Consider the following 132,275-nt stretch of genomic DNA (forward strand, 5'->3'; position numbering starts at 1 on the left):
CGCCTTGTTGTCTCGGTGTGTGTGAGAAATAGACTTTCTAAGGCCATACTAGATTCATGGCACAACCATAGATCACCTAGAGTTTATTCATGGACTGTCTGATGCATACTGCACGCAAAACTAGAAAACAGTGTTTGGAAATATCTAATCTGATTTGTTGATTTTACACAACTTGGAAATAAAAGTGCACACAGAGAAAATGTATACATTTAGAATAAAGATGACTGTTATAAAATCCATTAAAAGCCAATAGCTTTTTGGATTTAACCATTTCAGCTGCATGAGCAGTAAATGAACTCCAGTAAAGTGGTAAGTAATCCAAAATCGATAAACAAGTTTTTTTTTCTCTCTCTCTCTCTTTCATGCAAACTATGTATTTGATCAAAAATACAGTTAAACAGCAATACTGATAAATAACATTACAATATAAAATAAGCATTTTTTTTTTTTTTTTGATTTGATATACATTTTAAAATCTAATGAATTACTGTGATTGCAAAGCTGAAGTTTAGGCAGCTATTACTCCACTCTTGAGTGTCACGTGATCCTTCAGAAATCATTACAATATGCTGATCTAGTTTTTAAGACACATTTCTAAACAGCGTTGAAATGGTTGTCATTTAAAGGGAAAGTTCACCCAAAAATGAAAATTACTCCATGATTTACTCACCCTAAAGCCTAAAGCCAAGTGTATATGACTTTCTTTCTTTTTTCTTTTTTCTTTTTTTACGAATACAACTGTAGTTATACAAAAAAAATCTCCTGCCTCTTCCAAGCTTTATAAAGTCCAATAAAGTGTGTCCATCCATCCTAAAAAAAATGTTACAAATGGCTCCGGGGGATTAACAAAGACCTTCTGAAGCAAGCTGATGCTTTTTTTATTTTTTAGAAAAAAAAAATCAGATTTAAAACTTTATAAGCCGTAATCTCTAGCTTCTGGTAACTGTCATACGCGCGTTGAGAGAATCACGTTTTAACAGATGTTGTAGAACAATAAGCGTAAGCTCCAGTGAGAATATGCTAGTCTCATGAGAACCAAGTTTTGTTTACAGCAAAGAAAATACAGTCTCTTTTTGGTTTAAGATGTAGGCGAATGCGGTAAAATACACAGAATGTACAGTATGTGGATATTTTTTTACACAAACTCATCGATTCACTTTAGAAGGCCATTATTAAACCCCCGGAGCCGCATAACTCCGGTTGTATTTGCCTAAAAGAAGAAAGTCATATACACCCAGGATGGCTTGAGGGTGAGTAAATAATGGGGCAATTTAAATTTTTTGGTGAAATGTCCCTTTTTTGAAAAACCCTTTCAAATTCTTTCAGGATTATTTGATGAATAGCAATTTCAAAATACAGCATTTATTTGAAATATATTTTATTTGTAGAATTATAAATATATTTACTGTCACTTTTGATCAATTTAGTGCACCCTTGCAGAATTCAATTTTAATTTTAATTTTAAAGGGGTCATCGGTTCTTATCATCAAGTTCCTATGATTCTTTAGGGTCTTAATGAAAAATCTCTAATATACTTTGGTTAAAATTCTCAATAGTAGTGTAAAAAAAAAAAAAAAAAAAAAACTTTTACCTTGTCAAAATCAGCTCTGCAAAATATCAGCTCATTTTATTGCATGGACCCTTTAAATGCAAATGAGCTCTGCTCGCCCCGCCCCTCTCTGCTGAGGGATTACGAGCTGTAATGTTTACTTTAGCCGCGTTTATCGGTGAAACTTGCCAACAAGCACATTATTAAGAAAGCAAAGATGCATAAAAAACCCTTATGCTCACTTCTGCTGTGGGTGAAGCTGCATCACGAATGATTCATACGAACATAGATGCATATGAAGATCGGGATCGACGCTTTCCTTTTAAAAACAAAGTAACGTTGTCCTCTGCCTCTTAAGTGGCTCAGATGACTGTTTCAGCTTGGTGAGGGCGGGTCTAAGGTAAGATGCTCATGTCAATCAACTGTGTTTCGTCACACTGACAAGAAGCTGAGAATGACCTGATTTTAAAAAGGGTATATTACTTTTAAAGATAACATGTAAAAGTTAGTTTTGCATCCGATGACCCCTTTAAAAAAAACTCTTAAACTCTTAAAAAGGGTAAGTTTACCCAAAAATGAAAATTACTCCATGATTTACCCACAAAGCATCCTAGGTATATATGACTTTTTTCTTTCAGTCGAATCCAATCAGTGTTTTATTAAAAATTATCCTAGCTCTTCCAAGCGTGTTTCTGGTTAGCAGTCCAAAAAAAAAAAGGGGGGGGGGGTGAATAAAGCCCCCTTGTAGCAAATTAATGTGTTTTTGTAAGAAAAATATCCACACAATAATCACTTTTCTCTACCTTGTGCTAACTGTCGGTTTACGTAGGACGTATACGTTGTGTATGCGCCACTCATCTCGCGAAAACCAACGTTCGTTTACAGGAGCAAAGGAAAAATCTAAATCCTCCAACATTTTTCTTTACAAATCCTCCTTTCGTACTTCTAATTCATGACCGGTGTTTTGTTTTGCTCTCTCCTCTCCGCTTCCGCGTTTGCCACTTCTCAGTGTCATGATCTGGGCTGTGGGGCTTCCCTCAGCCACCTGAGGTCGCTGTTTTCCCTTCCCTGCACTGCACTTCCCTGATTGTAACACCTGTCTTGTCATTAGCACTCATCAAAGCTCTCACCTGTTCACAATTATCTGGTCTATAAGAACTCTCATTTCCCACTACTCATTCTGGCTGCATTGTATCCTGTATGTTCTGTCTCTGTGTTTCTGATCCTGACTCCTTGACCGTGTTTCCTGTTTTGTTTATTTTAGTTTTGCTTTTTTTGTGCCGTGTTTGGCCTTTTGTTGTAGTTTGTTTATTTTTTCGTAATAAACCTATTACCTGCACCTGGACCCAGACCTCGTTTTCTATTCCGTGACAGAATGCAGACAGCACAAGTGGGTCCAGCGGGTAAGAATTTTTTTGAGGAGGCGGCGTCCCCTAGCTTGGCGGCGGCGTACGCCCGCTTGGGGGCGGCGCCCGCCCACTCTGTACCTGACGAGGCGGCTGTGCCCGAGTGGATGGCGGCCATCTACGCTCGTTGGGCAGCGGAGGACGCTCGTCTGGCGGCGGTTCCCGGGGCGGCGGCGACCGCTATCTCTGTTCCTGACGCGACCGTGACCGCGCTCTCTGTTCCGGAGGCGGCGGTGACCGCGCTCTCTGTTCCTGACGCGGTGGTGACCGCGCTCTCTGTTCCTGACGCGGCGGTGACCGCGCTCTCTGTTCCTGACGCGGCGGTGACCACGCTCTCTGTTCCGGACGCGGCGGTGACCCACTCTCTGTTCTGGACGCGGCGGTGACCGTGCTCTCTGTTCCGGACGCGGCGGTGACCGCGCTCTCTGTTCCTGATGCGGCAGTGACCGCAGACGTTCCACTGGCGGCGAGGCCAGCTCGCGTTCCCCTGGCTGCGGGGCCAACTCGCGTTCCTCTGGCTGCGGGGCCCGCGGACGTTCCACTGGCGGCCAGGCCAGCTCTTGTTCCACTGGCGGCGAGGCCAGCTCACGTTCCTCTGGCGGCAGTGTCCACTCACGTTCCTCCGCTGCACGGGCCTGGCCCGCCATCCCTCCCCCTGATGCACCTTCCACCGTTCCTCCTCCCTCCAGATTTTTTTTTGTTTTGGAAACGTCTGGAAGCCGTTCCCTTGAGAGGGGGTACTGTCATGATCTGGGCTGTGGGGCTTCCCTCAGCCACCTGAGGTCGCTGTTTTCCCTTCCCTGCACTGCACTTCCCTGATTGTAACACCTGTCTTGTCATTAGCACTCATCAAAGCTCTCCCCTGTTCACAATTATCTGGTCTATAAGAACTCTCATTTCCCACTACTCATTCTGGCTGCATTGTATCTTGTATGTTCTGTCTCTGTGTTTCTGATACTGACTCCTTGACCGTGTTTCCTGTTTTGTTTATTTTAGTTTTGCTTCAAGTCGTGTTGTGCCGTGTTGGCCTTTTGTTTGTTCGTTTATTTGTGTTTGTTTAATAAATTCTCTTCCCCCGCATTTGGACCCAGATCTCATCACTCTACCGTGACACTCAGTGGCACATGCGTTTTATTGGACTTGTTTTGGACTGTTGAACAGAAACACCCACCCACTGCCATTATAAAGCTTAAAGTGCATATTGCAGGTTAAAAAAAAATCGAGATAAACATATATTCGTGAATGAAAATACTATACGAACCGTTAATGCACTATTTGAAAATATTTTACAAGACCTAAGGGCACAAATTTAGAAGACAAAGTGACGGTTTCCTTGACAGCTCTCAAAAACAGCTTTTTTTTCACACCGCGTCATATGACGTCACGAGAGGGAGTCGTTCGCCAAGCTCTGTTGCTATACAGTAGGAGCAGTCGTGAGTTAGTGTGTTTTCGGTAGTTATTTTTAATTTCAATTGATCATCGTCATGGTAAATTATTGTGTTTATGGAGGCTGCACAAACTCCAGCCTGTCAGGACATCGTGTCCACGGGTTTACTTACAATAAAAAGAACGGTGCTATCTTCCGTATATGGGTGCGTTTGTGCGGATGAAGTGACGGGCCTATACTAATGCATCTGCTTCGAAAAACGCGTTCACTTTACACTGGAGGATTATCATCCCGGCGATATGATGCAGTTCAACATGAGATGCTGAAGCAAGAACCAAGTGAGGCTCAGAGCCGGTGCAATTCCTTCGGTGCACACAGCAGCTTCATCGGGTCCGCTGTCAGACTGTGGTTCATCCCAGAGCCATAGAGATGCATAGGCATTTCTATATGGCTCTGGTTCATCCGAAGCCGTCAGAGATGCAGCTCGACGAAAACGTGAACTGCACCGTAAGTCTTGTTTTTCTTCTCACAACTTCTCATAAATACCAAATCCGTGAACATATTTATTTAAATAACGAGACAACGAGATGCGTATAAGTTTTTGTAAAGCACCGTAGCTAGCTTGTAAGCATTAGCAATATCATTTTAAGAACCATGTAAAAACGGTACCATAGGAGAAGGCATTACTGGTCAGTTATCCTCAGTTTGTTAATATTATAATCATCAAGTCTAGTTACAGCTTGGTCACATTGTTTGCACTGCTAATTTGTAATTTATTGTCATGTGTTGTGTTTATAGGGCTTTGGGAGACATTGCAAGACATGAGGCTGTGTGAAGATCTGAAGCAGTGGAGGCCAGCTGTTATTAATCTTCTCTAATGTCACACATTAATGTGATACCCACACTGAAAATATTTTTCTTTCAGCATTATATGTTTTGTACATCTACATGTATATATTAACAGTTGCAATGTTGTTTTAAATTGGGTATTAACAGTACTATGAAATAATATTTATGATTTATTGCTGTATAAATTAAACTGAATTGAATTAGCCATAAATGCAGATCTGCTTGATATATATGTTGTAAACTTCATAAAAAATTTATACAGTAAGACAATTTGTGATTATTTTTTATTGTTTGTCACCAAAATGTGGCCATTCAAAACCTTTATAAAGTCATCCTTCCTCTGTAAACTGTCTAACAGCTGACACAACACATGCAGGTAAGGGCTTCCTGATGAATACCAGCAGACAACTTGACTGTATGCTGTCAATATTAATTGTCTTACACCAATGGCATCAAAAAGTTTTACTTTACATGTATTTGTCTCCTAAATATAGTCAAACTGTAATTTAGATTAAATTTTACTGTTTATTTGTACGTTTTTTATTTGTAAGTATTTAGCTCAGAGTAATAAATGATCTCTACCATAAACTTACTCATGTCTGCTGGCCTGAAGATGTCTATGCCCCTGCCTAAAATGCATTTAAGCTGTAGAACCTATTTTGATTTCAGACAGCAAGCCTCAAAGCCTGGGTGCAGAGTTAGAGACAGCACGTCAAGTTTGGGGGTATTTCCCATATAAGCATATAATAAAACAAAAAGGTGTTTATCTCTCTCGCGCGCGCGGTAATAAAAACCCGCTATATCACGTAATGTTTGCGTCGGATATTAACGAGTATGACACACTTGATCAACGATTATTTGTTTGTGTTACTGGTAAGTAGAATCAATACTTCTAGATGACAAATGCTATGATTTTGCCCGATTAGATATCGTCAGCTAACACTGATCTCTCACAGACACCTGCCCTGTTCTCCTCACACCACAACTTAATTTGTCTCCTCTGACCGCTGTTCTGTTTAATCCTGGCATGTCCCTGCCCTCTTGGCCACATAGCAGGCTCATATTTGTGTCTGTGGTTCGTCATACAAGTGTAAATAAACATTTTAAATGTTCTCCGCGTCCGAACAGTCATTGCGATCCATTGTTTTCCTATGGTTTACATTGACCGCTCTCCCTCTCGTTACGTCACTACCGGTTTGCCAGTTTTTCAGATGCGGAAGTAAAATTCTCTCACAAAAACGACTCTAGAAGCCTTAATAGCGTATTTTGAAGTATATTTTAAAGAAAATCTGGTTCCTACATTATTTTTCTATACATCAATTCACCGGAGTCTCTAACCTGCAATATGCACTTTAACTCTGACTGGAATCAACTAAAAGAAGAAAGTCATAGAAGAAAGTCTATCTTTCATTTTTGGCTGAATTAACCTTTTAATAGTGAATATCTGTTCCTCAATGTATTGTATTACAAAAAAGTGTGACTAAAAAAAATTTGTATAAAAATAAACAGCTTTCTACAACTGCATGTGTTGTTATTCAAGAATTTCGAGATAATGGCTATGGTGCAGGTTGATGTGCAGGTCCACAGCTTTACCTTGTAGAAGCGACGTTGCAGTCGTGACTGTCTCAGGGACACCATCTTTGCTATAAATGGACTGCTGGAATTCTGGAACACAGTCATTCTCATCTGTGATGATCACTCGCACCTGTGAGAAACAAGTGAAAAGGAAGCCGGAAGGCACAAAAATAGATGGGTGAGAACTGTTAACAGAACAAATGGGCAGATCATAATATCTTGATTTGTGAATTCCTCTCAGGGAGTACTGTAAGTTTGCATATCACTATGACTGTCCCCAGTGTTTCTCAGAGAGTGAAAAGCTTCTGCTGCTGTTTTAAGAACGCCTTGCCAAAAAGCTCTTTTAACAAGCATAAAAGGCCATATCCTATCACTTTTTATAACCATCATCCAGTTTTATCTTGGCCCTTTCTCACTGCAAAATTATTTGGTGTCAAGCAGTTATGTTCTTACATAACCAAGCATCTGTGCCTGAAAATACAGTAGTTGTGAAGTAGTGCATCTCAACACAAAAGGACAAACGTCCTCCAATATCACATGGGTATGTTGGAGCTCTTCCCGATTTGTTCCAAAAGCATCAGGGAAGCTGAAAGAGGCACCTAATGCCTCCCATAAGACTGAATTAAGCTGAAAGTTGCTGTCTGGAGGAGGAAAAACACTGTGTGAGTGCTTTAGCCCTGACAGTGTTGCTCAAGCTCCCTGGCAGCTGCTAAGTGACTTTAATAACCTACTCACTTCAATTTCAGAGACTGGAAAGGTGAAAATAGACAGACTTTGTCAGAAATGGTCAAAATTGTGACAACAGTTCAGAGTCTATAATGTTACTCATATTTCGAACACTAACAGAGACCATAATCCAAAATCACACAAAATAAAATGCCTTCATATAAGGCTGAATCAAAAGAAGAGCTACAAGACAGGAAGATCCCTGAAGGAAAGTTTTGTGATCTCAGTAACTGTTCAGAGCCTGGTTTTATAAGTTCTACTCTCAGTGGCTATTCTGTTGATAGTAAAAGCCAATGATAACCAAAGACATTATATCAAAAGAGATCTGATACGACTGATACAGTCTTGGAGTACAAAGATGATTCAATTTAGTGCAATCTGACCAGCAGTTTGCAATTACTGGATAAGGGTTATAGACACTAATGTTTTACATACATTAATATTTTAATTTATCCATTATTAATTAAAATTATAAAAAAGACATACATTGTTATAGAAAAATCCCATTAATATAATATAATAAATATAATATAATATAATATAATATATAAGACACTTCTTTCACCAAAAAAAAAAAAAAGAAAAAAAAATAGCAGATCATCAATAGATAATGATATATATCTACTACAGAAATTTCCATGATTTTTTTTCAGGCCTGCAAACCAATTACAAATATCGCTGATATTTTCAGATTGTCCATGACTGTGAGAACCCTAATAACTGTGACTAAATGGGCCATAATTATTGACTCTAAAGCCTGTTCATTTCACACATTGTTAATTATGTCATTTTAAACCATGTTTTTGTTTTTGTTTTGTTTGTTGTAACTGGTTCTTTCGTAAAAGGTGTTTGAGGTTTACAGAAATTGAGATGTGAGAGGAGTTATTTGATTTCAAGTGAATGATTTCAGGGTGACAGATGGGCTGCTGTGGCTGAAGGCTGAGAATGCAACAGGCAAATTTCTCTTTGGACCAAATCTCACGGGACTCTTCCAAGTCAAAAGGGTCTGTCAGTCTTCTAGTATATGTTTTTGTCTGCATGCCCTCTTGCTCCCCATCTGCAGTTAGACACACTGTAGCATGCATTGTTTTGTGACATTCCCTAGCTAATAGCTGGGATCTTGGCTGGCCTGCCTCAGGCCAGGACAGATGTATGGATCACTGAGCAGCCAGATCAAGTCGTGATGAGGCGAGACTACATCCTCCAGGGGAATGTTACTGTAAAAGGCATGAAAGAAACTGCTAGATGTCTCTTTGTTTTCAGCTAAATTGTTGTCCTTACACTTTCCAGTGCTGCAACCCTTTCGACTGTCTTTTTTTTTTTTTGAGTCTAAGTGACCATAATTTCAGTGGAAAGCATAAATAACCAGAATATCATATTCCACATGTCTTAATTAAAAGACAAGTGAAGATTATATACAATATTCACATAAGTAAATGCACCTTTTCCTTCTTTCTTTGACAAGGCTGTTTTTTTAGCGGATGATAAATTAGCACAATATAAAAATGTAAAATTAAGAGTTCCTAAAATCATCAAGCAATAACAAACAGTGATGATAAAAAAGCACAGCAACATAAAGCCAGCAAGTGGTACAATATGATTATAACACACTAACCTCATAATTTATTCATTCTGCAACACTGTGTGCTTGCAAATCAGCGATATCGCTCAATATGAAAGTGTTTGTTTAGACAACTGTGCTTGGCTAGTTGGGACAAAATTTAAGGGAATTTTGTTGGTCTGACATGCATTTTACATAGTAATTAATATTTGCATAATAGCTGTGACCCCGCATTTTAAAGGGATACCAAACCCGTAAGACCTTGGTTCATCTTTGGAAACAAAAAGAAAGATATTTTTGATAAAATCTGAGAAGTTTCTGACCCTGCATAGACAACAATGCAACTAGCAACTTCATTCACAAACAGAGGAAGACAAATTCTGTACATAAAAGGATGACCTGCAATTTTTTGCCCAGCTTTACTTATTTGAACCAGAATATACAGACGATAAACTAAGAGCTGTGGTACTCTCGTGAATGGTGGCAGAAAAAAAAAATTGTTGAATAAAGTTGTTATTTTTGTTTTCTTTGTGCACAAAATGTTTTCTCATAGCTTTATAACATTAAGGTTGAACCACTGATGTCACATGGACTATTTGTTAATGTCTTTTCTACCTTTCTGGGCCTTGAATGTGGTAGTTGTGTTGCTGTCTGTGCAGGGTCAGAAAACTCTCAGATTTAATCAAAAATATCTTCATTTTTATCTTAATTTGGGTTTGGAATGACATGAGGGTGAGTAATTAATGACAGAACTTTCATTTTTGGTTGAACTATCCCTAAACTGTCTGTCTTTCTGTCAGTCTATCTATATATCTTTCCATCTATCTTTTCAACAGTAGCATTTTTGCATAAATAAAAAATGACTGTGGATGAACAGCCAAAAGCTAAAAATGAATCTCAGAAATCATCCAACTATTTGTCTGTTCATAAGTGAATGACATGAATCATTCATGAAACAACTGAACAATCACTTATGATGAACAATCATAACAGTTGTTACAGATATCTCCAGTTTTGCATTCCTTTATACATTTATTTCACTGCCTTTTTAATTGTTTTTGTCCTGTTGCTATGCGACCACTTCTATTAACATATTTAAAACTCATCTGTGAAATAAATAATAAAATACTGAATGAAAGTTTCTGAAGTCAAATTCCCTAGAAGAATTCACAATACTGAAGATTCTTTTCAACAGTCTTCTTGGCAGCCATTGTACTGTACTCTATTTCTCTCCCACAAACTACTTAATGAATACATTTCCAATACTATACATTTCATTATGAGCAAAAACTTCCCATATATCATTCACTAGATCTTACTCTGGAAGTAATGAAGTTAGTCTAGTGAACCAAGAGATAATGAACCATTTTCTTGCCACACTCTAAACTGAATGTATAAAGCAGTATAAAAATACAGACCTTTTAGAAATAAGCTAGAATACAATTTATATACTGGTTTTCATTAAAACCATCTAACATCCAACTTGTTGTGCTTAATAATAAATTAAAAATAATAATACAAATGTTGTGGATTGTGTCTCAGTTTGTTGTGCACCTGCAGCACTCACCTCAGCAGCACTACTGAGACTGTCCTGATCCTCACTGGCCCGCACCAGCAGCAGGTAGCGGTGCTGGTCGCTCTCATAGTCTATGGTACGGGTCAGACTGATTTCCCCTGTCTCTGGCTGGATGCTGAAAAGACTGCTGGGATTGATGAGCAGGCTGTAAGTTACTGGCTGTTTTTGGAAGGACACTGCTGGAGTGACTAGGAAGCTGGATGAGAAAAGAAAAATACAGAGAGAGATAAGTGTAATTGATTATGATTATTGACTATAATTGATTATGGTGTTCTACAAAAGAACAAACATAAAAGGAAAGAAAAAAGTAAATAAAGTGATAAGTGCACCAAGGATATCTGAGCTAATATGAACATCTGTCGAATATAACTTTTCAATCAATTCAACTTCCAAGGGAAATGCAGTATATCTTCATACACATTTAGTCATAACTGTGAATGTAGGTAAGTGGGTGATTGCTTGTTGAGGAAATAAAAGTGAAGATAAACGGAAATAGGTACAGCAGGGAAGAGATTCGCCACAGGCTCATTGATCTTGTGTAAATGTAGAATAAACAATTTACAATTACACAGCTTCAGAGAACATACAGTACTTTCCTGGTTATCAAATACACTGGCAGCACAGGAAAAAAAAATACTGAAGAAGGCAAGTGGAAATGGAAAAGTTTTCCAATGACAAAGATATATCTCTCACTGAGTCTCATCATGACGCTTAAAAAAAGATCCTCTGTTGTGATTTTCATTGAAGGTGCATCTGTCTTACTGATCACTGTTATTATCACTTTCTTTCTTGTTGTTTTTTACTCACTGGGTCAAATCATGTCCATTGCTTAGACTACAAAACATAAAACCCGGCAATTAAAGTGTTTCCATGCAATTTCATGACATTTTAAGCATTATCCAAGTGGAAAAACACATGAATATTTACAAACCAAGTTAGCAGTGAGAGATTATAGCGGACTCTAACTCTTAAGCACTGATAATGAGAACATCGCAGCGTTTACTAATCTAGGATAATCATTTAACCACAACTATGAATCACATCTTGCTTGCTGTGAGACAAAATAAGTTCTTAACATGGCAATCAAAAAAGACCATAAAATACACCAAAAGCGCAGACATTTTCAGAATCTATATGACTGCTTTTTACGAGGAACAGACCCAAACTGAAGCCTTTATTCAATGATCCTCAGTAGAGAAATCCTACATCTGTTGCCTCCAATTCTGTTGCCTCAGGAAAAGTTAATGCCATTTCCAATAGTGCCTTTCATGCAATGTGTAATGTAGCTCTATGTGAATGTATACAATCTGCAAAGTTGTAAAGCCAAGAGTGCACAATAAATAAAGGGTCATTCCATTAACCAAATCAATCAAATTTCAGAAACTACCCCAGCTCAAATTTTTGCTTTTTTTTTTAAAGAAAGATAAACATGTATAGTGATAAAAGCAAAAAATATTACATGTCATGGATGAATATTTCTGGAGTAATCCAGTATTTGCTAGAGGGTTGTCAAAATGGCGATTTTCACTTTAGATTCGGAGACAAATTAAGGGAGTAAAAATGACTTCCGAAAGATGGAAGCATCATAATGTTACTTTTACACAGAGATTTTTAGTTCTATTAGTAAAATCTGTTGACTTTAGCAATCTTTGTCACATTATGTGCCAATGGTGACCACTCAAAAATGGGGAATCAGCACTTTTTAAGTTTTTACTACAAAGTTTCCATGCCTGTAACTCAAACTGTTTTGAAGATATCTTAAAGCTTTTTTTTCAGATATTGGGTCTTAACAAACTTTCCTTTTGGTATCTTAATTTTTAAGGCCCTATATGATTCGGTTCCAGAGATATTTGAGTTTCAATATGGCTCCAAGGGGAAATCATTGAATTGTACACAGTTTCAATGGTCAAAATGAAAAATACAATGCAAAATGCAAAAATATGATGCTTCTTTTCTGTTAAAAAGAAATGTCTGAAGAACAAATTATGTTAAAACAAAAAATGTATCTTGTTTCCTTGTTACCTGCCTTGTTTGTACCTGCCAAAGTTTGCATGCCTGTAACTCAAGTAGTATTACAGATATCTCAATATGATTTTAGACTCTTGCTCTTATTAATTTTCATTTTTAAGGCCCTGTATGGTTTAATCCTAGTGATATTGAGATTTTAACTGATCGAAACTTTGAACTCTTGGTAGCTTCAGAAGCTGTTAAAATGAATAAAAAAAATCCCTCCTTCCAATTATACCTGAAACTGATTCAAATATAGAATCTTATGAACAGACTGCAGAGAGCAAGGTAACATGCCTTAACCTTACCATTTCAGTGCATTTTTAGCACTCAGACAGGTGCGTTGTATACAAATTGTTTTGATAGAGGGCAGCAAGATGCAATTCTAATTTCAACATAATTTTTTCTTCAGACGTTTCAATATAGTTCTTTCAATAAAATAAGTACCGGCTGTATACAAAGTGACCAACATTTGGTTTTTGACAACTGAAATGGATACTATTCAACAATCTGGACATGGAGCATTATTGAGTTCCCTATTTCTCTGGGACTGAATGATGTAGGGCAGGGCTATTCAATTAGATCCATTTGAGGGCCGGATTATCGAACTGGAAATTTGAAGCAGGCCAAGGGGATGGGGGCCGTCCCGATTTTTTTCTAGGGGGCCTGTACAATTACATTGAAATGCATATTCAGTAAAATGAACTAATATTACCAACACCAACATCTATAAAAGGTTAAGGTGCTGTCTGTCAATCAATTAAAAACAAAAAAAACAATCACACATTTTTTTGTAATTAATCATGAATAATCGCATATTTATATATTTATACTGTCATAATTTCACAATGAACCTCCAAATTAAGGTAGAAACAACAAAGTATTTTTAAATATGTGTTTAATAGCATCTTTTTACCAAGTAGCCTATTATTAATGAAGTATATATCAATATTGCTACTGGTGTCTCTATTAAATACATTTTCTCTCAGTTTTACATATTAATTATGTCCATTCAACATTACAGTAGAATTGAAAGCTCAACATTTAATAGGCTCTGAAATATATAACAGCTTTTAATTTAGGTGATTTTAAAACAATATTTACATAATCTATAAATTGTATATGGATAAAATATACAGATTATTATTGCCATATACTGGTTATAATCGTTATTTTATGTTTTTAATTTTACATTAGTGTTTGTTTACCACAGTATATTTACCAGTATATTTTGTCCATCAAAATAACATTCAAATTGGATCAAAAGAGCTTTAAAGTGTTTAAAATGGTTTTGCAAAATGCTAGAAAGTCATAGAAAAGTGCTTGAATTTCTCTCTCAAAAGGTTGAACAAACCCTGAAATTAATACTGTAATAACATTCGTTGGTGTGACTTCTGACATAGCCTACATCAGCGCTGTTAATAACAGAATTCTGAGCAGAATTTAAATGATTCTCACTGATCTTTCAGCAACCAGCACTGTGCAGTAACAGTGTCGCGAAATCAACTTTGGTTCCCGAGGCTGTTCTGAGCTTGGACAAGTGTTTTTGCGTTGCGGTCGGAGCTGATAAACGGTCCGCGCTGCGCAGCTCAAACGTGGCGCGCTTTGGTTTCTCTTTCGCTTTGTTTGCCGTTTAATGTTTCTCATATGAAACAGAAATAGCAGCGCGTATGAGTTGAATAACGCGGTGGTCGCGCCATTGGGACCGCTCACAAAATTTAGTCGCACCGGCAGAAAAAATGCGACCATTTGGTCGCAGTCTGGAGCCCTACAAGTGCTTGTCAAATCTGCCGTCTATTGATGTTGCGATCTCCGCTAGATTGTTGTTGTTCTTGGCTCTCTAGCTTTTCTTTTTTGGCTGGCCCGCTGTCTAGTGGACAAACTAATTAGTGCAAAAACCATTCAAGCCACCTGCTGCTCCCTCGGGCCGGACGAAGATGATTGGCGGGCCGCATTGGGCCCGCGGGCCGCCAATTGAATAGCCCTGATGTAGGGTCTGAGTGATGTAGAGTTAGAATCTAAAATCATATTGAGATATCTTGAAAACGTCTTGAGCTATAGACATGCAAACTTTGGAAAAAAAGCACTCAGACAGGTAAGTTTAATGCAGTTGACTTTGCAGAATGAAAAAATATATATCTGTAGTTTCAACATTATTTGTTCTTCAGACATTCCTCTTTAAATGAAAAAAAGTATCATATTTTTGCCAATTGACCCACATTTGGTTTTTGGCCACTGAAACTGTGTACTATTAAACAATTTACTCCTGGAGCCATATTGAAATTGCAATGTCTCTGGAACCAAATCATATAGGGCCTTACAAATTAAGATGCCAAAGGGAAAGTTTGTTAAGACCCAATATGTAAAAGAGCATTAAGATATCTGTAATACTTCTTTAGTTACAGGCATGCAAACTTTGGAGAAAAACATTGAAAAGTGCTTTTTCCCCATTTCTGAAGGGTCAAAATTGGCACGTAATGCAACAAAGATTGCTAAAGTCAACAGATTTTACTTACAGACCTACCAATCTCTGTGTAAAAATAGCATTATAGTGCTGCCAGTTTTCTGAAGTAATTTTTACCCCCTTGTAATTTGGCTCTGAATCTCAGGTGAAAATTGCTATTTTGACCCCCTCAACAAAACAGTGGATTACTCAGGAAAAATTCCTCCATAAGATTTATTCCTCCATAAGATTTAATATTTTGGCTTTCATCACTATACAAGTCTATCTTTCTTCAGAAAAAAATATTTGCGAAATCAAAAAATTAAGTCAGGGACTCTAACTAAAGCATCCAGCATCCTAACTAAAGTTATTGTTTCTCAAAATAAAGAATCGACTCTGAACAGCCTTAACGAGTCGTTATTAATTAAAATCCTTTTTTTTATCTTTTTCCATTTATGTTTTATGTTGGCTGACTGCAGACAACTTGACCTGCCTTCAAACACGTCATTTTACTGACGACTACTTCTCTAATCTCACGGATTTCCACTGAATCACAACCTGTAAGTATGATAAATGATAGATAATTTATCTTGATTATTTATAGATATTTTCTATTGAGTGTTTAAAATATAGAACTATGACAATGAGCATATTATCAACACGTGCTGTACGCAGTAGACCAATCACTACAGACTAGGCCATCTGACCAAATCAAAGCAGAGTAGACTCACGGAAAAGGTGGGGTTTAGACAGACAGAATCTTTAAACTGCTTCAAACAAATTGTTTGAGAATTGCTAAAAAAATGAGGTGATATTAAATGCCTATTTTGAGAAAAAAAAAAGCATTTTTTTGCATGCATATAAACCTACTGTAGGAGACTCCCAAAACAATATTAGAAAAACCTAATATTATAAAACCCTAAAAATGGCAGTGATGATATTACAAAACTAAAGCCTATAGCCTATATGTGGAATATTTTATATGAACACGTAACCCACGCCTTTTTGGAGAGAGAATTCAATTTTAACATGCATTTCTCAAAAAACTGTTAAATGACATAATTAATTTCTGGGAGCTTTTCACTTCATAATTTGCGATTTTTCAGTTTCTTGAAACATTCAGACTGTAGAAAATAAAGGTAAAATTATGATAATCATGCAGTCAAGATTGACATTTATGTATTTTAGTAATCCCAAAGAAGCTTAACGGCAGACAGGCAGATGAACGAAGGTTCAGGTATTGTGGTTATTACAACTTCATTCCCATTGGCAGAGTTTGCGTGTTGGCTTGGTCCGCTTCAGCTGTCTGGCAGAGAGCAGAACGTTTGGGGATAAGATTAACGTCACCCCACTTTGGTGCCATGAGCAATATACTTATCCTAACATTAACCGTATTTTGCATAGCTATGGACGAAGCCAACCAGATTCAGTAAGATCTGCTGCTGGTGCCAAGTCTAAGTTTAATGAAAGCAACAATATGGTGGAATCACAGGTGTGTATGAGGAAAATAATACACCGCAGCATGCAATGCATATTTAATGACATGCAGCTGCCATAAATGGATCTAGAAGGCACTTTTTCCACATGGATTTAAGATCATTTTCTACAAGGCAAAGCCTGATTTAATACATCTGTGTAGGGCACGGCTAATCATTCTTGCCTGTGGCAGCATCATGCAAGTCATTTCACAGTCACTCATGTAATATCAAAGGCTACACAATTAATACTGACAGTAATAAAAAATCATTAAACTACAAAAAATATATGGATGCTTTTATTGTATATATTACATGGTGTAACGCATGGTTAACCTCTCAGTGCTGTCAATACAAGCAGAACAAAGTTCTGATGCTCATGCATCTTTAATGCATATCACAGTACACTGACATAGTCAAAGATTATTATTTCATGAATTTTGCATCGTGTAATACACGATGACTCACACAAGCAACGCTCCAGCGAGAAGCAGAGGGTGCACGGATGGCTGTAAGTGCAGTATGATCCTGTTTCTATTTGTTACCCTGATGGATAAGCGGTGTTCTCACGGTGTGGGAGAAGCATTTAGGGCGTGCTAGAATTACACTATGGAAATCAGATTTGCTGCATTTACGAGATTGGGTGTGTGTTTATGTGTGTGTTTGTGTGTTATGGGTTTACTCACGGTTGCCCTTCTGGTGTGTTTTCTGGCATGGAAATTGTATAAGACACGTTGGTGAATTGAGGAGGTCTTGGGCCCGCGATGATGGACACTACGGCGGGAGGACTGCGGCTGCCCTGTCGATCAGCAGCCACCACTGTGAGCAGGTATTCTCTGTCTCTCTGCAGGGGAAGGCCTGTTGTCCTCACGTGACCGTTTTTCCTGTCCACCTCAAATCTTCCGTCACCTCCTGTTGTATAACAAATCTTTTCATCCTTGTGCAAATTAAATGCAAAATTTATGATGGTGACACTTTGCAATAAGATTCAATTGGTTAAAGTTGGGCATTATCTAACAATGAAATATATTTATAAGCATTAAATAATCTAGGGAAATGATCATTTCTACATGTACTGATGCAGTACATGCAGTTAAATGCCTCAGTTTGAATAAATTAATATTAACGTATTATGAGCAAATAGAAATGAGCAATGAAACAAATTATATGTATGAAATAAATACCTCAACTAAAAGGGTTGCTCATCCAGAAATTAAAATGCTGTCAATAATTACTTACTCTCATGTCTTTCCAAAACCGTAAGACATTTGTTTATCTTTGGAACACAAATAAAGGTATTTTTGATTCAGTCTGAGAGCTTACTGACCCTCTATAGACAGCAACACAACTAATGCATTCAAGGCCTAAAAAGGTAGTAAGGACATTGTTAAAATAGTCCATGTGACATCTGTGGTTCAACCTTAATTTTCTGAAGCAACAAGAATGTTAGTTTTGTTTTCTTTGCTCACAAAAAGTATTCTTGTAGCTTTATAAAATTATGGTTGAACCACTGATGTCACATGGATTATTTTATCTATGTCCTTACTACCTTTCTGGGCCTTGACATTTTCAATTGCATTACTGTCTATGCAGTGTCAGAAAGCTATTGGATTTCATAAAAAATATCTTAATTTGTAATCCTAAAATGAACAAAGGTTGTTCAGGTTTGGAACGACATGAGGCTGAGTAATTAATGACAGAACTTGCATTTTTAGGTGAACTATTCTTTAATAAACGCAATAAAATGAATGTTGTTTATTGTTAGTTAATACATTAAATAATGTTAACAAATTTGGCCTTCTAGTAAAGTGTTATATTAATAATATATATATATATATATATATATAATATATATATATGTTAAAAATATATTTGTCTTTCTTTCTTTCTTTCTTACTTTTCAGTATTATTTGATGACTACAAAGTTCAAAAGAATGGAAATTATCTGAAATGGAACTGAATAAGATTGTGTAACATTATACACTACCGTTCAAAGTTTGGGGACAGTTTTTTTTTTTTTTTTTTTTTTTGTGGATTTGAACCCTTTTCAACACTGTCTGAGGACAACTGAGAGACTCACATGCAACTATTACAGAAAGTTTTAAACACTCACTGATGTTTCAGAAAGAAAAATGATGGATTAAGAGCCGGGGTGAAAACTTTTAGAATTTAATGATCAGGGTAAATTTAACTTATTTTGTCTTCTGGGAAACATGTAAGTAGCTTCTAAAGGGCAGTACTAAATTAAATAAATATGACATTTAGGCAAAATAAGAAAAATGTACACATCCTCATTCCATTCAAAAGTTTACACCCCCGGATCTTTCCTTCTTAACCGTCAGTAATTGTTTGAACCTTTTGTAATAGTTGGCATAATGGGGACATATGGGTCCCTCAACTGTCCTTCTCAGTGTGAAATGATGCATCTCACAATCATATAGTCATTGTTGGAAAGGATTCAAATACACAAAAATGCTGAAAAAACAAAGAATCTGTGGGACCTGAGGGACTTTTCTGAAGAACAACGGGCAGTTTTACTGTTCAGGACAAACAAGGGACTATCACAACTATCACCAAAAAAAAAAAAAAAAAGCAGCTGTGGATCAATTAGGTAACAACACAATATTAAAAATCAAATCAGTAAACTATTGAACAGGGTAATTTGTATTAATTTAACAATTATTTTCCCTTGTGGACTATATATAAACATCTTTTATGTGACATATCTTACTCAGGTCAGTATTACATAAAAAATACCATGCATTTTGTATGATCCCTCATATTTTGGTAAAACAATTAACATTTCACAGATTCTGTAAACTATATGTAAACGTTTGACTTCAACTGTATATAAGGAGGCAAATGGGAAATCTGCTTACCATCAGACAGGAAGTATTCCACCTCTCCATTGACGCCATCATCACCATCTCTGGCTTGAAGCTTGTAGACTAGTGTGTTTGGTGGAGCATTTGCAGAGACCACACTCAAGTAGGGGAAAGGGACCATCGTCCATTCTGGGGCATTATCGTTGACATCCATCACTGTTAAATCCACTCTCACCGTATACCAGTCAGGACCTGTAAATGTCCAAACAAATATTCAATTAAACTGTATTAAGAAATATCTCTAATCATAAATTTATCAACCAGAGACAAGTTATTTAAACAAGCTATTTAAAAATAGCAGGAGTGGTTTATTTTAATTGGCGGTTTTGTTTGGTATCTTCAGTTTGTGACACAGGACACAAATATAATATCATGCTTTGGCCCTGCATGACTGTGTCATGATATGGGTTTCTTCACAGCACGTCCTCGGAGCAGTTTCAGAAACTCATTTTTGAGTTTTGATGTTTATTTTTCACCAAAAATGTGAGCTACAAAACATCACAGATGCAGAGACACATTTACATGCAAGTTTGAGAGAATGGCAGATACTAATGAGTGGAGTGTTTTCCTCATGGCAGCGCTCGCTACGTTTAGCTGCTGCAATGCCTCATTAAACATTCCTTCTTTATCACAATCATCGCCTTGCAAAGCGACAGAACTAAAGACAGTTTCAGCACACATTTATGGATGACACGGTATCATCATGGAAATGCATGAACAAAAAAAGCGAAAGGACAAAAAGAAAGAAAACCGTGTCAGCCATAAAAAAAGAAACATGGCGGTGTTTTCTCCCCTTTGCGTTACTTTTCACACTCGTTCAGTCGCCCCTTCAAATGCTTCTCCCCATTTCCATTTATTTCTTTTTTTTTCCTCTTTCTAACAAAATTCCTCCCTTGCTCTCACTTTTTCCCTGAGAGAGGTATAAATAGTGGGCTGTCTGTCAGAAGATGTGTGGAGTGACAGAGTCACGGGCTCTTTGATTCCCCAGGTGATTGGCCCTTTCATTGCCTGTGACAGCACACCTGCTGCCTTACACTCTGCTGGGGAGACACACAAGAGCAGCAAGAGAGAGAAAGATTGAGCGAGAGAAGTGGGAGTTAGTGGGGGAGGCTTAGAAAAAGATTAACTTAAGCTCTAGGTTTGGATCAATATAAAATGATTATTAATAATAGATTAATAGATAGAGGAGGTGGGCAAGAGAGAGCCATATTAAGATCGATATATATATATATATATATATAAAGAGAGAAAGAGAGAGAGAGAGAGAGAGAGAGAGAGAGAGAGAGAGAGAGAGAGAGAGAGAGAAAGAGAGAGAGTGAGGCCACAGAAAGAGAAAGCAAATCCCTCAGGTGTGTCAGGAGTGTGTCTCAGCTAATCCAAGCTCATAACAGGCTATAAGGTCACTCTATTTTGTGTATACAGCAAAAGCTGCTCATAACAAAACACACCGTTGACTCAACCGCATCCACAGCATTGTTCAAACTTATTCACAGGTCATTTTCTACAAGGACACAACAGCCAACTGATGATTTCTTGCCACCAAAATCTGAGTGGGTGGTAAGGCCACAATCCTATATCACAGTAACAGAATATATCACAATAGAGTTATTTTTTGCCAGAAATTCAACATATATTACATAACTATACATCCACAACCAGAAGCAAAGACTCTTCCTACACTGTGGTAACCTTATGTTATTACCTCAAGGAGTCTTTTTATACCCTAAATAACCCTTAAAGGAGATGTTCACTTCCAGAACGAACATTTGCTGATAATTTACTCATCCCCATGTCATCCAAGATGTTCATGTCTTTCTTTCTACAGTCGAAAAGAAATTAAGGCTTTTGAGGAAAATATTTCAGGATTTCACTCCACATAATAGACTTCAATGGGAGCCAACAGGTTGAAGATCCAAATTGCAGTTTCAATGCAGCTTCAAAGGGCTCTACATGATCCCAGCCGAGGAAAAAGGGTCTTATCTAGCAGCCTAATCACGTTTTGAGGGGGTCCCAGAGTAAAAATTGCATTCCGGAGGGGTAAAATACGTTTTTTTTTTTTTTTTTGGCGGAATGCTCCTGGTAAAATTCGCATTCCAGGGGCTAAATATTTTGTTATTGGGGATGCTTCAACCAGCGAAAACAACCTGTGGTAACAGTGGTTGCCTGAAAAACCACAGACTTGGCAACACTGGGGTAGGGCGAAAAACTCATCTCATTTTCTCCAACTTCAAAAATATTCTACATTGCTGTTTTACCTTTTTTGTAAAGGGTGTATGACTTTCTTTGCACGCTCGCTTTGTAAACTCTGGGTCGGTACTTCCGCCTACATCACACGTGATTTTTTTTTAAAGTGACTGCGAAATGAGTAATGTTGGTGCAAGTTGAGCATTTGTGGTTAAAAAGCATATAATTTTTTATTCTTTTAGAAAATGAGCAATCGTTTCACTAGATAAGACCCTTATTCCCTGGCTGGGATTGTGTAGAGCCCTTTGAAACTGCAATTCAGACCTTTAACCTGTTGGTCACCACTGAAGTCCACTATATGGAGAAAAATCCTGCAATGTTTTTTTTTTTTTTTTTTTTAAACCTTAATTTATTTTTGACTGAAAGACATGAACATAACACGGGGATGAGTAAATTATCAGGGCATTTTTATTCTGGAAGTGAACTAATCCTTTAAATTTAGTTTTAAATGATATATTTAGGTTGATTCAAAGACTATTCAAAGATAATTACTTTGACTTGTGTAAAATTAATTAAATTGATGTTTTTTAAAAGTTTTTTTTTAGTGTTTAATAACTGTTAAGAAGCAAGAAAAAAACGTCTCTTTTGCTCTAGCTTGTGTACTACAAATATTGTTGGCTTTTATGATAAATTGCTTGTGATGTTTTTTGTTTCTAAGTCTCTCTGGATAAAAGCATCTGCCAAATGAATAGATGTAGCATATAAACATAATGTCTGTTTTTCAATATTGTAGCGACATAAAAATGACAGTGTGGGTTGATGGGTGGGGCAGGGCTTGACGCAAAACAAAATGTAAGATTATTCATAGCAAATGAATACGTCTGGCATCAGTACAAAAACAGCTTAACATTACATAACAAATAAGAAAAAAAAAAAAAACAATACGACTGGATGAGCCACATTTGAAGGCGCTATAAAACAGTCAATATATATTATGCACAATTTCACACTTATGACTGTTGAATTCTATATAAATGCAGAAGGTTATGACATTCTATATAATTATCTATAGAATGACAATCTATTGCATCATCAAAACGAAATTACTTTCATGATAATTGCCTGTCAATACTGGAAGTGTCTATAACAAAGTCGACAGCATTTTCTAGACAGTTTTTTTTTTCTTTCAATTTGCACCCTTTTCTGCTTCTTTTTTTCTGCACCTCTGGATGAACATGTTTTTAATTTTTAAAGTTTCTCCTGCATTAATCAACAAAGCTGTCAATGCTGGAAGTGTCTATCTATAATACAGCCTATAGTTTTCTGTATCTGGTTAGATTTTTTTTCTTTATTAAACTTTATACCGCCTAAACCAAGTGAAAACTTGTTTAACATTCTGCACTAAATTTACAGCAGCTTGTTTTTACAGCATATACAGTACTCTGATTTTGACATGAAGTGCATGAACCCTCACACTCTCGTTGCTAAAAAGCAGAGCTGTTTTGCTCACCCTAAAAGCTCCCATAAGCACCATGAGAGCATCAGGGTGCCTGTATGAGGAGCTGCTTAACATGACCTGCCAGTCAGAAGCAGTCCCAATGTGAGAGATGGATAGAGACACTGAGAGCCTTGGGGGGAAAGAGGAGGCTGGTGAAGGTCTCTCTGGAGTTCTGATAGATGGATGAATGCCATGCCAGAGCCAGAGGGCCATCAGCGATCGTGCAAAACTGATAAACATTACAGATTCCTTCTGAATAAAGTTCCTAAACTTCCTTTCTGCTCACTGTAGCGGCACTGCAGCTGCTGGTTCCAGATTCAAACAGCGAAATATGTGCATTAGAGATTTAAAGGAATATGTCACCTGGATGATGGGAAACAGATGGAGAAAATTAAAACGGTAGGTTTGTATGAGAGAAAGAGAGAGAGCGACAGATAAACTCACTAACAAGGCCAAAAACAGAAGCATGTAATAAGCGGAAAAGCAACAATGTGGGATTAAGACAATATACAACATCGTTGGAACGGCCTTCAGGTTGTTATGGAAACGGCATTAAAACCACACTCGGACAACAGGAAAGAGAAAACACAAGCTGCCAAATGACTGCATAAATCAATGTCATTAAAAGACAAGAATAGTGGTAAAAAATAGCTGTGGATCAAAGCCGCGGCGGAAGAAAATTAATCAGCATTTAGAGACAGGAAAAAAAGGGCAAAAAAAGCGTTTAGCTGCAATTTTTTCTGGCCTGCTGCTTTATTTTACTGAAGCACAGGCTCAATAATCTGCAAGTTCATACAGTAGGAATAGCAGCATATGTACAGTGGTGGCCAAAATACACTAGTATTTTCACCAGCTAAAAAATAGGTTTAAGTCAGTTATTTCTATCTTTTGCTGTAGTGTGTCAGTAGGAAATATCAGTTTACATTTCCAAACATTCGTTTTGCCATTAATTGTAATAATCCAGTGAGATTTTTGTTTGCAAAAGCAGTCTGACAACTGCCAGTGCTTCACACAGAGATGTGATCTCATCATCATCCAGTCTGTCTGGACTGACATGAAGAAACAGAACAAACTGAGACAGACTAAATCCAGAAGAACTGTGGCAATGTCTCCAAGATGCTTCAATAAATCTATCTGCAAAGCTACCTGAAAAACGATGTGCAAGTGCACCTAGGACAAAAGCTGCTTTAAACGCAAAGGATGGTCTCACCAAATTATGTTTAATTTAGTAACTAGAAGTTAACTGATCTATGAAAATCTATGTATGGCATTATTTTTGACAGCATCTTCATTTTACAGCATTTTTACACAAGTGCCTAAAACTTTTAACAGTACTGTAGCTTTGCAAGTAGGTTTCTCAAAGCATCTTGGAGACATTTCTACTGTTCTTCTGTATTTAGTCTTAGTTTTTCTGTTTCTTCATGTGATTCCAGACAGACTGGATGATGATGATATCAGATCTCTGTGTGGAGCACTGGCTGTTGTCTGACTCCTTGTGAATCTCACTAGATTATTACAATTAAGCAAAATGAATGTTTGAAAATGTAAACTGAAATTTTCTACTGACACACTACAGCAAAAGATAGAAATAACTGATTTAAAACTATTACTAGTGTTCTAATAATTTCAGCCACCACTGTATACATGCACCTAAAAGACCCCCACAGAGGAGTCTTTATCACCTTAAATGATCCTTTATATACTTATTACAATGCAAATATTACACAGCTACTTACAAAAAAAAAAAAAATAAATAAATAACAAAAAATGACAGAAGTGAAGAACACAGAAAAAAATAAGTTTTGAAAACAGTGAAACAGTGAAAATACACCAGGAGAGATGTGAATGAAGATTTAGGGAAAGAAACGAACGGGGGAGAGAAAGCGTAACCTAGTCCAGTCCAATAATTCATACCATACTGTTGATTAAATCTGTGACTACAAGCAAGAGCACAATGTCTGTTGCCCTTTACACATTGTGGAAAAAAGGCTAAAAAAAAAAAAAAGAAAGAAAAAAAGATCAAACCAAAAGAGCTCTAAAGAAGTTTGTAATATATCAATGTCATATCAAAAGGGCAAGTGTTAAAATAAATTAAAAATAAAATAAAATAAAATAAATAATAATAATAATAATAAAAAAACTTTATCAAAAGACAGACATATAATATGTAGTTCAATCTCTGGATGAACATATTTTTTTAAAAATTATAAAAGTAATATTTTGTGGTTATTACAGTAAAAGGAAAAACAAAGAAAAACATGATTAAAAGCTAAAAAATTCCTCAAAAAAAATGTTAGCAAGTAGATCGTCAATGTTTTATACAAGTTTTATTTTATTATTATCATCATTTTAATATCAAAAGAGAAATCAGATGCCCGTTTTCCACAATTCTTTAGGGTCTTCAGGATATGTCTGTACCACACATTGGTTCAAATTCCACAATGGTCTTGTAAAACAACACCCTTTTTACCGGAGCAAAAACAGCTCTGTTCGCAGTAACCCGTTTCAGTGCATGGCTCTTTAAATGCTAACCCCTCCCCTTTCTTATATTTTTGTGTGCTTAATAGCATGCTATCATTAAAAACAAAACTAATCCACTGAGTCCACAATGGCTGTGATATCGGAAAAACACTTTTACATCCAAATACAAAACAGCTGCATTGCTTATGAGACATCATTGTCGCTACAACTGATTGAGGACAGTAGGGATGGGACGATAAATCGATTCGTGGATCGATTCTGAGATCTTCCGAATGCATCGTGTTTCTCTTTGGAATCGATTCTGAGTTTAGATTTTAACAGCAGATGGCGCTCTAATCTAGTTTTTATCTGCACACTCAAATGCTCACGAAGAAGAGTGCTGAAGATCACTTGTGCGTTCGGCTGAGTCGTGTAATTTCACCACGGCTCAGAATGCTTTTATTACACAAGATTAATGTAAACAAAGCCCACTGTAAACACCATTGTAATTCGCTTGAACTGTTTCGAATTGTATGAATGGTTATTTTAGTTTCAAGTGCATGTAAGGATTTGAAAACAAGCAGAGCACCGATGTTTCTAAAGCAAGCAGTGCCATCTGCTGTTCAAAACTAAGCTCAGAATCAATCTTAGAAAGAATCGCGATGTGTTCGGAAATCTCAGAATCGATGTGGAATCATTTCTCGATTTGCGTTGCAGCGATTTATCGTCTCATTCCTACAGAACAGAGAAAATGACGGACAATGTACAGGTTGTGGGCGGGGCTTGAGCAGTATGACATCATATTAATCAGAAATAAAAATGGCTTGATATTTGAGTGTGTTTAGGGTTTTTGAGGATTAAAAAAAAAGGAGAAAATGGATTTTTATCATTGTAGGGTGGTTGTGTCCACACTGTTAAGATACATTTATATGCAAACACCATGTAAAAGTGAATTTTAAACATTACTTCAGTCAAAGTTGCTGGGGCTCATGCAACAGGAAGCCATTTTGCTTTCAAGCAACAACAAAAAATAAAAACAAAGTATGCATATCTATATTTATGTGCATGCTCATGCATATTCAAGGTTTGAAGAAAGTGTTTTGCTTTTTTTCCCCTCAGGGGTTACACCACTTGAACATTTTAGAGCCTCTGCATCAACATTTAAAAAAATAAAAAATAAAGGTCTATATTAAAAAATGTATCAAACCAACGTGCAAGCCAACAATCCATTTTAACCCTGGAATTTGCGTTTTGAAGTAGATTTTATCTTCTTTTATTTCAAATGAGGATATTCTTATTTGATATTGACACATACACGGAAATTAAAAATTAATTTAATAAGCTTGTATTATATGAGAAGATACAGCAGAGTGATGCAAGAGAAAGAAACTGGCGCAATGTGGGATTACAGTTGCCAGGGCCAACGGTCAATTGTAGTTTAACAGTCATTATATAAAAATAAATGCTAGAATCAAGTATTCCGTAGAGCTGTGTAATGATACGCAACATTGCAACAGATACAAAAAAATAGTAATAATTTTTTGACTGCACATTATAATTATCTGGGGCATTTTCCTCCAGAAATAGTTAATTTCTTGCCCACAATGAAGTTTGTTGATCCCTTTTAACCTAACTTGTTCAAGTCCAATCAGCCTTCATTTTCTCATTCTTTGTCATACTCCCTCATTCCTGATTTCTGCTGACAGAGGGAGGGAGAGATGCAATTTGCAGGCGTCTGCATCGAGAGCTTTTCTTTTTTTATTCTGAACTCAGCACGTAAGCTAACTAACAGGAGTCCTGTGTCTCTGGGGCCGGGCAAAAGAGATGTTTCACAGCAAGAACTGAGAAAACTGGAGGGGGAGAGAGAAATAGGAAGAGACAGGAAGAGAACAGGTTAGAGTGGGAAAGAGAGAATTCAGAAATAACGAGAATGAGAGAGAGAGAGAAAGAGAGAGAGAGAGAAAGAGAGCGCTAATTAAATACTCTCTCAGAGGATTACAAAGGGCCATTTGGATCCCCCTGTGGAATTGTCACTTTCATAATCTTATTATAAAGGGTTAGGTACTCAGTTTTTTTTTTTTTTCACATCAAAATTTCAATTAAAGAAAAGACACAGAAAAAAAGCTGGCACCAAATTGCATATGCAAATTGCAAATGACAAATGCAAAAGCCATAATGTGGTGAATAAAAGTGACCCCACACACATTTACACACACTGATGGAAAAATTACATTTTTGTCCTGTTAGCGGGTTTTTGTGGAGCTATTATTAAACAGCACTGTTTCAATTAACAGTGTGTTGTGATGACACAACTCTAATCAGCATTGCACCTTCACATCTACAGAAACACACACTTACTATAATTATCGTATAATACTCGAGTACACAAACTGACAGTATTGACTAGAATGGGATGATATATGACCAAAAAATATTACAATATATATTTTCACATCACAATATTCATATTTATACCATTAACTGGAAAGGAAATGCATTTCACATGTTTGTTAGACCTCGAAAGTTAATGTAAATAAGCTCAATGATATTATATTTGTCCATTTTAAATTCTGTTTTAACACAAACAGTGTCAATCAAAATAGTTAATTCAAGTTAAACTTCTAAAATGCAATCAAACAAAAATATACCATTTTTTTCTTAAATAAGGTCCTGCACAACAAAACATGTATATTGTATAAAGTATAAAGATGAAAAAATACACTACCAGTCAAAAGTTTGAACAGTAAGATTTTTAATGTTTTAAAGAAGTCTCTTCTGCTCACCCAGCCAGCATGTATTTGACACAAAATACAGCAAAAGCAGTAATATTATGAAATATTTTTACTAATTTAAAATAACTGCTTTCTATTTAAATATATTTTAAAATGTACATTTTCAGCATCATTACTCCAGTCTTCAGTTTCACATGATCTTTCTGAAATTATTCTTATATGCTGATTTACTGCTCAAGAAACATTTTTTTAAAAAATATTATTATCAATATTTAAAACAGTTGAGTACATTCTTTCCAGGATTCTTTGATGAATATAAAGATCCAAAGATCAGCATTTATCTGAAATAAGCTTTTGTAACATTATACACTGTTCAAAAGCTTGGGGTTAGTATAGTTTTTATTTTATTTTTTGGAAAGAAATTATGGAAATTAACACTTTTATTTCACAAGGATGCTTTAAATTGATCAAAGGTGATGCTAAATATATTTATAATGTTGCAAAAGATTTGTATTTCAGATAAATGCTGAACTTCTGAACTTTCTATTCATCAAAGAAACCTGAAAAAGATTCTATTCAGCTATTTTCAACATAATAATAAAAATGTTAAAAATAAAATGTTATTTTGAGCAGCAAATCAGAATATTAGAAGGATTTCTGAAGGATCATGTGACTGGGGAAATGATGCTAAAAATTCAGCTTTGAAATCACCAGAATAAATTACATTTTAAATATTTTCTGAACAGAGAAAATTGTTATTTTAAAGAGTAAAATATTTCAAAATTGTACTATTTTTGCAGTACTTTGGATTAAATAAATGCAGGATTGGTGAGCAAAGAAACTACTTTAAAAAACATTAAAAATCAAAAACTGTTCAAAAACTTTTGACTGGTAGTGTATCGTAAACCCACAGAAGAGAAGAGATTGTCGAATAAAGTCATTTTTTTTTTTTTTTTGCACACAAAAAGTATTCTGGTAGCATCATAAAATTCAGGTTGAACCACTGATGTCACATGAATGTATCAGTTATGTTGCTGTCTATGCAGGGTCAGAAAGCTCTCGGATTTCATCAAAAATATCTTAATTTGTGTTCTGAAGATGAACAAAGGTCTTACAGGTTTGGAATGACATGAGGATGAGTAATTAAACTAGAATAGTATTCTTATAATAAAAATGTTTTTTTACAAAGTATATTTAGAAAATTGCTCAAAAGTGTATTACTCATATTGTGGATTTTTTTTTTTTTTTTCTTAATACATATCAGAGTCCTATTTACAAAGTTGCCTTCTAAAGTTACTGGCCATGTTATCTCAATTCTCCAGCAGCAGGCACCGATATCTTTCAAGATGCTCCCTGAGCAGGGCGGCTACAACTGAGATTTCCTAGAGAGCTCGGGGTATTAAAGTGCACTGAAGATGCTCAGCGCACTGCCTGCTCTTCTAAGAGCATTACGGTGGGGTTTGACACTGAGCTGGTTTAATGTGGGCTTTACCTTGACTGCAGGCCTCGCTGTCTAATCACCCCTGCTGCTCACACAGTTACAGTTGAGCCCAAATCCCACTGGATTTCATCTGTTTGGCTTCCACTGAGCGAGGTGAGATTCCCTCTTATTGCTTCCACCTATCAAAGCCTTTATCAGATCAGCGACCACTAAAGGAAAACAGAAAACTAAGAGGGCCACTTTGGCGGCTTGGGATCGACCCATCTCACAAACACCGTGACAGGTTGAGTGAGGTATCTCAGCTGCCACCATTTAGGACTTGATCTCTGTAACCTCAAAGTGGATGACAGTGATTCTGACTGTACAGATCACTTTCAGCAGCCATTACTTCGGTCTTCAGCATCACATGATCCTTCAGAAATCATTCTAATATATTGAAAACAGTTGTGCAGCTTAATATTTTATGGAATTCTTTGGAACACAAATGAAGATTTTTGATGAAATCCGCAAAACGTTCTGATACCACATAGACAGCAACGTTACTACCAGGTTCAAGGCCCAGAAAGGTAGTAAGGACATCGATAAAGAATAAAGATTCAACCATTTTAAATGTCCTTACTGCCTTTCTGGGCCTTGAATACGTCAGTTGTGTTGCAGTCTATGCAGGGTCAGAAAGCTCTCGGATTTCATCAAAAAATACCTTAATTTTCCGAATATAAACAAAGGTCTTACAGGTTTGGAACGACATAAGAGTAAATAATTCATGACAGAATTTTCATTTTTGGGTGAACTTTCCTTTTAAATATTAACAAGTTAAATAAAAACAGTGGTAGTCTTCAAGCATTTCTCAATTACATAAATAATCTATTTTGTATAATTAAACAAGTAAACAACCACTCACTGCTCTTTATTTATTTAGTTGCTTATGCTTTTTCTTCATCAATATTGTTGTTTGATTAATATTAATGACACAATAGGCAGCAGCAGGTCTATTAGGCTGCATTTATGCTGGAGCACCCAATGCAGAGTGCTGGTATTTTGACAGAAACGACCCCCCCCCCCCCCCCACCCCCACCTGCTTATATGTACCGACCTACTGTTACATTAATAACTCAGCAGACAAGCAGTTTGACCGAAAAGTGCATTTGTTTATATGCACAGCCAAGCATGTGCTCTGCACACACATGCAATTATTCAAAAGCAACCGTCTGTCAGTTTGATAGCGCTGGTAGTGAATTGAGTTTGTACTTGGTACTATATAAACATACACATGCTAGGGCTGGGTGATATTGCGTAAAAGAAAATTGACTGGTGTAAAAGTCAACATAGTGTAAATGTAAAACAAATTCACTTGTTTAATATCTTTGCAGAAAATGATATATGATGTACAACCTTGCTTTAAAAATATACTGTATGTTAAGGAATAATATAAAACACATACAGGGCTCTACAGTGCGACTGCGTGTGACTGTGAAAAAAGCACCATGTGCGATTGACCCGATCGGCATATTTGTGTTTGCGCTGAGGGGAGCTTCAAAGGTTTCTACGTGTTTTTGAACTAAGATGAGTGACAGCTTTTAATGATTTTTAAGGGAGTTTGTAAATGTGATATTGATTTAATACAATAGTTAAATAAACAAGAAGTTAATAGTAAGTGACTTACATTGTCTGACTATAACACTATTGCCTAGGGTGACCATAGGTCCTCTTTTTCCCAGACAAGTTCTCTTTTTGGACTTGAAAAATGTGTCCGGCCGGGATTCCTAAATCACCCAAAACAGTTGCCATTCATTGTGTGTGATTTTGTATTAAAGCCTTGCGTGAGACTGTTTTCTTAATCCCGCTTCCGCAAACATTCTAATATTGAATATCATTTTTGTGCATCATGGAGTCACTATCAATATGCAGAGTATTTAAATAGATTTGGATGCAGCTCATGTTGGATGTAGGGTGGCCAAATCCACATTTTTTATTTTATTTTTTTTCACAGAATTGGGCTGATTTTAAACTGCTTCGGTGGGTTGATTTTCTCCTGTGGGTTAAAAGTTTGAACTATGGCATCAATTCCATTTGACTCAAATGCTTTTTACTGAAACATTTTGCATTCTACCTGTGATAAAACTGTGGTAGATATTAGTTTTGTGAAGGATGGCCACTGTGGTAGGGAGCTTTTTAGCTGTGTTTATGATCAATCTGCATAACAGTGACTGTAAAAATATGCAGTTTTGGTATGGAAATGACATATTTTGATACGAAAACTAGTACCCCGACCCCTCGTCCTATATCCTCTTTTTTGAAAACTACAATATGGTCACTCTACTATTGCCTGGTTTTGCTCTATTTCGTCATCAAAAATAGTCTGAAAAGGTCACAACTGAGCCGCTGTGCATCTCCATTTAAACACAGCATTGTTTCGTTTATGAATAAACATGCATTTTTAAACGAATCTAGTCAATGATTTAATTTCCCATTCATAAAGACAGTCACTTGCTGTATTCCTGAATAAATCAGCCGTTCGAATGAATCAAATGAATGATATGATTCAGTAATTAAATCAGTGACTTGCCGCCACCTACTGGCCGATTTAGTTTAATTTTTAAACTATCTTTTCAGTTATTTAAATCACTTAATATTTTGGTTTTCAGTTATTTAAATCATTTAATATTTCTGTATTCAAAATGCTATATTTAAAACATTATTCTCGACATGAATTTATGAATTTGACTGCACTCATGCCACCTCTGAGCCTCATTAAACATATGAAAGCCACTTTTGTGTTGTTTCTGTGCCACCTCTGTAGTACAAATAATTTTTGGTAATACTGATTTCATTTGATTGGTAACTTATTCTTATTCTACTTGTTCTTATTCTGTTGTTTTAATTAGAAATTTTACAAATCTTAAACATTTTTTTTTTTTTTGACAAAAAAAGATAACATGCTATTACAAAGGTAAAAACAAAATTCCCTTGTAAATAACTTTAAAGGTCACATATTGTACACCTTTTTGGAGGTTTATTTTAGCTGTTGATGTCCATAAGAATTTATACTTGGAGTGCCAAAAATCATCTCAATATATTTTTGCAGCTCCTCTCGATTTTGGCCCATCTAATTAATATTCATGAGCTTCTCTTCTGATTCGCCTGTTGTTTTCTGAGTGACGCACGGCTAGGCCAACCACAGATAACTACTGTCATGTATGCTGTAGCCTGCGGTGGCTTGGTGATACTCAACAGGATGTTTCAGAATGGTCATTAACGCAATCCTTTTCAAACACGGATTGCAGTAAGCTACATAACTATTGCTTTAGTAAAGCCCCTTTCACACTGTGCGTTGATTCCGGAAAATTCCCGGAAAGAGTGCCTTCTGTGTGAAAGCAAACATGTCCCCGGATTGATTCCAGGAACGATCCCGGGTTGGGAATCCCCTTGTTGGGATCAGTCCAGGAACGAGTGCTGTGTGAACAAAAGCCAGAACCAATGCCATAAAGGCTGTGTTGTAGTGATGATGCATGTTATCGTGCAACTCTTCATGGCGAAAAAAAAATGTGCAAACTGGAACGAAGCAGCGATCAGGGAGTTCCTCACTATCAGCGCTGAAGCAGAGATCATTCAGCAGTTTCAGTTTAGTACAACGTACGCGTTGCATTACATGTCACATGTCTTTACAGGATCTTTACAGGTTGTGTGTAAAGCACACACATATTCCAGAAATTCACTGTGTGAATGAACCAAATCAAACAATTCCGGAACAAATTATGGGACACATTATCTGTGTATTTTCCGGAATCGCTGTGTGAAAGAGGCTAAAGCTGACGTGCCACTGGTCTTTTATATTAATGTTGTTTGGAAGCCTGTGTAATGATGTAGTTTCCTGACATCCATCGACTGAACAGTGTTTTCTCGACTTAACAAAAACCCTTTTTGTTGATTGCTGCAATTCACCCAACCATGAATCAAACACCTTGGAGGACTTAAATAAGTGCTGATTAGCATGACCAGCAAATGCCCTCACGCAACTAGACACTCCTCCTATTCATTTCCATTCCCGGCAGTCTGCAAGCTAAACGTCCAACACCACCACCGCAGCAGATTCATTCTTAAACATCAAACAAAAATGAAGATGAATCAAATATCACTTTCCTTTAAATTAAATATGAAATCTCTTTTCTCTGCAGGTTCCTCCGCTTTGACTACCTTTCTCTCTAATCATCTTTGACTACAATTCCTCTAATCTTCCAAGCAGTCAATCCATTTACCTTAATATGTTCTCTTTCACACCTCTGAGCTTTGAAGGCAGTGTAATTCGTTACGGTGTTTTACTTAAGCTGAGCCATCCGACTTCATCTTTTTTTGACTTTTACAGTACTGCGAAGAAGAATCCTGTGGTCAATCTTCATCTCTTTCTTTCCCACCACTGCATATCTCTCTATCAACAGGCAAGCTGTGGTACGCAGGGATCCATTGGCTTTGTAAACTGTGTGCACTTTTGTTTTAAAGGAATCTTTCTGAAGATTCCTGAAGGGGGGGGGGGGGGTTCTGAAAATTAATTCCCCTGTCTAATAAAAGAATAAAAGCTCTTTGAAAGAGTGGAAGAAACGGAAAGCAGCATCTCAATGCCTGTGCCTCAAAAGGCCTTTGAAACCTCTTAGCCTCGACTGCTGGAACATCTTCCTAGTCTGTTTGGAAAGAAGAGCGAGAGAAGATTTGGTTGATGTCGTTTTTCCTGCTTCCATGTGCAGTTTGTCCGCCGAGCAATCATCCCTGATTAGAGAAAATTAACTACTTGACTATTCACGTTTCATGCTAAATGTCTTAATCGAGTCCAGGCTGGATTCTTATAAGATGCTCAAGAGGAGAGATACATTAGATGTTTTATATTGGCTGGTGCGTCTGGTGTTTGAACCAAAGATTGTGGGTTGGTGAATCTATGAAATTCTGTTGAAATGTGATCGGACGAACACAGCACAGATAAATGAGGGCTTCAATCAGCTGCAAAAAAAAACATAATTTCCAATAAAATAAATCTAGTTTGGAGAAACGCATAGAAAAGCTTCATAGATATAGTCAAATCAAAAATTATTCAGAAATCAGATAAAAAATTTTATATATTTTTTTTACTATCGGGTGCAGGGCATTACAGTTTATTTATGTAAGTGAGGATAGCAATGTAAAGTCACCCAAAAATTCTTCATACAGTGGACTACCAGTAATATTGATACAAATTTGGGACCAAAAATTACTCAAACACTTTGACCTGACCTGTAAGCATTGCTTGGTAATTGGTCAACAAAGTATTGATAGTTGTGTAAGTATTGACAAACTAACAGTCTGAATTTTGTAGACTGTAATCCAATACATACCTTTTTATCAAAGTTATCTGACATTGTCAAGGTGAATTTGTTCTGACACAGTTTAAGTCTGGGTTCTTGTCATATTTTATTACCATTTATAAATTGTGAAAATGTGAGAAACATTGAAGATGTTTGAATCATATTTGGTATAGCTCATAGCTAACTTTGGTTAGTCACAACTGATCCTAAAAGTAATTAATAAGGAGAAATGAGTAATACCACTCAAAGGAGTAATGATGTATTTCATCAGAGCGGAGATGCATCATCATTTACAAAAATGCTGTTATTTTGATAAATAAAGGGTTCTTCCTGCAAATCACAACCTTGATGAAGCTGTTGTTCCATGAAAAGTTGAATTCATAAATACACATTGCAATAAATATTTATAAATGAGCTGATCACAGACAGACAGAGAAACACAGACATGCAAGACTGAAACTGATGCTCAAAGTAATGAGGAGAATTTTTCATTTTTCCACTCTGTTTGATTGCAGTTGTTTAGAGTTTAATGAGAGGAGAAAACTGAAATGCTCCAAGTTGGTTTCATTGTTTGATTTTTTTTGTTTATTTGACTTATGTAAGTCCAAGTAAAAATTGATTTGTGCATTTTTTTATTTATTCAGTGAATAAACTATAAAAGTCTATAGAACTGAGCCATACAGGGTCTTAAAAAATGACGTTTAGCTGTGTGCAAAGAAAATGTGAACAATTTAGCAATTTACACATGGAGCCGTATTCAATTTTTATATCTCTGGGATTTAATCATTGAAGGCCTAAAATGCAGATACCAAAATAAAACTTTGTTAAAAAACAGAATCTAAAAGGATAATTTTTGAACTGTCACTGTTAACATAAAATGAAACAAAAATAGCTTAAGTTAACAGATTTGACTAATTGACCTACTAATCTCTGTGTAAAAATAAAATAAAGACACTGCCATATTTATCTATATTTTGTCTACAAATCACAGGTGAAACGTCTTCAAAATAGTGGATTACTCAGTAAATACACATTGTGAAAGGTTTTTTAAAGACGTCTTGTCAGCTCACCAACCCTGCATTTATTTGATCCAAAGTACAGCAAAAACAGAGAAATTCAGAAATATTTTTACTATTTAAAATAACCGTTTTATTTTGAATGTATTCTAAAATGTAATTTATTCCTGTGATTTCAAAGCTGAATTTTTAGCATCATTACTCCAGTCTTCAGTGTCACATGATCCTTCAGAAATCATTCTAATATTCTGATTTGCTGCTCAAAAACAAGTTTTTTCAGGTTTCATTGATGAATAGAAAGTTCAGATGAACAGCATTTATCTGAAATAGGAATATTTTGTAACATTATAAATGTCTTTATCATCACTTTGGATCAATTTAAAGCATCCTTGCTAAATAAAAGTATTACTTTTATGTAATTTCTTTCCCTCAAAAGCTTTTTAGTTCAAATAAATCTTTGGGTCTTTCTATTCACCAAAGAATCCTGGAAAAAAGTACAGAACTGTTTTAAATATTGATGATAATAATAATAAAAAATGTTTCTAGAGCAGTGAATCAGAATATTAGAATGATTTCTGAAGGATCATGTTACACTAAAGACTGGATTATGATGCTGAAAATTCAACTTTGAAATCATAGGAATAAATGAAATTGTAAAATATATTCAAATAGAACAGTTATTTTAAATAGTAAAAATATAAAAGTAAATTGTACTGTTTTTGCTGTACTTTGGATCAAGTAAATGTAGGCTTGGTGAGCAGAAGAGACTTCTTTATATATTTAATGTTTTGGCTTACAGAAATAATATTAACTTAATCAAAAATCTGAGTCAGGGACTTCTGGTTAAGACGACACGGAATGTCCCAAAAATATAGGCATTTACTATGTGTACAATGAATCCATTTAGAAGTGTCAGATAACAAACCAATTCAATTCTGAAGGCTAATGCCCTGGAGACGAAGCTGAAACCGGAGTAGATTAAAGATAAAGGCTTGAGACAGGACCTGATTTCCAGAAGTCCTTAGACAAGGGCTCCATTAATATGCTCCAGAGTTTTGGAGTTGTTCTCCAAACCAGATGTCAGTGCACTAAATAGTGGTGAAACTGCTTGCCAGAAGTGTTTATACATTTCAGCAGGGGTGCCATCAGGTCCTTTGTTATTTGTCAGGGGCTTTGTTATTTGGCATCTGACAAAAAGCTTTACAAAAGTCAATTAGAGCTAATGGGTTGTCTAGTTGTTCTGCTAAAGCACATCACTGTAAGCACCGCATTACAGGCCGGGAAGACCGCTGTTCTACTATTAGGCCATATGGGAAGGGGAAAAGGGGAAGGGTTTCAAAACACATTCAACATTGGCTTGAGATGGGCCGTGACCTAGTCTGATGAGCCACTGACCCTTTCCTACCAGCTGATCAAGCCTGAGAGGAAATCTCTCACTCATTTCATGCTTTTCCCACTTAATCTGCCATGGGAGAATATTAACACTGTGCCACTATGCTCATCATCTAGACCAATTCTGAGCACTTAATCTATCTGGGGCATCGGCCCAAAATAGAGCTCAAAATAAGAAACAGGGGCCGGATTCACGAATATCTTCTTAAGTAATAAATTAAGAAATTTCTTAAGATAAATTCTAAAAAGTTCGTAAGAATGTTCTTAAGTGCAATTCTTGAAAAAATGATGTTCTTAAGAACATCTTAATTTTTTTCTTAAGAAAAAAATGGTACATCTATCTGAGTGAATACATGGCTGAAGATGCATTTATAAACACGTCAACATCTTTTTTGCGTTTTTTTGCAGATTTTGCGGTTTAATCATAAGCACGCACATTTTCGTCACGACCTTGACTGGCGCTCGGCTTCATGTATTTAATGCGCCGTGTTTTTGAACCGTTACTTTTAAAGGGTCTGTCTTAAGCTTTGGCGATCAGTTTTCTGCACTTTTGTGTTGTTTTTCCTCCCTCGTCCGAATGAACGCTTCCGGTATGTGTGTGCGCTGCTACAGCAAAAAAAGATTGTTGTATTTATCGGCCAAGTAAAATAAAAAATGTTTAATCAAATCTCCCTATCTGACTCGATTTTGTAGAGTTGCTACTAAGTTTTGATGTCGGCAAAAAGTAGGGTCATACACGTACATACATAGGCTAATCATGACAGATCATTGTTTAGCAGTCATTGCTGTCACTTCAGCGAACTCGTGCTCATCTCTATTGATAGTCCTAATATGTATTATATGTAGCTAGTAGTGTTGCAATGCTTAAATATAACAGTTAATTTGAAATAACCCAATAAATTAATTAAATAATTCTTACTATTTGGGATTTAAGACAAGTCTCTGGCTATCCTAACTTTAACAAGTTATTTATGTTGTTTTTTAAGAAGATTCTTAATTTTTGTCTTAAGAACAAAGATAAGAATCTTAAGTAAAAAGATAAGAATATTCTTAAGACGATTTTTTTGGGGAATACAAAATATTCTTAACTTTTTTCTTATTTCAAAAAATAATAAGAAAATGGCAGTTAAGAAGAAAATTCTTCTTAAGAATGTTTCGTGAATCTGGCCCCAGATCAAAATATAGTTGTAATGTTGAAAGATGAGAAAAAAAATCTGCAAATACATAATGAAAGATAAGAAAAAATATAAGATGTGAAAAAATATAAAAAGCATATCACTTCTAGATCTTCATTTTAGTTTGACGGAATATATCGGTTCTTCATGTTCTTTATGTGCATTCTTAAAAAAAAAAACAAAAAAAAAAAAACAATGCTAATTAAATCCTTGTAATTCCTCTTACTTCAAAGGCAAAGATTAACACTGACTCTTAAGCTTCAGTATAATCACAGATGATGCACACATCTGTTTTAGCAAGAGGACAGACTCTTACGGTTTTCATTTTTAACTATATTAAGTATGTGGCATTAATCTGAACTGGCAGAATTTTGGGGTTAAACAGTTTGAAGCAAAAATAAAGCAAATTATGGTTAGACATATTCAGCATAAATGTACAAAACAGACTTTGAAACGGGTTCCAAGGTTCCAAAATTAGTTGGTCTTTGTGTTTTGCTGTAATCCTAATCCTTAATCCTTATTTCTCGAGTGAATTCATGTTTATAAATAAACAAAACATATAAGAATAATTTGTCAGATGTTACTCTGTGGAGTGAGGTGTGCATTTTCTCCCCCCATGCACCTTATTTCTCTCAACTCTACATGAAAGGAAAAAAAAACGGTTGGGGAAAGTATCTCATCATTCTTTTGCAAGTTGGCTAATTGGAAAACAAGAAGGAAAAGATAAAAAGGAACAGAAAAAAAGCATTTTTGCCAGTAGGCAACAACTTGAACAAGTATTCATAGAATACGGGTAGAGCTAAAATATCAGCTATAACAGCATTTTATGTGTGTTAATTTATGCCCTCTAGCAATCCAGATACAGATATACCTTTTTAAAACCTATTTAACCCTTAAACGCATACCTCTGGTCTTTAGCGAAACGGGATGTCATTCACTACCCTCTCCCTCCTTCATTTTTTTCAAGTTTGACATCAACTTTCTTTGCATTCCTGAATCTATTCATTGTAAACAATATAACAAGAAAAATAACAAAATATAGAAAAAATATCTGTTTTCAGATTATGTTTTGGTAAAAAAAAAAATGTATAGGGTCGCTAGAGACCCGAGGTGTGTAAGTTATTTTTTTTTTGTGCACAAAAATATGTAAATATCTGATGATTCAATATGTGCAATTGACCTTTATTCCTCGAGGTGGCACTGTTCGATGGACAATAATGACATGATTTTTCATGCATAATTGTCAAAGGCATAAAACAAAAGAATATCATCAGCAAAAATTGAGCTGGTTTAAATGGCTTTACTGCAGAACAATTACTGCACGCTATAAAATATAAATGGCAGTGTTATTTGATGGTGGATGTGGTGAATAAGCTGCCAGCGTTTCAAATATCAACTTTGAAATCATTTAAAACGATAGTTTTGAGAATATGGTTGAGATCACGAATATAAGCCAGATGCTGAATGTACTGTGGAAGTGTGCTCTGATGCTGACGGCAATCGTAAAATCATCTGCTCAAATTGAAGCCTTCTTTCAAAAGGTAACAAAATATGCAAAACATTTATGCATTTAAAGGGATATTTCACCCAAAAATGAAAATTTGATGTTTATATGCTTACTCCCAGGGCATCCAAGATGTAGGTGACTTTGTTTCTTCAGTAGAACACAAAGATTTTTTAACTCAATCCGTTGCAGTCTGTCAGTCATATAATGGCAGTCAATGGTTACCAAATCTTTAAGAGTAAAAAACATACAAAACATACAAAAAAAGTAAAACGTTTGTGTTCTACTGAAGAAACAAAGTCACCTACATCTTGGATGCCCTAGGGGTAAGCAGATAAACATCAAATTTTAATTTGGGTGAACTATCCCTTTAAGGGTTAAATCACATCAACATTACTTAATACAAAAGTTAACGTAAACTAAATGCATTAACAAATATGAATGTATGTATGCATAGCAAGTAGCAAACTAATTCCTACTGCACGAAAGTGTTATCAAAATGTTGTATTTATTACATATGTTTAATGAGAGAGAGAGAGATGCACCTGTGCTTTAAAAGTGACCTATTATGCCCCTTTTTAAAAGATGTCATATACATATCAGGTGTCCTAAGAATGTGTCTGTGAAGTTTCAGCTCAAAATACCCCACAGATAATTTTGAAATTCCTATTTTGAGTGGAAGCAGAAACATCTCTTCAAATGCAAATAAGCTGCTGCTCCCCAGCCCCTTTTCAAGAATAGGGCTATGTCTTTGCAGCTTGTAGCTCAGACATCTGTCTGGTTTTAATTATCACGTCACACGGCTGATGTGATAGCGGCTGACATGGCATGTGAGTACTAAACTGGTAAAGTTCTCTTTCATGTCTAATTGTGCTTAAACTGTCAAATACACACGAGTTTATGTTAAAAACAAACATGACTTACAAAAACATTTGGTTATGTCTGTGAAGACAAACAGCTAGGAAAGAACTTGCATGTTTATATTAGATCTGTGTGGCAGCAGCATAATATACAGTAAATAAATCAATACATCCACTGCTCTCTTGTCTCCTCCAAGGCTGGGACTCTAAATAGGGTTCTGTTCTTGTCTGTGCAGCCAACGACAGCACGGTTAACATGCTCTGCTCAAACTTTCGCCATGGCGTTAGAACTGATACACCATTGTCACGCCGTGGGTGGAAACGTGCAGATTAAGGGCTGCTAATATTATAATAAGATCCTCTAGTCAGCGACCAGGGAGCGAAATCTGAGCAGCTCGTTTTTTCACATGCTTGCAGGGAAAAGGTTTACCAAAACAAAGTTACTGGGTTTTCCTTTTTTCACATTTTCTGGGTTGGTAGATGTACCAGGGACCCGTTAATAGCACTTAAACAAGGAAAAGGTCAGATTTTCCTGATACGCCCCCCTTAAATCTAAAGCGTTGTAGCTGTTAAGCATAAAGCATACAGTGGTAGCCAAAATTATTAAAACACTAGTATTTTCACCAGCTAAAAATGGTTTTACTCCACACAGAGATCTGATCTCATCATCATCCAGTCTGTCTGGAATGACATGAAGAAACAGAACAAACTGAGACAGACTAAATCCAGAAGAACTGTGGCAATGTCTTCAAGATGCTTCAAGAAAACTACCTGCCAAGGTTGTAAAAAATGGATGTCAAAAATAATGTCATAAATAGACCATCCGTTGTATGTAAAGCAGCTCTTGCCCTAGGTGCACTTGCACATAGTTTTTCAGGTAGCTTTGCAGGTAGGTCTCTTGAAGCATCTTGGAGATGATGCCACAGTTCTTCTGGATTTAGTCTGTCTCAGTTTGATCTGTTTCTTCATGTCATTCCAGACAGACTGGATGATGATAAGATCAGATCCACTGGCTGTTGTTAGACTCTTTGTGCAAACAAAAATCTTACTGGATTATTACAATTAATGGCAAAATGAATGTTTGGAAATGTAAAGTGACATTTCCTACTGACACACTAAAACAAAAGATGACTTAAAATCATTTTTAAACTGGTGAAAATACCAGTTTCTAATAACCATAAAACTTCTAAAGCTTTGTAAAGTTAAAATGGCGATCATCACATTATACTGCATTGGTCTGTACGATGTTTATACTAGACAGTACTATACTTCTAGTGCTGTAAATATGTACTTTCTAGTTGAATCTCTAGAACCCAGAAAAACTTAAAAGCACTCTGTATAAATGGTCAGCATATGTTGACATTTAAAGCCTCCATTCTAAAGGTAAAGTAACAATGTAACAATGCAATCCTTCTTAAAAGGCGACTGAGAACAGCGGAAAGGTTAGAAACGTACAAAATCCTCCCAAACCTGCTGTCTCTGCCAGTGTGTAAGTTTAAACTCACAGTTTTAGACAGTCACTGTCACTGCCAAGATAGAGGATTTCTGTAAGAAAGCTCAAGGAGAGAGAGAGAGCTATCAATTTCATGACAGTTTCCCATATTTTCACAGGTGTGAGAGCCAGATTAAGAGATTTTCTTTTTATTCGCTAATTCATTTATTTGTATGCACCAAATAAAGTCAAGAAAACGGCAAATTATTGCTTAAGATTCCGATGGTGGTGCAATCCCTTTTTTTCAGTCTCATCATTCCTTCTCCTCTACCAGACAATAATACCCAATAAACAACCGTGTTTGAAAGTCTCTAACAGGATTAATAATGAGATTAATAATGGTAAAGGGCAATGACAGGATCAGAGGATTAGCCATGTAGCTTTGAAGTCAATTTGGGGAGCAAAAATTGACTTGGAACAGTTCACAGAAGTGCATGCAGAAAATCTACCTACTTGGACAAGAATTTCAAGCAAGATGTGCAACTTTTTCATTTACATTATTGAAAAATTGTGAGTGATTTGGATTCCAATACAAGGCCAGATTTATTTGGCACCGTGTCCTGCTGTGTATAATTTGGACCTGTAGTGCTGACTTCAACTATGGCCAGTATTACACCACCCTCAGGCTTTTAAAAAGCAATTCTCCTCAATGATTGGTTTCCCCAGCTCTGTTTCCTCTTATTTCTATATTAGACAGACAGAGGAAGAGGTATTGGTGTGTGTGTGTGTGTGTGTGTGTGTGTGTGTGTGTGTGTGTGTGTGTGTGTGTGTGTGTGTGTGTGTGTGTGTGTGTGTGTGTGTGTGTGTGTGTGACCATTGTGTGTACCTGGTATTCATCACGTTGTGGGGACCAAATGTCCCCACAAGGATAGTAATACCAGTAGATTTTGACCTTGTGGGGACATTTCTCAGGTCCCCATGAGGAAACAGGCTTATAAATCATGCACAATGAATTTTTTTGAGTAAGTAAAAGTATGCACAATCTCCTGTGAGGGCTAGGTTTAGGTGTAGGGTAGGTGTAGGGTGATAGAAAATATGGTTTGTACACTATAAAAACCATTACACCTATGGAATGTCCCCATAAAACATGTAAACCCAGCTCTGTTTCCTCTTATTTCTATATTAGACAGACAGAGGAAGAGGTATTGGTGTGTGTGTGTGTGTGTGTGTGTGTGTGTGTGTGTGTGTGTGTGTGTGTGTGTGTGTGTGTGTGTGTGTGTGTGTGTGTGTGTGTGTGTGTGTGTGTGTGTGTTTGTGTGTATGGGGGGGGGGGGTAAATCTCTTGGCTAAATGTGCAGCTTTCTCCAGCATCTCTGTAGCACTAATTACAGCATGATTTGAACAAAGCGTGTTCTCGTTAGCCCGATACTGCAACCTTAATCAGTCTGTAGGTGGATGAAGAACACAGCATCAGTGCACAGAATTGCAATTAAAGCCCTCTAAAAAATAACTGGCCTAATGAAGCCACCTGTTTGTTCAGAGAAAGGGAGAACGAAAGGAGAGGTGGGAATGAGTGAGTGGAGCAACTAAATAGTCATGACTCACTCATTGTGGCATGAAATGTTTCTTTAACTTTACCTCATAGCAATCAATAGCACTGGTGCACATTGCCATGTGTTTGTGGTCCAAGCTGTCAATGCGGAATGAAGCAAAAGCAATTAACGGGACAGCAGAAATTCAGAAATGCACCAAAATGTGACGGCGCTTTTGATTTAAGAGGAGGAATGTAGCGAGTCGTACATCCCTGAAATGGAGTTAGTGCTGGAGGCAGTGGTGTAGTGGTGTGTCTTTCCTCTAGTCCACTACGGCTGAATGGTGTTATATATGTGAAATCTTGCTGAGTTGTGAGTTGACTTCTTGTTTGGATCAGCATTGTGCTGGGTGCAGGGGGAATCGGCTGGGGATCCATACAGTGTGTGTGTGTTTATGGGAGGTGGTATACGGCAGACTCTCTTTAACTGCTCAAACACTCCAGCAGATGTTGTGGATCCTGTCCTGTACTCTGAAGCTAACAAAGACTTAGCATCTGATAATCCTCTGCCCTTGTGACTTGTTAGAATAAGCCAAACGTTAAGCTCACAGTGAGTTGCAGACTATCTTCGATTTAGCCTGTGGGAAATTAATTTTCATTTTTTGTACTAAATTAGTGTATCATCACCTTTTCAACTGACAAGGCCAAACTGCATTAAAATCCCAAGAAGCTGAATTTCTAGCAAAAACAACATAACATCTGCAATAATAATAAAACTACTTTCCTGAGACTTGTAAAACTATGACTGTTATTCGCCTGTCGGTGATAATTCATATTTTTACAAATACCTGTAGAACTACAGGTCTCAGAACACTTACATCACAAAGTTGAGAAAAAAAGATTAGAACCCTGTCAGATACACTATATTAAACAGTTTTTACTACTTAAGTAATTTTCATGAGTACATGTTTACGCATATAATTATATTTTATAGCAACAGTTTGGACAGGACCCTTTTCTATTCTAAGATGACAATGCATCTGTGTATAAAGCAAAGTTTAAAAATAAACCATTAATTCAGTCAGTGTGGAAGAACTTGGCTGATAAGGTAAAACCAAGTCCTAATCTAAGCTCCTAAACTGAACACCTCTGGTGTGACTTTAAATGCAGACCTTGAGCCAAAAACTCAGCACAAAAAACCAATGACTTGTATATTCACTATATGGACAAATGTATTGGGACACCACCTTCTTTAAAACAGAAAAAGGCACTTCCAAAACTGTGGCAACAATAATGGAAACATAATTCATGTATTTAAAAATGGCATTTCCATCTCTGTTGTTGTTTCGGGAGTGTCTAAAGTGACTGTACCCATATGTACAAGTCATTAGTAATTGGTGATGCGTTTTTGGCTCGAGGTCTGCATTTAAAGTCACTGGAGGTGTTCAGCTGGGATTAGGACTTGGCTTTATGCAGACCAGTCAAGTTCTTCCACACTGACTGAATCAATCATTTATTTTTGAACCTTGCTTTATACACAGATGCACTGTCATGTTAGAATAGAAAAGGGTCCTGTCCAAACTGTTTCTACGAAATTAAAATCATACAATACCCTAGAATATCATTATATGCTGAACATTAATATTTGTACTCATGGAAATTACTAAAGTAGTCAAATCTTTTCATTAGAAGGGGGTGTGCCAATACTTTTGGCAATATAGTGTATTAAAAACAGCAGTTCAACACAGCACCCTTAAAGGAATAGTTCACCCAAAAATGTAAATTCTGTCATTAATTACTTACCCTCATGTCATGTTGTTCCAAACTTTAGTTCATCTTTGGAACACAAATTAAGCTACCACAAATTAAGCACAAATTAAGCTACCACCAGGTCCAGAAAAGTAGTAAGGACATAAAATGACACATGGATAAAATAGTCCATGTGACATCAGTAGGTTAACAGTAATTTATGAATCTACGAGAATACTTCTTGTGCATTGCATGCGTGTGGTGCTGCTGATGCAGGTGCTGGATACTGGCCAAAACGATATATTTACATACATAAGTATGCAGGGTGCCTTTAAGAGACACCCAATTTTATATTTTGCATCGTAATGATGTAGTAACGTGACTGTGAAATAGTAACTACAAAAAACAGTCATAAGGGTTTGTTATTTTTTGGAAATTAAGATTTATACATCATCTAAAAGCTGAATAAATAAGCTTTCCATACATGTATGGTTTGTTAGGAGAATATTTGGATGAGTTACAACCTTTGAAAATCTTGAATCTGAGGGTGCAAAAAAATGATCAAAAAATTAATTTAAATATATTTACAGTAGGAAATTTATAAAATATCTTCATGGCGCATGATCTTTACTTAGGGTGTACTCACACTAGGCAGTTTGAACCGTGCCCGAGTGCGTTTGACCACCAAAGCGCGGTTCGTTTGACTAGTGTGAGTGCTCCGAACCGTGCCCGGGCGCGGCTCGATTAGCCGTCCCTGGCCCGCTTGGAAGAGGTGGGCCAGAGCACGGTTCAGTTGGACTCGGGCGCGGTTCGCATGCAGTGTGAGCACTAACCGTGCTGGAGCACGGAACAGGACGCGTGATGTCGCGTTTTTGCGAGGTAATCAACGTTTTTATAGTCCATAATCAAAGCTGCAAAGTCCTTGCTGCACTTCAGCTGGTAATTAAAAACCTCCTCGTACGAACAGCAAGATTGCGCGGAAATTTTCGTGCCACAAAGACGAAAGACCTGTTTAATAATAGGCTGTGAGAGGGCTGTGGACCACCGCGGACCAAACGATTTAAAATAATTATCCACAAAGTAAACTATTTCGCGTTCAGCGCGAGCGTTGCTCTTCCTGTTTATCCTGAAACCATCGCAACATAATAACGTAAGCGTGCTCCGGCACGAATGCTGAAACCCTATGTGAGTGCAGGCCAGAGGGGGAGTGGGGAGGGGGGACAATCGTACTCGAGCCCGGTTCACAGCAACCGTGCCTAGTGTGAGTACACCCTTAATACCCTAATGATTTTTGGCAAAAAAAAGAAAAATCGATCATTTTGACCCAATTTGGCTAGTGCTACTTGTAACTGGTTTTGTGGTCCAGGGTCACGTAAATTAACACCATAAAGTAAACACTGTCATAATTAATCAACAGCAGATTGTAAGCAGTTTGCAGGGCTCAACAATAAGGACTGCCCGATGGCTCGGGGCCAGCGAGAAACTATGTGAAAGATACTCTGGAGAGTTGACGGATTAGTCACTGGCCCAATCAGGCCACTGCTGCGTCCTCATGAACATTTATCATCTGCAAGTGTTTTAAAGCTAGTGTTGGGTTCGAGTCCACCTAAGTCGAGTCCAAGTCAAGTCCGAGTCTTTAACCATTCGAGTCCGAGTCGAGTCCGAGTCCAAAATGGGCAAAGTCGGACTCAAGTCCGAGTCCAAATGGGTCGAGTCCGAGTCCAACTAAACACTACTGTTTGTCAGATTCTTAACCTTGTTTTAACCTTTACAACTAGAATAAGGCAATGACAATTTAAATGTAACAAAAGCAAACCATTGCATATTGCCATTTGGATTTTTGATTTCACACCATCTCATAATTAGTGTCCTGCTCAGCAAACTTAAAAGTCATGTAACAGAAGTTATAGCTTGTGTATTGTGACATATTTCAGAGTGAAATAGCTTTCAGAATGTGAAAAATTATAGGGCAGGACAGGACTTGACTTTATTTGTTGTTATTGTCAGGGGTGCGTGCAAGACGAGACGAGACGAAAGTCAAAGTAGACAGTTTCTTTAATATAATACTCCAAATGGAACAGGGCAGGAACACAGAAGGCTTTCTCACACAACACGTAACGTTAAGGACCGACAATAGACTGAACTCAAAGACAGACTTATAAAGGGAACTGATAATTACAGACATGTGACGGGGATCGGGACAAACGAGGGCTAAACCAAATCACACAGATCTACAGGGGGAGACAATGGGAGAAACCAAAGACATAAACTGACAGAACTGTGACATTACGCCCCCCTCCGAATAGGCGCATCCTCGCGTCGTAGAAAAAGAAAAATAAAACAGAAAAGAGGGGCGAAAAAACAGAAAACTAGAGTCCATAATGGAGGGGGTTTCGGCGGAGGACGCCACCTAAGGAGGGGGACCAAAACAAAAGTCCGAGGGGCAAACAGGACAGTCCAAGGGGGCGACGATGGTGGGAGGAGCCAGGGAAGAAACAGGTGGGACCTGAAGCAGGAGGAAGTTAGCAAGACCCAGACCACAGCCATGATGACGGCCCACGATGGAGCCGACGGAGGGAGGAGCCATGGTGGAGGAAGCACCGCCGACTCCATGGGGCCGACCGACAGAGGCGGAGCAGATGGAGGAGGAGCCCGAGGTGGAGATGGAGAGCCGTAGATCCGGGGTGACGCCGAGGATCCGGAGGGCCAAGGTGAAACCGGCTCTGGCGTCTGAGGCGGAGGCGGAGTTCCGGAGTTCCGCGGCGGAGCCGGAGCGACAGAGGATGGAGACTGTGCCCGCAGGAAGGAGGAGTCCCTAGGAGCCGGAGGGACGGCGCGACGAGGCACAGCCGGAGGAGCAGAGTCCGGAGGAGACGATAGGGTGACGACAGACCAGGACGGAGCCGGAAAGACGATGGAGCCCGGTGAAGCTGGAGGAACGACGGGCGACGGTGGAGAGGAGGGCGTCGAGAGCCGTGATGGAACCGCAGGGTCGGAGGGCCGAGGAGGAGTCCTGGACTCGGAGGCTGGACGCGGAGCTGAGGGATCCTCCAGCCGAGACGCCGTTGGAAACTGGCAGCCCCGCGGCGAGCCCACTGCACAGGTGTTGGGCTGAGGATGAGCTGAGGGGCTGTCAGGGGACAGCGGCGGCCACACAGGCATGGCTGTGGATGACAGAGGGTGGGCGGGTGGGAATTCCAGGCTGATAGGGAAGTCAGGACAGACAGATATTTCAGACGAAAAGTCAATGAGGTCCCCAGAATGGTCCTCAAGCTCACCCCCAGTGGTGGTGCAGTGGGTAGGGCTCTCTGTTGCCCTCTCTTGCTCCACGTCATACTCCACCGTCGCGGATGTTGCAGTCGGCTCTCGCACCTGGTCCGATGGGTCCGGCTCTGGCTCTGTCGCTCTCGGCTCTGGCTCTCCATCGTCGGTGGGCTCGGGCTGCAACTCCGCTTGTCGGGGTGATGTTGGGCTGGGTTCTGGGTCAGGTGTGGGGCTGGTGTCATCCTCCGTGTCCAACGAAGATCTGCTGGACACCAGCACCCACACGATGTAATCAGCGATGCTCTCTCGAGGACCTTCCCCGGACAGCTGCCTCTTGATGGTTTGACTCAGTCCCTTTCGGAAAAAGGTACAGAGGCAGTAGTCCGGGTAGTGCGTGTAAGGCACAAGGTGGATGAAGTCTCTGGTGTAGTCCTCGAGAGAGCGATCCCCCTGATCCAGGAGAATGATGCTGACAGCAGGGTCCATGATGAAAAAAAAAGAAAAATAAACACTGGTAAAAACTGAAAAATAAAGCAGGGGAAACACGCTGCGACTGTTTCGGTCGGTCCTTCTGTCAGGGGTGCGTGCAAGACGAGACGAGAGTCAAAGTAGACAGTTTCTTTAATATAATTCTCCAAATGGAACAGGGCAGGAACAGGCAGGAACACAGAAGGCTTTCTCACACAACACGTAACGTTAAGGACCGACAATACACTGAACTCAAAGACAGACTTATAAAGGGAACTGATAATTACAGACAGGTGACGGGGATCGGGACAAACGAGGGCTAAACCAAATCACACAGATCTACAGGGGGAGACAATGGGAGAAACCAAAGACATAAACTGACAGAACTGTGAAAGTTATATAGTAAATGTATAAATTCAACGGGGTGGGTAGGAAGCTTAGTGAATAAGACCTGAGGAGCAGAGAAAGCACCTCTTATCTCTGTGGCTGTGTTTTGGGTTTTATATGGTGAATGGTTAGACCTTAGATAGGGTAGATGGCATTTATTTATTTTTTCTTGGATGAAAATGAGGCTGTGAGGGTTAATGACAGTTTTTAAGTAGCAGTCTATGGAAGCCAGAGAATAAAAGAGTAAAAAGTAAATTTGAGTTTATATTTAAAAATTTCACAATTCCGAGATTATATCTCACAATTCTGATAAGAAAAGTCATCCTCCCTTTTCCCTTTTCAGCACAAAATTAATGAGAATTAATGAATAAATGAATCCCACACTTCTGGCATTTTTTCCCTTATAACTGACAAACTCACTACTGTTGAGGTAAATTGAGTTATAAAGTCCGAAATACAACATATAAACGACATATAAAAAAATTCTGGATTGTGAGATAAAATAGGTAAATGTAATATGACGCAGTCTGCTGCAGCAGGTTTACGCTGCTGTCGCTTTAAGACCGGATGTACAGATCATATATTTTGACACATCTGTTTTTCTCCCAACTGTTCAAATTCACTCAAGACAAAACCGACTGCATTTTCATGAATAAACTCCAAGATGGTGCATTTTGACATTACTTTTCGTGTAAGCGTGTAGCAATAACATGCAAAAGAATGCTTATTTCAGCATTCACATGCTGACTGAGGGGCGCTTTTGGTGAGCCCGCTTTGGGTGTTTGTGTATGCAAAGAAACCAGCAGGCTTTTAAGTACTGGCAAGACTTTTAAACACGTGTGAATACTGAATGTCACTTTCGTAATAATGTATCGAGTCAGTAAAATTTCCATCAACTGTCCCTGGACTCGGCTGGACTCGGCTATAATTCCAGAGTACGAAAAGCTCGAGTCCGAGTCAAGTTCGAGTCAAAATGCATCCGAGTCCGTGACAAGTCAGAGTCCGCTAAAAATTGTACTCGAGACCGGACTCAAGTCCGAGCACAAGTCCGAGTACCCCAACTCTATTTAAAGCCTTGCCAATTTAAATATTTAAGTGATTTTAAAGCATTCAAAAGCAAGGCGCCATACAAGACAATTTAATTTAATTCAGTACTTGCATGCAACATGCTGTGTTCTGTGTGTACAGTGTGCAGAGAGCTGCGTCTCTGACAATGTGTGATTTATCTGTAAAATACACCTTGCCAATTTGAACAGTAAAGAGATTTTAAAGCATTTAAGTGCAGTAATATGTAAATAACTCCATTCACTGTGTTCTGTGCGCACAGCGGATAAAGAGCCACATCACAGGCAATGTGCAAGCACGGAATTGAGTTTCTTTCCACTTCTATTTGCGCTTGAACGGACAAATACATACAAAACTATGTCAAAATGCCGTCTTGGTGAGTATTCTTGATAAAGAGATTGGATGTTGTTCAGTATACTGGATTAAAGTGACCGCACCTAATTTACCTACTGCTGACATTGTTCTTAACTGTTAATCCAAGAAGAGAGAGAGAGAGAGAGAGAGAGAGAGAGAGAGAGAGAGAGAGAGAGAGAGAGAGAGAGAGAGAGAGAGAGAGAGTCACCCACTACTCTTGACTGAATAAACTTTTTAGCTTTAACAATGATGAATTAAAATTATTCTATGTTTAAGTTCTACAGTGAAGAATATGCAATATTTTACATTTGATTATTCAGTTTCTGTATTTGAACACCTACACTGCCATTCAAAGGTTTTGGATCAGTAAGACTAATGTTTTTTAAAGAAGTCTCTTATGCTCATCAAGAATGCATTTATTTGATCAAAAAAAAATCTATAAAATATCTATATTTTGAAATATTACAATATAAAATGATGGTTTCTATTCTAATATACTTTAAAATGTAATTTATTCCTGTTACACAAAGCTGAATTTTCATCAGCCATTATTTTAGGTGTAATGATTTAACACATCCTTGCTAAATAAAATGATTTTTTTTTTTTTTTTTTTTTTTTTTAAAGAATCCTGAAAAAAGTATCACAGGTTCCAAAAAAAATTAAGCAGCTCAAATTATGCATGATCCTTCAGAAATTATTCTAATATACTGATTTATTATTAGAATTATCAAAATTATCAAAATCAAAAAGATATAAATTTCCGTTAAATAAATGCTGCGCTTTTTAACTTTTTGTTGATCAAAGAATACTGAAAAAAGTAAATATTAAGCAGCGCAGCTATTTTCAACTAATAATAAATCAGCATATAAGAATGATTTCTGAAGGATCATGTGACACTAAATACTGAAGAGGATGCTGAAAGGTCAGCTTTGATCACAGGAATAAATCAGATTTTAATGTATAATAAAATAGAAAAAAATATTTTACATTGTATTAATATTTCACAATATTATTACTTTCTCTATTTTTCATCAAATAAACAGCCTTGATGAGCATAAGAAACTTAAAAAAATGTGTGTGTGTGTGTGTGTGTGTGTGTGTGTGTGTGTGTGTGTGTGTGTGTACCTGGTATTCATCACGTTGTGGGGACCAAATGTCCCCACAAGGATAGGAATACCAGTAGATTTTGACCTTGTGGGGACATTTCTCAGGTCCCCATGAGGAAACAGGCTTATAAATCATGCACAATGAGTTTTTTTGATGAAGTAAAAGTGTGCACAATCTCCTGTGAGGGCTAGGTTTAGGTGTAGGGTAGGTGTAGGGCGATAGAAAGTACGGTTTGTACAGTATAAAAACCATTACGCCTATGGAATGTCCCCATAAAACATGTAAACCCAACATGCGTGTGTGTGTGTGTGTGTTTGTGTGTGTGTGGCAGGGCCAGTAAACAATTTAACCACAGTAGAAAACATCCTTAGCGTTAAGCATAAATGTACAATATTCACTGATTGCAAACTGCTCTTATGAGACTGTAGAAGGAGCAATAGCACAGCAATTTTACTTTGAAATGTGTAGTGCTCATTTATTTAATTAAAGTGCTTATAAATATCAATGGTATAATAAACATCTTAATTATAATTTTTAGACTATTTTATCACTTTAAATTTCATAAAACTGAATTCTTGAGACCTTTTAAGAACCTGAAGGGACTTATTACCACACAAGCCTTTAAATACAATTTACAGTTCACAAACAACTATTTTAGGCACACATGTCAAGCCCTACATTCACACTGAACATATTTTTCTGAAGTCTGAAAAATATAAAATTCCTGAAAAAGACAAAGGGTTCTTTTAACAATTAAATACATTTCATTTCGTTTTCAATATCATAGGTTTGTACTAAAAAACAACGCATTAACTGCTCAATTAAAGGGCTTCATTAAATGCTGCTGATTACTAGCTTCAACAAAGATAACCTCTGCTAATGAACAAGAAAAGTACTGTAATATGCGATACAGCCTCAAAATAGAAATGACACTGTTAATATGCAGTTCAGCAAAGGCACCTGATGAATTGACATCCATATGTCTTTTTCAAGCACTGTATATGAGTCTGTTTTGCTAGATTACACGAGTAGCAGTACTGTAGGTCTACAGTATCTTACTATTATCTGGATCCTTTTATCACCATCCTTATGACTTATCCTTAGACACATATCTTCAGCAGGTGAAAGCTTGACTTGTCCTTCTCAATGTTATTGAGCTGTTCATAAAAGGATAAATCATTCAACCGATCCAGCTTCTATTATTGCCATTTTGACCTCCATGTTTTTGTTATCAATTCTTTAATATTGTGGTGCCATTGTAGCCATGACCCTTTGATGGACGTCAAATCCAGTCGGAGTGTTATTTCAAAATTTATATTGTTTTGATGTATAACCTTAGACTAGGAGAGTTCTCTTGTTTGTTCAGCTCTCCTTGGTGCCGGCAAAAAAGTCCTTTATCTATTATCAACAGTGTAGCGATACAGTATATGGAGCACAGCTCCAACTGAAGTCACTTTCAAACCAAGAAGGCTTTTGATTTGTGAACATGACTGAAATCTGCAAACCATCCTTAAGCAAAATTTATGGATTTGTGGATTTTGCCCAAATACTTTTCCTAAATGATGGTTAACATTAAAGCACTGTTACTCTCTATTGTGCATACAACCATGTCAGTTTCTCTCATCACACTATTGCAACACTCAGCAATTACAGGTGCTGGAAGTTGTCACCTTAATGTTGTGAAAGTTCAAAGTTGTTGTTAGCGTGTAAATTTGTGAAGTGTGACAATTACTAGATTAAAGGCAATTAAATCTTAAAGGATCTAAGAGATGTGTCTGCACAGCTACTGTATGCAAACTCCTGCTCTTCCTGCTTTGATTACCAGGCTTACAAAAGTTACACGGAACACATTAAACTAATTATTAGCAATGGAAAAACATTGTGGTTTGCTAGCCTAGTACTAAGTCTGAAATAACCAGATTCAGAATTGATCAGAGAGTCAGAGATTTCAAATACGAACTTATGCAATTCTTGTTATTCTGTTACTGATGTTCACATTAATTTTATAGCTCTGTACTCAAACTGTATCTCAACACATCGCATTTGATTTTTTTTTTCTTCAAAGGAATTTTAGCAGAAACCTCTAAGATAAAGCAGATACATAAAATAAACAGAACTACAAAAACAGTCAATATCTAAAAAAAAGACTACTAAAATGTCTAATTTGTTTACAAAAAGGTCTCATTTGATAACATTTGGTAGTGTATTAACTAACATAAACTAAAAATGACCTATATATTTTACAGCATTTATTAACCTTTGTTAAATGACAGGTTAACTTCCAGAATAAAAAATTCCTGATAATTGACTTACTTCCATGTCATCCAAGATTTTCATGTCTTTTTTCTTCAGTCGAAAAGAAATAAAGGTTTTTGAGGAAAACATTTTAGAATTTTTCTTAACTCTTCAATGGTGCCCAACGGGGACCCTTATTTCTTGGCTGGAATCGTGTAGAGCCCTTTGAAGCTGCACTGAAACTGCAATTTGGACCTTCAACCCATTGATCCCCATTGAAGTCAACTATATAGAGAAAAAGCCTGGAATTTTTTTCTCAAAAACCTCAATTTCTTTGCGAGTGAAGACAAAGACATGTACATCTTGGATCACATGGGAGTGAGTAAATTATCAGGATTTTTTTATTCTCTAAGACCTCTAAGATAAAGCAGATACATAAAAGAAACTGAACTACAAAAAAGTCAATATCAATACAACAACAAAAAAAGATATCTAAAATGGTAACACTTTACAAAAAGGTCTCATTTGTTAACATTTGGTAGTGCATTAAGAGCATTTGTGGTGAAAAAGTATATTAATTTTTATTGTTTTAACAAAATGGCCAATCGTTTCGCTACATAAGGCCCTTTTTCCTTGGCTGGGATCATGTAGAGCCCTTTGAAGCTGCACTGAAACTGCAATTTGGACCTTTAACCCGTTGATCCCCATTGAAGTCCACTATATGGAGAAAAAGCCTGGATTTTTTTTCTCAAAAACCTTAACTTCTTTGCAAGTGAAGACAAAGACATGAACATCTTGGATCACATGGGGGTGAGTTAATGATCGGGGATTTTTATTCTGAAAGTGAACTAATCCTTTAATGATAGTTCGCAAAAATGTTCACATTAGTTCACAGTGTTCACTACCGATCTTTAAAACGTATTAACAAATATTGCGATTAACATTAAAATCATTAAAATCTAATAAAAGTTTTGTTCATTTTTAATTCATGCTAATGTAGTTAAGTGATGACCACAAATAAAACCTTATTGTAAACTGTTACCATAAAATGTATAATTCTATGTTAATTATTTTGTCATCATTAAGGATAATTAAAGGTTGTATCAGCGATTTCTAGCCTAAAACATAAAGTGTCAATTTCAGCTCACCTTTCTTCACGATCCGCTTGCTGCCTGCCCCATAAATTGTCTGTGAAAAAACCGCGTCTCTCTGGTCAGCCTAGGGTCCGAGATATGCCAAAAAAACAATTGACGCTGTTAACTATTCCACAGATAAACAAACTGTGTTCCAACCAATCAGCGTCAGGGGTTTGGTGTTGTGGACTTTCCTACTGGTGCAGGGATGTGAGGGAGGCGGAGCGAAAGTCCACAACACCAAACCCCTGACGCTGATTGGTTGGAACACTGTTTGTTTATGTGTGGAAAGGTTGGTAGTGCCGATTGTTTTTTTGGCATATCTCGGACCCTAGGCTGACCAGAGAGACGCGGTTTTTTCACAGACAATTTATGGGGCAGGCAGCGAGCGGATCGTGATGAAAGGTCAGCTGAATTTGACTCTTTATGTTTCAGGCTAGAAATCGCTGATACAACCTTTAATTTAGTGTTGAAAAACCGCCTTGCATACATTTAACACAATATTAAACCTTGCTAGAAAAATAACTGTTGTGTAAAGATGAAAATGTAATAAATAAATAAATGCACTCACTATTTTTAAGAGATGTACTTTTTTTAATAAAATGTATAAAAAACACACAGGATTATTGTTTGTATCACATTCTGCTATCATAAAACTCTAAGCATCTGACAAAAGTGTCTTAACATAGCCTCAAAGTAATTTTAACACTGTATAATAACCAGCTCCGGATTCTGGCTAATTACAGTTTATGTTGTTATTCTAGCAGTATGTACTATACTGTAAATAGCTCTTGTTTGTTTGTGTTTCAACACAGGCTCATTACATATTACACACCTAGTTTTAGTTTAGTTTCTTCTAAAACACTCACTTAGTTTCACCCTGAAACCTACTGCTTAATTGGCTTGCCCTTCAACCCTGGATCATGCTGGCATGAAGAGAACTGTGGCATGACCATCCAGGCATGCTGAAAGAAAATCCTATCCTTTTCTCTCTTTCTCTCTCTCTGTATCCCTGCTAATCCTCTTGCTAGGCTCCTATGAAAAGCAGGTAAGTGGCTTGTTAGTGGGTAAGATTTCCCCCAGTGGCATGATTATGGACAGCTCTGGAGAGGAGGAGCTGGGAAAGAGTGAGAAGGATAGGGAGTGTGCCAGGACATATGGGATTGGTGTAAACACAAAAGTGCACAAGCAATAAAAACTGTAAGCAAGCTGCAAACAAGACTCCAGACGCATCCAAGCAGAACTGCGGGACTCGATTTTAGCATAAGCAAATTCACAAATGATTCCATGAGCCAGAATCATGGTATATTTGGTCAAATAATTGTTTCCAGGCAAACACTTGGCTGGAAATATTTTGTTTGATCTATTGACCCTTTTAAAAATTACAACATATAATGATCGGTTTGAAATTATGCCACATAAAAATCATGCAATTAATGGTCCTAAGATGAAAGAACGCTGAGAGCACAGAGCATACAATTACAGCGTCATTTCTGTGGCAAATTAGGCCTAGATGTAGACTTGAAGCACAAAATCAAACAGTCTACAAAGAGATGATGGTGCTAAACATTAATTTGAATACAGGTTGACAGGCAAAATAACAAAACAACCACCTTAACTACAAGATAAAAAAAAATTATAAAATCACAAAGTAATAACATTACGGCATTTAAGCACATAAGGAAAAATACATTGTGTTAACATGGCTGTAACCACCTAAACCAATGACTTAAAAAAGCATTTTTGGCAAATACAGGTAATTTACTATAAAATTCTGATGATATTAAAAATTTATGACTGTTATAGCACCACCTATAAACGAATCATCTATTGCATATGCTCAACCAGTTTCATGAAGTTTTGAGTTTTCATTTAGGATTTATAGGGTTTTGGGTATAATTGGCCATGCTCTTTTAAAAGTGACCCTGTTATAGCTGACCAAAGTGGCAAGTTCAATATTTTTTCAATAATTATGGATCTAGAGATTACATTGTACTGTAGTGGTTTTGTTGAGATTGAGTGAAAAACCTTGGACAAGTTTGCAAAAGTAGCCTTTTTAAATAATCTTGAATATTTAATGAACAATTTGATTGACAGCAAAGTTGTTCAGAATGAGGAGATCTGTCATATGATATGAAGATCTAGTTTTGTGTAAATATTTCAGCGTGTACTGCAATTTGAGGTCATTTACTATTTACCATTGCCATATTGTTTTTTAAGCCTTTTTAACTGTTATAGCGCCACCTATGGGCCGATCTCCATGAAACTTTGCACACTTGTTTAGAATCATCTGACACATGAGCTCATCTAATTTTGTGAAGTTTTAAGTTTTTCTTTAGGTTTTATAGGTTTTGGAGGAAATTTGGACTGGCCCCTTTTCTAAACGACCCCATTAAAGCCTTGCAAAGGCTAAATTTCAATATTTTTTGATAATTATTGACCTAGAGAGTCGTAGGACTCTTGAGTTTGGCGGAGATATCTCATTCCATTCAAGAGTTACAGCATTTTACTAAAAGTGTCCCTGCCCCTTTCGAACGTTTTGGCGCCCCTTTGCTACAGTCGAAAGTATTATTATTATTTTTTTTTTTTTTTGATAATTATTGATATTCACTCTCTAGAGAATCTTTCTGCACTGGACTGATACCAATATCGCACAACGTACAATCATTTACACCCTTGAAATATGCAAACCCAAGACCTTGCACACAGTTTTCCATGTTGAAATGACAAATGGTTGTGCAGTTATAGCCATTTTTATGTTTTTTTTTTTTTTTTTTTCTTCTTATACCACCAAGTGGCCAAGCTTCGCAATTTTTCTCCTGTGACCTCAGATTGAGCATAAGAGTTTGGTCAAGATATCTAATTTCATTTAGGAGTTATAGGCATTTTACCAAAAGTGGTCCTACTCCTTTCAAATGTTTTGGCACCCCTTTGTCGAAAGTTCAACTTTTTTTCTGATAATTGTTGATGTTTACTCTCCAGAGAATCTTTCTGCGCAAAAGTAGTTAAAAAAAAAAAAACAATGCGAAATACTATTTGCTAGGCTCACAATCAATGCATTTTGTCTGGCGTGAGCTAAGGATTTCAACGACATAAGACACTTGAGTCTGCAAGTCTGCGGTTTAGGAGTTATGAGTGATTTAGTACTGTCGCGCCCCTGAGGCCAATTGGGGTAAGCATTGGTCACGTCGTAGTGTGAGTACTACCATTCCTCCAAGTTTCAAGTCTCAATGTTTAACACGGAGATTGCTGATCTGTGACCATTCAAACAGTTACAATAGGGTTTCAACCCTACATGAAATAAATATATGTGGCAAATTAGTTTTAGAATGATATAGACTTGAAAACAACAACAAACAATCTAAAGAGAAGACAGGAACATAGGTTGACTTGCCAACTAACAAAATAAAATAAATATAAAATAAAATAAAATCAAGTAAAATAAATAAAATAAAATAAAATAAAATAAAATAAAATAAAATAAAATAAAATAAAATAAAATAAAATAGTCCTGTTTGTTTGAGAAGCACACCTGTTTAAGACGAGACTCATTGTATTTTTATTTGTTATTTTAAGGAGAAAATAAGAACATTAGCTGTGCTCTCTCAAAACAAGCCGCAAAAGTAAATGAATGTACTTGAGAAGCTTTATTAAGTATGTTTAGACATTTGTACTGGAAAGCAAAACAGAAACACTGATTAAGACGATTTTTTGCAGTGTTGTCACACATAAAAATGCGCCTCAGAAAATTAGATGCTCAGAGAAACAGAGATCCCCGAACAAGACCAGTGGGAAAACTGCTTTGCTTAATTTAGCTTTGAAAAAAAGCTGAATATAATACTAGCAGACTGATTACTGCACAATGAGCACTTACAAACAGTATGTGAAACAGTGCACATGATGCAATGCTAAACATTTCACACAGTTGTATGCTTTACTGTTACATGATCTAATTGTTTCATGTTTAATTCAGTAAGAGCTATTAAGTTATCATCTCACAAATCAGTCATTTTTAATCCAAAATGTCTCAACTTTGCAGTCTGAACAAAAGGTGGCGATGAAATTGTTGATAATTCATGCCTTATTCTGCAAATGGAACCTTGAGAGGATTACATTTGTGATAAAATACCCTGGAAATACATATACATGCTACAGAAATAGTACAAGGAGTCGTATGCTATTCAGGGAGCTATTCCCTCCCTAAACTCTGCTGACAATACAGCTGACAATAGAGCAGACAAGCATAGACAGTCAAGAATGCTCGTCACTGCGCCAACAAACAGCAACATTTCAAACATTCTAAACTTGGCTGTTGTATTCAAAGTGATGGGAAACACAACTGTCATGTTCACACTGCCCCACTGTGTGTGTGTGTGTTGCTATTCACCTTTAAGAAAGGATGTTAAAAAGGAAAAGGTTGCGGATGGAGCCGTGATTCATTTACATAAATTACTGAACCAAACGCTAACACTGAACAAAAATACAGAAAAAAACTGTAATACTGCAAAATATTTATAGCATTTAATATAACTGTTTTCTATTTTAATATATTTATATTATATTTAATATATTTAAAATGTTTTCTGTTTTCTATATTTTAATATATCTTAGAATGTAATTAATTCTTGTGATGACAAAGCTGAATTTCCAGCAGCCATTACTCCAGTCTTAGTGTCCTTTAGAAATTATTCTAATATGCTGACCTAATGCTCAATAAACATTTCTCCTTAATGTCAATGTTAAAACAGTTGTTCTGCTTCTATTTTGTATATCATTTCCTTCAAAGAGGCAATGGAGGCAATACCTCCTCAAAATATTGGATGAGAAAAAAGTTACAAAACTAAAACAATGCAAATATTGCAAAATATGACATTTAAAAAATGTGTATAAATCACTTGCTCAAGAATGTCACCAGCAGGTAAAGTTAAAGCGTGAGTCCGCGTCTTTCTCGTCTCCCCTGAGCCCATTGAGTTTTAACAGACCCCTAAAGTGTGTGGTGAGTTTGTTGGGGGGTAATTGAGAATAAATGGGGGAAACGTGACAGGAGGCAATGCCTCCATCGCAATATGATTGTATATGACTGGTTATGATCAGCTGTGATTGATTCATGCAATAAATCTTGCCTCTAGTGTTTGTGCATGTTCTGCATTCACATATCATTCTGAATTAACAATATAAAGGCGTTAATGGAAAGACTAATTAAAAGCATAAGTAAACAACTTACACACTTATATCACCACTTTGTCAAGTCAAAATCAAACTTCAAAGGCCTAAATACAGTACAAAGAAATACAGTAGCCTTACTAGTGTAGGTTCTAGACTGCGACCAAAATGGTCGCATTTGCGTCAATTTTTTGAGAATGAGTGTGAGAATGAGAGTCTGCACTGCTCCAAAACGTCTGCTCGATACAGCATGCATTGCAGAGACACAGCACATTGTAGGAGTCGGATTTGACTGATCATGTGAAGTGAGGTGCTTTTAGTGCGAGCGCTTCGGGTGTAGAGCCTAGTTTATACTTGCCGCATCAACATGAGCGTGAAGGTGGCAAAAGTGATGTGAATATTGAGGAAATGATGGCGGATGTGGTTTTCAAGTAAAGTAAAAGACTGCTTCTTAAACCAGAGAAGGTGAGCATGTTGGTATTCTTGAGAAAAACAAATACAAGCAAATACAAGTCACCAACAGCCAGTTTAGTTTTACTTTTTTTTTTCTTTTTTTTTTTTTTAAAGCTTGCTATCTTTGCTGTTTATCTCACATTACGCTATGGAGGCTTTCTTTTAATTTTTTTTTTTTTAGATTTATTTGATTCCTCTGTGTTTGCTAAATGTTCTGTAATTTATTAGTCAGTGTGGTGTATGCCATGCCTCATCTTATTTCCTTTTTGTTAATAAACGCTATTAAACTAGTTTGTCATGTAGCCTACTGTTTTATTGTTGTTGTGCTTTTTATTAAGAATAACAATGAATTTTGTTTTAGTCTTAAAAAGTGAAAGGAGTACAGATGTAAGCAAAACAGACAAACATCTTGTAAAACGTGACAAGATCGCAAATTCGAAAGAGAAAGCATCCAAAGCCTGCCGTTTAAGTGGAACTTCCTTTCACAAAATTCAGATCACAAATAATACTACTGATGAAAAAGAACAGGTTGAATGTTAACCAGTTTCGGTATCATATACTATGAGGGAAAAAAATATTTGATCCCCTGTCAGTGGGTGTTCTTTTTTGTACACCCACTGACAAAGAAATTATCAGTCTATAATTTTAATGGTAGGTTTTTTTGAACAGTGAGAGACAGAACAACAAAATAATCCAGAAAAACACATTTCAAGAAGGTTATAAATTGATTTGCATTTTAATGAGTGAAATAAGTATCTGATCACCCTATCAATCAGCAAGATTTCTGGCTCCCAGGTGTCTTGTGTATACACTCTTAAAGGGAGTGCTCCTAATCTCAGCTTGTTAACTGTATAAAAGACACCTGTCCACACAAGCAATCAATCTGATTCCAAACTCTTCACCATGGCCAAGACTAAAGAGCTGTCCAAGGATGTCAGGGACAAGACCATCGCCAAGCTTCATGGTGAGAAGGTGACAACAGTTGGTGCATTTTTTCGCAAATGGAAGAAACACAAAAAAACTGTCAATCTCCCTCAGTCTGGGGCTCCGTGTAAGATCTCACCTCGTGGTGGTTCAATGATCATGAGAACGGTGAGGAATCAGCCCAGAAATACATGGGGGGATCTTGTCAATGATCTTAAGGCAGCTGGGACCATAATCACCAAGAAAACAATTGGTAACACACTACACCGTGAAGTACTGAAATCCTGCAGCACCTGCAAGGTCCCCCTGCTCAAAAAAGCACATGGCCCATCTGAAGTTTGCCAACGAACTGAATGATTCAGAGGAGAACTAGGTGAAAGTGTTGTGGTCAGATGAGACTAAAATTGAGCTCTTTGCCATCAGCTCAATTAGCCATGTTTAAAGGAGGGCCAGGGCATTGAAAATGGGTCAAGGATGGGTATTCCAGCATGACAATGACCCAAAAAACACGGCAAAGGCAACAAAGGAGTGGCTCAAGAAGCAGCACATTAAGGTCCTGAAGTGGCCTAGCCAGTCTGCAGACCTTAATACCATAGAAAATCTGTGGAGGGAGCTGCCAAACGTCAGCCTTGAACCCTTAATCAATTGGAGAGGATCTGCAAAGAGGAGTCGGACAAAATCTTTCCTGAGATGTGTGCAAACCTGGTGGCCAACTTCAAGACACGTCTGACCTCTGTGACTGCCAACAAGGGTTTTGCCAGCAAGTACTAAGTCATGTTTTGCGAAGGGGTCAGATACTTATTTCACTCATTAAAATGCAAATCAATTTATAACTTTTTGAAAGGCCTTTTTTTTTGTTTTGTTATTCTCTCACTGCAGGTGATTTTCCCTTACTTTAACTATTAACTATGATAAAAGTTCATCAGCATGTATTGATTAATCCCATGTTTTAGCAAAAAAATAAATAAAAAATGCGATCAAATTAAGCGCTTCTGCAACCAATGACAATAAATGATAACAAAACCTCTCTGACTTTGACAACTGAGAAAGTTAGTCACAAAAGAGCAAGTCAGTAGAATATATATATTAGGATACCTTGGCAAGTAGTTCAAATGAACATGGTTTATTTGATAAAGAAAGCTTTTGTTCCATTATCACCGTTTCATTTAATGTGTCCTTGCTGAATAAAAATATTACTTTCTTTCAATAAACTTAGTACAAATCATACTCAGCCCATACTTTTGAATGGTACTGTGTTGCTTCATTTTCTGTCCCTTAAAAAAATATATATATGTAAAATTGAATGGCTTTTTTTTTCTTGCATTACCAATGCAGTTAAATCTGCACACTTTTGTTTCCATGAAGCGTTTACCTCATTGTCATGGAAACGGTTTGTTGGAAAAATCAGACCAGACTGCTCAAACATTCCAAGACCCGACAAACGCCAATTGAACATGTTCAGTCCGGTGAAAACAGACGCCAACAAACACCAACGCAAGCCAACACAGATACCACACTGATCCAACACAACCTAACCACCGTGTTTGCTGGCATTCTGAAGCACCTCACACGAAACAACAAGCATGTGCTTATTCATTCAAATTCACTTGCTGAAGTCTCATTCTGGATCAGATTAACTACTTTACAGTTAAGCTAAAGAAGCAGACGGTGTCAACCGGCAGAGCCTCACAGTTTACACAGCAGCAGACGGTCAGAGAGGTTTAGACCCAGCATATAAAAACTCAGTAAGTAGAGAGTGGATGCAGATCGCAAATCTAAACCTCTTAACTTGTGTGCCGCAATGAGACGTGTCTTTCTTTTAGGCTTCTCTTTGAACACACATGAAGGAGAATTGTTTTAATTTGAGCAAATGTTAACCGAATGCTCACAGTTGTGTCTCTCCAGGCAACATCAGATGCTGCTGTTAATTAAAACTAAACACACGAACACAGTGAAACACTAAGAATGTATTCTTGTCAAGTTGGTGGGCCAAAACTAAAGTTGTATCGCAAATGCAATAAGAAGAAATGTAAATAGTAAAGATAATGGCTCAGTTGCCGTTACATATTTAACTGGGATAAGAGGAAGTGGTTTAAAGCAACAGTTTATCCAAAAACAAATATAGACAAGTACATAAAAGTAATCCATGTGATTTATGTACTGTGGGATGAACATTTGGGTGAGTGGAAGAGAGAAAGCACATTCTGTGACAAACAATGTGAATGCTATTACACCTAGACCAGGCAAATATAGGTGCACAGGAAAGGTCAGCAGTCATATTCGGTGGGACAGAGAAAGATACAAGACAGCAGTACTCCAGCAGCATACATTTTGGATGTTTCTTTTATCTTATACATCTATTGGAACACAGATGTATCTGTAAACTGAGACATGTGAGATGATGGGATAAATGTTCTTTTTTTTTTTTTTTTTATCTCGGGGCTGTCTCCTTTAAGACTCAAAATCGGAAACAATAATACTGTTTTTTTTTTTTTTTTTAGATTAACATTTTTATAGTCCCTTTACAGACATTTTAGGCTTTTACATTTTAGAAATAAAATCCTGATGGAACTGATAATTACAGTTGTCTCTTTTAGAAGAGACCTATTATTCTCCTTTTTACAAGATGTAATAAAAGTCTCAAGTGTCCTCAGAATGTGTCTGTGAAGTGTCAACTCAAAAAAAAACACAAATCATTTATTATAAAATATTAAAAAAGCCATTTTTGAGTGGAAGCAAAAACACACTGTTTTCCTGCATGTCTCTTTAAATTCAAATGAGCCCCCTTTTCCAAAATAGGGCTGTGCCTTTACATCTTGTTCCTCAGATACTCTGCTAAAAAAACATCTGTTTGGTTTTGATTATCATGTCTATCGTGCTAAAATCATGCGTTTTAATAGCCTGGAAAAAAATCCAAACCCCAATCTATTAAGATTAAGGGTCTGGCATCAAGCAATGAAAAGGGCCTAACTCGAGGGGCGGCACCAAGCATGCATTTGAAACTCTCACTGCACGCAACTGGATAACGCCACGACCAATCACAACAATACACACACAGCGGCGCTAACTGATAGATTAAACTCTTGCCGTATCCAGTCGGCAAAACAGCAAAAACGTCCTTCTTGCAAAGGAACGATTCGAGCGTGGTTTTCTGTTCCTCTTTTATATGAAAAGCCAAGTCTAACTCGTTCATTGTAGCGGCAAAAGCCATTTCAAACAACTGGTGTTCATCTGTTGCCATCTTTCAGTGTTTACTAAATGATTCCGGACGTCGCAGTGCTGTCGTCATCAGCTTAGCTTGCCTCTGGCCCACCTACATCAGATACACTGATTTGACTGGTTCCCAGAACTGCTAATCTGTAATGCAGAAACGTGCATCATTGCTCGATGCCAGAGTGTCTTGCAGAGACAATTCAAATTGTGCTCTCACGAGACCTCTAGATTTCCAGGGTAGCGTTTTAAATCATATTAATTGAAACTTCTGATGTAGGGTTTTCTAAACGCACAGATCTGAAGCATGCACACAGAAAGCGGCTGTCACACAGCATGCGAGTTCTAAACGAAGTTCTCTTTCATGTCTTATTGTGCTTAAACTGTCAAATACAAAAGTTTTTGAGTGGAAGCAAAAACACGCTGTTTTCCTGCATACCTCTTTAAATTCAAATGAGCCCCCTTTTCCAGAATAGGGCTGTGCCTTTACATCTTGTACCTCAGATACTCTGATAAAAACATCTGTTTGGTTTTGATCATCATGTCTATCGTGCTAAAATCTTGTTTTAAATCATATTAATTGAAACTTCTGCTGTAGGGTTTTCTAAACGCTCACATCTGAAGCACGCACACAGAAAGCGGCTGCAACACGGCATGGGAGTACTAAACTTACTAAGTTCTCTTTCATGTCTTATTGCGCTTAAACTGTCAAATACACATAAGTAAATGTTAAAAACACACAAGTTACACCATGGTTGCTTTTTTTACGAGCTTGCAGAGAAAACCTTAACAAACAAAATTTACTGGGTTGTTCTTTTTCACATTTTCTGGGTTGGTGGATGCACCAGGGACCTGATTATAGCACTTAAACACCGAAAAAGTCAGATTTTCATGAGATGTCACCCTTATAATATTTTAAAATGTAATTTATTGCTGTGAAGGCAAAGCTGAATTTTCAGCATCATTACTTTAGTCTTTAGTGTCACATTATCCTTCAGAAATCCCTCTAATATGCTGATTTGGTGCCCAAGAAACATCTCTTATTATTAATCACTGTTAAAAACAGCTGTGTTACTTCATATTTTGTGCTGTGTTACTTTTTTTCATGTTATAATATTTTAGGTGAAATAAACAATAAAATAAATTGACTTAAAATCAATTGCAAAATAAATGACCAAAAAAATCATTCAAATAAAATAAAAACAGAAGCTTGAATGTCTTGTGTGGAATTTCAAATATTCTCTTAAAGCTTATCAAAGCTGTCTTTCTGTCCCTCATATATAATTGTTTTTTTCCTTTCCCGCAGAGTTGTAAAAACTGGAACTAAACCCCATCAAGCTCTAAATGAGGAACTGGCATTAAGAGGAATAATTTGAGCTCACACTGTGCACACTCTGATCTTCACAGCGCGTGAGTGTGTGTTTGGCTGTTAGACAGAAAGGGAGGAAAAGATCAACTATGTAGATCTGTAAGTCTCTGCAATAAATGGGAGGAAAGTGGTAGGAAAAGTAGAAAAGTAGAGCAGTAGAAGAACACATAAGGCATTACTTTGGATTATTCCTAAACACTTCTAGATAACAAAAGGCCAGCAAACAGCCGTCTACCCCACTTCCCATTACCACACTCACAGAAACACAAACATTTCTCTTCTGCTGCACTAAAAGCACAGATTATCTTTGCGACATTTGTGTAGCACTTTCTTAAATATGCCACAAATCCAGCTTAGCACACTAAAAATGATCAGACATACATCCAGCCTCCAACTCTCCTACAGTACAGCCTCCAGAGAGAGAGCAGACAGCTTGCCAGAGGTCTTGAGAGTCGTTGCACTCTTTTATACCGTCTTGAGTGACAGCAGCCTCAGTGACACCCTGACATGTGTGGATTGTACAGAGCAGGTCCCCACACTTACAATACAGGTACATTTCTATACTACCACTGTGATATCAGGGATGGGAATCACCAGAGGCCCCATGATACTGCGATTGTAAACATTAGGCTGAGTATTGCAATAACATTGCATTCTATTGTGATTTATTATTTTTCAAACGCAGAACGTCCTGAAGGAAATCTACATTAATCCACATCTATTACTTTAATAAAATAAAGTTCTCAGTCTGTTTATCTCGCAATTTTTATTGCTGTTAAATGGGATTGTCAAGCAGACAGACTGATCGAAATGGTCATAAAAGCCTGTTAAATGTTGCATGCACCATGTATTGGTATGAAAAAGAAATTGATTTTATGATTCAGTACAAAAAAGTTAATATTTTCATTTTTGCAATTGTTATAATAAAATATAAATTCTGACAAACAAAATATCGCAATACTATGCTGCACTGACTTTTTTCCCCCTCGCCAAGTAAATATATAGATCCATTACATCAAATATAACTGTAGCTCTCTCTCATCTTCCCCCACTCATCACATCTCTGTTTTTAACTTCAACGTAACAAAGAAACAGAAAAGAACCCTTGCCTCTTCGACCCAAGGATGTTGCCCCCAGTGTGGGGAGCCTAGAAGTTGGAGACCCTGGGAAATCAGTGGGTAAAAAGGGTTGAAATAAATATAAAAATACAACTAGCACGGCACAAAGGTTTGTTTTGGTTTCATAGCTCTGTATTTTTCTCTCTCACTAACTCAAAGACAGCGTATCCTTTGGGGCGAAGTGAAGAGAGATTGTAGACTGGCCTTGATACCTGTGCAGGCCTGCAGTCAGCCCATATAACTGCCAGAAAGATACACGGCTCACGGCCCCGGGAAGAGCGGCCCCTAATTCCCCCATTAGTCTCAATAAGGGACTCGCTGTTAGCGTAAAGGGGTTATGATGACATTATTGGGGACTGTGATGGTGGGGATCTAATGAGGCACCAGGGGGCTTCAGGTGTGCGGATGGTGGAACAGGATCAAGCCTCCAGCCATGACCGCCGGGTCAATGAGATGGACAAGCGCTAGCCTGAGTTCCCCTGATAAAGGGCAGTACGCTTTTATTGCTCTACACACAAGCTGTTGTGTTTGGCCATGTTTGCTCAGGTGGATTTCTTGACGGTATCTCAGCGGGAAGGAGGAAACTTGAGGTAGGCAGCTTTTGTGAGAAACAGAGCAATCGAAAATTGTTGCTCTGGGCTTTGTCTTCGTATCACTATGATGTCTTAAAGGTGTGCTTAAAAACAACAGCTTGGTATTGCTAATCTGAAACTCTTCTAAGTCTATCATTTGGAAATTTAATGGTAACTGCAATTGCGAAATCTTCATATAATCGTGGTAAGTTGATCATTTACAATCGTTGTTTTCCATGAGTTGTTCTGCTGCTCAGGAGGCTGGTGGGCACCTGGGGAAATTCAGCTGGATCACTCACACCTGCAGAGTTGGATGAAAGCACAGAGATTACTGCGCTCCAGGGGATGCTGGCCACGTGCACTACTGCTGGCCACACTCCCCATGCCCGTTGTATTTAATAAGGCGACGCAGGAGAGAGAATGAGAACTGGAGAGATGCGTGCACCCTGAGGAAAAGCAAATGGTGGTGATTCAGGCTTGGCTAAAGACTTAATGTAAAATGAGAGTCAACAAAGAAACGAGTGGAAACTAAGAAGAAAACAACTAAATGTATCATGTGATCTAAGTGCTGCATTCTATAGGTCACTTCACAACAAATACAGTAGCTAGAACTAAATACAATATCTAGAACTACCGAGTTTTAATAATTGTTCTAACTCTATGAGAACAGGGAAGTCCACATGACAGAAAAAAAATATTGCCAAAAATTACTTTCAAGCATTTAAACTAACTGCAGTGCATGCTTATAATAAACAGAATATTTTCAGTCCAAGCTTTATAATGACAGTGAATAAGTGTTAATATTCAGTAGTCAAATACAGTCCAATAAAGTGCATCCATCTATCACGTTCCACACGACTTTGGTGGGTTAAGGCCTTCTGAAGCATACTGACGTGTTTTTGTAAGAGAAAAAAAAACATATTTAAAACTAAATAAACCGCAAATCTCTAACTTCCGCTTAGTCTTTTTTGCATTCACAAGAAAATGGCATTTTACCAGATGACGTAGGACATAGGTGTAGTGTAAGCTCCGGTGAGAATATGCTAGTCTCATGTATAACCAAGTTTTGTTTACAGGTACAAATGAAGCAAAGTCTCCTTTTTGTTTATACTTTGTTTAAATCCTCCCACATTTTTCTTTACAAATCCTCGTTTTGTACTTCTAACTCATGACCAGTTTTCTTTGTTTTGCTCTCTCCTCTGTGCTTCCGCATTCATCACTAATCGGAGCTTACACGGTATCTATGTCCTACATCATCTGCTGGAATGGTTTAAAAAGTTTTAAATGTGAATATTTTTCCTACAAAAATGCATTGGTTCACTTTAGGAGGCCTTTATCAACTCCCCAGAGCCATGTGGAGTACTTTTTATGATGGATGGATGCACTTTATTGGACTTCAAATTCTCAACACCCATTTACTGCCATTATAAAGCTTGGAAGACCAGGACATTTTTTTTAATATAACTCTGATTGCATTCGTCTGATAGAAGAAAGTCATATACACCCAGAATGGCTTGAGGGTGAGTAAACCATGAGGTAATTTTCATTTTTAGGTGAACTATCCCTTTAATAGGGTTAAAATGTTCAATGGTCACATGTATTTCCTCTATAGAGGAATTGATTTTTAACAACAATTTATAAACCTTTGAAAGACGGATATACTGACAACTACAAGGTTGTTAATTAAAGGTATATGCTTTTGTTGAATCTGTCAGTTCACATTTTATATCAACTTATTTTTTAAATATTCAGGAGTCTCCATCAGTCAGACAATCAAATCACACCAGAATAACTCTTTAAAAGGATAGTTCACCCAAAAATGAAAATGTAATATTTATCTGCTTACCCCCAGGGCATCCAAGATGTAGGTGACTTTGTTTCTTCAGCAGAACACTAACGAAGATTTTTTAACTAAAACCGGTGCAGTCTGCCAGCCATATAATGGCAGTGGATGGGCACCAGACCTTTTAAAAAAAAACAAAAAAAACATGCACAGACAAATCCAAATTACACCCTGCATCTCGTGACGATACATTGATGTCCTAAGACACAAAACGATTGTTTTTTGCGAGAAACTGAACAGTATTTATATAATTTTTTACCTTTGATACACAGCCACGTCCAACTGTCATGAGCACGAGCTTATCATGTGGCTCGTTACATGTGTACAAGCTCTGGAACAGGAACAGGAACAGGAACAGAAAATCGGTGAAAAGTCAACAGTCCCGGATGAGTTTGCACAAGCAAACGTAATCTTTTAGCTTTAAATCAGTTTGAAATCAGGATAAGCGCAAGTAATTACCATTTTGAACAGCCGCTATACCCACAATCTCTGTGCACTGTGTAAATAATAAGTGTCGTATACATGCAACAGATCGCTTCCGCCGTTTGCGTATACTACGCCAGAGCGCGTACACATGTAACGTGCCTGATGCTGAGCTCGTGCTCGTGACAGTTGGACGTATTTAAATCAAAGGTAAAAAATGATAACCGATCATTTCGTGTCTTAGGACATCAATGTATCGTCACGGGCCGCAGGGTGTAATTTGGATTTGTCTGCATGTTTTTGTTTTTTTTTTACTTTTAAAGGTCTGGTGCCCATCCACTGCCATTATATGGCTGGCAGACTGCATCGGTTTTAGTTAAAAATCTTTGTTTGTGTTCTTCTGAAGAAACAAAAGTCACCTACATCTTGGATGCCCTGGGGGTAAGCAGATAAACATCAAATTTTGATTTTTGCGTGAACTATCCCTTTAAGGCCCATCCACACCCATGAAACACTACAACAGATTCAGTCTATCTATGCTCTAAAACTACTTTCATAAAACATTTTTTTATATTTTATATGCGTCTATCTTTGTTGTTTTTTTTTATCTACGTCATTCACAATGGATTTTCTTAGGATTCACTTTTTTTAAAATCTCATTAAAGGTGCAGTACGTAATATTGACCGCAAGTGGTTTAAAGTACTGCAGTTCACTGGTTGCCAGAACGAGGACATGGAAAAAGAATGAACACAATGAAAGGCGATGAGCCTTACAATGTAAGTTGATAAGTTGATTTATCCACACTTTAATATTCCTCTGCTCATATAGCTATTTAGACAGATGCTAAGGCTATTTAGGCCATGTAGAATCTGTGATCTTTTGACCCACTTCATTGCTGGCTTCCATAGATGCAATACGTAGTTTTTTTCATTAACTGGCAACCTGGGGGGTTTAAATATTATTGGGTAAACTGGCAGTGGGCAGAATCACACAGACCAAAACAATAACAAGCATTCTAACACAAAACTCAAATTTTAAAAAAGAATAACTTTCAGTAGCATTTATTTTCGAAGAATGTGTTTCCTAAATATATGCAAACATATATTTTTATGGTTTATTACAGTCCAAAAATTACATATAGCACATTTAAAGTGACTGTGACTGGCAGGTAAATTTCACTTCCTGTCAGTACACTTGCTCCATTTGCAATTGTGTATCACTTCGGACTGAACACATACACTGCTGGTGATTTGGAATCTGATTTAAAATGGCGGAATATCCCGTTAAGTCGACTATCAGGCAAATAGGACCCAGGGACTGCATTCTGGCTGAAAATCAGACTCGGACCCAGCAGCATAAGACACCATTTTCATTAAGAACAGCGGGAATACAAATGAACCCTAGCATGCCGCCACTGTACCTCATGTTCTCTGCTGTAATCTGAGTGTAAGCGCTAAATTGCATTGGTTCTCTCATCAAGCATGTAATTGTGTTTCTTGACATGCCACTGAAAGCACTGCAATGGGGCCCATCCTCAAGGACAGTGTTATGTTTTATTCATTTCTCATTTCGAGAACCGTACGCTCTTCCTCTCGCTCTGTCTCTCTCTTTTTCTCCCTCCACCTCTCTGTGCATTTTGCTCCATCTCAATCAACCTGTGTAATTTTGCTGGTAATTCTTAACTTTACTATCCATTGCCTAAACACATACAAGCTCTGTAAGTATGTGTTAGTTTGATTAAATGTGTTCGCCGTTTGCCCGTGAGAAGGTCTGGAAGACACCGAAAACCTTCCATGTGTGTAATTGTATGTAATGAGCCAATCACAGCACTTTTCTTTACTCGAGCTCTAGGCTTTCAGAGAGTGGCCAGCTACCTGTCTTCATCAGAGCGTGACTGCTCTTTTTAGCTCTCTTGTACTTGAGCGATGCTCACACTTTCACGCATTTCACACGTCCACGGACTTAATCTGGGTTTCATCCTTTGCAGTTTGTGTGTGGTATGAGTGTGTCACACTAAACACGCGCTCTGTTACTGTTTGAAACTGTGCATGTGTAAGACACTGCCGCTATTATTGGAAGTCACAGAGTCTGGAGGAAGCGTTATTTCCTGTTTTCCTGATACTGTTGATTAGGTAAATAAATATTGTAAATTTATGCACATTTCCATATGTGGGACCTGCAAGTTTTGGCTTTTGTCTGTCTTTTTCAGTGCAGGTGTAAATAACAAAGGTAAAGCGAGACATTCAATTATCTATCATTGTGTGTATATTTATCCATAACTATTAGGTAGATATTAGAATGTAGTTGCAGCCAACAACAATAAAAAATGACTTTACCTGGATTCATTCCCACCTGAAATGTCTGTGCTTATGAATTCAGAATGAGGAAAATGTGATTGAAGGGTCTCCAACAAAGCCCTTGCTGGACCTTTTCAGCAAATAATCTTACATCCACACTGAATAAGCCGTACAGAACTAAGCAAACATTTACTCACAATATTCTAGATCTGTATATTCCACCTACTTTCACACTTTGTGTGTCTCTTCAACACACACACACACTTAAAAAACCATAACCATATGCTCATCTGACGGCACGTTAAAAAAACTAATCTTCCCAGGATCTTCACAATAAACATGGTGACAAGGACTCAAATGAAAATCGCATTCACAGAATAATAAACACATTGAACTTTAAACCCCAAACCATTAATAAACTACAGCCCTCAACAAATCACTGGAAGAATTTTTTAAATAGAAGCATTGGAAAATTAAATAATGCTAAAACATTTATCACTTCCTTAAGTACAGTAAATGTCTGATGTTCATAGGGTGGATTTTGGAAAATTTAATAATGCTAAAACATTTATCACTTCCTTGAGTAAATGTCTGATGTTGATAGGGTGGATTTCTGATATCATATATGTATAATATAATTGAATATAATTATAAATAAAATAAAAAATATAAATAAATAAGTAAAAATAAATAAAACTATAAATACCTACATAAAAATATAACAACAAAAATAAATCCTCACTTTTACTTGCTTTTTTTTTGGAGAAATGGTTGGATAACTCTTAAACTTGATTATTTCTGAATTTAAGAGGGCAAAAATACTGTTTTTTTCATGCACCTGTCAAGTTTGAGATTTTGGGCTTTTTGGTTTTTAAGTGTTTTTTTTTTTTTTTCAGACTAGTGGAAAGAAAACATCCAAAAGACACTGTTAAGTGTTTCTTTTATAGCACTTTATCCATTTGTGTCAATAGATTTTAATTACAATACATATTTTTAAAGGCTGTTTTCTCAAAATTAGTTTTTTCTTCTACACTGAGCCATAAATCTCCACTTCAGTAGCACGTACACACACCAAACTTAATTTTTTTATTCCTGTCTATATCTGTATCTGTTTTTACAGAGGGATTTGTTCATATATAATTTGCTTGATTATATACAACAATGCATTCCCCAAAAAACTGTGAAAATATATTGTTTTCTGCCTGTTCTAAGTATTTTCTGAATTATGGACTTACAAAAGTTACCCAAAATTCTCTGTGTAAAAACCTTTGACTCTTATTTGCATATTTAAACCTAACATTTTAGAAAACTATGAAAAAAATGCTTGCAATTATCAAGTAATCAATCAACTAAGGCGATAACTATTAGTTGTTTTTTACCCTATTCACCCGCAGTGTCTCGCCTTAAATTCTCAAACCAATTTGACAGTAATGCCTAGAGCAACTAGAGCTAAATTATTAAAATTGCTTGTATAAACTTCAAAATTTCACTTTCCAGAATTTAAAATATGTTTTATAAGTTTATCACAGAGTTGATGTTAAAAGTCTGTTTGAAGGGCAAAAGTCTGTAAATCATGGCAGATTTAACCTTAAAACACTCAAATCAAAAAGTTAAATCAACTATGATCTATCCATATCTATATAAACCACAGCGGTTGGTTTTTCATTTTTTCCTATCAGGGAGAAAAATCACAGTTCAGAAAATTATTTATGCCGCATATACATCCACCGCAGTGATGTTATTGGCATATCAAAGATTTTCCGTCTGCAACAGGAAAAGGGCTGTGTAGTAGTAATTACGAGTTGCAGTAGGTTTTGGCATTGATCACTTTTTGAAAAACATCTCTATCTATCTATCCGCTTTACCATGAGGCCTTGTTAAATAAAACATTCAGCTGGCTTAAATGTGAAGCATTTAATTTTTGCACCAAACGTAATAGCAAAAAAATAGCTGTCCCCAGTGCTCAACAGTAATGAAATCACAGACAATTAATTACTCCAGCTGATTGCATCCTTTATTTGCACATGCTGTTTGCGCCATTTTAGCCCTCAATTTAGTGGCAAATTTATGCAGGCACCTGTTTCAGCTCTTTAAAATGTTGAAATGGTGCTCAAGTACACCACCTAACTAACATATGCTCAGTTGTAATGCTCTTCTCCAATATTTGATAATCATTTAATTCATAACTTCTGCAATCATCGATTAAAAAAAAAAGTACACTCATTTTTCTATTCATGTTGAAAAAACAGCATATGTTGGTTAGGTAGGTTTTGAAGCATAGATGCTGGTTTGAGTTGGTTTAAGCTGGTCCTTAGCTGGTCATGAACTGGTTTAAACTGGTCATGAACTGGTTTAAGCAGCTCAAACTTGCATCCATGCTTCAACACCTACCTAACCAGGATATACAGTTTTTTTCAACAGGGTTAAAGGACTAGTTCACCCATAAATTAAAATGTGCTTAACGTTCACTCATCCTCAGGCCATCCAAGATGTAGAGGAGTTTGTTTCTTCATCAGAACAGATTTGGAGAAATTTAGCATTACATCACTTGCTTTCCAATGGATGCTCTGCAGTGAATGGGTGCCATCAGAGACCAGACAGCTAATAAAAGCACCATGAAGTAATCAACAACTCCGGTTCATCACCTTGTAAAGTGAAAAGCTGTGTATTTGTCATAAACAATTTCATTATTAAGGTGTTTTAACTTTAAACCATTGCTTCCGCTTAAATTTGAGTAATTCAGTGGAAAAGTTGTCTCTTTTAAGTCAAGAGGGGAAATATATAAAGACCAAGCAAAGTTTACAAGCGTAAACAGTTCTAAACAAATATGTTAGTGGATCTTAATATGACAGGACAACAGGAAATGGACTGTTTCCAGTAGAGGAAGCCTTGTTATGGATTATGGAGTGGTATTTTGGGCAGAAACAACTATTTTAAGGTAAAACGGCTTAATGGTTGATTTTTCACCAACATGCAGCTTTTCACTTTACAAGACATTAACTGACTAAGTTGCAATAGTGCCCTCATTCTGACGGCACCCATTCACTTATCCATTAACGAGCAAGTGATGTAATGCTAAATTTCTCCAAATCCGTTCTAATGAAGAAACAAACTCATCTAAATCTAAAAAGTATTGTTCAAATATCTGTGAAATATTCTACAATGAGTTAATGTGTGAGTCAGTACTGACCTGAAACTGAATAAGTGTGTGCGTCAAGGCAACACAACAGACTGCAGTAATGTGCATTTCCAGCAGGGCAGATAGTTATGCACATATCATCACAGCGAAGTATTAGGGGCATTCCCTTCACCCCACCAAAAGTAAGGGAAAATGCTACTGCTTTATTGTCTGTCTCCCTCGCCTACACCTTTGTGATTGGTGTCAGCATCATGTTTTTCTCATTTTAGAGTGTGACGGGGGGCTGGCCCACCTGACGAGAAGCAATCACACACTCAGTAAAATCATCCACACTTGGACATCCATGGCCCCCCGGCCCGACCCACCTACACCTTTGGCTGCTTTATAGCCTGACTGGGATTGATTTGAGTGTCGCCCCTGCTGCTCCTACTACTGATGGGAATGAACACAAACAGATGGAGACTCAATCAATGCAGGACATTCAGCAATAAACATCTCAAACATATGCATTTGTCTGTGAGTGAGAGTGTGAGGGCTGGAAGAGCTCAGGTTCCTGGTGTGATTCATTCAGCGCTCTGTGACCTAACAATTTGGAAGCAGAAAATCTAGTCTGTGTTCAATCCAGCACTACAAAAGGACCTTGAATGGTAGATTTCAATAACATCTTTTGGCAAAACCTTGCAATGAAGGTGCAATTTCTTGTTTGAATGCATGATGGCTACACTTGGAGGGGTGCAACGGCTGAAGCTGAAGGCTTGTAATCTGAAGGCTGCTGGTTTAAACCTATAGGTAGTGAACAATGTGCCACTTAAAAGGAAAATAACCCACAGGTTTTTCCAGGGTTAATGTTCCTGAAATAAGTCACTTTGGAGAAAAGTGTCTGCTAATGGACTACTTGCTTATTATAATTAAACTAATTTCTACAGACCATGCGGTTTCATAGTAGACCAAAGCGGTTTCTTAATCATAAAAAACTAGCCCGGCCCACTCTGGTCATAAAATGAGATCTCTTTAATATCTTTTCTTTCTTTTGACTGTAATAAGAATAAGTGAATAATGGAAAAAACTGAGATTTTCCTGCTTCTCTGGTTTTTCATCTGAGACCTGAGTGATCTTACACGAGTCTGTTCTAAAGTTTTGGAAGAGGTCTGAACAAAATGTTTCTCATCAGATTGTTCTAAAACAGAAACTTTTTGAGCTATACCATGCACATTTAATTTGTATTTCTATAAGCTTCTTACTAAAAACCATGTTAAATAATTAAGTGACTGTTTGACTTGGCACTTGGTGGACTTACTTTATTCTGTGGAACATCTTGTTCAAAATTTCTTCTTTTGTGTTTAGCAGAGAGGAAAGGAAATTGTGTTTCCCACTTCACCCATCCAAGTACACCCACAAATCAGGAAGTAGTGAGCAAACACACACACGGAGCAGTGGGCAGCCATTTTCCCTGTGACGCCGGGGAGCAATTGGGGGTTTGAGGACTTGCTTAATGGTTTCACCTCAGTTGTTGCATTGAAGGTGGAAGAGAGAGCTGTTGATTCCCTTCCCCTCCTACAATTTCTGTGGGTACAGAGACTCGAACCTGCAACCTTTGGGTTACAAGTCAGACTCTCTAACCATTGGGTTACAACTGCCCCTAAGACACTCAGTCATAGAGATTTGGAACTTTGGAATTTTTGGATTTTTTATTTTTTTTTTAATTTAAACTATACAATCTAAACTTTGAACTATGATAATCAAAACCAGAGGTGTCCAATCCTGCTCCTGCAGTGTCAATTTCCTGGAGAGCTCCAACACCTGCTTGGACATTTTTAGTTATTCTGAAGACCTCATTTAGCTGATTTAAGCATGTTTAATTAGGGCTAGAGCTAAACTCTGCCCTCCAGCAGCAGGACTAAACAGCCCTGATGAAAACAGAGTGTGAAATAAATATAAACCATTTGAATATTTATTTTGTGAACATGATTTATTTTTTAAAAATTACCACATGTTGCCACAAACAGGGCTCTCTGACTGTGTCAGCACAAGTGTGAAGGTGTGCACAGCACACAGCAAATATGATGCAAATATTGAGAAAACTATGGCAGATGGAGGATTTGGTTTTCAAGTTAAAGTAAAGTAAAAAGTTTTCATTTTGAAAATCTTGTTATCTTTGCCGTTTACCCCACATTACCATATGAAGGCTTTCTTTTCATTTTTGTATTTTTTTTTAATTCCTCAGTGTTATAATAAAAAAACAAATAACTATTAAAATATAAACAAATATATATACAATGCCATTCAGTTTAGAATCAATATGATTTTTTTGTTTGTTTTTTTAAAGAATGCTCATCAAGTCTGCATTTACTTGATTCAAAACACAGGAAAACAAAAAGTAATGTTACAAAATAGTATTACAGTTTAAAATAACATTCTTCTATTTTTATATATTTTAAAATATAATTTATTCCAGTGATGCAAAACTGAATTTTCACCAGCAATTACTCCAGTCTTTATTGTCACATGATCTTTTAGAAATCATTCTAATATGCTGATTTATTACTTTAATTATCAATTTTGGAAACAGATGCTGCTTAATAATTTTTTGGAACCTCTGATTCTTTTGTTATGATTATTTAAAGAATAAAAAGTTTAAAATAACAGAATTTATTCAAAATAAAAATATGTTCTTTGCTTTTGTTCACTTTTAATCAATTTAACACATTCTCGCTGAATAAAAGTAATAATTTCTTTCCAAAAAAAAAAAAAAAGAAAAAGAAAAAATATAAAATTACTGACCACAAACTATTAAATGGTGGTTTATATTGTTAAAAAAGATTTTGACTAATAAATAAACGGTGTTCTTGTAACCTTTTTATCTATTAAATCCTGAAAAAAAGTATTACAGGTTCCAACAAGGTATTAAGCACAACTGTTTTCAACACTAATAATAAATCAGCATATTAGAATGATTTCTGAACGATCATGTGACACTGAAGACTGGAGTAACGGGCGCTTTGCATCACAAAAATAAATTACACTTATACATATTTACTTAGAAAACAGTCATTTTACATTGAAAAAATATTTCACAATATTACTGTTTTTTCTGGATTTTTAATAAAATAATTGCAGCATTAATGAGCATATGGTAAGAAACTTTGAAAAAATATTAAAAATCTTACTGATCTCAAACTTTTGAACAACAGTGTATATAGCATAAAGGTTTTACTTATAATCTCCAACACAGAATCCCATTAAATAAAAGAAAAGTCAAGCAGAATTTACATATTTTCAAACATCCGTTTAGATTTTTGTATTCGCTATAGTGTTTGACAGCCACACACTAAATAGCATGCATTTTAAATAACACTATGATAAGCTTACTTCCCACTGTGTATTTGTCACATCCAGCACATGCTAACTAAACCTCATGCCAGGTTTGAATCCAACAAAGGATGATAAATCAGTATATGCATTTCATTGTAAATCACTTTATAAGAAAGCATCTACCACCAAACTAGTCATCAGAAGTGTCTCTTTCACTCTCCCTTTGATCTTGTGGGTTTAATCAGTGAATAAACTCTAGTCTCAGTCACCGGTAATACGTTACAAGTGCTGTGCCTGTAACCAGACCCAGCAAGCCTGACAGACTGAAAATGGACTCCATCACAGAGCCCTGACAGACAATGGCAGCCCACAATGTACCCCACTCAAACAACATTTTACAGTAACCATGCCCTGGGGCTAGAACTGTACTGAAGACAGAGAAGAGGAAAGAGTGTGTGTGTGTCTGTGTGTGTGATGGGATGTCTGCAGAGGCAGTAGTAAATGTGATTTCAGCCCACACTCAGCCAGCCAGAGCTGTTGCCTGATACTGGGTGTAATTGAATAAGGCAAAACCAATAAAAAGGGAAAAAAATAAGAGTAAGTGAGAGTCTGAGGAGGAGGAAAGAGGAAGTGAATGCTAAAGAAAGAAAGACATAATAGGGCTTAGATCACAACACTGTCATGTTCGTATTATCAAACATCTGATCTACTATCTGATCTTACACCTGCACTGGTGTTACACTGTAGATCAGCTATTTGAAATCTTTCACCTGTTCAGTTTCGCATATTCGGAAATCTTGCACCTGCTCTGCTGAAAAAGAAAAAAAGTGAAAGTGTGGGTCTCATGGTGAGGACTATATTCCCTGTGACTCACACAGTTAGCTGATTCCTTCGAACCCAATTAGCAGGGCCTCAGCTGCCCAGTGTCCCTTGATAAGCATCACACCTCGATGTGACACATCCACTCACACACACCCCTTTACTTCCCTCTCGCTTTCACCTCACTTATTGTCTGTTCCTGTCACTTTTTCTCACCGTGCGGCTGCTTTGTCCTGTTTGTGTCATGCCCAAAAATAAATGAACTAATAAATCATCGTGTTCTCCATTTAGCTGAAAATCAAATGCAGGAAGGTATTAGTCATTATTTCGACCTTGTTAGATGTGTATTATGTTAGTCAGAGGTGTGTTCGCATAATCCCACCAATTACAACACAACATGTATTGAAAGACACTATGAGTCACTTATTCTCCTATAGTTCAATTAACTTTTTCAATTCAATGTATCTGTATGATGCTTTCCACACCACACATTGTTAAAGGGATAGTTCACCCAAAAATGAAATTTTAATGATTATCTGCTTACCCCCATGGCATCCAAGATGTAAGTGACTTTCTTTCTTCAGTAGTACTCAAAATGGTAATTACTTGTGCTCATCCTGATTGTTGCAACCGATTGAAAACTAAAAGATCCAGGAATGTGGCCTTTTCACTGACTCCCAACTTTTGAGCCTGATCGACTGAAGTTATGGTTGCTTGCTCTTCATCGCACGTTGGCTGTTGTGAACACACTCAGGACAGTTGGATCAGAGGTAAAAAATTATATAAACACTGTTCAGTTTCTTGTGCAGACTGATTCGTGTGTTAAGACCTCAATGTATCGTCACAAGCTGCAGGGTTTAATTTGTTTTTTTCTGTGTATGTTTTTTTTTTAACCCTCAAAGCCGTGGAGCCCATTGAACTGCCATTATATGACTGACAGACTGCAATGGTTTGAGTGAAAAATCTTAATTTGTGTTCTACTGAAGAAACAAAGTCACCTACAGGACAGACCAAAAGTTTGGACACACCTTCTCATTCAAAGAGTTTTCTTTATTTTCATGACTATTAAAATTGTAGATTCACAAACTGAAGGCATCAAAACTATGAATTAACACATGTGGAATTATATTTAATTCTATAAAATATTTAATTCTATATATACTATGTATATACTATATATACTTCTGCACAACACAACTGATGGTCCCAACCCCATTAAACCTGACAGGGCACACCTGTGAAGTGAAAACCATTTCAGGTGACTACCTCTTGAAGCTCATCAAAAGAATGCCAAGAGTCTGCAAAGCAGTAATCAAAGTAAAAGGTGGCTACTTTGAAGAACCTAGAATATGACATATTTTCAGTTGTTTCACACTTTTTTGTTATGTATATAATTCCACATGTGTTAATTCATAGTTTTGATGCCTTCAGTGTGAATCTACAATTTTCATAGTCATGAAAATAAAGAAAACTTTGGTTCTAAGGTGTGTCCAAGGTGTGTCCAAACTTTTGGTCTGTACTGTACATCTTGAATTCCCTGGGGGTAAGCAGATAAACATCAAATTTTCATTTTTGGGTGAACTATGCCTTTAAATGGATAGTTCGTTCAAAAATGTCAAGCCTGCATGACTGACTGACTGACTTTCTTTTCTTAACTTTCTTTGACTTTCTTGTTCTAGACAAGAATCCCTTTAAAAATGGATGAACTGTTTCTTTACAAGTTGGCTTACTCAATTTTAGACAAAACATTGAAATATAAGAGATGTGATGTTTGTATAAAATGAAGAATAGGTAGATTTAACTTTCAGGATATTTTTATGGTCTGTTATTTCCAATCAAGTATTTGTTATCCAAAAAATGCATTATATATTACATTCCAACTATGAAATTAGCCTTAGTAAAAAGAGGTTTAAAATGTCATGTCTACAACCCCAATTTTCATGGCTGTAACACACTCCACAAAAGTTGGGACAGAGGCATGTTTAACACTGTGCTACATAAACTTTCCTTTTAATTACAATGTTTAATTGTTTGGGAATTAAGGATACTAATACTTTAAGTATTGCAAAAAAAAACTTCAGACGCTCAGCAGTCTGTGATCGTCATTGTCTGATTCTCCTTTTTATAACTGGTCATATATTCTCAATAGGAGACTGATCTGGACTGCAGGCAGGCCAGTCTTGCACATTCAGTCTGTGTCTATGAAACCAAACTGCTGTAGCGCATGCAGAATGAGACCTGGCATCGTCTTGATGTAATAACCATGGACTTCCCATCAAAGACGTCATCTTGATGGCAGTATATGTGTCTGTACAATCCCAATACATGCCTCCATTTTAATAGTACCATATATTCCAGTCACCAATGTCATCTGCTCTGCTGCACCCTCATACCATGACAGTCGCTTGCGTTTGCATCTGCCGCTAAAAAAAGTCTGAATGGTCCCTTTGGTCTTTGGTAATAAGAACTCAACATCAATTTTTCATAGAAACAAGCTGAAACGTGGACTCGTCTGACCACAGCACACATTTTCATCGTCTTTTTGCCTATCTGAGATGAGCTCTGGCCCAGAAAACCCCATGGCATTACTGTATAGAATTGATGTATAGCTTTTTTTCTAGAGTAAAAGAAATTCAAGTTGCATTTATTGATACAGCTGCAGAATGTGTTAAGTGACAGCAGTATTCAAAAATACTCCTGAGCCCATGTGGCTATAACACTGAGCATAACGGTTTCTTATGCAATGCCATCTGAAAGCTGAAAGGTCAAGCACAATCACCTGAGGTGTTTTGTTTGACACTTTTGTCATGGGATTTGGCACAAAGTGATGAGACATGATTCAACTTTTCTTGCAAAGACTGAAATGGTCCTTTCATACCCAAACATGATATCCTCACCCATTTCCATTTCACTTGCTTACTGTGATTTTTTTTATTTTTTTTTCCAAAACAGTTTTTTTTTTTTTTTTTTTTCCCCCAAAACGGCTTAATTGAATATTCTATAACCTTTTCACTTTTATTTTGCCTCTGTCCCAACTTTTTTGGAGTGTGTTGCAGCCAAATCAAAATTTGGTTATATTTACAAAATAAAACCTTTTTTTGTACTTAAGTCAATTAAATAAAGGTAAAAGAGAATGAACAGATAACATATTCTTGATTTTATGGCATTTCACGAAACGTCCAACATGGACTCACTCCCAAGTCGTCACATATTGACGCTTGGTCAGGACCCTTTGGCGTCACATTTTGACATACAGGGTACCCCTTCAGCGTCATTTTTGGACGTGCAGGGTCCTCCACTGCTTTAAATAAGAAACCCTTGGCGTCAATAAGCTGATGCGAAAGGCACTGTGAATTTTATCGTCATGATTAAATGATATATTGGGTAATAATATTGCCATTATTGCATATGTATTGGGGTGTGATTTTTCAATGCAAACAGTCACAACAGTTTTATTTATATTACACTATTTACACATTTACGAGCACGTAACCCAACCCCTGCCCCTAAACCTAACCATTTGTCAATAAAACACTGATATAACAGGCAGATACAACTACAGTCACAATTTATTTAAAAAAGATGAATATTCCAAGTCTTCCGAGGCAAAACGATTGATTTGAGAGAGGAACAGACGCGATCGCCGTCTCCGTCCGCTGTAAAGCTCATCCTGTTTGCCGCAGTCCGTGCGCGAATTCAAAAAATGCCGCCAGACAGCAGAAGCATTACGTCAGCCTTGGTTGTGAAATTCTATTGGCTCTTGTGTCTCATGACCGATTACGTCATGCTAATGCTCGGGCGTATCTTTTTGAATAAGAATGTGTGCACGTTAACGAAGTGGGATAATTTTTGCGATTAAAGCCTTGTTTTACTTTCTTCTTCGCATAAAGATATCGTATGGCTTCAGAAGACTTGGAATGCAACACGACTTGTTTGTAATGCTTTTCTACTGCTTGTTTATGGTCAGTTTTTGCAATAAATAAATGTGACTGTACTTATATTTGCCTGTGCTTTATATTGTTCAGAAGTGGGAAGGTTTAGGGTAGGGGTGGGTTTAGGTGCTCCAGTCAAAGTATAAATTTATATAAAATTGTTTACATTTTTACAAATGCATGCAAACCAGTAAGACAAACAACTGAAAACAGTGGAGGACCCTTCACGTCAAAAAACTACGCTAAAGGGGTACCTTAAGCGTCAAAATGTGACGCCAAGGGGTCCTGACCAAACGTCAATATGTGACGACTTGGGAGTGAGACCGTGTTGAAATATCCCAACTTTTCTGGAAATGTCAAATGAGATGTGATGACAGTGTCATTTTAATGGTAGTGTTCGTGACTTCTAGATTACTAAAATGACATATGAGTAATATTTGTTATTTAATTAAAGAGAACCCCAAGTATTAAGATGTGTGTGGCTTAATAGAATGTAAATTATGTCTCTTACTGAAATAGGTGCTAGAGAGCCCAAGAAAGATGTACTTTATTTAAAAACCCACATTGTTTTATACAAATATTGGACTATGGGGGGCGCCATTTCCAGTCAAAGGGCAAAAAGAGAAGCAATGTAAGTCTTCATTACTTTTCCTAGCAATAAGAAGAGGAGACAAGAATGGGAAGAAGCCTGTGGATGAATAAAACTTCCTATAGGACTGCGTCTTTGTTCTTTCCACCTTAGCCCTGACGTCTTTGAGGCTTATAGTAGACCACAGCTACTGAAAGAGCTTACAAACGGCAAAGACGAGAAATGCTAGATGCCATCCTGACAGGATGCAAACATGCTGACGCTTGACATGACACCTTAGCAACTGAAGGAGTTTCTCAGTGTGGATTTCACTCGATATCAAGAGCGTTTAGACTCCTTATGGAGAAAAATCAATGGTATGGCATTTGGTTTAAGCCAACGCTTATTTTCATCGCCACCTGTAAGCTCTTTCAGTCGCTGTGGTCACTACATATCAGTAGTACCCACCTTTTATAGGTTTCTACTACATAATTCTATAAGAGACATTTATGTTATATTAAGCCACACATGTCATAATACCCAAGGTACCCTTTATAAAAAACAATGAAAAGAGAGAAACGAGCTCCCAGCATACAGAGCTCCCGAAGCAGGATTATTAGCAGATGATGGAATTTGAACTTTATACCTGGATAAACAGATGAGTCTTCAGTCTACACTTAACCAAAGAGAACAGGTCTCGAACATTGCTAGGAAGGCTATTCCACAGCTTAGGTGTGCAATACTAATCACAACCTAGGTGAACCAATTATAAGATCATTTTCCACCTCTACTCCAGCAACAACTCCAAAATTCGATTCTCACCGCACTGATGTGCACAAAACGGGCACTTTGCTAGCAAGCTGGCACTTTGATGGGTTTTCTTCGTTCCCACTTCTCACCGCCTCACTCTCCAGTTGTGCTTGCAAACTCATTGGCAGTGGCTCATTACCGATCTTGTGCTTGCAGGGCTCTAGACTAACTTTTTGCACTGGTTGCACTGGTGCGCCTAACTTTTTTTCTTAGGTGCACCAGCACAAAAGTTAGGTGCACCCAAATTTTCAACCGCATCACATTCAACACCGCAGTTTTACAAGTTCACTTTTTTTTTACTTTTTTATTTTATTTATTTTTTTAATCCCTGTCCATATAGGCAATATTGACTTGTAAATGATTAATTAACAATCTGGTCAATTTAAAGTTCTTTATTTGAAGCATATTTTTTTCCCCAGTACTTTACCCTAGTTTGTTTAATAACGAAAACATTTCAGTGAAAAAATAAGGACAAAACTCTCTATTTTAACATTTTGAACAATAGGGCTCTACAATTGTTTTTTAATTTAATTTAATTTTTTTAAATTCTTGTTTTAATTTTTCTCAATCAAATGAAAGCATAAACATGTATTTATTTTTAATCAAATGAAAAATAAACCTTTTTAATTTTTTGCAAACATATATGATTTATAAATAGGAATATATAAACACCTACATTATACTGTACAAAAGTAATACAGGACTAATATTGTTCTGTTTCATGTTAAACCGTACTCTTATTTTGACAGGTTGCCTTGAAGTTTCTGTGTGAACAGTATGATATGATGCTTTCTCAAATGAAACGGTAAAAGTGACACAGTAGGTTTGGAGATTGAGTTTATCTGTTCATGTGAGATGCAAATGCCAAAAATTAGCGGGAGCGTCACGCGTGCTTCAGTAGCCTATACACGTGTAGTTAAAAAAAAAAAAATACACGTCTCCACCATTAATACATAGAGGCAAACGGAACATGCAGGATTCATTTTAAACGGTCTTTTTGCCTTTCAGTTTTCATAGACACTAGTCCATATCGCGATTTGAATTAAGTGACAGACCAACTTTTGATTTATCATTCCAGAAATCAACGTATTACGTGGCATTCCGCGCCATAGTAAATTCGGTTTTTATGAATGGAGTCCGCGATCCAGCCGGTGTTTTTGCGGAGGAGGCATTGTAAACGCTTGATCCGTCCTTTATCTCTGATTGGTTTAGACCACGATATGGGTCTAATGTGTGTCTGTTGTTGAGCAGCAGGGAGACTTTAAGAGTGACGGAGTTTCGTTTTTCCCCCCTCAAACGGCTGGTCGCACCGGTGCAACCTTTGATTTTTTTTAGTCGCACCATTGAGAAATTAGGTCGCACATGCGACCAAATTGGTCGCACTCTAGAGCCCTGGCTTGTCAGAGATCATGCGCACACCTGACAACAGTCGACCTGTCAACATTTGTCATGGCATCTGTGACTCTCACGAGTTTGCAGACTAGAAAAGCATCAGCGATGATAATGTGCTGCGATCTGGGGTTTTGTTGCAGCTTAGACGAGCTACATTTATAGTCACTGCATTTCAATGTTAAGTTACATCCATAATGCTGTTAATGTGAAAAAGAAAACAGATAAATAAATAGATGCTCTATGGAGAGCTGACCCTTTTCCACTCTGTGGGAGTTACTGGAACTGAATTGTGCGGTTCAACAAACACAAAGCTCCAACAAGTATGTCCATTTTTGTCATATCCATCATGCAAGTTTACTTCCTTGGCTAAACTATAAATATATATATTGTCTAGACTTTTTAGAGATTTTTTTCTTATGTCTGAACTGTAATACACATAAACGGTTCAATATACCGGTACTTTCTACTTCCTGTGAGAATACTGTACATGTTTTGACTGCAAATGTCACATCCATTATGCTAGAAATTGAGCAATTACTAATATGTCATTTGTCACTTATCCAAAGTGACTTACAGTAAACTTATTACAGGGACAGTCCCCCCAGAGCAAAACAGGGCCACTCAAGGTCGCACTAGTGATGGCTCACAGATTGGCTTTTAGATTGCCCAGATTTTTACCTCTTGCACAACACTGCACTTTATATAAAATCAGCAATACATTCACAGCATTTCACAATCAGTTTTCAAACCGACATTCATCACATCCCCGATTACATCAGAGTGAAAAATGTTTCAAAAGGTTGAAAACGGTTTGTTCTTGACTGATGGCGCAATGCATTTCTATCATCATTGTGTATGCATGGCACGTTGTAGCTTGTCTACTCTGTGGCTACTGATCGTGCCGGTCAGGATGCCCATGTAATTATTCGTACTGGCTGGTAATGTGGCGTACGGCAGCCCTGTGGCCCTCCTCCTGTAGTCAGAGCACTCTCCACTGTAACGGCCATTAATAATGCAGCCTTTCTGCCTGATTAGTGTGCACGCATCGTCTCTCTTCCTTTAGTGTTCCTGGCTCCTTTCTCTCTCTATATATTGCTGCTGTTTGTCATATTTGCCCTCTGTCCATCTATTTTTCAAACATGAATAATCTCATGTTCAAGTAGGGGCTGTTTATTACATGATTTGGCCTATGGTTGTATATCAAGACCTGGTTGGTTTGCAGATGTTGATGTTTGTTTTTCTGGCTCACTCAGTCACGGAATCAATCTGAGTGGTTATTGAATTAACATCTCACTCACTTCATGAACCACAAATTACTATTAGTCATATTCGATTAGAAATAAACCTTTTTTACTTAAATCAGTACAAATACTGACTAGTCGTTCATATTACAACACGTAGTTTGAGACACAACTTATGTTTAACATATTTAACAATATGTTTTAATAAATGTGAAAATGTAAAACATGTTACTAAAAATAAGAGTCTGCCATAAGGTATATAGAAATCTATGATAAATCATTTAGTGCTTCATGTAAAGTACTTTCAAAACTGGAATTGAAATCCATTTCCATCTCTAATTACTTGCATCCCTAATATTCAATGGTAACACTAACAATGAACAACAGTTTTTACAGTATGAATTAATCTAGATACTAACTTATATACTATTTTCATTCCCAGTTCATGTTTGATAATATACAGTTGATGTTAAAAGTTTACATACACCTAGCAGAATCTGCAAAATGTTAATTATTTTACCAAAATATTTTTAGTGATAGTTGTTCATGACTTGTTTGTTCTAAACAGTTAAACTGCCTGCTGTTCTTCAGAAAAATCCTTCAGATCCCACAAATTCTTTAGTTTTTCAGCATTTGTGTGAAATTTAACCCTTTCCAACAATGACTGTATGATTCTAAGATCCATCTTTTCACACTGAGGACAACTGAGGGACCCATATGCAAATATTACAGAAGTTTCAAATGCTCACTGATGCTCCAAATGTAAAAATGATGCATTAAGAGCCAGGGGTATAAACTTTTGAACAAAATGAAGATGTGTACATTTTTCTTATTTTGCCTAAGTATTTTTTTTTTCATTTAGTACTGCCCTTTAAAAGCTACAGAAGATATTTGCATGTTTCCCAGAAGACAAAATAAGTGCATTGTGCATTGTGTCTTCTTTCGGAGCATCAGTGAGCAGCATTTGAACCTACTGTAATAGTTGCATATGAGTTTTTCACTTGTCCTTAGTGTAAAAATATGGACCTCAAAATCATACAGTCGTTGTTGGAGAGGGTTCAAATACACAAAAATGCTGAAAAACAATTTTTCTGAAGAATAGCGAGCAGTTTAACTGTTTAGGACAAACAAGCAACTCGTGAACACTAAACAAAAACAACAACAACAAAAAAAAAACAGCTGTGGATCATTCAGGGAAGACATAAGTATTAAGAATCAAACATATGTAAACCTTTGAACGGGTCATTTTTATAAATTCAATTATTATTTTCTCCTGTGAACTATATGTAAACATCTTTTAGGTGAAATATCTTGTTCTGGTCAGTACTAAATAAAAAATAACATGCATTTTGTATGATCCCTCTTATTTTGCAGATTCTGCAAGGTGTATGTAAACTTTTGACCTTAACTGTAGCCTAACACAGGGGTGTCCAAAGTCCGGCCCGCGGGCTAATTATGGTCTGTGGATGAATTTTAAACATCCCGCAGCTTGTCTACTAAAATAAATCCTGCAGTTCCACAATGTCAACACAATGTGACAGCATTAGATTTTAGGCCATATGTAGCAGTAAAACTTGAGTGACAATTTTATAACTTATAAGCACGGGCATTGCTGTAGCGCCAAAAGCGGAATAGCTCTAGTCATTAGAACAGGCCATTATCTCTGCCCAAAAGACTGCACAGCGTGAGCTCAAAACAAAGTATTTACTCGCTGACTGGTCTCAATCACGCGACCACTAAAAAGTGCTGTGAGATCCAGTAAGAAATGTTCAATAAAGTTCAGCACAGAGGTCCCCGTTTCAAACCACAAATGCATTGATTTAAACTAGTTTAAAGCCAGATAAAACAGAGCTGACATTCTGATGCAAAAACAAAAAAAAAAAAAGCACAAAAAAACAGAAGAAACAGAATACTTTTTAATCCACAAATCCATAATAATCACAATGGATTTACTGTAGTGATACTAACTGTAACTGTGGTATTGTGGAAGAAAAGTAGGATATTCTTATCAAATTTTATTATATCATTAATGTAGTCATGCAGGCCTATTAAATGTATTAAGGAAGTAATTATTTTTTTGTGTTGTTTTATAAGCTAGCAGTTTTGTGCATTTGTATTTATACTAAATAAACATGTTCACAGAGTAAATGCCATAAATCCATTCTAGATTCCACGGCAGGGAGGTGCATGTGGCATGTGTGGTTTTACATTTCATTATCATGTTTTTTGAAAAAAAAATCATGATTGATTCTTGAGGTTCTTTGTTGCTCCTAATCTCAGCTCTTTACCTGTATAAAAGACACCTGGGTGCCAGAAATCTTACTCATTAAAATACAAATGAATTTCAAATCAATCAAATCAAAATCAACTTTTTTGAAATGAGTTTTTCTGGATTTTTGTTGTTGTTGTTGTTGTTGTTGTTACTCTGTCTCTCACTGTTCAAATAAACCTACCATTAAAATTATAGACTGATTAAATCAGCAAGGGATCTTTTTTTTTTTTTTACCTCACTGTACACGTTAACGAATGAAGCCATGCTGTATTATTTTTAAAACCAGAGCGTATGCATATACAATGTGTCAGATATAACACTTATGACATCTGCAAAGGAAACAACAGAATACCAGCAGCTCCTCATGTCACTGTGCTTTCTCTGTCTCCACAGACTCACACCTCTTTATACAGCAGCTCAAAACATCTGTGACCTCTCGAAAATGTTTTTGCCATGGGCCAACAGGGTACTCATCATTAAATACTAGATTAACCTTATCAGCCTCACCCTGTGAAACAAACACTTACACACACGCACGCCTCACAGCAGGCATCTGCTAATGTGCACCAAACCCTGTGAACTTGTGCGTGAGCAGTCAAAAATGAGCTTGGACTCGGAAAAGAGAGCGTGAAACAGTGCGAGGAAAAGAAAGTGAAGGCGCACAACACAGCAGTGTTTCTTTCTCCCTCGCACACACACCTTAGATTTGTTAGGCGCTTTTGAATGTTGCATTAATCCATCAGGATAGTGGGCAGGACTCTCCCTGGGGTTGGCAGCCACTGAAGCAAGGCTCCCTCAGCTTCGCCCCTTTAGGTTTGCTCATCCAAGCACCGACGTGCTGTTAAGCTGTCAGCCGCCGATCGAAGCCCCCCTAAGACGCCCGCTGATCTGCCTTAACGTTTGCCGGCGCATCGAACTCGCTGGCACACCCGAGCACCTGAGGTTCCCTGGCTGAATGAATCTGATGAATAGTTTCATTAAAGGCGAGGAGCAGCTCCCTAATCGAGACTTCAACAGCCGCCATTAATGTAATTCTTCATTAACTCTAACCAAGGGCCAGTCAAGGTCCACTGCACACTGTTAAGCATGACATGCCAGTGTGTGTCTATGTGTGTGTGTGTGTGTGTGTGTGTGTGTGTGTGTGTGTAACTGCAGGTTGTTCAATAATGGTGCGTTTATCACCTTTAACCCTATGATTATTCAGGTAGGGTAAGGACAGTCAAATCTAGCCAAAACCAAAAGTTACTCACCCGCCCGCAGGTTGCAGTCCTTCAGGAATGACGTAGAAGACTTCCCTTGTGGTTGTTCGTGGTTAAGGTTTATATAATAGTTATAAGTAAAATCTCACGAGAGGCACTTGTAACAATAAAATTATTATTTATTAGTTACAATACAAAGCAGTTAAATGCAAAAATAAAATAAAAAATCAGCTAAGCTATTTGTTATATAATCAAACTTTTCAACAGCAATATTGGAGATGCTGTTAAGCGTAGAGGACACCTGATTCCCTAACGAGGGACGCTTAACAGCATCTCCAATATTGCTGTTGAAAAGTTTGATTATATAACAAATAGCTTAGCTGATTTTTTATTTTATTTTTGCATTTAACTGCTTTGTATTGTAACTAATAAATAATAATTTTATTGTTACAAGTGCCTCTCGTGAGATTTTACTTATAACTATTATATAAACCTTAACCACGAACAACCACAAGGGGAGTCTTCTACGTCATTCCTGAAGGACTGCAACCTGCGGGCGGGTGAGTAACTTTTGGTTTTGGCTAGATTTGACTGTCCTTACCCTACCTGAATAATCATAGGGTTAAAGGTGATAAACGCACCATAATTGAACAAGGTGCATTGAGATAAAAAGATGCATGCAGCACACATGCACACAAATACTGAATAATACACAAATGCACAGCAAATAAATGCGGCATATTCATCGCAGATCAAAGCCGAAGCAGAATGGCATGCTCTTGCATATAACATTTATAGAGCCTCCGTGAGAAGGAGAGAGGGGTAAGACCTCTTCAAAGAGAAGCCTTGTAAGGTACAAACAAGCGTATATGCCCGCATTCATCTCATCTCCACAGACATCTCGCCATCTCTCTAACAATCGCAACGCAAAGATAGACGGATGAATGCGAGTGGATAACACACATGCGCCAGAGCTCAGATCCTGACCCCTTCAGTCTAAACACTTCAGAGAGCCCACTGAGAATCGCTGCAAATTGCTGTCGCGTTTGGGGTTCGATCAGAAAAAACACACCTGACTGGTACCGCTGAGATCACTTTCAGTCCCCTAACATCCATCGCACTTATCGGGAGCACATCTCTTAAAATCTGACAAACCCCCTCAGCGGGACGCCTCTTCCTTCCTCCGTTTATTTGCGGTGGATAGGAACACAAGCGCTCCTCTTAGTTTCTTGGGAACTATGAATAAATTATTGCAGCAAAACAGCTATTACCCAGTTCCATTTCAACTGGGATTAAGCAAACTACACAATTCCCTATGTCATGAATTTCTGATAGAGACGGTAGCACCTGTGTCCCAGCCCTAAAAGCGAAAGAGCATGCTCGCCTGATGTTTTAGCTGCGTTAGCTCCCCCCCCAACCCCCCCCCCCCCCGCGCTTTTTTAGCCTTTTCTGAAACCCGCAATCCTATTCCGAACATAATACACTCAAGCAACTCTTCATTTTCAATTCAATTTAGCGACTCTTCAGGATAAAAGGCACGGATATGAGTGTAAGTGTATTACGACTGGCCATGCGTTTGAGGTTATTAGAATAGAGAAAAACAGCAGGCATATCATGCCCTCTTAATTATGAGATACAACACTTTCCGGTGTAAGCATCCTCTAATATCACACCTTCACTGACCAGAAGTGAAACCCATTATTGGAAGAGTTATAAGCCAAAGGGTGTTTAAAGAACAAAGACTTGCATAAACCTCTTTATGTATGCAAACATGCTGAGGGGAATATAAACTACTGAAATAATGAAAAACTACAAGTCTGGCTTTTTGTGAAAAAATTAATATTTGGTGAAACAACACTGCACATCTATCAAAAGTGTAGTAAAACATGTTATCAATTATCAATATCCATGATGACAAGACCCAGAATGACTGACCCAGAAGATAAACATGAATGCACTCAAGTGTAATTGTACTCAATTGTAAATGCACTCAACTGTAATTGTATTTAATGGTTTTCATCAACGGAAAAACAACCTATTTTTAAAGTCGGTCTAATGAAGTCATTTAGCAATCTGACACAGAAATGTTTGAATGTTTCAGCCATGCTCATTTGTGTTCTCTTTACATTTACAGTAGTTTAAGGCAGACAAATGTTTAAACATGCCTTCTCATTTTTATTACACTCATTTACACTCTTAAGAATAAAGGTGCTTCACAATGCCATAGAAGAACCTTTTTGTTTAAATGGTTCCATAAAGAAACTTTAACATCTGTTTCACAAAAGGTTCTTTGTGGAAAAAAAAGGTTCTTCAGATTATAAAAAGGTAAGCAAGAAATGGCCTTTAAAGAACCTTTGACTAAATAGTTCTTTGTGGAACCAAAAACTTTTTGAAGCACATTTATTTTTAAGAGTGTAGGGGTGTTTAAATATTACATACTGGTGGAGTATGTATGAAAGAGGCGGATAAAGTGATGAAATTGACAAAATCATGATTAAAAATTAAAATCAGGACAAAATTCTGTATTAAAAACATTTTAGGGTCTTTAATTTATTCAGCAATACTTCCTTTGTCAACTACTATCAGCAAAAAGACTGTGCTCACCATCCACTTTCACTAGATCATGTGAATACACATTATTTTAAAGCAGCTTTACAAAGATTTATGATGTTAATATTTTTAATACCTTAAGGTCTACCACTTTAGAGCTGGCCAGTAATCAATCAACCATTTTTTGCTATATAGTATATATTTCACTATGCAAGTCGTGTTGTGCTCTAACAAAACTATGCTTATCTACCAACTAGAATTGATGATGGACCATTTGAATAATTGAATTATTAGAAAATAATGCACACCTGAGGTGGTGATGCAGCCACGACATGAACCGGAGTAAATTATTCAGCTTACGCTACGGTTACCACACTTCAAGGCATTGTTCAGATGTTGCATTTCAAAACATCTGTCAGGTACTTGTCTTTATAAAGGTCTTGCATGTAGAATGTCGAATAATTTCTTATGCATCTCATCTGATGCCTCTGTTGCTAATTCCGAAATGTAATTTTAGGGATTGAGCTATTGATGGCAGACTAATGCAGTTAATTTAGAAGTTTTTAGATGGAGAGAATGACACATTAAGTGTGACAGATTAAGTGTGTGTGACAGCAACATCTCTAAATTCATCTGTTTCAAAAACAGCGTTGAATTACCTCACTATTGAGAAATGTCCCATAACTAGCCATTTATTATCATATTGTTTACTATATTTAATTGCTAGGTCAGTGTCGTTGTGGGGTTGGGTTTTAATGCTGTTTTTAAATAACAAAAATCATTTATGAAAAAAAGGGACATATAATGCTGTAAAGACTTGCCTGGAACTACTTTTGTTTCCCTGAAAATAACTGCACACCTTAAAGAAGTTGTTCACTTCCAGAACAAATAAATAAAAAAATAAAAAAAAAAAATTATATATATATATATATATATATATATATATATATATATATATATATTTGAATATGTATTCAGTCGTAAAGAAATTACATTTCAGGATTTTTTTCCATATCCATATAGTGGACTGATGGTGCCCCGACTTCCATAGAACTTCCATAATGCAGTTTAAATGCAGCTTCAAACAATCCCAAGGAAGAAGGGTCCATCTAGTGAACCGATTTTTTTTTTTTTTTTTTTTTTTACAATTTATACACTTTTTAACCTCAAACGCTCGTCTTGTTCTGCCAGAAATCATTTTTTCCGGTTCAAGACAGTTAGTGTATGTAAAAAATCTGCCATCTAATTTTCTCCCTTAACTTCAAAAATAATTTCAAAATCACCCTATATCGCTAGTACCGACCCAGTGTTTGCAAAGTGAACATGCAAAGAACATCAAACACCCTTAACAAAAAAGTTAAAAAAGCAATGTAGGATGATTTTGAAGTTGAGATACCTTGAACTGGTACTGAACTGGAGATTGTCTTGAACTGGAAAAAAACAGAGTTCAGGCAGAGCAAGACAAGACAAGCGTTCAAGGTTAAAAAGTATATAAACTGGAATTAATCAATCGTTTCACTATAAGACACTTCTTCCTCAGCTGGGATCTTTTTAAACAGCATTTTGGAAGTTGGGGCACCTCAGAAGTCCACTATGTGAAGAAAACTCCTAAAATGTTTTCCTCAAAAAACATAATTTCTTTACGACTGAAGAAAAAAAGACATGAACATCTTGGATGACAAGGAGGTCAGTAAATTATCTGTAAATTTTTGTTCTGGAAGTGAACTTCTCTTTTAAGGCTGATGATACACGGGGCAACTCTGCTGGCCAATATTGCTGTCAATGGGCAACCAGGTGAGACGGGCACATGACTGATTTAAAGTATCCAGAAATCTAGAAATTTGTTACCCATTCTCATTGAGAAAGGGCCCAACTAACATTGCCCAACAACATTGCTCAAAAAGGTTTTGGATTTAGCTTTTAGGTTTTCAGTTGGATTAAGCTAAGTTTTTAGATTTTCTTTTCTCCACACACTGGAAGACAATGTTCACAAAAGTGTTCGGTTACCAACTTTCTCCAAATTGTCTTCTATTGTGTTCAGCAGAAGAAAAAGAAAGAAAGTCATGCAGATTTGGAACGACAAGAGAGTGAGTAAATGATGAAAGAATTTTAATTTTGGCTTGAACTAGTTTCAATTTAGGCTAGATTTGAGATGGTGTATCAGGCAGATAGTGAGGGAAAAGGATGTTATCCAAGACATCAAAGAACACTGGTGAAAGTACAATTGATGATGTGAGCACCACATGTGGTAACGATCATTCTGCCCTCTTACTGTGTGTCGCATTGAAAAGAAGTATCATGCAGACAAAAACTCAAAGACAGCAGGAGCAGGAGCTTAGGAACCATGGGCAAACACTATGGCGATTGATGTAGGTGGAGCCATGCTAAATAGACAGTGCGTTTGATTTGGGCTATCTAAACAACAGGCGCTGTTCGCTCCACCCGCTGAGCTGTCAGATGCAGAGAAGAGGGGGTAACGCCGCAGAGTCTTTCTATGGAGAGGTCTCTGGTGGCGCAACCCACAGCTTGTCCTCTTTTACACCACCTGACACACACATCCAGCCGAGATGCTAATTAGCAGCAGTAGCTAATGGGCTTGGAGGGGGAACACAAAGGCTACACAACATTTTAATCACCCAACATTCTCCTGATGCAGTGAGTGGAATTAATTGAGGGGAAAAGTGAGAGAGTGATTTGGCGAAAGGTTCCATGAGACAAGACGACAGGAAACTGACGGAGAGAGATCCACAGTGGAGATAAGCAATCTACACTCGGACACGGATGTATTCACTCATTCACACGTCGGTCCCTGCTGGCACGGCCTCATTTGAGAGCCAACAAGCACGTATGCCTAGAGTATCACTGTCAAGATTATGCAGATTCATGTATCCGGCATAATTCCCAAGGCAAAATTCATAAAGCTGCCCACTATGTGCAGCCACAGACACGCGCACACTTGCTCGATTGATTATGTACGCGCAGACCATAGTCTTCAGACTGTCCAGAGCACAAAGGACACATGGAAAAAAAAAAGACAATTTAATATGAACAAGAGCCTAAAACTCTGACATGCTCATCAAACATTTTAATTGCTTCCCGTTTCTGGTTCCCTCCATGATAGTCACAGAACAGCTAATAAATCTATATAGAGAAAAGACCCTCATGTTGTGCAGGAGCGGTCTTTGACTAGTGGCTGATTTCACAGGATCGCCCTTCCATGGTTTGGGTTTGAAAAGATCAATGGAGCAAAACTTTGTTATTATGAGTCTGAGTGAGTTTGGTTCTTTTGTGATACGAGATCCACAGCATATAGTTTATTATTGACAGCACTTGTTATCTTACATACTAGCTCAATTTACAGTCAATAACTGCTTTTATGTGCATTTTAAAAGTTCGATTTCGGTAGGGCTGAAGTAATAATTTGTCTTTTTGGTTGGACTGAAATCGTAGAAGCCAGATTTTTGTAAAGGCAAACTAACGGACCTAAATAATGTGATCATAGTCTGGCTTCATCCAGAATGTACATTATATACATTAATCAGACTGCAAATCTGATTAAAACATGAGTTTTTAACCTAAATCACAGTAGTGTCCATATGTGAAGGATGTAGGCTGTCAAACATACACTGTTTGCCAATCATGGCATTGGGCGTTTACTTCCGAGTCTACAATCCACCATGCCTTTTTAAATAAAGTGGTGTGATGAGGGGTGTCAAAACAGGACAGAAAACAACCTGTTATTTTTAAATAGATAATAGAAGATAATAAAAAAGGCAGTCCTTGACCCCTTTAATAACAAAATAAACAACAAAATGAAAGTATGCTTCAGTCGACTTACAACAAATTTCATATTCATATTCATATATGCATATTTATGTGTATTGTAGCCAATCACAGACAGATCTGTTGATTTGTGGAATGCAATGGATAATCCGAGGTGTTTGAGTTAGTCAGAATCCACTCACTGCTCAAAACCCCCGAGATTTGTTCAGCCCTGACTTCTGCAAGCTTGCAAATCCTCTTATTATAACAAACAAAGTGTAGACGCAATAAAGACGGACTGGACAAAATATGATATGTCAAAATAGATTTGCATGAAGGCTGAACACCATGACTAATTTCAGTAAATCTAAATGGTAAATGTTTGTGTAGGGTCACGTCAATTTAAAAAGAAAAATATAGGGTCGCTCTTTAAAATGTTTGAAAACCACTGCTGTACACTACTGTTTAGAAGTTTGTTTTTGGTTTTTGAAAAAAGTTTCTTATATAGTATAAACTGTAATATTGTTACATTTTATTACAATTTAAAAGAACTGTATTCTGTTTTAATACATTTTAAGCTGTAATTTATTCCTGCGATGGAAAAGCTGAATTTTCAGTACCTATTACTCTAGTCTTCAGTGTCACATGTTCCTTCAGAAATCATTCTAACAGATTTGGTGCTCAAGAATATATGGTTTGTTGACGTGACATGACATTGCATTTTCACTGTCCCATAAGATAAAAATAAATATAGTTAATATTGTCCATATTTAAAATGTAGTAAATCGTTAAACGTTTCTTTGTCCTACATGGAACTGTTGTTAAAAAAGCTGCAGTTATTTGATTTTTTAAATTTTTGAGCCAAATGTCAAAATTTTCCTATGGTGTGACTGTCTCAAGCATGCTTCAATAAATTACTTTTTTATCAAATAAAAATAAAAGCATAAAAATGTTAATAAATACCTCTGCATAATCGCACAAGTGTCTTTTTTAGTAAATGGCGATCATTTTTTTTTATTTAGATATTTCTGAAAGTGTAGGGATTTGATCAATTTTGTCTCTGAAAACCATATCATCTGGTGTGACACCATATCCTGATTTTCCAGCCAGTTCCAGAAAAAAAAAAACTTTTATTAGCTGAAAAAATAAATAAATAAATAAATAAAAATAAAAAATTATTAGCAATTCATGTTACTGAAGCCGCCTCTCAAGCCCATGACATGTGCACTTGGTCAATTTTTGTCTCAGAATTGTTCAAATATTTAACTTTTTTGGAACCACTAAAAAAAGTGTTACATTTTGTTGTCCTTTGGTTTGACACCCCTAAATTAAATTTTGGTCACACTTTATATTAGGTGGCCTTAACTATTGTGTACTTACATCAAAAAATAAGTACAATGTACTTAATGTGGCCATATTGCATTGCAAAACAGTTTTGCTTCTATTAAGGTCAGTGTTGTTTTCGTCAACGATGACGATGACGAAATCATTTCGTTGACGCCACTTTTTTTCATGACGATAACGAGACGATGACGAGATAAAAATGGCTCGTTGATGACTAAAACATGACGAGACGTGTGTGAGTTTTCGTTGACGAGACGAGAATAGACGAAAATGTTAGTGGGTGGTCCGTCAGAGGTTTAAAATGCATGACATTTCCGCTTATTGTGCATGCCAATTAAAACTTAAAAAGTATCTGACGCTATGGCAAGCCGTTTTAGCATTAAATACTCTTTGCTATACTAATATGGCAAGTCGTTTTAGCATTCCATCCTTGTTTGTCTTTTATGTTCTAAACCATTCCTTCATTATTGTAATTATTGGTGAAAATAGTCGATCCGGAAGCTCACATTGTGTTGAACTATAGATCTGCTATTTTCAGAACTTATAAGTGACACTACCCAACAGCAAAATACTTACTGACCTACATTAATTTGTTAAAAGACTACTTTTTTTCCCTTTTTTTTGACTAAAACTAGACTAAAACCTTTTTGACTTTTCGTCGACTAAAACTAGACTAAAACCTTTTTGACTTTTCGTCGACTAAAATTGGACTAAAACTATCACATATAGAAGTGACTAAAATTTGACTAAAACTAAGAAGCATTTTAGTCCAAAAGACTAAGACTAAGACTAAATCTAAGATGGTTGTCAAAAACAACACTGATTAAGGTGGGATATGGGTAAGGTTAGGGACAAGTTTGGTGGTATGGGTAGGTTTAAGGGTGGGTTAGGGTGTAAGGGATGGGTCAACAGTGGTAATTACAGAAATTAATTACAAATGTAATTACATATAGGTTTTTTAAAAAAGATAAGTACAATGTAAAAACATGTATGTACACAATAAGTACATTGTACCAAATGATTAATTTAAATGTAAGTACATAGTAGTTAAGGCCACCTAATGTAAAGTGGGACCTAAATTTTTTATTAAAAACTGTATGTTAAACTACATAATCATGGAAAATTATGCAAATGTGTCTTGCAAATCGCTAATGACAGGTTATCTCTGAATAGCAAGGTCATCAATTGAAATGTCCTATGGTGTGACAGAAAATGTCTTCTGATGTGACGTCTGTACTGTCACACCATAGGACAAGGTCTCTAAAAAGCATTTAAAAATTTTTGATCATTTTTGAACAACAAAAATATTTTAATAACTACCATTTCTGTCCATTAGTGTGTATGTTTTATGGTGTGATGTAATGTCCTATGGCAGGGATCATCAAATCTGGAACTCGAGATCCATTTTCCTGCAGAGTTTAGCTTTTACCCTAATCAAACACACCTGAGCATGCTAATCAAGGTCTTCAGGATCATTAGAGAATCACAGGTAGGTGAGTGTGATCAGGGTTGGAGCTAAACTCTGCAGCGCATTGGACCTCCAGGGTAAGATTTGGGGAACCCTGTCCTATGGTGTGACACAAATAAAAGAACCACAGATTTGTTTTCATCTCAAAACATCTTAAAAAAAAAACAGTATTGCAATAGGGGAAATATAAATATCACTTACTTTAAAATTGTATAATTTTCAGCAGCTTTGAATGGATGACAGCAAAGTTTATCTTGTTGTCAAAGTTTGTCTTGAAATTATCCAACAAGTCATGGGAGAAAAAATATGATGTTAATTATAATTTCATATTAAATAAATAATACTATATGAAAAGAAGTGTCTAACAATGAAGATAAATCTCTCTCAAGGTATTTGTATATTATATATATATATATATATATATATATATATATATATATATATATATTTTTTTTTTTTTTTTTTGCTTTTAATAATTTTGAAGGGAGTTTGTAAATGAGATATTGATTTAATACAACAGTTAAATCAACAAGAAGTTATTATTAAGAGACTTACATTGTCTGACTATAACACTATTGCCTGATTTTGCTCTATTTCGTTGTCAAAAATAGTCTGAAACAAGTCACAACTGAGGAGCTGCACATCTCTATCTAAACACAGCTGTGTTTCATTCATGAACAAACGTGCGTTTTTAGACGAATCTAGTGAAATGATTCAATATCCCATTCATAAAGACAGTCACTTGCTTTATTCCTAAACGAATCAGCCGTTCGAACGAATCAAATGAATGATATGATTAAGTATTAAATCAGTGTCTTGCCGCCACTTGCTGGCAGATGTTGTTTCATTTTTAAAGCATATTTTCATTTTTTAAATCATTTAATATTTCTGTATTAATCTCAACATGAATTGATTGCACTCATGCCACATCTGAGCCTCATTAAACATTAAAATACACCTAAAAGCCAATTTTGTGTTCTTCTGTGCCACCTCTGTAGTACAAATTAATTTTGTTAATACTGATTTCATTTGATTGGTAACCTATTCTTATCCTACTTGTTGATATTCTGTTTAAGCTTAAAAAAAGCTTAAATATATATATATATATATATATATATATTATTATTTTTTTTTTTTTTTTGACAAAAGATTCTATACTTTTAATAAAAAATGCCATTACAAAGGTAAAAAAACAGAATTCCCCTGTAACTCACTTTAAAGGACTAGTTCACTTTCAGAACAAAAATGTACAGATAATGTACTCACCCCCTTGTCATCCAAGATGTTCATGTCTTTCTTTCTTCAGTTGTAAGGAAATTATGTGTTTTGAGTAAAACATTTCAGGATTTCTCTCCATGTAATGGACTTACATGGAGAGGATGGAAAAATACAGCTTCAAAGGGCTCTAAACGAGGAAGAGGAAAGAAGGGTCTTATCTAGCAAAACGATCGGTTATTTTCTAAAAGAAAATAATTTATATACTTTTTAACCTGAAATGCTCATCTTGTCTAGCTCGGCAAGACAAGCGTTTGAGATTACAAAATACATAAATTGTAAATCTTTTTAGAAAATAACCGATCGTTTCACTAGATAAGACCCTTCTTTCCTCTGCTGTGATCGTTTAGAGCCCTTTGAAACTGCATTTTGGAAGTTCAAACTCGGGGGCACCATAGAAGTCCATTACATGGAGGGAAATCCTGAAATGTTTTCCTCAAAAAACACCATTTCTTTACGACTGAAGAAAGAAAGACATGAACATTTTGGATGGCAAGGGGTTGAGTACATTATCTGTACATTTTTGTTCTGAAAGTGAACTACTCCTTTAAGGAGTCAAATATCACCTTGTAATAAGGCGGCAAATTTTTTTATCAGATTTTTTTTATTATTGTTAAAAATTGTGCTCCTGAAATTTTGACTGTGCTTCTAAATTCAGAAGTGCTCCTAAACAGAAAAATATGTAGGACAAACTTATGGTACAATTCAGTAAAAATGTAAAAAAAAAATAAAAAATAAAATACAATTTAGTGACCCTTTATACTTTCTCAAAGATCAGACTTTACACTACATAAATATATTAATTTCTTCTTCAAAAATGATCTTTTACAAAAAGAAAGCATTTTTAATGGCTATTTGTCAACTACCCAAATATATAATGAAAATGTGATACGTTTATTCAGTATTATTTGATGAATAGAAAGCTATTTTAAAACTTGAAATCTTTTGTAACATTATAAAAGTGTCACTTTTGATCCATTTAATGAGTCCAGACTGAATAATACAATTTATTTCAACCAGTCAGCCAATATATAAAGTACTGACCCCAAACTTTTAAACAGTATTGCAAACAAAGACAGACAGACTATGAAAAAAACTCACTGTAGCCTGATTTTACCTCAGAGTATGAACATACATAATGACCTGCATGATACAATACAAATCTCACCTTATCACCTTCTAAGTCAAGAATAGTGCACTTATAAACACTTGAATGCTGAAAGCAATTCTCAGACAAAAAGACACCTATTGAAAATAGCTTGAAAGTAAAAGCCTGTTTTTACACCACCCACTGGCATTAAGCGCAGATCATACATTAGGCGGAATGAGGTAAATAACACGTGCTTGCCTCATAACAACGTATTACATAAAATTAGTAGGTGTGATCCTTCATGCAGGGGGGTGGGAAACGGTGTTGAAAAGCCAAGTAATTCTGTTTTCAACACAGATGAGAAGCAACGAGGTTAATGACCAGATTGTGAAAACAAATGTATGCTGTGGCAGGAGGCTTTTTGAGCAGCTGTTCAGATAGATGATCAACCAAACAATTTGTCATGTTCAGTGAAATTGTTGTTGTCCGCCTCCGCAATGTCAATCCAAACAACTTGCTCTGCTGCGAGAGACGCTCCACAAATTCTTTTACTCCAGAGAGGCATTGTGGGTTCTAAACAATATCGGCAATCTGTCTTAATATTGAAGTCCTTGAAGAAGTTATAGCTGTTTTCATCATGTATAAAACATGTTCAGCGTCTCTGCGCTGAAGCTGAGGGATGATAGCAACCAGTTGTTTTTTTTTCATTTTATTTATAATCTAAGATTAATTCACTGGAATTCATATCTCTGTTCTCAGCTAACATCATAAAAATACAGCAGGCTCGAGTGTGCAAGTATGCGCTCGGATGAGGACAACGCGCACTTCTGAATGTAAATTCTGCTATCAGCATTCAGTATTATTGGCTCGTGATTCACAAGGGTGTCTGCGAAGGGAGGGCACACCAAGAAAAAAAAAAGATCAGAGTGAAAGGAGAAATAAAAAAAGGATGAGCAACGATGAACAGATTGTCGATGATGAATGAGGAAATGTTAGCGAAGAAGCAAAATGATGCATCTAGATTAAAAACATGAAGTTGATATAAAGAACAGCATATTTATATGATGATAACAAGAACATTGTTCAAAGACGTAATTAGATCTGAGAGTTTTTTTGAGAGGAGCTGAGTAGTTTTGCAGAGAGAAGGAAGTGGTGAAAAGAAAAGAAAATAATAATAAAACATTTGGAGAAAAAAAAAGTTGACTGCGCACAAAAGAGCTGAATCTCTGTGTCGTCTTGATTATCTAAAAGGACAAAGAGAGGAATTAATAACTCGCAACTTCAAACGCGTCTAAGATCATGCCGATTCTTCTGGAGCGAAGACATATTGCTTATAAATTCTAATGAGTCTTAACAAAGAGAATCCATGCGAACGAATCTCGTCCGATGTTTATGTATTAATTAGAAGTGGTACAGATGTGAGGAGATTTCACATGTTCAAATCTAGAGATGTGAAGAGCTTCTGACAGGCTTTATGAGGAGATATGATAATGTTCAGTAGAGGAAAGCGGAGGGAGACAGACTGAAAGGAATGGGATTAGGAAGAGCGTGCCTCTGAACTGCACACTCAGGAAAGATAGGAAGTCTGACTCACCATGCATCAAACTCAGACAAGATCTCTAAAAGATGAGAACACCAGTTTTGGCAAGGCTTGATCCACACTAGAGAAAACAAACCAAGCAAAGAACCCAAAATACACAAAGGGGGCTCTGCAGAGTGCAACGTGGTTACTACCAATCAAACAAATCGCTGTTCATTTGTAAACAGAGTATGTTGCCTCAAAAGGTGTGTTTTGGTGTGTGTTTTCAAGCCTTCTGAAATATCTATATCAGAGCACCTTTATTTTGCTCAACGTATGGTCCATTTATAAATCATATTGCGAACATCCAAAGTGGAAACTCTCTCTGTGCTTCCTGGGCAAGCCAGTTTTTGAAATATGGACTTCACGGCAAGAGAGGGAACGCAGCGCAGCCATAATTCAGTGATTTTATCATAGACACTGTGTATGTCTGTGTGTGCCCTGCATTTTTAATTGACTTTCTCTACAACTTCGGTGTGTTTTGATACGGAGCTCAATAATACGTTTGGGAATAGTTGAGCAAATGATTACATGCATCTAAAAAACAAAATACACATTCTTTAATTTTTCTCAGTTGCCATATAATGCTACAGAAGCAAACTTTGTTGGTATTTTTCTCATTTTATGAATTCATTTATAGAGTATTTTGCACATAAACAGAACGCCCACTGCAACAGACAGATACAAACGCATACAATCTCTGGTGGGTTTTCATAAATCCACTCCAACAAGACAAAAACAATCTGTTTCTTTAAAGTTCACCTGTCTCTTTTAAGATGTATCGCTAACACTTTACAACTTGTTAAAATGACTAAATACACTAGGTATCATGAACTTAAGAAAATTAAAACTTTTACTCAGTAAAGATGCATTAACTCCCACCAGCATTTAAAAAAAAGAAAAAAAAATGTTTTTGATCTTTTTCACTAAAATGGCCCCAGAATATTTTGTTGTATGAAAATGTAAATTTTCTACTTTTAAACCGAAATATCTGTTTTATTCTAGCTTCAAGCTTTATTTTTTAATCAACACTTGAATGTAGGTACGTTTCATAAAAAAGCAACATTTTCAACAAAAAGCTGAAAAAATAGCATTTTTATCAAAGACCCAAAAGCTTGCACAGTCCTGAATCGACATTTCACTAAGTAACATCAGGCAGTTTTCCATTTATATGCCGTTTATTGTTGATGATTGCATTATATTTTATATGCATCTGCTGAAATATGCAATGACTTGTTTTTTGCATCTTCCTCGGCTGTGTTTTTGATTGGGAAGTTCTGGACTCATTCAGAATAGTGAAAACATGGAAAGCTGTAAAATCTCGTATTTGGTTCTTTTGAATAGTGTTGTTTTTGGTGGCTGGTTTTAATTTTAGTTTAAGTCTAGTCTTTGTTTGAAGCTGTCATTTTAGTTTTTATTAGTTTTAGTCATGTTCATACTCTTTTTAGTCTAGTCAAGTTTTAGTCAACTAAAAATCTGAGCATTTTAGTCTTATTTTAGTCAGAATTATCCATGACTATTTTCGTCTAGATTTAGTTGACGAAAACGTAGTCGACATTTAGTCTTTAGTGAATGAAAATTGTATTTTAGTCTCTTTTTTTTCTTTTTTATAAGTTTATTTACAGATTAATTCATTTATACCTTGTGTAAGTAAAATTGTATTATTATTATTATTATTATTATTATTATTATTATTATTATTATTATTATTATTATTATTATTATTATTATTATTATTATTATTTCTTATGGTTTTCGTAGCACAAGTTGATTTATTTTATGAAACTGTCCAAAAATCGCTTGGACATCTGAGACGCAAAAGCAACTTTTTCCACCTTTGACCACAAGATGTCATTAGTGTGCAATGTGTTGAAAAGCTTCAAGTAATGAACGACACAGATGATGGGAAAGCCGCGGTGCTTCGAAAAGCTTAATTTTCCCATCACTAGTAAAAGTGCAAATAATGTATAGTTTCTCCTTTTTCTCCCAAAGATGAACTGGCTGGCCATTGGTTCTTTTATCTGTGTCAGACTCAACTTTGTTTGTAGTCGTCTTCTAGAATCTAGATAATGCCGCAAGTGTGGCTTGAGGGAGTGACGTCGCCTGCGTCTGCACGGTTTAGGCTAGAAGGGATACAGCTCTGGCTACTGGGCATGCGCACATCAATCTAATGTTATAATATAACGGTATAATATTTCGTTTCGTCTCGTTTTCGTCAACTCAGTCATTTTAGCATAGATTTTATTTTGTAAACCACATTTAGTTTTTATTCGTCAACGATATTGCATTATACATTTAATTATAGTCATCGTCATATGACCAGCATTTACATTTCGTCACGTGATAAAGGTTCGTTGACGACGATATTTAGTCATAATTTTCGTTGACGAAAGCAACACTACTTTTGAACTTTCTATTCAGCAAAATCTTGTTGATATGATTCTTTAGGGTCTTAATGAGAAGTACATAACATACTTTGGTTAGAATTTCTCAATGGCAGTGTAAAAACACTCTTTTTACCTTGTCAAAATCAGCTCTTTTCAGATTCTGTTGCATGTTCCTTTAAATGTTAATGAGCTCTGCTCGCCCCGCCCCTCTCTACTGTGGGGTGACGAGCTGTAATGTTTACTTTAACCGCATTTGACCGCATTTAGCCACGAAACTTGCTAACTAGCACATTATTAAGAAAGGCATTTGATTCTGCTGTGGGTAAAGCTGCATCACGAATAATTTGCATGAACATAGACACATATGTCCATCGGGGATCGGTGCTTTCCTTTCAAAAGTGAAAGCAAACATTAATCCTCCGCATCTTCAGCAGCTCAGATGTCGGGAATAAATGACGACTGCTATGTTCATTACTACATCTAACAACAGAAAACCTCAATCACTCAAATGGACACATTCTTGTCTTCCCCTGCACCTGAGTCACACAATGGCGATCGGTCTGACAGTTTCAGCTCGGTGAGGGCGGGTCTAAGGTAAGGCGCTCATGTCAATCAACTATCGTGGGAGCGGCCTCTGACGGTGTGACAAGACACCAAAAAGAAGCTGAGAATGACCTGATTTGAAAAAGGGGATATTACTTTTAAAAAAATTATAAAAATACAACTGGGTGAATTTTTATCATTGTAAGTTGGTTGTGTACACAAACTGCCAACACACATTAATGTTCAAACAACATGTAAAATGAGTTTTGCATCCAATGACCCCTTTAAGGTCATTGAACACTGAGAAAACAAACAGGGTGATTTCTCTGTTTTCTCTGTCTCCGCGAACTGCTTTTAGAAATGCGTCATTTAAATCATTCAAACTCGGTGTATACTCGGCACACAAACAGAAAAGTGGTATCTACAGAAAGCTTGATATGTATGCTTTTAAACGAAGTAAGTTTTATCGAAAACAAATATTCTGTGATAAAGTAATCCATATGAAACCAAGGAGATGTCTAGTCTGTCCAGTTGCAGCTAATTATTTTTAATTTGATCACGCCCACAAGCTAAGTTCCTTTGATATTATAATTAGCCATGTGCTACAAGCGCGGCAAGGACCGAACTATCTGTATGCGAGGAAACTCCCACATCACCGCAAACAAAGCAACACGACTTTTCAAGTTCATCTTGGTTACAGTTCGTTTCTGAAAGAAGACGCGCTGTGAGGAATAAGACTTATATTTACCTCGATCAGAAGAAGGACGTGATGCGACGCAAACCCAGCAGGAGGAGACATTTACATGAGTAAGTCTTACTTTTATTTGTCTACTTGCTTTCACTGTTATTTACTTTGACAAAACGTGTACACATTTTACTAGTTAGACTTATTCCAAACTATAATCCCTGACTATACCAAATGAAACATTATGAAGTACGTTTGATTACATTGCATCTCTCAGGTGTGAATTGCTAAATATTCATGGGTCATTGCCACACCTATGAATAATCCCTTTCGATCACAAAACATGTTTTAGAAAATTTGCATCAATATATTGTTTTTTTTTTTCTGAACGAGTGAACGAGATGATTTTCACATCATTTGGTTGAAAAAATTCTAGCCTACCACATCCAATTCTCAAAAGTCTTAACAAATGTTCTGTATGTGCTTCATGGCCTTATTTCAGTGACTTCAAAACTTTAGTTTTTCACTAACCACGCATAAACGTAGTTTTCTCAGAAACACAAACATGTACATTCATGTTGCTTGCATATTATTGTAGCCCAATATGTCCTGAATGAGTCCAGAATCTCCCGATCAAAAAAAGTAAATACACATGAAAAATAATGTGGTCATCAACAATAAACAGCATATAATTCAAAACTAATATAATCGAGTGAAATGTTGATTCAGGAAGTGGAAAAAGACTGCAAGCTTTGTGGGTGCTGATGGAAGCAATCTACTTTCTATGATTATCATACGGAATATGATCCATATGAATATGAATATTTCTCATCTTTTTGCTCAAAATGTTGCTTCTTCTTAGGAAACTTGTCTACATTCAAGAGTTGATATAAAAAGAATGCTCGAAAGCTAGAATAAAACTGATTTTTTAGAAAACGTAAATCTTGGAGCGCTTCTTGGACTCAAAACAAGTTTGTTAGAGGTGCTCTTTGGATGGGAAAATATAATCGAAAAAGCAAGAGGAACTCTAAGGCACTCTCATATAGAAGAAGTTAAAAAGCCTTTATTGCAGTGGCTTGGTCACATTAAACCTTTCTAAAAACTCCAACGCGTTACAGACTTCTTTCAAAAAAATGTAACAATCTGAACAACCCCAAACTTTTAAATGGTACCATATCTAAATTATACTCAAAACTTTGTCTATTCATACATCCAACCGCAAACAAATGGCTTTTTGTCCCACAAAATTAAAGCATTTAAAATGATTGGCACTAAATGACTACAAACATGACATTTAGCCTATGCAAAACACCAGATGAGTTGAACAAGGCCTCAGGAATAAATCACCATAAAACTCGAGTATGACTAATTACTGTCTGAAGGATGCTACTGTTTTGAAAAAAAAAAAAAAATGGACTTTCAGCCGTTTTCACTTTCATCCAGGGTATTTTTCCTCTGGATGTGAGTCATTGCATTATGTGTTGTTGTTCTGAGAGCCGAGGGACTTCTTGACGTTTTGTGTTTGAATGAATGTCATGCTGATTACTCCTTGCTGAGTGATTTGGTATTTAATGCTCATACACTTCATGAAAGAACTGCAAGGAAGAAACGGCCCATGCAGAGAAAAGACAAAACAATGATCACTTGCTGAAAATGAAAAAATAATATAGAAAACATGCAAGACTACTATAAAATCACTCAGGATGGGCAGTTCCCTTCCGGAGGGAACTCTACGCTGCGTCCTGGTTCAGGACACTATGGGAACTGCCTTCAGCATGACCGGTTCTGAAACAAGGTATAGAACAACGACAGTGAACTTGACACTGTCCGGCGCCAGCCTATGACATCATCAACAGGCGCCTGCTAGTATAAAAGCAGGTGCCTGAGAGCACAACACCATCTTTTTGTCTTCAGAGTCCTCTGTTCTAAACGAGTGAGTACAGCGATGCCTAGAGAAATACTGTTTAAGGAGTGTGCGCATCCGTGTCAGAGAAATCCGACACCTGATGATGCACACGACCTTTGTTTGGTGTGTTTAGGTGTAAGAGCACGCGCGCTCGGCTCTAGAAGCGTTCATTGTGAGAGTTTCACTTTGAAGAAACTCCGTTCTCGTCTGGCCCTTTTCTCGAGGGAATCGGGCCATCCATCTGCCCCACGCTGCTCCGGTCCCGCCGCAGCTGAGGCTGCTCGGCGGCTGAGATTGCGGGGCTCACAGGTGGAGCTGGCTGACGAGTTTGAGAGAGCGTTTAATCGCTCGCGCATGTCAGCCGGACACGAGAATGCGCTGCTAGCGGATGATGTGTTGTCTCTCACATCCTCCGGTTCTGCAGCGAGTGCTCTTTTGGCTTCAAGCCAGGGCGAGCAGGAGGTTGAAATGGAACAAATATGAGCTCGTTTGAGCCCATGCAGTCTCCCTGCCCCGCATATGAAGAGTTGATGTCTGTTATGGACCGCGCGGCTGCCCGCTTGGATCTGCAGTGGAAGCCCGCGAGGGAAGAGGCCGCTCTCGGCAGACTAGACGAGCGGTTTCTTCCGGGCCATGACAAAGCCAACTCCTGTGAGCCTCCCATTCCTTCCTGATCTGCTTAAGAGATCGAGAGGGAATGGGACAGGCCATATTCAGCCCGCATTCACAGGCATCGGCATGTGAATCATGCTGATGTCGAGGGAATGCATGGGCGCGGATATGTGACGATGTCTCTCGCTGACGGTTGCGAACTATCTCTCAGAGCGAGGGACATCAACCCTGAAGGCTCCAAAGGCACATATGCGGCAGTGGCCGGTGCTCCTCTGCACACGATGGCAGTGTTGCAGAGGCGCACCAGGCTGATCTGCTGAAAGATCTGGACCGAGCCCCGGGGGTTTGCATCCCTTGCCGGTCCACGCCTCCACCTAAACACCGGGGGGAAACCAGGCCCGTCCTGGTCCAAGGGCCAGAGACAAGGCCAGGTCGCCAGTGTGGGGCTACCTGCCCCTCCCTTTTCCCCTCGACTCTGGGGCTGGGCCAACGATGAGACTGAGGCTCCATCTGTTGGCCCGGTATGTGAACAGTAAAGACACTTTAATAAAATATTCAAGCGTGTATGTGTATGTTTTCTTTTGTCTACCAGCTCCGCTTGGGCGATTACTATTGCAGTTTCGAGCCCCTCTTGAGTTCTACTGCCACCAAGTGCCGAGTGTAGCCAGGTCTCCCCTCGTTTTATAAAAGAAAACAGTGTGTAGAGACCTCCACTCGTAGAAACCCCCTCGTGGGATAAGCGTTGTCAGGTTTTGAAACCTCCGCTAGAGTGAGCTTGGTATAGACATGATCCAACATACATATACATACGAGAATAACCCTCTTGAGCGTTGTCAAGCTGCTTCAGGCGGAGTATCGCTCTGCCGAAGCCTCCGCTCACTCAAACCCTGCTAAGAGTAATACTCTTCTTGCATGAGTGTAGTCAGGTACCTTCCCTGTGTATTTTCATATACACATATGTGAGACCTCCACTCCTAGGAGTTTGTGTGCTAGGGTGAATAGAGCGTCGTCAAGGCTCCCTCTCTGAGAGAGAGATGTTTTACTGAAGCCTCCGCTCTCTTTAAAAAGCCCCGCTTTGAAGTAGAATTGAGTGTAGCAGGCCTAGGAGGCCTCCTCTCTGTGAAGTCCTCTGTGAAGAGAGACATATAAAGATAATACTTCTTAGCGCTGAATGTAGCCAGGTCATTTTTAGACCTCCGTTCATGAGAGCTTTTTACTGGGTCGAGTGTTGCTAGGCTCCCTCTATGTGAGGTGTTTCTGTTAAGCCTCCACTTCCCAGAAATACAGGCCGGGAGAACACAAGGTTAAGGCAGCTTGTGAACTCTTTCCGTGGACCTGTCACTACAAGCGTTGAGTGTAAAATAAAGTAGGCCTCCCTTCCATGAGAGGGCGTGTATTCCAAGGCCTCCACTCGATAGAGCTTCCTCAGTTGAGCGTCGTCAGGCTTGTTACGTTCGAGAGCTTGTAAAACCATTAAAGCCTCCCTCACTGAAAGCTCCGCTTCCGGGTTCTGCTATCACCCGGGTTAATACAGGTGTCTTTCTCGCGAAACGCTTAGAGCACCTTCTTAAATCCACGTTAGTGGTGTTTGCTCACGCAAAGTCTTTGAGCACTCTCTGAAATCCACGCGAGTGGTGAGTGCACTAATTCAGGCACTTAACTAAAATCCATACTTATGGTAAGGTTCCTCCCGTAAAGGCAGGTTCCTTTCTCCTACGGACCACGCAGGTAATCCTCCGTGCCCGTTCTTCGAGTTGGTTCCAAAACCCTTAAGTTTTACAACTCCTTCGATAGCACAGTGTAATAGGTCTCCCTCTGTCACAGCCAACAGTACTGAGACCTTCACTCTCACAGTTATAGCAGCTGGCAGGCCCATGAGTGCCTCGCTGACTATTTTTTGGGGGAGTGCAGTCTTCCACTCACCAAAAACTAGTGTTGTAGGCTTCTCTCCTTGGAGATGTAGTCTCGGAGCCTCCACTACACAGAGCTAGATGATAAATTAGAATTTTTCATTATTGGCTCTGACTGTGAGTATCTGCCTTTTCTTGAGCGTCGAGTGTAGTCAGGCCTCCCCTCGCCTAGAGCGTTTTCCTGAGGCCTCCACTCTGAAGAGTTTCCCTAGGGAGAGCGTTGTAGGCCTCCTCTCGCTTAGAGAGTCTTTCTGCTGAAGCCTCCCCTCTCCAGAAGCTCCGCTTTCAGGCTCCGCTATCGCCTAGAGACTGCAAATCTGGTGATCCTCGCTATGCTCAGGACACCTACTCAAAACCACATTTGTGGTGTTTGCTCACGCGAAGTCTTTGGGCATTCTCTAAAATCCACGTGAGTGGTAAGTGCACTGTTCAGGCACTTCACTAAAATCCATACTCATGGTAAGGTCCCTCCCGTAAAGGCAGGTTCCTTTCTCCCATGGACCACGCAGGGTTCCTCCGTGTCCATTCTCTGAGCTGGTTTTTCTCAAAAACCTTTTAGTTTTCCAGCTCCAATCCAGATAGCGCTGCTAGCAGGATCGAGTGTCAGGCCTCCTCAGGCCTCACTCTCCAGAAGAGCTCCAAAATGAAGGTATTTCTGTCGCACAGGCTAGTCAGCCTCGCGGATGACCTTCAAGGCTAGAGTGTAGCTAGGTCTTGAGACCTCCACTCTCAGAGTTCTTCCTTGCTAAGCACGGAGGTGTGTTAGGCTCCCTCTTTAGAAAGCCTCCACTCTCCAGACTCCACTCAGGCAGTACTGTCGTTTAGGCTGTTCAGCTTCGATGAACGCCTGCAGTGTTGAAGTGTAGTAGGTCTTGGGACCTCCACTCTTAGAGTCCTTCTGCTGCTCGCAGAACATTGCCAGCCTCACTCAGAGCTTTGTTGCCTCCAGAGACTCACTAGAAATAGGCGGTCCGACTGCACAGGCTATTCAGCCTCGCGGACCACCTCTGGTGTTGGGTGTAGATAGGTCACGGACCTCCATCCTTAGAGTCGTCCTCTGCTGGGTGCAGAGTGGTACCAGGCTTCTTTCTTACCAAAGCCGCCACTTTGCAGAAACTCCACTCAGGTAGTTCTACTGCACAGGCTATTCAGCCTCGCTGACTACCCTCAGTGTTGAAAGTGGAGTGGGTCATGAGACCCCCACTTTTAGAGTTTTCCTTTGCAAGACGCAGAGTGTTTTTCTGGCTTCCTTTGAAGCAGTCACTCCTCTGAACTCCCTGCAGGTAGTTCTGCTGCACAGGCTATTCAGCCTCACTGACTACCCACCAGGTTTTGAGTGTAGAGGCGCCACGGCACCTCCATTCTTAGAGTTGCACCCTGGAAGTCACAGAGTGTTGCCAGGCTTCCTTTCGGCGAAGCCTCCACTCCTCGGGAAATCTCCACTTAGACAGGCCTGCTGCACAGGCTATTCAGCCTCACAGGCCATCGTCAGTGTCAAGTGTAGTTAGGTCATGGGACCTCCACTCTGTAGATTCCCTCTGAGCAGAAGCTCCACTCGGGTAGTTCGGGTTGCATAGGCTATGCAGCCTCACTGAATACCCCCAGTGTCGAGTATAGGCTTTTTCTCCGGGCGTGAGTGTAGCCAGGTCTCCCCTCACTGAAGGGCTAGTGAGACCTCCACTCCTAAGAGCTGGTGGACTGAACGTTGTCAGGTTTCCTCTCTTTTTAGAGAGTCTTCTGTGAAGCCTCCGTTCTCCAGAGGCTCCGCCTCCAGTACTTCTAGGCGTGAGTGTAGCCAGGTCTCCCCTCACGGCAGGGTTATTTGAGACCTCCACTCCTAAGAGCTAGTGGATGGAATGTTGTCAGGTTTCCTCTCTTTTTAGAGAGTCTTTTATGAAGCCTCCGTTCTCCAGAAGCTCCGCTTTCAGTACTTTCAAGCGTGAGTGTAGCCAGGTCTCCCCTCACTGGAGGGTTATTTTGAGACCTCCACTCCTAAGAGCTAGTGGATTGAATGTTGTCAGGCTTCCTCTCTTTTAGAGAGTCTTTTATGAAGCCTCCATTCTCCAGAAGCTCCGCTTCCCCATCTATACCTGTTAGCACTGAATGTTGTCAGGTCCCTAGAGCAGACATTCGCTCTGCTGAGACCTCCATTCCCTAAACTCCGCCCCTTATGGTCAGGGCGTTTATGAGCTCCTTCACTTAGAGAGCTAAGTGTAGTAGGCTTCCTCTAGGCCTCCACGCTGGAGAGTTGCGTGCACAGGTAGCCGGGCTAGCCGTGGCAGGTCACTGGGCCCCAGCGACTCTCGCTGATGCAGGGGTGATTTCCTTCTTGACTCCTCATTCAGTCAGTTTGATCACTTATCCCTCGGCATGGCGGCGTTTGTATAAGCGTTCCCATAGTGTCCTGAACCAGGAAGCAGCGTAGAGTTCCCTCCGGAAGGGAACGTCTCAGGTTACGTAGGTAACCCTAGTTCCCTGAGGACAGGGAACGAGACGCTGCGTCTCAGGGCCATGCCTCGGGCCCTGCACAGACCTCCGTCCGACAAAAAGATGGTGTTGTGCTCTCAGGCACCTGCTTTATACTAGCAGGCGCCTGTTGATGATGTCACAGGCTGGCGCCGGACAGTGTCAAGTTCACTGTCGTTGTTCTATAGCTTGTTTCAGAACCGGTCATGCCGAAGGCAGTTCCCATAGTGTCCTGAACCAGGATGCAGCGTCTCGTTCCCTGTCCTCAGGGAACTAGGGTTACCTACGTAACCTGAGACGTTCACTTCCAGAACAAAAATTGACAGATAATTTACTCGCCCCTTTCATCCAAGATGTTCATGTCTTTCTTTCTTCAGTCGTAAAGATTTCTCTCCATATAGTGGACTTCTATGGTGCCCATGAGTTTCTCTAGATAAGACCCTTCTTCCTCGGCTGGGATCATTTAGAGCCGTTTGAAGCTGCATTTAAACTGCATTTTGTAAAATCAAACTTGGGGGCACCATACTGAAAGACATGAACATCTTGCATGACAGTGGGGTGACTAAATTATCTGTAAATCTTTGTTCTGAAAGTGAATGTATAATTACACTGTAACAATGACACCTTAAAATAAAGTGTAACCAAAAACTTTATTTTAAGTGTTGTTTCGTTGTTCGAGTGTAATTAAATAAATGCTGTGTAATATTATAAACTACATGCTATAAGGCTATGGTTAGGGTTTGTTTTAGGATTAGTTGCTTTCAATTACTTGTAATAACTGTTATTACTATATAAGTACATGCAATGTATAACTAACCCAAATTTTGATGTCTTTAATATGAAAGGACATGAATCATCATGAATCAAATCATGTGGCTTGGTATTGAGGGGTGTATCGTTACTGATTTTTGGGTAGCACTTTGTTTTTCAGTCCTGCTTACACACTTAAAACCCATGTAGTTGCTTTATATTACCCAGTACTTTCTTAGGTAAGTACACTGTACATGTATTGTTGTTAGCCTGGTGGATAATAAAATGCACAAAATGTACAATGAAACTTTTGCAAGGGCAAACAGCACTCACGTTTTCTTGACGAAATGTAAAAATCTTGCAGTTGCACTATTGTTTAGCGAGATGTATTTATGTTGCAGCTGTCAGCTTTATTTGCGCTGCTCTGCTTATACAATTCCTGCAGGGCAACACAATGGGAGACGTGTCACTGATCCGTCCCGCGCGTGTTTGTGTTTGTGTGTGCGTCCCGCAGGTCCAACGGTGAAGCTACATCACCGTTCCCCTCGGCGAAGAGGACAGCAGCCCAAGCTCCTGAACAGCCCGGAAGACAGTCTTTATTACAACCATCTTAACGTGAGTTCAAAGCCTTTCATGGAAGCCTTTGTCTAACTTTGTTTCCAGATGATAATACAATTAAAGCTACCTGTGCCAGACCCCCGAGCCCCCACCCCCACGCCGCTCTGCCGTTCTGTTGTCTCCACCATGTGCTTTGGCGCTTTATCTGTTGCTTTCATGTGAGGATGTCTCCCTTCACGGTGAATAATTGATGTGGTTTATCAAAGCCGAGCAAGATGCCTGCCTCATCAGCCTCAGCCCCGTGCGCTTTGATCAAGAAAAATTATGCTGTGACTTCTGATATTATCAGCATCTGCACACATTCAACACAAAATCACTTTGAATTAAAAATTAATGATTCTCTCGCGCATGTTCGTTGCTTCGCGTTTGTCTTTTCTGAAGCTTTTCTAACTCTGCGTGTGTGTGTGTGTGTGTGTGTTTGTCCGTGTGTGTTTACGTGCGCTGGTTCTGTGTCCTCTCTGCAGAGAAGTCTGGATTATCAGGGGAGCAAGAGGAAACCCAGAAAACTGGGGTAAATAACAGCTTTCCTTCTTCGTATCTAAACACCCCACCAGCTCAGGAGGGGAGCCGAGAAGACCACGGCTCTGTTTGCTTCTCATGCAAATGCGCAGCTGAAAATACGAGCGCCTTTTTTTTTTCCTTTTATTTTTGGGAGGGGAGAAGACGTGTTATAAGAATGCATGTATTAATTGTGAGATATGTGACCTCACAGTCTGTGAAGTTAAGCCTGGTTCCTCTAATACCTCGAGCAGGCTGTATATCAGTGCTCTTTATGAAAGGATTAACCATTTCTTGCGCTCTTTTTTATTTATTTATTATGTTTAACCCCCGTGAAAAGTAAGGCAGCTTCCTTGCTTTTAGTCTGCCTTTTTTAACCTCTTAGGTTAGGTTTTTTTTGGTTTTATTAATTCAGTGATTAATTCAGTAACTTTTCCACAGAGATGTTTCAGAAACTCAGAAGAGAAAAAAACACACATACATTAAGAGTCAGAGGTGGGGAAACAGATGTTGTGGGGATTGGATGGGAGTGAGTTTCAGTATTTCAGAGTGATGATACTAAATGATCTTCCACCCACAGAGGAAAGTCTGGATGTTTTGAATCCGAGGACCTCAGAGAATATGTGAGGCTGAAGTAACTAGTGGAGATAGTTGAGAGGTCATTAAAGTATCTTGTAATGGAAACAAGAAGAGACATGCAGCCAGTTTCATTTAGAATGTAATTAGGGGAAAACTGGCATGTTCTGCTATTTTAATTATTTTAAAAACTAATTTTGCCGGTATTTTATTAATTATTCTATGCTTAATATGCATGCAGTTTTTATGAGATCATATTAGTTGAGAGATTATGTTCAAATGTTTGTATTTAATTAATTTGATTAATTAATTTGACACACCATAGGACCATTTCATTGAGCTGAGACAGAATTTTTGTTATTTTAATACAAATAAAAAAATGTGGAAATAAACACACACACACACACACACACACACACAAATCTATTTATTTCAGTTGAAATAATATTAAAAATCTGTATTGATACAGGCACACATTCATTCATATACTTATTTAATGCATACATGGAGCTCTGTATATTCTCCCAGATGGAGGAAGTTCATACTGTGAGTACAAATAATGAGAGGTATCACTCTGAATTTTCTTCATCTGGCAAAGTATGCACTGCTCATATAAAAACTGAAGATTATGGTGCTCTTTCCTCTACATTATTCTCATTGCTGCCTGTACCCAGAGCATCAACTTAAGCTTAACACTAAAACAGACAAAACAGACAGTTATACCATACCAAAAATACTTTCTGTAAACAGTCTGATAAAACAAAAACACTATTTCCTAATATACCCCATATAAATGCATTCTGTTTAAAAATATATATATATTTATGGAAGCCTGTTTCAGCCACTGTAAACTCGCAACTACGTGTTATAAAGTCATAAATTGCGAGATATAAATCTGAGAAATAAACTTGCGATTCTGAAAACATATCACTTTTTTCCCTCAAAATTGGACTTTATAACTCGCAATTGTGAGTTTTTATTTTACAATTCTGAGAAAAAAAGTCAGAATTATGAGATATAAACTCTCATTTGCAAGAAAAACGTCAGAATTGTAAGATACAAACTCGCATTTGCTAGAAAGTTTATATTTCGCTGGTCTGAGGACATATTAGTGTCTTTTTTCCTTCAGAATTGGATTTTATAATGCGCAATTGTGAGATTTTATCTTACAATTTTGAGAAAAAAAAGTCAGAATTATGAGATATAAACTCTCAATTGCAAGAAAAAAACGTCAGAATTGTAAGATACAAAATCGCATTTGCTAGAAAGTTTATATTTCGCTGGTCTGAGGACATATTAGTGTCTTTTTTCCTTCAGAATTGGATTTTATAATGCGCAATTGTGAGTTTTCATCTTACAATTAAGAAAAAAAGTCAGAATTGCAAGATACAAACTTGCATTTGCTAGAAAAAAATTGTCAGAATTGTGAGTTTATATCTCGCAATTCTAAATACATATTAGTCTCTTTTTTCCCTTCAAAATTGGACTTTATAACTTGTAATTGTGAGATTTTATCTTACAATTCTGAGAAAAAAAGTCAGAATTATGAGATATAAACTCTCAATTGCAAGAAAAAAAGTCAGAATTGCAAGATATAAACTTGCATTTGCTAGAAAAAAAGTAAGAGTTTATATCTCGCAATTCTGACTTTATAACTCGCTATTGCAAGTTTATATCATGCAATTTTGAGAAAAAAGTCAGAATTGGGAGTTTATATCGCAATTCTGACTATACAACTCACAACCGATTATCTCGATTTTATTTCACAATTCTGAAAAGTCAAGTTTATATAATGCAATTCTGAGAAAAAAAGAATTGCGAGGAAAATTCAGAATTGCAAAAAAAAGGTAAGAATTGCGAGATACAAACTGGCATTTGACAGAAAAAAGTCAGAATTGTGAGTTTATATTGCAATTCTGACTTTATAACTCACTATTGCAAGTTTATATCATGCAATTTTGAGAAAAAAGTCAGAATTGTGAGTTTATATTGCAATTCTGACTTTATAACTCACTATTGCAAGTTTATATCATGCAATTTTGAGAAAAAAGTCAGAATTGTGATTCGGATTATATAACTCACGACCAATTATCACGGTTTTATCTCACAATTCTGAAAAAAAGTCGCAATAACATTTTTTGTGTTTTTTATTTAGTGGCAAAACGAGCTTCCATAGGATGCTTAAAAAATTAAACAAAAACTTCAACCAGTTACAACACCTAAAATATACACTCTTCTTCGTATTGTATATGCTTTATATGCTTTGACTATAAGTCAAAGTTTTAATGTAATATCTCAACATTGATTTAAAAAATGTGAACAATATGCATCAGCTTACCTCAAGAAGCTATTTGATCTCACTCTTAAAAACCCATAATACAGTCAAGTTAATTTAGTTATATTAATAATTTTTAATGGATAGATCCAGTTAATTTAGATATTACATGAAGCATATTTTTAGATTACCAAACAAAATATGTATGCAGTTATTGCTCTGTTTGACGTAATGTATCCATGACCCACTTATATTTCTCTGTCATTTCTCAGGCAAATCAAGCTTCTGGATGGAGAGGATGAATATTATCAATTACTGTCCACAATAGAGGCCGTCCCTGAGGAGGAGGTTTTATCTGGCCCCTCCCCAAACCCTAAGACTGTCACACCCACTGGCCCTCCCGCTATATCCTCCAGATGAGCTGTGCTCCGCCCACCACTTTGACTCGTGCTGACAGTTGGTGAGAGCTTCACAGACAGCAGACCACTGCGTCTGTACACAGTTAAACACACACTACCAGCCAACACTGAGTAACAGGGTGACCAGCTTATCGGCTTAGATACATTGCATATCATGGTTATAAGTATTTAAAGGGACAGTTCAACCAAAAATTTAAATAGTGTCATTAGTTAGTCTCCCTAATTTTGTTCCAAACCAGTTTGACTTACTTTCTTCTCTTGAACATATAAAGATATTTTTTAGAAATGTAGATAGATCTATCTATCCATCCAGCCATCCAATGGTCAACAAAACAGTTGCCAAAATATAGAAATTAATAAAGATTTAGAATGACATGAGGGTAAATGATGACAGAATTTACATTTTCTTGTCCTATAAAGGCAATAACAGTAAGCCAGCACTTAGAGTAATTTTGCCATGGTAAAATATGACATGAAAGCACTGCTTTTTGTTCATATCTGTTGAGCTTTGAGATCCCATGTAAAAAAGAAGTGCACTTTAACACTTCTAAAAAGAGTACTTATCGTGGAAACGCTTTAAAATATGTTTACTGTAGATGTAATGTGCTTTACATGTGCTTAATATGTTAGTCAACACAACAAATTAAGTGTACTTCTTTAAAGCATGACAAAAGATTATTAAAACAATTATTTGAAATGACCTTTAAAACATTTAATTTGATAAGATAACAAAGTGACTTAAGCATGTTAAGAAACATGTAAGTGTGCTTTCTTTACCTTTTATTTCGTATTATTATCTGTATCTATATATAAATATAGATATAAATCTCTATATAAATATACTTTTATGATTTGATTTACACTTCAGTGCACATGCAGTACAATTAAACATGTTTCTTTTTTCTTATGTTTATGCTACACATATAGATTATTTAATTATGACAACCTTACATAGAAGCTCACAGACAAGAACTTTGATTCATCCAGCACCAACATCATATTCTATAGAAAATATGCCAGTCCAGGAAATAAAATTGGCAGTGGCTATTTGCACCATATTTGCAAGTGTAAAAAGCAACTATTTACACTAAGTGAAAATAGTAGGGCTGCCATTGACTAAATATTTATAATAGTTATAGTAGTTGTTTTAAGCCTTGGTTGACTATTAGTCACATATTTATTAATAAACCATTGAAATCATAATAATGATCCTTTAATTACCTACATAGCCTAATAAGTACTCAAGCGCATGCCAAAAAGCTTTCCACAGTGCACCGGCAAATATAATAATTATGAATGTGTCTGGGAAATACAGCAAGGAGACTGCTTTTAATAGTTTATTGATAAACTAGTGCTTTCTTTGTTTTCGGCTTAAGAATTGTCAGCGACTCTGACTCGTCATTTCCGCAGTAGTGATGTGCCTGTATGCATGTCTCATATGAATTACATTATCTTAAAATATTTGTTTTCTGTTTAAATTGGACATTTAAATCTCTATAGATATATTTTTTAATGTCTGTAAGGCAAGTATACACAGAGTCTTGAAGTTTTGCACTCAAGACGGCAGAAAGCGCATCCTGTTTGTTTTCATTATTTTACAAAAGCGCAACATTTAGTTGTTACTCTGAGTGCACACAAATAAACGTAGAGTCTTTACAGATTCAAAAGATGTATTTGTTCAGCTCACTCTGCACAGACACTTAAATAGCACGCATTTTTCTAGGTTAACATTAGCTTGAGCTGCCATGTAAAGTTGCTACATACATCTTTAAGATGAAAAGCCATATTTGAGGTAGATGAATGATAGGTGAGCGTTTGGATGTCCTGCCCGAGTTAATACATTGACCAGCCGTTAATGATTTGTCCGTCGCGGACTGCGTGACTTCGCCACTTCCTGTTGATTTTTTGTTTTTTTTAGTGACTAAGCGACTAATAATATTTTGGTCGACCAAGCCTTTTCTCGTCAACTAATGGTAAGTCGACTATTAGGGGGCAGCCCTAGAAAATAGCATATTTTCTTACGCTAAGCGAAAATAGCGACAGATTCTAATAAGATAAATTTAAAAATAGGAATATTTTCTTTACATGCTGTTTATACTACTTAGTGCAAATAGTGGCAGATATCTGCACCTCGGTATTGTAGTACATTATGAAACAGTATGCAGTAATAGCACACTAAGTGTAAAAAAAAAAAAATTAAACTATTCAATTATTTCCTTATTTTTATTGAAAATAAATGCCTTTCTGTTGTAATATGTGATATGTGATATGAAAAAGGAAGAAGAATGAGTTTGGCAAAAGGCGGATTCAAATTCAGTTTGATTGCGCCAAAACAATAATTGCTACACGCTTTACTGCCTACACCACTGGAGCTCCTACATAACAGGCGTCTTTTCCAATGTTGTCTAACCCTACCACACGTTGGTGGGCGGAGTGTAAATAAGTCTTTAAGGGGTGTTGATAGGTATGAAGTGTGGTTAAATAATGAGTAGCGTATTGCATTTATAAAAAGAGTGAAAGCAATAGCCACCAGTGTTTAATAAAATCAGTAACATTTCTTAATAATGTTCATATGTTTTCTTGTAACAAGTAATATAATTATGGTAGCACTTTATTTTACAGTCATGTTCCTCATGTACACACTGTGTACTTTTTATAGTAAATACAATAACTAGGTAATAACTTAGTAATAAACCTGAACCTGCCTCTAAACCTAATCCATGTAAGTACACATAATGTAAAATAAAGTGCAATCATAATTATTATATATTTTAGATAATTAATATATAATTAATATCCATATAATAATATAAATACAGGTTTATATGTGGTCCCAGCTTGTGCGTTAGTAAATGAACAGTGCCTTTCCATAATGCTGATTGGTCAGCATTCCAGTCATGAACATAATACCAATAAAGCACAACTTCCCATTCTTTATTCCTTAATTAAATTGGCTTTTAGAACCTCAACCATCTGTATTTTTTGAAGCTGTACCCTCGGCACAGAACTGGCAGTCACAGCATCTCTCTCTGTGTTCACACATGGATAATCGCTAAAGCTAAAAGCTCTTCAGAGAAACATGTTTCAGTCTTTAGTATCTCCCATCAAGTACAGAATTGCATCCCTCCAGTATCACTCTTAGGCTGCTTTGTTTGTCCCTTTATTTCTGCACCCTTTTTTCCCACCTCTTTTGTGATTGTAGTCTCGTTTGCTGTGGCAGACTGTCAGATCAGACACGTTACACCCTAATACACATGACAGACAGTGCAGATGTCACATGGCATGAATGAATGAAGAATTTAATGACAGAGCTCACTGAATTTGGAGCCGTTGATGTCCTGTGGTGTCGTAATAGTCATTCAGGACACAACAGCAGTGATTTTGCAGAAACTCTGACTTTCTATTGACTTACTAGCCACATAAAGTGGCCCCAAAACATACTTAGACACTTAAAGGATTAGTTCACTTTTAGAACAAACATTTACAGATAATGTACTGTTTCTTCAGTTGTTAAGAAATTAAGTTTTTTGATGAAAATATTTCAGGATTTCTCTCCATATAATGGATATGTATGGTGCCCCCAAGTTTGAACTTCCAAAATGTAGTTTAAATGCAGCTTCAATCCCCGATCTGGGACTGTTTAGAGCCCTTTGAAGCTGCATTTTAGAAGTTCAAACTCAGGGGCACCATAGAAGTCTATATATGGAGAGAAATCCTGAAATGTTTTCCTCAAAAAACATAATTTCTTGATGACTAAAGAAAGAAAAACATGAACATCTTGGATGACAAGGGAGTGAGTACATTATATGTAAATTTTTGTTCTGGAAGTGAACTAATCGTTTAAGACAGACTGAAATATACAAGAAAGTTACTGGATTATCAAACCAAATTAGCTAAAGATAGCATAACAGGAAAACATTGACAAAAAATGTGTTACGATAAAATAGGTAACTATGTTATGTTATAACATAGTTAAATAGATAACTGTGCAAGCTTGTTTCTGTGATGGGATTAAAACAAATCATTATTGCTACTTTTTTATTTCACAATTCAGACTTTTTTTCTCACAATTCTGAGTTTATTTTTCACAGTTGTGAATAAATGTCAGTATTGTGAAATATAAACTTAAAATTGTCAGAACAAAACTCAGAATTGTGAGATTAAAAAGTCACAAATACCTTTTTTAAATTATTTTTTGTTCCATGGCAGTAAATTGTGAGATGTAAACTCAGAATTCAAAGGGAAAGAAGTCAGAATTGCAAGATATAAACTCTTTTATTGAAATTGTTAAAGTAAGCTTAGAATTGCTTCAAAGAATGACTTTTTCCCCTCAAATTTGCAATAAAAAAAATCCACAATTACCGTTTTTGCTTTTTTATTGCATAGTGGTAAGGGGCTTCCATATATTTATATAGTTTTAATGAAATCAAACAGTAAAATTACACTTTAGTGCATCACTTTAGTGTTTGTTAATTTGATTCTTTACACATGGGTTCCTCTGTAACCTGAGGACTTCAACTGACTTCATACATCCACTAAAAATCACCAAAACGCCAGCTGAATAAATGATTAGTTCACTTCCAGAACAAAAATTTACAGATAATTTACTTACCGCTTTGCTATCCAAGATATTTAATGTCTGTCTTTCTTCAGTCGTAAAGAAATTATGTTTTTTGAGGAAAACGTCTCAGGAATTATCTCCATATACTGGACTTCAATGGTGCCCCAAGTTTGAATGCAGGTTTAAAGGGCTCTAAATGATCACAGCCGAGGAAAAAAGGTCTTGTGTAGCGAAACGATCTGACATTTTCAAAACAAATTGACAATTTATATACTTTTTAACTTCAAATGCTCATCTTGTCTTGGCTCTGCGATGTGCATGCTTAGTCTGTGTGATCTGGGTCAATACAGTTAGGTATGTCGAAAAACTCCCGGCTCGTTTTGTTCTTTACCTTAAAAATGGCCCTATATCGCTGTTTTACTTTTTTTTTTTTTTTTGTAAAGTGCGTTTGATCTTCTTTGCATGTTCACTTTGTAAACACTGGGTCGTTACTTTTGTAGCAATGTAGGACGATTTTGAAGTTGGGGAAGTAAATGAGATGGGAGTTTTTCAACATACCCTAACTGTATTGAAACGGAAAAACGCAGTTCACACAGACATAGACAAGACAAGCTTTTGAGGTTAGAAAGTACAGAAATAGTGAGTTTGTTTCTAAAATGACTGATCGTTTCGCTATAAACCCTTCTTCCTCGGCTGGGATCATTTAGAGCCCTTTGAAGCTGCATTTAAACTGCATTTTGGAAGTTGAAATTTGGGGGCACCATAGAAGTCCACTATATGGAAATAATTCCTGAAATGTTTTCCTCAAGAAACATAATTTCTTTATGACTGAAGAAAGAAAGACATGAACATCCTGGATGACAAGGGGGTGAGTAAACTATCTGCACATTTTTGTTCTGAAAAGCAAAATGGTAGTGTCCTTAAATGTCCTTATTGTCTAAATCTACTTTTTAGGGCCCCATGAACCAACTATTAAACTGCCCTTTTGTGATGTTTATGGCAGCCCAGCACTCTTAGAGATGGATTTGACCTTATCTCATGGCGTCAGGCAACATCTGCATTTCAAAGCCTCTCATGGTTATGGAAAGTTTGAGGAATACCCTACAATGTCTTTCTTATTTTTGATTTAAATCCTTGATATAATTCTTTCATTAAACACAGTTTATCAAACCAATAATGATACAATCATTAATTTGAATTCTCCTCAAGGAGGCAGATAACATTAGCACATGAAAAGTGAATCTTTGCTTTTGATCCCCCCTCACAGAAACAGAGACAAAAAGACATGAAGAGCACAAGATAAGACTGTTATGAATGCCTCGCATTTCAAATTGTTTTCAACTTTGTTCTTTTAACATGTTTTTTTTTATTATTTCCATTACTTTTTCTCTAAATCTACTTTTTCAACACCTCCATTTGTTAGACCTGCCGTGATGTTGGTGTAGATGAGAAATTCTGGACAAAACGCTCTCCGAGATGAGTAGGGCCGCACCGCACACACAAGCCAATTTGTGGCGCTGTTTTTGGAAATTTGCATATCATTTGGTTCATCTGCAGTTGTTGACCCCTCAGGGCCCGCAAGAAAATCTGATCTTTAGTGAAGATGTAGACATGCAGATCTTATTCTCTTAAACTCCCTTCATATCTTTCGGTCTTTCTCTCTTTCAATTTCTTTCAGGTCCCAAAAAAAACCTTATTAGCATGTTTGCCTTATTGGCATTGGCAAGGTTACATTACCAAAGTTTTCAAAGAATGAATAAATATTGTGCACATATTCAAACACACAGATAATAGAGGTATTGACAATACAAAATGGATATCAAGTGATGTAGATGATAATTTTTTATACACTCTTAAAAATAAAGGTGCTTCACGATGCCATAGAAGAACCTTTTTTGAGTTGAGAACCACTGTTTTAAAGCACCTTTATCAGGGATGGAAATTTACTTTTTTGTCCACCTGCCAGTATGGCTGGTGGATTTCAAAATCTACCAGCCACTAAATGTTTTTACCAGCCACTTTAACCGACAATGTGTAGCTGCATGTGAAAATTAATACTACAAGATCTACTATACTTGAGCAGTTTATTTAATCTCAAGTCTCAATAAAATAATGACATTTTCACCGAATTTTTCTATCATGATACACAGCTATATTCACAACTACACAACTTATAGCCCGCATACTATAACAGCCTAGATATTTTATGTAGCCTAATTTGCGCGCATTGGGGAGTCACTCTCTAAACGCAGGGTATTAAAGTTGCTTTTGAATGCGCGTGCACGTTTTACTTTTGGTTTCGATTTTACTATAGCACGAAACTCTCGGCAGTGTAGAGCGTGCATTCTAAAATACAAGAGATTACTTAACACCATTTGGGTGGACACCAACGGGATTTTGAAAAGCGTGTCCCCAGTGGAAATTACGCCCCTGTGTGAGTGGAACTCTGCAGCCGAGTTATCATCTGATGTGAATGACTGCCGCATTGTACGGTATATTGAGAAAGACGTGCCATAAATTGCATCTGACAGAATGTGCGCTGTAGCACGAAATACAATATATTTCTTCAAAAGCAGATTGTAAAGGTATTTTAACAGACCTCTTAACGCCTGTGATGTATGTGTTACGGTTTGGTGCTGGTTCAACGAGACTGGAGACTGAACTCAAATAACAAACAGTTTTAATAAAGATCTTCAGCGGGAATAACGGGAAACATCCACACACTTGTACAACATGAAATGACCGACAGAGAACTCAGGAAACAAACAGACTTATAAAGGGGAACTAATCATAAAACACAGGTGATACAGATAACGATGAAACAAGGACTAAACCAAATTATCACAAACAGACGGGGGAAGACAGAGGGAGAAACCAAATCACAAACAGTGCAAAACAAAGGCAAAAGACATGAAACATCAGGTGACATGTAACATTACCTCCCCCTCCCGGTAGGCGCGTCTCGCGCCGTGACGGAAACACCGGGGAGGGAGGGCGGGCGCCCTGGAGGCCGTTACCGGACAGGACCTTACTGGTTTGGGAAGGCCTCCAGGGCGGATCAAGGAGCCATGGCGGGTCAGGGGGCCATGGCTGGACAGACAGTTTAAGGAGCCATGGTGGGTCAGGGGGCCATGGCCGGACAGACGGTTCAAGGAGCCATGGCGGGTCAGGAAGCCATAGCCGAGCAGGCAGTTTCTTATGGCCATGGTGGGTCAGGAGGCCATGGCGGGTCAGGAGGCCATGGCCGAGCAGACAGTTCATATGGCCATGGTGGGTCAGGAGGCCATGGCCGAGCAGACAGTTCATATAGCCATGGTGGGTCAGGAGGCCATGGCCGAGCAGACAGTTCATATGGCCATAGTGGGTCAGGAGGCCATGGCCGAGCAGACAGTTCATATGGCCATGGTGGGTCAGGAGGCCATGGCCGAGCAGACAGTTCATATAGCCATGGTGGGTCAGGAGGCCATGGCCGAGCAGACAGTTCATATGGCCATGGTGGGTCAGGAGGCCATGGCCGAGCAGACAGTTCATATGGCCATGGTGGGTCAGGAGGCCATGGCCGAGCAGACAGTTCATATAGCCATGGTGGGTCAGGAGGCCATGGCCGAGCAGACAATTCTCGTGGCCTAGGTTGGATGGCTCCCGTGGCCTTGGCCTCAACCTTCGGCCAGGCCACGTGGACTATGGGACTGTAGCCCCCCCCCCCCCCAAATTTTCTTGGGGAGATTTAGGGGTACGTATGGAGGGTCTGGTAGAGTGGGTTCTGGAAGGTTGGATGTAGCCAGCGGAGGCTCTGGAAGGTTGGGCGTAACCAGCGGAGGCTCTGGAAGGCTGGGCGTAACCAGCGGAGGTTCTGGAAGGCTGGGCTGGACCAGCGGAGGCTCTGGACGGCTGGACTGGATCAGCGGAGGCCCTGGACGGCTGGACTGGACCAGCGGAGGTTCTGGACGGCTGGACTGGATCAGCGGAGGCCCTGGACGGCTGGACTGGACAAGCGGAGGCTCTGGTGAGAGGATAGGGGCGGTAAACTCCATAGGGAGTGCCATATCCATAAGGTCCATAGCATCCTTTTCGGCCGGGAACTCAGGAACGTCGACCATCTTGGCCGGGAAATCAGAAACGACGGCCATCTCGGCCGGGAACTCAGGAACGTCGACCATCTTGGCCGGGAAATCAGGAACGTCGACCATCTTGGCTGGGAAATCAGGAACGTCGACCATCTTGGCCGGGAAATCAGGAACGGCGGCCATCTTGGCCGGGAAATCAGGAACAGGGGCCATTTCGGCCAGGAACTCAGGAACAGCGGCCATCTTGACAGGGAAATCCGGAACTGTGGCCATCTCTGTCAGGAAATCAGGAACTGCGGTCATCTCGGCCGGGAAATCAGGAACGACGGCCATCTCGGCCGGGAACTCAGGAACTGTGGCCATCTTGACAGGGAAATCAGGAACTGTGGCCATCTTGACCGGGAAATCAGGGACTGTGACCATCTCGGCCGGGAAATCAGGAACTGCGGCCATCTCGGCTGGGAAATCAGGAACTGTGGCCATCTCAGCCGGGAAATCTGGAACTGTGGCCAGCGGTATTAGGCTGAGGAAGACTAAGGACCTCTGGAGGATCGCTGGATGTTCAGGGCGAGGCAGGCGGTCTGAACTGTTGGATCGGTATGCGGAGGTTCTTGGCGTTGGGTGAGCTGGTGCGATGTGACGTGTTTCTGAGGGGGCTGGACGTTGCATCGGACTGTCATTCTCCATCTCCATCTCAAAAGTGGAGCAGTTTAAATAGAGAATGATATTGACCAATTCGACAAACGGGACATCATAACCAGAGAGATCGCAACGAATAGTTTCTTCGTCCAACCCCAACAGAAACACAAAGCCGAAAGAGGCGTCGGACCAGCTCACCTGATGGTAAAGCTCAATGAAATCCTCTACATACCGCTCCAACTCCCGACCGCTCTGCCTCAAGCTCCACAGCCGTTCCTCAGCACTACGGTTTCGGTCTGTCATTCTGTTACGGTTTGGTGCTGGTTCAACGAGACTGGAGACTGAACTCAAATAACAAACAGTTTTAATAAAGATCTTCAGCGGGAATAACGGGAAACATCCACACACTTGTACAACATGAAATGACCAACAGAGAACTCAGGAAACAAACAGACTTATAAAGGGGAACTAATCATAAAACACAGGTGATACAGATAACGATGAAACAAGGACTAAACCAAATGATCACAAACAGACGGGGGAAGACAGAGGGAGAAACCAAATCACAAACAGTGCAAAACAAAGGCAAAAGACATGAAACATCAGGTAACATGTAACAGTATGATGCATTTTTTTGAAGGTGTGCCTCCGCTAAAAGTGTCCGCCGTCTTCTTCTTTTTTGTGTATTTTAATGGCAGTTCGCAACCAACGTTAAGGTGCATTACCGCCTCACGCCGTCCGGTTGAAGTATGTTATTTTTAATTACCCGCCACGGTGGCCACTTTCACATTGCAGTTGTGGAATGATTTCATTGTAAAATAATTGAATTACAGTTTGTCTTCTTTTGATAGCCTTTGTTTGTCCATTTTATGGCATGCTAGGTTTGTCAATTGCAAAGTACACTCTTAAAAATAAAGGTGCTTTAAAAGGTCCTTCACAGTGATGCCATAGAAGAACCATTTTTGGTTTCACAAAGAACCATTCAGTCAAGTGTTCTTTAAGGAAACATCTTCTATAATTTCTTACCATTTTATAATTCGAAGAACCTTCTTTCACCACAAAGAACCTTTTGTGAAACAGAAAGGGTCTTCAGATGTTAAAGGTTCTTTAAGGAACCATTTAGACAAAAAAGGTTCTTCTATGGCATTGTGAAGCACCTTTATTTTTAAAAGTGTAGCCAATTGCACCAGTAATTTATTGTGATCTGATGATGGTGTACTGCTGTCAGTCAATTAAATTTAGAGATGCCAAATATTTTTTTTTCCTTTGAAATTGATGAAGAAGTGAAAGATTTCGCCTACATTTTAGCTGATTTGTAAGTCAGTTACCGTCCACAGAGTGTATATATCATCTTCTGTGTGACGTTTGGTAAAAAGCCAATTTGGCATTTGTTCAGTATATATCCATCACTAAAGAAGTGATTTGAATTTGCTTTTGTGTTTTACGTATGTCTCTGTTGCTGCATTAATTATTAGAATCAAATAACATTTTGGGCTAATGAATGTGCGATAAAATGCTGGGAAAACGCTTGTCTAGAACGAGAATGAGTTTGAGAACGGCTGATGTAAATTTTCAAAAATTTTCATGGTCAGTGCAGGTTTATTTTTAACAATGTGGGGATTCATTGCAGTGTGTTATTAAGGAGGATATTATTGGTTTTCCAGATGTATAAATGTTCATGATAATGTTTGTTCAGTGTGTTCCACTGTTTCCCTTTCATTTTTGCAATTAGTGTCCTCATTTGGATCAAACTGATATTTGTTTCCCTTCCTCAGAGCGAGGTGTTTTAGTGAGGTCCTCTTCTGTTTCCTTATACAGGCATCAAAAAGCCTTTTCTCACTGTAATGGTTTGTTTCAGATATTTTAATCTTCAAATTTATGCCAAGTTTGAAACATATTTGAAAACACATATTTTAATGACATATTACTGTGAGTGATTTTTTAAGCGGACACATTATGCACACTTATGTGAATGCATTGCGGATGTGAGTGCTTTCTCATGTATTATACACTGAACAAACAGCCTCCGTATTCATAAACGGCCTATATGCTCTCAACTTCCATGTGTCAGTTTAGCCGGATTTGGGTTTTCAAATTCATTTTTTACTGAACGTGTAGATTTAATTCTTGTTTGTTACAAAGTATTTAAAATGTATGATTAACAAAATGAATTAAGTGGAGACACTGCAGACACAAACACAGTTTTTTCATGCACCTGTCAAGTTTGAGATTTTGGGCTTTTTGATTTTTCGTAAAGTGTTTTTTCAGACTAGTGAAAAGAAAACATCTAAAAGACACCGTTAGTGTTTCTCTTATATCACTTTATCTATTTGTGTCAATAGATTTCAATTACAATGCATATTTTTAAAGGCTGTTTTCTCAAAATAATTATTTTTTGTCCTACACTGAGTCATAAATCTCCAGTTCAGTAGCGCTTACACACAACAAACTTTACATTTTTATTCTTGTCTATATCCTGAAG

At 37.6% G+C, this 132,275-nt stretch overlaps 1 protein-coding gene across 1 annotated transcript; it reads left to right on the forward strand.

Annotated features, from left to right (window-relative positions):
• The first annotated feature begins 56,849 nt into the window (after nt 1–56,849).
• LOC141331527 (myosin-IIIb-like) lies at nt 56,850–120,561 on the forward strand. The gene is made up of 4 exons (XM_073836582.1): nt 56,850–56,922; nt 116,655–116,755; nt 117,223–117,269; nt 120,380–120,561. Exons 1-4 carry the CDS (start codon nt 56,850–56,852, stop codon nt 120,525–120,527), a joined length of 369 nt encoding a protein of 122 aa, XP_073692683.1. The 3' UTR covers nt 120,528–120,561.
• Nucleotides 120,562–132,275: the final 11,714 nt, after the last annotated feature.

The sequence above is a fragment of the Garra rufa genome, chromosome 3 (assembly GCF_049309525.1).
Source record: "Garra rufa chromosome 3, GarRuf1.0, whole genome shotgun sequence".
In the NCBI taxonomy this organism is placed as follows: domain Eukaryota; kingdom Metazoa; phylum Chordata; class Actinopteri; order Cypriniformes; family Cyprinidae; genus Garra; species Garra rufa.

What these genes read in the sequence shown, in the direction of transcription:
- LOC141331527 (XM_073836582.1), top strand. Translation starts at nt 56,850, where the DNA reads ATGGACAGCTCTGGAGAGGAGGAGCTGGGAAAGAGTGAGAAGGATAGG. An exon ending in TGCCAGGACATATGGGATTG is followed by an intron (nt 56,923 to 116,654) that starts GTGTAAACACAA and finishes TGCGTCCCGCAG; the next exon opens with GTCCAACGGTGAAGCTACAT. An exon ending in TTTATTACAACCATCTTAAC is followed by an intron (nt 116,756 to 117,222) that starts GTGAGTTCAAAG and finishes TCCTCTCTGCAG; the next exon opens with AGAAGTCTGGATTATCAGGG.